Source organism: Brienomyrus brachyistius, chromosome 23 (assembly GCF_023856365.1).
Source record: "Brienomyrus brachyistius isolate T26 chromosome 23, BBRACH_0.4, whole genome shotgun sequence".
Taxonomy (NCBI): domain Eukaryota; kingdom Metazoa; phylum Chordata; class Actinopteri; order Osteoglossiformes; family Mormyridae; genus Brienomyrus; species Brienomyrus brachyistius.
The window spans coordinates 582,254-722,575 of NC_064555.1; the positions used below are offsets into that span (position 1 = coordinate 582,254).

Genomic DNA, 140,322 nt, shown 5'->3' on the forward strand with positions numbered 1-140,322 from the left:
AACAGGCTGTGAGTGTCCCACCACCAGCAGATATTCATTTCATATCTGCTTTATGAAAGCGTTTGCGGTAACACTTTCTATGAATGCCATGTCTATAACAATCTATTAACACATTCAGAAAACATTATAATGCATTCATAAAGCTGTAGATATTTATGGCTTAACACATTATAGACATTTCTTATGCATTATGAATGCGCTATGAATCTGTCATCTATAATTTACTTCAGATACCTTCATGATGCAGAATAAAGTGTCCTTAAATCTTATTCTGATACTTATAATGCATTATGAATGTATCTGTAGTGTGTTATAGATGACAGCTTCACTGGAGCTTATGAAGCATTATAATCATCACTATAATGGCTTGTAACGCTTAATAGAAGATGCTTTATTAATTCTTATACTGACAATTTTAATGCATTATGAGGGTATCTATAGTGCATTATAGATGAGAGCTTTAAGTAAAGTGTTACCGCGTGTGCCTTTATTTTCCATGCGAGTCTGTGAATGGCTAAGACTGGCATCCATTGTCGGAGGCGAGCACTCCTGTCTGCGTGAGGCTGTCTGATTCCCACCCCCGCTGCGCGTTTCAGGAGAAGCAGACGAAGGAGGCGCTGACACGGAAGCAGCAGAAAGGGAAGAAGAAGGGAGCAGAGGAGGAGAGCCAAGAGGCTATGGAGCTGCTGAAGAGACCCCGAGAGTACACTGTCAAGTTCACGTTCCCTGACCCACCCCCGCTGTCTCCCCCGATTCTGGGGCTGCACAGTGAGTCGCGGCGCCCCCACCCCACCTCCCACAGCAACAAGGGGAATCTCCGCGACCCCTATAGTTTTGAACACAACTTCAGTCAAACAATTTTACAGGCATTTTTGGTTAACGCTAAATTTAGACAAAGGGATTAAAGCTCCTAAACGTGGGCACAGTGGTGCAATGTCCCAGGCGCCCTGAAGGGGGAGCTGGTTGGCAACATTTGGCACTGAATGCTTTGTTTACGTTTTACGGCTATCCACTGTAGCCAGTTTCCAAACCGCTTTTTTGTCTTTCAACCAGTGTCAAAAACGTGGCTGCGTCGGTCTGTCTGTTTGTTGCAGGTGTTGACTTCACCTACGAAGGTCAGAAGTCTTTGTTCAAAAACGTGGATTTTGGTATCGACATGGATTCTAGGAGTAAGCGAGTCTTCTCTCTAATTAACCCACTGCCTCTGTTTCATTGCTGAGATGTTTATATATGTGCACATATATGCATTGATTAAGTATGATCATGTAAATTATATTAGCCTGAAAAATGAATATTTTCATTCTTCTGTCGCTGGCCTCCAGTTTGCATAGTTGGACCCAATGGAGTTGGGAAGAGTACTCTGCTGCTGCTGCTAACTGGCAAACTGACTCCTGTGAGTTTGTCTTCATGCCTCTCGGACCCTGTGGGGAATGTAGCGTCTTTAGTAAACCCCTCTGGGCACAAATGAAGTTTGCTGTCATGTTCTCTTATTGCTGTGTTGTGAGAGCAGCTGTGATGTGGATTGTCCTGTGTTGCAGACTCGAGGAGAGATGCGAAAGAACCATCGATTGGTAAGTGTCGGCATGTTCAGCGGCAGCGGCAGCGTGTGTGGGTCAGGGAGCTGGGGCGCTGTGCCCATAATCGGAACATCACTGGTCCAGATCCCAGAGTCGGCAGTGATGTCCCTGTCGGGCCCTTGAGCAAAGCACTTAAGCCTCAGTTGTTCCTGGGACAGTCTGACCTTAATTTCAAATCCAAAGTGTCTAAAAGATCATGTCAAAATTTAAAAATGCAAGTTTGTGTATATTTTGCTTTAGGTCAATTATGATTTCCCCCCCCTCCCCCAGTGATTTTTAAGTTGGATAAATCTATTTCTGTATGTAAACACAAGTAAGTTCAGACCACTGTAAGATCGCACAAGTATTGATTAATCTGTTCAGAGTACACAGGATACATCAGACACTGATCATTTAAAGTTCATCCAGAATTTACTAAGAATTGAATTATTTCTGGGTTACTGTTCCATTTACTTCAGAGTTTTGAGGAATACATGGACATGGAATGTTGCGCTTTAACAAAGATCTTAAGGTGGTTCATTTGCTCCCTGCAGAAAGTTGGCTTCTTTAACCAGCAATATGCCGACCAGTTGAACATGGAGGAATCTGCCACAGAATACCTCCAGAGGAATTTCAACCTGCCCTACCAGGACAGCAGGAAGTGCCTAGGGCGATTCGGCCTGGAGAGTCACGCGCACACAATCCAGATCTCCAAGCTGTCAGGTAGTTGGCTGGTCTCACCTTGGATGGTGGGCCAATGAAGAACCTTGCGGGATGCTGGGATGGCTTTGCATGACTTGTGTGTCCCGCCCTGTGTGTTTCCAGGAGGTCAGAAAGCCAGAGTGGTGTTTGCGGAGTTGGCCTGTCGGCAGCCCGATGTCCTCATCCTGGTTGGTCTTCTCCAGTCTAGTTGTCTGAGATTCTAAAACGTTGTCCTTTGGCATCAATCATAATAGCTGACATACCTCTTTGTTTGTTTGTTAGGATGAACCCACAAATAACTTGGACATTGAGTCAATCGATGCCCTATCTGAAGCCATCAATGAGTATAAAGGAGGTAAGGCTTTCAGTAGAACACCTATGCCAATTCTGTTCTTTAACAGGTTGTTGTTGTTGTTGGAGTAAGTGCCATTGTGCAGGCATACAGCGGTGTTTTGCTGTCCTGGTCACCTGCATCCGCTCTCCTATCCTATAGCCGTGATCATCGTGAGCCATGATGCCAGGCTCATCACTGAGACCCAGTGCCAGCTGTGGGTGGTGGAGGACCGTACCATTAACCAGATTGATGGGGACTTCGAGGATTACAAGCGGGAAGTCCTGGAGGCGCTGGGGGAGACACTGGCTCACAAGTCTAAGGAATGAATGGGCTAAGGGGAGATGCAGAATCGAGGGCCAAATCAAGCACATACTACACCGTGTGAATGCGGGGGTGGGGCTTGGGCATGCATTGTTGTGACCTCTCGACCAATAAAGCTCCTGAACTGACCACTCGCTGGAGTACATCAAGTCCTTTAAGGAAAATTGGGAGAGAGGCGTTTGGGGACACCCTGGCATAGACACAGACTAAACTTAGATTGCCCAGTTGTGCTCCTTTAACACATGTGGGCGATCTAATCCAGAAGGGGCTGTTGTTGTTGTTCAGGATTTTGCTGTAACTACGTAAGTAGAATACTAATTAGAGGACTGATTGGCTGAAGAGTCCTCACACCTGGGTTTGAACAGCTGACCTACAGGTTATCCCAAAAACCTGCATGCATACCGGCCCTTTGTGGATAAGATTGGCCACCCCTGCCTTAAAGCATATTGAGTTAACACGCTGCTAGCAATGGCTCCTCAAATGTATTTAAACATATTTCCTTGACATTTAGAAATTCATATTCAATAAGGTGGAAAACAGAAATAAAGCAATGGCTTTTACACTTGTTTCTGTAATTTTATTTTGTAACATTCACTAAACGGTCACAATATCTTAACACACAGACAAAAGGTTGCAGCCATTAACAGGCGACGTTTTTAATGGAACTGAGCCCAGTATCACTTTTTCAGGTAAGCCTTGTAAATCTTCTTCACTTTGGCAACCTCACGCTCATCTGCTTGTGCTAGATACCATGGATACCAAGGCTGATCAGCAGTCAGGGATGGGCGTGATGGGGTACAACCCACTGCATCATGGGAATTGGAATAGTCCTCCCCTGAGTAGTCAACAAAGGGCACTTGGAAGGGTAGCAGTCCTGTGAGAAAGAAATTAACTGGATCATTGCTTCTTCCTCATTAGTTGTCTTGGTTTACTTTTTTCTACACCCAAAGATCTCTTACCGTGGTCCCTGGCTGAGTCAATTGCTTTCTTTAGCAGTTTCTGCTGTTTCATGCACACGCCTAACACAGGGACCAAAAACCACATTGTCAACTTGTGTCGCATCCTCCACAAAACCGTCACTGCATTACAATGACACCATTAGACTGATCAGTCGGGACGTGAATGACCCTGCAGAGGGGTCGCTCTACCTGTGCGGGTGTGTTCGTACACTTCCCCAGAGTGAGGATGAATGAACTGCTGCAGTAACATCACATTCTATGAAGGGACAATGAGGCAAGCAGAGTTCAACAGACATTCACGGGTACATGCAACACATCACAGCCTACATGGACCTAACTATTACATACAGAGTCTTATGTTCATATAAAGGAACTGAGCAAGGGGTCTGTACAAAGCATTCTTAATATTTCAAAATGCAATCTTTAAATTCCAGATCACACTTCAGCTATTATTATTACGCTATAAGAACAGCACCTGTAAAGGTAACCAACCTGATAGTGGATGATGACATTGGGATCCCTGCAAATTGGACATGGATTTCCACAGATCTTATCTCCCCTCTGGAATAAGTATTGTCATTACTTGCAATAATTCACATGCATAATACTAATAGTAACAGGGACAGCATCTGTAATTCACAACAATGGTATACAGCTGCCATTTGAGGCCTAGTTGTATTTTCAAGCTCCTTAGTGTAGTGATAGAGTAAATAACTAAGCTGTACTTTGTATCATAAAGATTAAATTCAGCCTTTTGGATGAACAATCATGGTGGACGAGCATTAAGACACACAGTCAAGCGTGAATCCAAGGGCAGCCCGTTGTTTCCCAAGATGCATCCTTACACATCCATCTCTCTGCAAACAGCAGACTCACAATGCAAGTCCTGCGCGTCTTCTGAGGTGGAATGCCGCCTTTGTGGTTCCTCCGATAGTTGAACCACACTGGTTTGGATCCATAACGCTCTGCGTATTCTGTGGAATGAAAAAAGAGAGCTGTAGCCTCCTGTTGGAGATTAGGATCAAAAAGGTGATCTGTTTAACATGATGAAACTTATCTTGCATAAAAGCCATACAACCCCATTTACAGCTCGCATGACTGTTTTATCATACTTCTTCAGGGTGTCAATCAAAAAAACAATCTAGACAAGGATGAAGTAATGTGGCCACTTTTAATCGTTGGGTACTAACTAAATGAGACCACCAACACAATACCTTCACTTTCGAGATAATCCCACGGTCTTTCCTTGTAGCGAGATGATCTCTCTTCGGTGTCGACATCAGCACTCTTTTCGTATTTTGACACCGTAGTAAACAATAAGCGATTTGATTGTAGGTGAACAGATGCTGGCTGGAACCAGGTGGAGACAAGGGTTCGCCGTGTAGCAAGCTACCAGTAAAGAAAACATATACATTTTTAAAAAAGATGAATGAAGAGGTGCTTGCAAGTCACTCTAAAACGGCAGGTTAATACGGACTCTAAAATGACTGAGTCAACATAAACCCCAACAGAAGATGCAGTTTACGAGCAATTAAGAAGCATGTGCACAGTCGGTAATGAACAGGATTTTTTTTTCATAATCCAACTGCGATGTATGTCCATTTGTTACACATTTAATTATGTAATGCTACATAATAACACTGGAATATAAAACAATACAAAAAAGAAGGCTTTTAGCTACGATTTTCATCTAACGGTGAACGACATTAACATATTTTATATTAGCTTTCAGCCACGATACCTCAGTCTGGTGAATACACTGCAAAACAACAGGAGAAATTCGACTGAAAGCCCGACTTAACATGCTTAGTGAGGGCGCTGCCATTTTGTCTTCCACTCAGCTGAAAGGTTAAAGTTGAAGGGAAAGTAAAGGTTAAAGTTAAAAGTGAACTGGCTAATGTAGAGTTTATGAAAATAGTCTGCATGTCCATTATTATTATAGTATATCGAAATTATACTGGAATTAGTAAATAATTGTTCTATTCTTATAAATTATCCGTAATTAATTACTTTTAAATTTCCCTCAGCGTATGAGTTACAAAGCACGTGATCACTGAAATTAGTGTCAGTTATGGGGGGATCACAAAAATAACAATGCAAAACGGAACTAGACAGTGTAATATAAGAATACTTTAGTAATTAAAGAAGATTCCTGTTTTCTTTTTTACGGGACAGACATGTTTCCTATGTTATATGCACAAGCTTATACATACATGCACATGCATGGACTAACTTTACATCAGCAGCTTATAATGGCGCCGCGTTCCCCTGCACCCTTGACAGGACAGTGCAAGGTCGTGCACGCGCACGCGCTTTCTAGGACGAGCCAGTGACGTCATTTGTATAAAAGGCAAAGTCCACCCCATTGCGGCCATTCCTGGATTTTTTCTGAGGTAAGTGTATGTGGAGATTTGCTTCTAGGTTAGCAATTTTTTAAGGAAATGATTGCGCAGTTAAAATTTCCCTGTCGATAATTTAAGGCCTTCCCTTTTGAACAGTTATAAGTAGGTTTTGTAAGTATATTTGAAGTCAATAACTAAGGTGTTTGGCCACTAATGTCCTTTTTTCTCGTATTTTTATTACAGGTCGTACTTTGTGAAGATTGGGCGTCGAGGACTTTGAACTAAGTGTATGAAGACAAATATCAAAAACATCAAATATTTTTTTCTGCTCAAGTAATGGACATTTGATTACTATTTTTGCCTCCATCTTGTTTAAGAAGATAAAATTAGTGTAGGTCTCACAAAACCCGCCCAATATAAGCTAAAGCAAATTTTTTCAAACATCCATTTTGCTTTGTTGAATGAAGTCATGATAGTTTATTCTCCAAAACTGTTGTAACAGATCGTTGCTGTAAAGCACAATTAATTATTCCTGAGACGCTGAAAGGAGAGGTATTTATAGTAAGTGTCGATTTTCAAGCGAATTCGAAAGTGAATTTGAATATCTGCCAATATTTTTCTAAATTTACTTTCTTAGCTAGATACATAATATACATCTCTTTATTACAGTGTTTTATAGTTGTGTTTGGGGGAAATAGGGAGTATCGCTGACTAGCAAGCTAGCTAACTTAATAATGAGCTCACACATGAAAGTGCGGAGCCACGCAACTCCGTTTCTTTGTGTGTGAGACGGGGGTGACAGTTAATGTCTTTATTTATCGCAGATATGTCCGTTCAATAAGCAATCTGTACATAAAGATTGCCGCAAGCGTAATTTGTTGTAGAAATTGGAATTGTTTTTTTGATTTACTTGGACTTTTTTTTCCAAAGGGAGAGCTCATTGGAACAAACCACCACTGCAATCTGTGTATAAAGATTGTATGAAGGATTTCGTGGACTAAGCGTGAACGGGAGAAAATAGTATTTAAACGCTTTATAGGACGCGATGAGTCGGATACATCTAGGCAAAATTTACCTTCGTTTTAGCCACCGGTTGGCATTTTGGGTGGGGGAATAAAAGTTGTGTCGAAGTACGATGAAAATTAAGCAGCAATCTAATGATAAAGATTGCAAAGATGTGTGATTCGGAACAAAAGCTATTAACGTTTTGCTTTTTTGAAGTTGCTACAAAATGGCGGACGGGTTGTTGTTTTCCCATCAGGGTCGGCTGTGGGAGCAATGGAGGACTGGCGCTTTAATTGGATGTATCTTCCCTAACACTTGTCGTTTTATGCCAGATGAAATATTTTTCTTTCGTGAATTCGGTGATTTAGCCGCACGTTTTGTCGTATATCGTGTTTTGTACATTTTAGAGATGGTACGTTTCTTTTGAAGCGTTTAACGTTTTTACTTCAAAATGGCCGATGCACTTCTCTCTTTCCGCCCGTCGTGCATGGCTCTCCGCCAAAGGGTTAACAAAGAGGGCCGGGCTTCAGGCTACTCGGCTTCTCTCTCCTCAGTTTCCTCTATATCTACGGGAAACCGAAAGAAGACCAAGCCATTTATAACAAATGCGAAAGCGTGAAATCAGTCTCGAAAATTTAGTCATGGACAGCACTAGCAAGTTTACGAGGAACAGGAAGCGCTTAATATTAAGGATGCGTGGTGCGATATTCATCTTATCACAGTTTCAGAAAGCATTAAGGTTAACAGTGATAGACTTTGGTAAATAATTTAGAATAATTTTAGATATTTAATATTTACCAGATTGTATAACATAGCTCGTGGCTTGTTTTAGATTTAAGCCACAGAATTGATTCAGACGATTCCCGAGCCGGCATGTGAATGATACATTATGTATCCAGAAACAGAATATTCTGTCTGCCCCCCACATAGTCGATAATATATGTCAACCTAGCTACTGCACTTAAGATTCCCAACCTCGTCTTATTTGCTCATGTTTTATAATGTATTGTTGCAAAAAAAGCTAATTTAAAGAAGACGGTGTATGTTTAATCAACCTTGTAGTCTTCCTTATTGTATGAAATTCCGTTGTTGACCTTTCTGTGTTCATTTTGTTGTAGCGTGCATAACATTTGTAACGTTTTCAGGAGTTTGTTCCATGTTACATAGTTGGGGTGTGGAGGTCGGTTCAGAGACTTAAAAAAGTTCGACAACCACTTATTCACCGGTAAGACCAAACTGATTTCTCACATCGTGACATTTGTCAGCTTTCATAAACTGTAATTTTACTCTATAATGCGTTTTATACACACCACTAGCACAAAAAGCAGCGCACTCTGATTTAACCAAAAGATAATATACGATTATCATGCGTGTAAAGCTTATATTTTTAGGCAATGCCAGGAATCGCCTACGAATTATGTGACGCGTTTATATACACAAATTTATATAAATTTACCATTTGTCGTGGTAGGTTTAAGAACAGCGTAATATTGACGTCATATTGAGATCGACCGGTAGATGGCGCCAAAGGACATTCAGTGAGGATCATTACCTTCTAACGTCAGCCTTTTGTTAATGCACAATACCGTTTATGACCAATTAGATATTGTGAACAGCTGTAACGGACAACAGTAATCATTTTTTATTCTACATGCTGCTGATTACCTTTATTTTAGTTGACAATAAAGAATAAGTCGTCAAACATGGTATAAATGGAAGTTTTTTGTAATATTGGCAAACCTGTATAATTTAAGTTGTACTTATTAAATGCTGTAGTCTACAGTGATCAGGGTTGTGAACAAAGCGAACACAATGAAATCTCAATTTTTCAGTGAATTGCGTAGAATGCTTTACAGAACTTTAGCCTAGTAGAATTCTCAATGTAGCTGCACCTGCGGTCCAAGGGTTTCTCTCTGCTCGTTGATCAGAAGAAATCTGCTGCCCCCACAGGTTTCTTATGAATTTATCTGAAACTGCGGGCCTGACAGTGCATTACCATCCAATATTCACCTTTCATAGGGGCTTTCCTATGTCTCATGCATATCTTATTTGCACACTCAGTATGTGACTTACTGTCTCTTGCATTCATTGTGAGCATGTAAGAATACTCCTTCACGATGCAATGACATTTTCGGTCTAGTCAGTTGTAATGAGTTGCATTAATTGAATTTCTTTAAAAATAAACAAGTATGTTTAATTGGAAATCATATTTTTCTGTAAGATTTTTAGCGTTCATGTAAAAACTATTTTTTACTTTGGATTACGAGACTTGAAACTTCAGCAGTTTTGGAAATTTTTTAATCAGCCGGACCAATAATTTGCCATTAAGTTCTGATTCCTCAACACAGTCATGGCAAACAAAATTTGACTCATACATTCAATAGCCACTCGAAACCTCAGGAGACACCTTGAGAATGTATAAATCCAGGGCATATCAGAAATTATGTTATATCTTAGTACTTGTGACTACCATCAGGTCCAAAGGATTTTTATTTTTGTATGTTATAAAGGTCAACGAAAGACAAGCCGTCTTGTCGTTTCGGGGTTTCTGGTGTTATGGTGCTTCATGAACATGGAGCACGAGAGGATTCAGCTCGACAGTGGGAACCAATGGTATTGCATCGTTAAGCAAGCCAATTGAATGCTGTCCCTCTGTAATTTACATGATGTACAATCCTTAAAGCAGTATTGAGGCATTTTGTAATTTCCAATGAGCAGGTGGGTATAGTTATTAAGCCCTTAAGGCCAAATTAACAATAACAATAAAGCAGGACTCTGAATTCACCCTGCTGGGTATGTGTTCTTATATAGTCAAGTAGGTGGGTAGGTGGACCCTTTTGTAGGTCACTTACAATTTCAGCATACATTTTGTAGTTTGAGGCTTCTGTAAAGTGGAACACTTCATTAGTGCAGTGCTGGATTTCCTAGCCAAGAAGTAAATCCAGTAGAGCCCTTCTTTAAATGGGATTTTGTTTTCTTTTCTTTTTGAGAAAATGAGGAAAAGGGCCCATTCTGCTCAGTCTCTTGCCTATCAGCTTCTTAAAATCAGAATTTTTGAAGAACATAAGCAGTTTTTCTGTTTTCCAAGCCCACCCACTGTGGTTGGTTTAGGTCATATACGCTTTATGAAGGAATTTATAGTTAATACCCATATCTATCCAGTCATTGCCCCTGTAAACACAGTGAATAAAAACATTTTATTCCAGAGATTAGTGATATCTGTACATTTTTCAGATAAACATGTGTGTATATATATATATATATATGTATGTGTATATATATATATATATATATATATATATATATAGATGTATATAGATGTGCCATATTAAATAATGCTGATAAAATGTTTAGTGGACATTAATAAATGGGCAGCCTCTTGGGATTTAAGGAGTGATGTTGTTCTCGCCAGCAAATGACGAAAACCAAAAATGATCAGCCATTTTTTTTGTTTAGTCCCAATAATCTGCTTCCATTCCTTTCATTCATGAATTATGCCTTGAGAGTGTGAATTGCCACTGCTAATGCACAAAACAGTATTTTTAATTTTAATATAATAAGTAAATTCATTAGAGGTCAGCAGTGTTACAAAGGGAAAGCAAGACTCAATACTGGTCATTCATTTGAGGTATCAAACCCCTACCAAGCTGCCTCTATACAGAACATTTTACTCACTGTAAAGCCTATTGATTGCTTGTTCTGGTGTTGCAAGGTGTTTGTTCCAGTGGCTCTCCCACAAGAAATAATGCATTGTCATCTCTGCACCATACTTCAGTCAACCTACTGTTACATTGTAATCCATTGCCCTTAATCTACTTGCTTTCCAGTAAATGTTACCCCACACAGATGGTTCTGTGGTGCCGTGTGATTTTCCACAAGGTGTGTCATAGTGACGTGTCATGTCTTCCTTACAGAAATGGCCATAGAAGGTGTGGATCCTAGGGAGGTGCTGAAGGGTGTGGAGGCTATGCTTGGTAAGGAGGGAGAACTTCGCAGTCTCGAAGGAGTCGCCACGATTGTCAGGTGAGACCCAACAGGTCTGTTTATAATCATAATTTGGTTAGCATTGCTATTAGAGGAGTCATAGCGGAGACATTATATCTTCATTGGGTGAAACATGGTGAATGCATATGTATTCTAAACTTAATCTACATGTACTGACTTTTTTTCCTCTCATCTTCAGCCTAATGAAAGCTTCCCATAAGATGGTTAGCAGATGCATGTACCTAAACATCTTGCTTCAGACCAAATCCCACGACATACTCAACAGGTCAGTCAGCAGCCTTATTTTAGAGTTCCATGCCAACGAGCCTGGCCTTTATGACAGCCACCATTTAAAATCGTGTTCCCTTCCATGTGCAGGTTTATCCGTCTTGGGGGATACAAGCTGCTTAATGGCTGGTTGACCTACGCCAAAACCACGAGTAACACCCCTCTGCTGCAGCTCATCCTGCTCACCCTGCAGAAACTGCCCCTCACTGTTGACAACCTCAAGCAGGTACCACAATTAGCAGATTGCAAGAGTGGTGCTCTGTACTGATGATGCTCCTCACAATTTGACGGCTTACATGATTCCATATTGTTTCTCCTCACCAGAACAACACTGCTAAGCTGGTCAAGCAGTTGAGTAAGAGTGGAGAGACTGAAGGTAAGCTTGCTGGAGTTTCTTAGCAGGTTAAACTTGTTGGGAGTTTCTTAGCATGTGATGTTAGTTGTGGAGTTTGGCGTAGAGTCACAGTGTGTCTGTTTCTCTGATTCAGAGCTCAGGAAGTTAGCGTCTGTGTTGGTGGATGGCTGGATGGCCATCATTCGCTCTCAGAGCGTCGCTGCTTCCGGTGGCTCAGCTTCAGCAGGTACTATTACCCCTTCTGTCTACTCTTTTTCGCCTTTAACTGGAATATCTATTGTGATTGTCTGTATCGTTCAGCTGTCTGTCGGTCACTATTTCCTTTCTGCCTTCTCAGTAAAGGATCAATCGTTGTTATTAGTGGGTAAGAGCAGAATAGACGGTTTTGCGCATTGCTGACGATGGCACCTCTCTTCACCGCAGACAAAAAGAAAAAGAAAGATGAGAGCAAAGTGCGTAGTGTCGAGGTGAAGGTGGGAGATGGAGGCAAGGCCCCCGAGGAGGAGAAGAAGCGGGAGACGCCCAAAGCCCACGCCCCCAGCCATGCTAAGATTCGATCTACTGGTCAGTGTGGCGAGTGTCCCAGGCGCATGTTCACTGGGCCAAGGAACCATCCCAGTATTGGCAGCTAGTCCTTCTTGGAGGCATTTAACCAGAAAACGCTGAGGCTCTTGTGTGTTTCCGGTTCAAACTCTGCATGTTCTCTACAGGGTTAGAGGTGGAAACTCCCACTCCAGTCCTGATCAAGAAGGCTCCCGCTATGCCCCAGCTGGGAGACAAGTACAACATTAAGCCAGCTGTTCTCAAGAGGCCCAGGTAACTAGTCTCTTTGTTTATAACCATATGGAGATCTCTGGAAGCCCCCCCCCCCCCCCCCCCCCATGAAGGCCTGCTTTCATATGTCGTTCTCTGTCGGTATGTTTCCTCCCAGTGTTATCTCAATTGACAACCCCCCAGTGGAGAAGAAGTACAAGCCTCTCAACATGACACCCAATTCCACCAAAGAAATCAAAGTCAAGATCATTCCTGCTCAGCGTAAGTACATTTAACTTTATGGTTACGTGTTGCTTTCCCTCATAAGGTTGCGTCAGGCCATATACACTCTAGCTTTGGGTTTCCCTTAACCGTCTGGGCCTTGTCTTTTAGCGATGGAGTGTACAGGCTTCCTGGATGCTCTGAATTCAGCTCCAGTACCTGGAATCAAAATCAAGAAGAAGAAGAAGGCTGCATCTCCGACATCAAACAAGGTACAGCTCTAGTTGTCCGTTATCTATATCTCAGGCTTTTTTGTTGCATCGAGAATGTGCTGTAAACATCATTGGTCCTGTTCTTCCTCCCCCAGCCTTGTCCTTTTGACAGCAAACCCGGTGCTTATCCTTCCCAAGCAAAACCGTCGTCTCCCAATGCTCTAGCTTCCCACACGCCCCCCCACGAAACCGTGGACCTGGAGCAGCCTGGAACGCCGATTCCCCATGAGGAGACAGAAGCCATGGATACCGGTAAGACTCCCTCATTATTCACGCTGGCCTTTGAAAGTTTGGTGGGCATGTTAGTTTATATCAGTAAGGTCTTTAGAATTTTGAATTCCTTAAGTGTTGCATTTTAGATGTGCTTTGGATCAACAGACGGTTGAAAAGTATCGCAATAACCAAGTAGTTCGTGTGTCTGAGTTATAGATGGAGCTGCAGTTTCAAAGACATTCTGATGCCGCTTAAGCCACGTCTTTGTATGTGTTTGCTGTAGCGGATAAACACAATGCCCTATCAGAGCCTCGCGGCGAGGAGGAAAGTCAGCTAACCAAGAAAGGCAAGAAGAAGAAAAGCGTACGCTGGGCTGAGGAAGACCAGCTGAAGGAATACTTCTTTTTTGACCTGGATGAGACAGAAAGAGGTCAGTAGTGGAGAGAGCTGCTCGTACCCTGCTCGTACCCTTTTCGTACCCTGCTCGTACCCTTTTCGTACCCTGCTCGTACCCTGTTCGTACCCTGCTCGTACCCTGTTCGTACCCTGCTCGTCCTTGCATGGACCCCTTCCTGCCCTTTCTTGTGTGGACTGTGCATGTACCCTGACAGTACCTTCTCTCCTGCCCCCTAGTCAACGTCAACAAGATCAAGGACTTTGGAGAAGCCGCACGGCGGGAGCTGATGATGGACAGGCAGACGTTTGAGAAGGCCCGGCGACTCTCCCATGATACCATGGAGGAGAGGGTACCCTGGGTTCCTCCTCAACCCCTGATGCCGTCTGGCTGCCTGGTCACCCCAGGAGCCAATAGTACTGAGAAGCACACCCAGAAGGAGCGAGAGATGGGCATCCTGCAGGAGATCTTCCTGAGCAAAGAGAGGTACTTGCAGTGTTCATTTCATGGCAGGGTCTTGGCAGTGATTGTTAAATATGCAGCTGCTAGGCCGGCCTGCCTGCCTGCCTGCCTGCCTGCCTGTCTGTCTGTCTGTCTCTGTCAGTCTGTCAGTCAATAATGAAGGTTCTTGTCTTCTTCATAGCGTTCCTGATTGCCCACATGAACCAGACCCTGAGCCCTATGAGCCCACACCTCCCCGCCTCATACCTCTGGATGAGGTAAGTCCTTCATCGCTCTGCATGTGGAAGTCTTCCCTGCTGTTGGCAGACTGTTGACTCCTACTTGCCTCTTGGCAGGACTCTTCCTCTGTGGACGATGGCTATATGGAGCCGATGGACACCTCTCCCCAGCCCAGTTCTGCTGCTGCGTCCACCGAGGGCTCCAAACTTCCCCCTGTCCTGGCTAACCTGATGGGCAGCCTGGGCAACAGTGGGCGCAGCCCCCAGACTCAAGCCACTCCCAGCAACACCAGCGCCCCCACTGTCAATGTACAGGAACTGCTCACCTCCATCATGGTAAGTGGCTGGCGGACAGCATGTTGTCAGCACGGACTCTATCGCATGGTCATGATGCGCAGGTGACGATCTTTCCCGAGTCCCCCGTGCCCGTCGTGACCACTTCCTGTCTGACCGCCCAGGGTGCGCAGAGCAGTCAGTCTCCGGAGGACCTGATCAAGCAGCCTGATTTCTCTGACAAGATCAAGCAGCTGATAGGCTCCCTGCAGCAGACCCAGAACCAGCCCCCTCCCGCTGGACCCCCCCCAGGTTGGCTTCCCTTAATGGACTCTCTCATTTCTGTTAGTTGGTTTGCACTGCACCCTTGTGTGATATTATCCGTGTCCCTGTCTTTGTTGGTGAGGTTCCAGAACAGCTGCATTGTATCTAACCCCAATCCCACCCCCTCTAATCTCCCAGTGAGCACCGGCCTGCTGGGCCACAGCCCCAGCATGAACATGAACCACAGCATGAACATGCCGATGCCCATGAATGGCGGCTACCCCCCCAACAAGCCGCCCTCTGGGCCTCACTACAACCATCCTCCGCCTCCCCATGGCCACGGCCCCCCCTTCGCCTCCGGCGGTGGTCCCAGGATGATGGGCCCACCCCCGCCTCCTCCCCGTGGGGGAGATGGAGGGTACTGGAATGAGGAACCTATGAGGGGCGGCCCCCATCGCGGGGGCGGCGGCCATTACCACCGTGGACGTGGCGGGCGAGGCGGAGACCAGGGTTACAGAGGCGGAGACCAGGGTTACAGAGGTCGTGGCGGACGGGGAGGTGGCGGGCCCCCAAGAGGAGGTGGAGGGGGACACAACAACTCGCATATGGGAGGTAGGAAGTCTCTCTCAAGCAGTGGACCCGAGCCTCTCTTCTACCCGGTGGTGAGCCTGCTGACCTGTACCTCCTATCTCTCCCTTCTGCAGACATGTCCAACCGGCCCGTTTGCAGACACTTCATGATGAAGGGAAACTGCCGGTATGAGAACAACTGTGCCTTTTACCACCCCGGAGTGAACGGACCACCCCTACCCTGAGCACCCCACCCCCATAGCACTGAAAGACATTAAGACATTGAATCTGCCACTAAGATGGATCTACATGAAGATCGCAGCTGCTACCCAAGGAGACCTAACACTGCTGCTGCTGTTCGGCCTGTGTGCCTGACAGAACAGATTTAAAGGAGACCGTAGTCACCTATTTAATAATGATCACTCTTGATGATGATAAGATTAAGGAAATAGGAGGCATGGAATATTGGGTGAAGTGGTTCACTGAAATCCATTTGGTTAGCAATTATTTTTTTCACCTGGAACATATAGCTGCAAGGTGCTGTGTTGGACTTGCTCATCCTGCCTCTTTCTGGTCATAGTGACTGCTCAACCACTCCCCCTATTGGGGTTTACTACTGGAGCTCACCCACGTCTTTGAAGATGACGATGAAGCTAAACGTCCTTGACCCCCCTCCTCATGGTTCTTGGACATAGTGTTCCCTACCATGACCACTTGAAGAGTGTTATCCTTCTCATTCCTTCTGTCCCTCACTCTTGGCCTCTCCCTCTCTCCGAGGCTTTTCTAATCATTGAACTTGGCTCTGGATATTGGTGAATGCGGACGTACCTCAAAATCATGCGTAGCTTTGCTTTGCTGTTTTTGGTAAGTCACCCAGATGGAAAGGGGCCGGCAGTGTTGCCCTGAGCCAATCTGCCCATGTGGGACTGAGACATGTAGGTTCTCTTTACTGTTGTCTTCAAACCGACATCATAATTTTCAACCGACTGTGACAGACCATAGACACACTGGATGTAGTAGGCAAAACCCACGATGGCTCGACGTCTGTACCCCTATATGTCGTGCCCTGTACTTTGCACTGAGCTGTTGGCTCTCATTCCTGTTCTTTATCTTATCAAAAATCCAGGCTTGTTGGGGAGGTTAGTGCAATGAGATCCCAGCTATGGTCCTATTAGCAGACGGGCACATGTTCGTACCCCTTCCTCCAGTCTAATGTTTCACACAGGGATGTGTGCTTTTGAGTTTCCTGAATTGTGTTGGACTGAATAGCCTTTCCTGCTGTAATTTCCTTAGTTTGAGCTTGAGTTCCCTGAGGCGAAAGGTATTCACTGAATGTACCAGCATCGGGCCCTGAGAGGAGCCCGGTGCCTCATATAAGACCAGAAATATTGTGTAGACCCTGTTATTTAAAATCAGATTTAACCATGGTGAGTGATGACCCCCCCGACCCCCCCCCCCCCCCCCCCCTTTTTCCCAAACGACCTCATCGTGTCTCAGGTTTTCTCACCATATTTGACCACTTTTGATTTTAAGGTGATGGCACCACCTGGGGACCCATTTACAGGATGTTTAAGGTCACTTGGATCTTCCTGGAAAGTGACCGGTCATTATGCCTTACTTGGGGTTGCTGGCAACCACATTTATCTTGCATTAGTTGCTGTGATGCAGAGACAATCGATTATTCTGAAACCAGTGTCTGTTATACACAATACATAAAGGTGGCAACTAGCTCTCATCAGCTCTGCTTCTCATTGCAAAGCATTGTCTGCTGGTTAGATAAACAGCAACAGTAGTTTTTTTTCCCTCTCATTCTTCTTTCCTCGTTTTGGCCAGCAAACTTGCATCCACAGTCTTGCAGGTTGGTGCACACCAGACAAATGTCTACATGGAGAATGCAGTAGGTAATGGAGACATTTGGATGGGAGACCTTAATGTGCTGTGGAATAGAAGCTCCCCGTTGTAGAAATGTACCTGTGTGGCTTGGCATGTTGACATAAGTTGTGCAATCGAAGCAAATATCATACAGGTGGTATGGAAATCTCTGACTGAACTTGCCAGCCTTTGTTTCCTGGTCGCGTTTGTGAGAATATTTGAAGGTTCCCTTGAATGACTTTGGATGCCTCTAACTTCCTCCGCTTTGGTCTTCCTGGTTCTGTCATTTAGCCAGACTGCAGTATTGAGGTAGAAGCGAAGCAGCTGGCACTTTGTGGAATAGCTGGACGGCGGTGCTGTGTTTCTGGGGGGTGCTGTAGTGTTTATAGTGTAAAGTGGATGGTGTTTAATAGTCCTCTAGTACATTTCTGCTCACACACACTCACTACGGCCAGGCTCAGAAGAATCCCTTTATCCTTATTACATCATCATATTTGCCATCTTTCATTCTTGTGTTTTTCATTCCAGTTTTCTTTTTATGTACTGTGACAGTGTTAAAGCGAACTCAGTCTGGGCCTCGATTGGGGGGGGGGGGGGGGGGGTGATACAAGTGTTTTCTGTGAAAACATCGGCCTTCCTGTCTCTTGTGGGACTATAATGTCATTTTGGGTTTGATTTTTATTTTTGATTTTGATAATGATGCTGACAGTGATACATTTTGATTTATTATCAGAAAATGCTGAGTTTGTATTGAAGAGATTGTGTGTTTATATGTATATATATATATAAAAAAAGGCTACACACATTCATATACATATCCATATTGTTGATATAAATATTTTGTACATGTATTAAATAAATGTCGCTCAATTACTCATGTTGGAGATATTTTGTTTTATAAAATTGCACGAAAAACTTTCTTACTTGCATTTTACAAATAGCACCCTCTGCTGCTTAAGTGTGATTATAACATCGTTGTGATACATCTCCTTTACAATTGCTACTATGAGGTCTAATACTTAGTATTTGTGGCTTTCTTAGGCCTTTTGAATATTATGGTAAAACCACAGTGCATTAATTTTCCAAAAATATGTACAAAATCGTAAGAAATATTCCAAAAGTTCCAACTCATATGCCTGTCGATTTTATAACAAAAATTATTTTGGAAATCTTTAAACAAGTGCATTTTCCAAAATATATGAATTTATCAAAACTTTAATCTACTGGTTGTCAGTCTAGCATTAAATTGTCTCCATCCCAAAACTAGGGATTAATGCCTTTATACAAAAAAATCATGAACCCTTCTTCCCTAGCTTCCAACTACTTACCTATTTATTCCTTATCAGTCCTTTTAGTGGCTGAGTCGGAAAAGCACATGTAACTTTACCTGGTTGCTGCGGATACTGGGGTGAGATAAATCGCAAAGCTGACACACTTTGACAGACATAAAATCAAAGGCATCATTCAAACGTCAGTTCCCTTGAATGCCTACAGTAAGACCTTTGCATACAGCATTCGCATACAATCGAATGGCTTAATGACAACCTATGAATTTTGAGCCTCTCTTCTTCCATTCATTTTTTTCCCAGTAGAACAATGCATTTTTTATTTTGCATATTAGTGACACAAAACTAAAGCCAAGAGATGGGCTAACAGATTTCCCCATGGCTGTGCGGCGTAACCTCCCTCACATTTCTGGGTTCCTTTTGTTCCTGGGGAGTCAGTTAGAGTCCGTCCAATCAGAGCTCCCGGGGAGCCTGCTGAGATCCGCCCTCCTTGCTGGTCAGATCCGTGTACCCAGGGAGGGGTACACAAGAGCCCCAGGCTTCGGTGTGTGAGGAGGAGTGGCCCCCTTCCTCAGCAAATATTGACCAGGATGTAAAACAGCAGCCAGCCTTCTAAAGAACAGAAAGATGGAAGGGCAGTTCGAGCATTTTGCAGTGAGAGCTGCCTGCCTTCTAAAGAACAGAAAGATGGAAGGGCAGTTCGAGCATTTTGCAGTGAGAGCTGCCTGCCTTCTAAAGAACAGAAAGATGGAAGGGCAGTTCGAGCATTTTGCAGTGAGAGCTGCCTGCCTTCTAAAGAACAGAAAGATGGAAGGGCAGTTCGAACATTTTGCAGTGAGAGCTGCCTGCCTTCTAAAGAACAGAAAGATGGAAGGGCAGTTTGAGCATTTTGCAGTGAGAGCTGCCTGCTTTCTAAAGAACAGAAAGATGGAAGGGCAGTTCGAGCATTTTGCAGTGAGAGCTGCCTGCCTTCTAAAGAACAGAAAGATGGAAGGGCAGTTCGAACATTTTGCAGTGAGAGCTGCCTGCCTTCTAAAGAACAGAAAGATGGAAGGGCAGTTCGAACATTTTGCAGTGAGAGCTGCCTGCCTTTCTAGCCCGGTCACTGACGTCTATTCTGACCACACCCTGACCAAGATGGATCTGGAAAGCGGTTGCGGGAAAGTGACCTCTGCTGTTGAAATAAGTTGTGGTAGTTTGGGTAAACAACCAGTTTTCTGGAATGACATCAACATTGGGTAGGAACTGACGGGGGTGGGGGGATGGAGAGCCGGAATACCTATTCACTGTCCAAACACTTTATTTGTCTGCTTTAGTACCTTACCGTAATATTTAAAAGTTATTACTGTCAAAAAAGCAATATCAGACACCCATCAGGAGAAAAACAAATGAATAAAAGAATAAAGCCCATTTCATGAAGTGTATCCGGGGAGATGATGTCATAGAGAACTCATTCATCCCTCCATTCAGATCTGAAGTCTGTAAGCTCAAGTCTGAAGCCTGTAGAGCCGATTTGGATGGGGCCCTGGACAATGGTGGCCTTTATGCATCCGTCATCCTATCCCCAAATCTGTGGTCTCAGCTCTGGAGGAGCTATTGTCCGGACTGGATCGTGACTTTGTCTACTTTATGTTTTGGAGAGGGAGCTCTCCGATAGCTGTGCAGATCCGGGAACGAGGAGGGGGGCGTATCGAAGTCGGCTGTACATTGCATGCCACTTCTTAATGCATGACCCTGGACTGTGGACATTGAAAAAATATCATTCTGTGGTTTTATTAAAGCAAGTAACTTTTTGCAAAGTACGCATTAAAGTGCTCGGCAATCTTAGAGCATGAACACAGAGGGAAGGGGAAAGCCAGTGAATCTTAAGTGAATGCAGTCGTGAGGCATAGCTGAGGTCTCCTTTGACTCCTTTGAGCGAGATACTGGGGGGGACGGAGTCAACACAGCTTCTCAGCAAATTAAAACACCAGTTTGGAGGATTTGGGATGAAAACTTTTCATCTTTAGTTGGCATGTTCATAAGTTTATAACTGTGGTTAACAGGTGGAACCTAGATAAGTTCCAGCCATATTCAAGATAAAAACCAGCTATTAAAGATAATGTGATTCAGTAGTTTATGTGTGCATAATGAATTTAAAGAGGTCACATGACCTAGGAGCGAGTAGCATAATGGTCATGAACACTGGTTCTGAAGGTCTCTGGCTTATGACCTAGAAGGGGCACTGCAGGTGTGGCTTTGAGTGAGGCATTCAGTCAAGCACTCAACTTTATGAATAAGAAATGTAAGTTCCTGTTGAGAAAGGTATTTATATAGGAAATCGTAAAAGGGCTTAAAACGATTCACAACTCTAATCTCTGTAGTGATCTCAAGCCCATTCAAAAAGCAGCATTCTTACGTGTCTGAGCGTAGCCAATAGGAAAGCGACCAATCAGCTTAATGGAAAACCAATTTATGCTTACTTGTCCTTGGACAAGTGCCAGAACTCACTACTTGAACTTCTGCTGGACAAACCTTCCCATTTAAATTCACAAGCTTGGGTGCACGAGACCAAGATCACTTCCATTATCAGGCCCGAACAACATTAAAACAGCGAGGAAAGCAAATGTAAAATTTTTGAACGCAGGTGTTTGTGGCATCGTAATGGTCTCCCATGCTGATAGGCTCCCGCATTCCGGCACAGCTGGGGGCGGGGCCAGCAGGTGAGCAGGTGTATAAAAGCACAGTGAAAGTGTAGCACGGACAGAGCAGGACCTGAAGTCAGCACCAGCGCGTACACAAAGGCAGCAGTGTTAACAGGTAAGACAGACAAAGACCTATTTCATCGCATTCAGGTTTACTGCATTACAAACAACCGTCTCCACTGATTCTTGATTTTTCCAAGAACTTCCAGCTTCACGTTCAGTCCTAAAATTTACGTATGTAGCATTTTCTATTTTTTTGCAGTACATGAACAGGACATTAGATAATTGCCTCATCTTGAAGGACTGTGAGCTTCACAGTGATGTGAATGGTGTGTCTGTCTTTAAGTTAACTCGACAGCATGATGAAGTTGTTGTCTGCTCTGGTGGTCTTGGTGGCTGTGTCCTCCTCACTGGGGAAACTGGACAAGAAAACCACGCCGAAGCCAAAGAGGGTCCCCCAGACGCTCTCCAGAGGTGAGCCGCTGCTGATTCTGCTCCCATCTCACCACAGTGTCCCACCTGCCACTCTCCATACCTCCACACGCTCTCGCTCTGCACTGGCTGAGAATCTCTCCTATCACTGCATTGCTCCCTTTACATCGAAACAGACAAAGACGGGTAGAATGAGCCACATCAAGTGGATTGTTGATCCAGATTGAGTTTTGATGGGACTTGATGCATAAAGAGATTATATATCACTGTGGGTCCTGCACCAACATACAGGGTCTGGTTATTCCAGTATAACACATCTGACCAATTGTCACCCCCCCCCTCTCTGCTTAGGGTGGGCTGATGACCTCATCTGGGCTCAGACCTATGAGGAGGCTTTGTTCAGATCCAGATCAAAGTAAGTCATGAGGCTCTGCAAGTCTGATTGCCTGTAAAACACATTTTAATTTTATATTTAATAGCATAGATTGCATACATGTATACATTTAAATGCATTTATATATTAAATACATTATTCCTCTGTTTCCTTAGTAACAAGCCTGTAATGGTGATCTTTCACCTGGAGGACTGTCCACACAGCTTGGGTAAGCCTGATATCCCACAATGCAATTTTATCTTCTTCCCCATTTTTGCTTGACTCTATATCTATATTTATGTCCCAACTTTAACTTAATGACTAGGATATATAAAACAGTATATGTATATGCATATGTATATATGTATGTATGTGTGTGTGTGTGTGTATCATAGATATTTAACTCAAATTATTTCCCTGTTTTGTAAGACTCTTTATCGAGACAAAAAGGCACATTTTGTTGACAGAAGCCAGTGGCATTAGATACACTGACACTGCTTCATTGTTCTATGGCAGTTTGTCCAAGGAATGTAAATATAAGTCCCTATGACTGTGTAAGTGGTTCGAAACTGGGTGGGTACATTATTCCAAGGTGGCCCAGTAGCCAGTGCACTGATAAGTTCAGTGAGGCTGTGTGAGAACATGCAGTCTGTCTGCTCCTAATAATTCAGTACGAAAACTGAAACTTAGGAGAAACCGAAACATCCTTCTGCTTGAATATTGGAGAATTATGCTGAGAAACTAGATTGTGTGCATCTGAGATGACATTACGCAGAATGGTGAGGTAACACCTTCACGTTATCTTTGTTGCATCTAGCTCTTAAGAAGGTGTTTGCTGAAAACAATGAGATCCAGAAGATGGCGGATGAGGATTTCGTCATCCTGAACTTAGTGGTATGTTTGCTTTTTGTCTATTTTGAGGCAGACGCCAAACGTATCGATCACTAACCAATGAACGAGGGTCTGTTTGAAGTGCCAAAAAAGAATAAAACAATTTAGGAGTACAAAAATTTAAGAAAATGAAACTGACGAAAATGACATTTTTATGATGGTTTAGTCTGTTGAATATTTAAACACTGGCATTTAAGCCACTCTTTCTGCTAGATGATGAATCAGTGTAATATGTAAATAACATTGTTCTGTTTTATCAACAGTATGAGACCACAGACAAGCACCTTTCCCCTGACGGACAGTACGTTCCCAGAATCCTTTTCGTTGGTAAGTGGACCTGAAATTTTGCATGCTCAGACTTTCCACAGTGAAAAGCAGTGTAGGTGTGTCTCCCAAATGATGTTTCTGAGAGTTTGTTGCATTTATTCCTTCCTTCCAGACCCCTCCATGACTGTGAGAGCTGACATCACGGGAAGATACTCTAACCGCTTATACGCGTACGAACCCTCTGACATCAGCCTCCGTGAGTATGACCCAACGGACCAGTCAGTTACTAAATAAATACAGAATAATAAGAGAGGATTCACAGCGAATGAAGAGCATAATAACATTTCTTGTGTGCTGCACACTAATGAAATAGACCTTTAAAAACAGTAAATGAGGGCCATATTTGCCCTTTTCTCCGTTTCACAGTGGTAAGCAACATGAAGAAGGCTAAGAGGCTGCTGAAGACAGAGTTGTAAGAGCACCATGTGTGCCTGTGACCTTTGACCTATGACCTCCAAGTTCTCAGGCTCAAGGGTCATGAAAATGTTTACTGGTGAAAAAGCCAAGCACTGGGATACATCGTCTTCAGTTTCCATTGACACTTCCATTGTTCAACTTATTCATGCGTTGTGTTTTATCGTCCTACTTGCGTATGTCTTTTTGATAAACGCGTCTCTTTATTTGGCTGCGTCTACTGCCTTTAATCGCTCTCTCCTGGATGTGACCTACATGCAGCTCAGTGACAGCTGATCATAAATGGTTTGTTGAGATTGCAAACTTGCAAATGTATCATTTTTTTATTTCTTAATAAAATTGACCATATATGTAATATGTTAATAGAAAAATAAAAGCAGAAATGCCGTCTTAATGGAAAAACAGCTAAATAGCCCATTCATAGAGCCGAAAGCATGATCTATATCATTCTGTCATCTTAAAGTATTTTGATAACATTCACTAATCTGCAGATACAAGGTTAAATAGCTCCAACGTATAATAATAAAATATGCAGAAGTGGTTTTTCAAGGACCCAGTGATCAGGTTTGGCTGTGAAGTCACTGACTGACACGACTGAGTTTGGTCGGTAACATTTCCTTGACAAACTGCCTTTTAATGCCCGTCATCCTGGCTCTCTGCAGAGCCCCACTGGATGCTTAGCTTACATTCTTTCTCCGGGTCAATAATTCTGTCTATTCAATGACGGAACAGGCCAAGTAAGACGACATGATACCCGGGGAGACTGGAGTCTGCATGGGTGGGGCCGGCGTGAAATGAAATTACTTTTCCATCGGCGAGAGGTTGCCGGGTTACCAAAATGATGAGCTTGTGGAATATCCAGGGATAAATCCGTTCCCATGGAAACCACCACCTCTCTGTTGTATCCGGCAAGTAATACTTGGAACGGCTGGACGTCATTATGTAAGTGCTTCTGCGTGTCTGCTGGTCTTCATGGGTGAGTGCTGTAGGAATGCAACTGAACCGACCTGAGTGGGAGGGGCATGTCCCGACTTTGCGTAACTATGGCAACATGCACTTGCAGCATATTGTCACAGCCGGGAATTACATCTAGAGCTCAATCTCTGCTTTTCCAGTCTTTTACAACGAGAGAAAACATAATGCATCGCCTATTGTTTGCAGAGGGGGGGTCTTGGTGAAGGGCTAATCAGAAAGACATGCAAAAAATGCTGTTTGCCTCCAAGCCACATGGAATATCTCCATTGTTATTTCAGCATCTTAAACGGAGCCAGTTCAGTTTCCTAAAACTGACTGGCACACATAGATGATTCAAGATTTGTACTTTTTTAACTCCCCGTCAAATTCTATCAAAAAAAAACTTATTTTAATAACTAATTTTAATCATTAGTCAACTGAAACACTCATAACTAGATCGCTAGCTACCTCCATTAATTGTGAGTTTAAAGCAAGATTAACTTTTATCTTGTCGGCTGACACATTTTCTTCACTGACAACAACCCACGTAAGTCCATTTAAAACATTTTAACCTCTGTGGAATGTGATCATGGAATGTACAGTAAGCACTCAGAAAGACATCGCAACACCCCATTTAGCACATGCACTGGTCAGGTAACTTCTAGGCCTCAGTCCTCAAGCCAACCGTGTCCCCAATTCAAAGCGAACATTTAGACGTTAAAGGAGCTCGCCGGAATTACTACATGTGGCAGCGGAGTCACGTGACGGCAACAGCAGTGGGACAAAGCTGATTCCCCTCACGGTGCATCAAATCCTTGTACTTTTTAATTGCAGTTTACAAAGTTTAAAGGTACGTAGTTCACAGAACCATCAAGATAAAAGGACTCATGCAAGAATGAAGCGAACAGATGTCGCTCTTCAGAGACTGAGGCAGGGCTGTACACGCACACACACACACGCACGCACACACACACACACACACCATAACTCACTCGCACAAATACTGAGCAGCAAATAATGGATTATCAGGTCAATATAGCAACTACAAACACAGCCAGACTAGCCACTACTTCCTAATTAACCTAGATTCCTTTTTTTTCTTTATTTGAGAACTGAGTTACGATCTAAATCAACAAAACTAAATTCATCAGCTAATGCACTAACATGGAGTGACACTGGGTTTAAAAGAGAATGTTAATACATACTAATGTGTGCAAAGACACAAAATGCAGAAGTGCGAGTCAAAACCCACTGAGCACGGGCAACAGTTTGCACAGTATGCATATACACAGCAGAGCCTTCTTCATTTATTGCACTTCTTAAGATACACCCTACGAACATAGTGAAAAATAACCAGTCAGGCATGCACTTTCAACACTATGCTACACTACCACAGCATTCCTGATTAGCAGTGTTTAGCTGTTACCCCCAGAATGAACTCTACGGGATGTCTGATAATAATTGGCGTAGTTCTTTGCACTCATGGCCATGCTTTTCAAAAGGCGGCATCCAAGCGTCCTATCCAGTTGTCTGCAGTGACGCATTTCGTTATCTCGGAGGTTCCAGAGTGTCCTGTAGGGGGCGCTGGAGCACACGTCACAAGCCACTCAAACTGAAATGCGCTACTCGGGCACGAGACGGGTCAGCGGCACAAACGAGCGTGATGCCTCCCAAATGAAGTCCAGCAGACAGACTTCATTTACAAATAAAGAAAAAACATTCAAAAAAGTTCAAATAGTGCAGCGATTAAACCCCATATAAACCCAAACACACAAAGTTACAAGAAAGCGCTTGGATTTGCACGGGGATCCTTCTGGTTCCGATACCTGTAGGTCAGCCACACTCCCAGAATCTAAAAGAAATAAAGAATAATAGTATTAATAAGTTATATTTATATAGCGCCTTTCTCACACTCGAGGATGCTTTGCAATGCAGACAGATAAAATACAATAACATAAAGTTACAGCGAATAGCAAAATGACGACAGTGAGAATGGTGCATACTGGTAGACACTTAGCATTGCTGAAATAAATCGATTGGCGCTTGAAGATGTTAACAGACTTTACCTGACACCTAAAAAGAAACAGTGTGAAGGTTCCAGAAGCTGTGACAAGCAGTATCTGCATAGAAGTCTGATTTACATCCAGTAATCATTTAAAGTAAATGTTCATTTTAGATGGTCAGGCTGCTAGATACTCGTGTGCCTTCAAATCTGTTCCGCCTGTTTAAATCTGCAAAGACCATTTTCCGTAAGACCTGCAAACGTAAACCTTTTTTAAAAATTGAATTTATCACACTCTTTGGAAGTGCAGCCGGTTGAAAGTCGGACGTCCCATTAATTTAGCTCACTTCTAGAAAAACCTTTGCCACACAGCTATCTCTTGAATTAGCATCAAATCATTTTCATTTCTTTATTTTGCATGAGCTGATATATTATTGAGAAGCAGAGTTCCTGGAGCTATTGGGAGTTAAGGGTCACGCTCAAAGGCCCAATGGTGAAATTAGTATGGACACCCATGGGGTTTGAACCGGTCACCTTCTGTCTTAACCCTCAGACCTGTACACCGACCCACAAGATGGGACTCGAACCCTCAATCCTAGAGGTGTGAGGCAACATTGCTAAACACACTGCACCACCGTGACACCTAAAAGACTCCTCAGTTTCATAACGGATCCTGACCTTCGTAACAGTGTCAGGAGGCTTGGCTGGGGATGCTGCATTGTCATTTGTTAATGTGTGACAAGCAAATGATTATTAATAAAGGATAAGAATGTGAGCCGTCCTGTGGGAGGAAGGCAGTGCAAGGGAATTCTATGCAGGTAGCGCAGAAAGGACACCGAAATATTAATGAATTGTCCCATGCAAAATAACCTGAGGCAACTTATTAAATATTTAGGTGTAATAGATGAGATTGACTGATATTTTGCCAGTATTTTCTGAGGCATTTCATGAATGAATAATACTGTATGATGTCACGCAAACAGGGTTCTGCAGTGGGGGGGAGTGGGAGGGTCCGTCGAGGCTCGTGCGTGAGGGAGCAGCCTGTTCCCAGTCAGGGTGATTGCTCTCTAGGCCGCAGGAACAGTGCCAATAACTCAGGAGGCTAAATATAGCAAGAGCCCATCACCGTTAGTGCTGCTGCTGTTTGGACAGAGCCCCTGCGGTTCGCCGGAGCACGGCTGCCGATTCGCTGCAGTGTCAGACTGCGTTAAAGGTCGTCGGAATCTGGCCAATCACGAAACATCCAGGCTCGTTCAGCTGCATGCAAAGCTAATTCAGCACTTTGATAAGATGATTAGTTAGTCTGTTATCAGTAATACTAAAACCTGCTTCCCTTCCTGCTCCTTAATGCCCCTGATTCACAGTGCTGTTTTAGTGATTTTGTACCTTTATTACAATATACAAATTATCCATACAATGTTTTTATTTATTATTTCCTACAGCCATTTAGCAGATGCTTTTATCCAAAGCAATGTACAGCTGAGAATGCAGGGTTTGACAGTCCCTGGAGCAACTGGAGGCTGAGGGTAGTGATGATCAAATGAAGCTTCATGAACCATTTGCTGTATTTTCTAACCCCACTAGATGGTGCTCTCTGTTTAAATAAGGACTCAAAGCATGCCCCAAAGCAAACCAAGAGCATCATCTAAAGGGGTAAAAAAATACAGTAAATGGTTCATGAAGCCTCATTTAGCCATCACTACGTAAGGGCCTTGCTCAATGGCCCAATGGTGAAATCACTCTGCCGACAGGATTTGAACCCGCGACCTTCTGATACCAAGCAGAACATCCGCAGAGCCCCATGATGTCAGCAGCCCGAGTGCGCATGCCGACCCTGCACGTCTGCGAGCTGCTCATACCTCGGTGAAGCTGAAGAAGAGCCCCACTCCTCCCACGAACTGCAGCACCTCACCAGCATGCTTCTGAATCTTGGCCTTACAGAAGTCGCACGTGTGGTTCGGGAAGCAGGCCTGCGGAATTAGCACCAGATCAGGGGGGGGCGTAGCGGTTTAGCTGACTGTAAAGGCCAGCCCTGACTGCCGCAGACAGTCAGCAGTTAGAGTATTCCGGAAAGTCGCATAAGTGTTACTGAAACGCGGAAAGATCAAAGAGAAGCCTTCACCCCTGGTCGCAGAAATATTAGCCAGGCTGATAACATCCCAGGCACCCGAGAAGCTGTGATTCACGTGCTACGTGCCGCGGTCTGCCGACTGCAGAGGATCGTTTTCCGATTTTCGACGCACGATGACGCGTTACGGAGTGGGCACCTTACCGCGCCACAGACGCCACTGTAGTTGACGGCGGAGAATCCGCAGCAGTCCAGGCTCTTCTCCACGTCCCTTTGCGTGTTCACAGAGTTGTTCCAGCCAACCTCCAGCAGCTCTTCCTGAGAAAAGACAAGGACACAAGGGCTGAATCCAACCCCACCCCCGAAAATGAAACAACTCTCATATTAATGAGGGCTTCTGCTGCTGAGCAGTAATTACCCAGGGGGGCAAGTAGGGTAAAAAATATATTATGAATGTGTTAAGATGAAGACACACATGCTAAGATTCCTGTTATTGTTATTATTCGTAGTAGTTTGTATGTTTAGTATTATCTACTATTAATCTATAACTATAAAATGTAAACAAACAAAACGAAAGCTAGTTGTGTATTGAGTATCACAGGAATTAAACCTAATTAAATCAAAACTGTGGACCTGAAGTTTCAATAATAGACAATGAGCCAGAGGTCCAGAGGTCCGTTTCATACCTCGGCCAGCCCAAAAACAGGAGAATGTAAAACAAAAGAGGCCTTATTCACTGGAGGAGAGTCTGCGCGTCGTGGCCGTGTTGGGGTCTGGGGTCACCCCCCCCCTCGTCTTTAATGGCCCAGTGAGGAGAAGAACACAGCAGAACCATGACGTCGGGCAGAGGAAACACTGACGGGCTTAATCCACACTCACCTGCTGGGGCTCAGTGATGGCCAGAGAGGCGCAGGACACAGAGAACTGCACCACGAACACAATGAAGAGGACGATCATGTACTGTGGGCGCAGTTAAAGCCTTTCACTGCACATCATAGACACGTGTGAATGATATGGGCGCTCACATGCCACATGGCACCGGGACCCAAAAGCCACAGCCAGACCCAAAGCCACGTCAGTCCTCAGAAACCACAAATAAATGCTGCTGCTTGTGTATCTCTAACCAGACAAATCCTAGCAGCATATGAAAACCAACACATGCACAAAAATATCAGTGCATTTTAACTTTAGCGTATAATTAGAAATATGAACAGTATTAAAACAGCATCTGACTAATGATTGAAACGCGTGACTATTGCACAGAAACAGTCCCTTTAACAGCCAGAAATAAACCTTTGACTTTTTCGAGAAAGAGACATAAGGGCTTTTATGTAGGTAAAACCCCTTTAACATTCACATCCCATGGTTCCACACTGGGACGGGCTGTTCGGCGACATGCTTACCTTGAAATTCTGAAAAAAATTTACTGAGGTAGAATAAATAAGGAATGAAAATTCCTTCCAGAATAGTCCGAATAGCCTATATTTCTGTGCCAAACACGGTGTCTTTCGCACTGGATTCTTTTAATTCTTTCCAATTAATCTTTTATTTTTTGTGATAGTGCTGAAATATGACGTTTCTCCAGCGAAAAGACCAACAGGGAGAAAGACGAAAGATGTGAAACGTCCAATCAGAAAAGGATACAAAGAAGAGCAGCACTTGATGGTGCTTGACGGCCCCGATGAGCCCCACCAGTGCCACAAAGAAGAGGAAGACCCCCACGCCAATGACCCCGCCCACCACCCGGAAGCTGGAGACCAGGCCGAACCATTTGCCCCAGGCGGCAATGCCAATCATCAGCAGGCTCACCATCTGTGGAGGGGGGAGAGGAGTCAATCATTATTGGCTAGTCCCCTTCACATCACGGTGGTTTCAGAAGATTTAGCAAACTGGACAAAACAATTATGCTTGACAAAGACTATTCTAACCGAAAACAGCATTTCAGGTGTTAATCCATCCATACCACTACAAAATGGGTCACAATGAGCTGGAGACAATCACAGGACACCAATCCACCACAAGACACACACTATGGGCAACTTATAGAGCAAATCACTGACCTAAATCTTCCTGAGCTGTGGGAAGAAATACAAGCAAACAGAGGGAGGGTATGGCAAATTAACACACCCACAGAGAGCCTCAGAGTCGCGAGGTAACATCAGGCCGTCACGCATACTCTGTGAGGCTTGTTAAATTAGTGTTATAAATACAGTCATGTTAAGCGACATATTTTTAGCTCTCTGCACATGACACATATCAGTCACAGTGCTGATATGGGCCACCGGTATCTGTTTTGAATGGAAACGCCACCATCCTCTATTAAGCAGAGAGAAATACTCTGCATTTCTCAAAGGAAAATGTGGCCAAATGTAAAACAGCCGTCACAGAGTTCGTCACCTTTTAACCCCAAATGTTTACGCTAATTAGATGAGTCCTGAACTATGATTATTCTGTAAGTCTAGCGACATTTTAGCGATACATCCCCACGGCTTCTAGGAGGCTCATGACAAAGCTCAGGGCTTCGGTCCTGCTATTTTTTTGTTCCCTGCAATTGTAGCGTTGGATGCAATGGGGGAAAACTCTGCAAAGACCATTTTGACCGGCCCAATGAACAGAAAACAGTCTGCGCTTTTATTTGGATTAGCTTGGTGCACCTGAGAATGAATGCACTGCTGTGTGAACGCTGAACAAACAATATCAGATCAGATACCTAATTTATGTGACAAAGGAACTCGATGTAATGTATCCCAGTAATCACCAGTGAATCTACCTTTTATTGAAAGCAAGGTACAAGATGTCTCAAAATCCTCGTTTTATTGAAGGCCAAAGGTTAGTTGCATTACAATGAGTCCGATGGATCGTAACTATCTATCCACAATTTTAAACACAAAATGCTGCGGTAGACAAAGGCGTCTTACCAAACGAATACACACCACGTAATCGTTTGTTTGATGTAATTATACTACAGATTAAAAACCGCTGGAACAAAAAATAATACTTTATATTAGGTGCGGGGATTTCTAATGTCAAATTATAGTATTAACGACAGGAACAGAAACGAGACGCACGCATCATGAATGTAAACTTCAGAAAACAACACACAGACGACCACTACGTTAAGCTGTCTTGACCCATTTTTTTATTCCTTCATTAGATCTGGATGTTTGCGTTGCAAATCTAATTTCAATGAACGCAGAGGGCTTAAATGATGAAAGGCACAAGCCAGTGACTGTATAAATCAACACACCCCCTGAAAATGTTAGATGGCAGCACGGTATCCTTTCCAAAAGCATCCCCAAATGATATTACCCGATACCCGTTATATGGTTTCCATATGGCAGTATATATAACAACAGATGTACTTACAACATAGAGGATGTTTAAGGCGCAGAGGCAATTCTTGGAACAGGAAAATCCAATGCACGCCATAACAGCTGCTTTTTCAATTTCGTTCACAAAACGGAAAATAATATATATATATCCTATAGAAGAAAACAAAAATGATGTGCGAGGCTTATCACGCACTGCTGCTGCTGGTGAGAAACACGCCCAACGCAGGGATGCAAGCAGGATGTTACTGCTCCAAAAGAGGAGGAGCCAAAGGATAATTATGCTACTCTGGTTGGTTGTCTGACTGTGTTCGTCATTAATATGCAAATCAATGCGGGATATGGCTTGTGGACACGCCCCGTCTTCCGAGTGACGTTTTGTTTCAGGTAAACAGGTGCTGCGAAGTTCAAAATCCATCTTGTTCATGGCGTCAACTTTCTTGGTGCATTTTAATGGACGTTAAGCAGTAAATCAGCTGATAATACAAATCATACCTTTCAGGAAGTGCAAAAGACTACTGTCGAAATTACGTTGGGACAGAACAATACAATATTAATACAAAAAAGAAATGACAATAAAGAATGGCATTTAATAATCTGATGAAACAAATATACCTGCCCTTCTTTAGGTCATTGTTTTTTGTAATGGCATGTACTACACTCAGATATCACCAATGGTTCATTTATCATTCATTGCCCTAGATACGAAATGCTATCCAGTTCCACAGTGGGACTCTCCGCCTCAAACCTCAGCCGGACAAGCACAAAGCAGCGCATACAATGGAGGCGATCATGACAATGAGCGTCTCTATTCCATATTAGCCAATGGAAGAGGCGCTTCTTGTTGCTACACAGGATGATGGAAAAGCACACCAGTCACAAAAAAAACACAAAAACTGGTGGGAAAGGTGAGAGGTTAATTGAGCTAAGTCTGGGCAAAACCCCTGCGTTGTATGTTGAGCTAACGAGTCCGAAAAATGTAGTGTTTATGATTGGGATTCATTGATATTGTCAGTGTCAGTTTAATGTCTTTTGTATTCGGAGTAAAATTTGATGATCTTGCGTCGCTACTTACAAATTTGCCGCAGTGACACCTTTTCTCCAGTAGAGGTCAGTGCAGCCTATCAGACTGTTTCCTGGGTTTTTAACTTGCTATGTCGTTCAGGACCGGCTTGTAAGTTTATTAAATTAATTGATAAAAATATTGACATATTTTATGAATTAATAATTTCCCTCACAGTACTCGTTTACAGAGCTTTTAGCAAAACAAGGAATCTTATTTAGTTTGAACATATTACTGCCGAACACCCTCAGTTCCTTAAAACACCTAACAAGTTATAAATACATCTAGCATCGTGATTTAAACACGTGTTTAAAGTGCTTTTTATTATTATTTGTTTTAAAAAGAACCGCAGTGTAAGTATAGCTCAAATAGATTCTTTTAAAAAGCTTGTTCTATTTATTCATTCAACTGTACTTATGAATGTTCAGTTTCACGCAGACACTGAAAAAAACACCCTACATCTTTAATAAATAAAAAACATTTATTCATAAAAACAAACACGCAAAAAAGAACTTTTACCAAGTAACATGTACAAGTCATTAATGTGTAATAAATGTGTAAATATCCTGCAAGGCCCTTCTGCTGTACCTGAATAGCTGGTTAAAGGAAATCACCATTACAGCCCTGTATGCTTTTAAAAAGATTGCCTACGTAACTTCTAAGTGCCATTCTTCAGCGCCCCTAAACTCAAACACAAACGCCTCAAAGGTGAGTGTCACACTCATCGCTGGAAACAGAGAGAATGACAATCCGCAGCTCCTGCCCGAAACTCTATGACCAAGACTAGCAAAGCACAGGCTGGCTAGTGTACAGCAGCTTCTTCTGGGCTCTGCTGCTAGTCATCCTCTCCCTCTGATTCAGATTCTGTGGGAGTGAAGAAGCGCATCCTTTGGTGAGGAACGGAAATGTGATACAGCTGAGTGACTCATTTTCAAACAGCAATAATACAACCAAGCTCATCCATCCATCCATCCATCCATCCATCCATCCATCCATCCATCCATTTTCTGTACCCAGTTCTGGGTCATGGGGGGGGGGTCTAGAAGCTATGGGCGCAAGACAGGGAACCACCGAGGATGGGGCGCCAACCCATCGCAGGGCACAGATACCATTCATACGTGCACATTTATGGGCAAGTTTGCAAATGTAATTCACCTTAGCGTGTTTTTAAACTGCGGGTGAAACTGAAGCATCACGACCACCTGGGAAGAACATGCAAACCCCACACACATGGGGCACACCCTGCTGACCACTGCCCCTCCCCTTTAATACAATCAAGTGTTTATTAAAAAAATAGATTGATAAATAGTGCCCTTCCACCCATTTCCCATAACATTCTTTATTTGATTAAATTTCTCTACAGACTAAAACCAAATGGTTTCCTTTTCTATGGAATATGGAACATATTCATGCCATTTATGTATAATCACTTCATGCACACTTCTGAGCTGCCAGATGTTGTCCGGTTTTCAGGGGAATACACTAACCTGAAAGGAAATTCCACTATGGATGCACCACACAGCAAAACCCAGCAGTATCAATAACCATGGAAACAGGGTTACATTACCCTCTTCTGCATTCTGCAGCCATTCCACAAACTTCTTCATCTGCTCCAGGAAGACGCTTTTTCCTTTGGCCGCTGGGGCATCCTTATACCACTTCAGAATGGCTTCTTCACTCAGAACATCAGCTGGGAAGATATAAGAAGGAGCTGTGAGGTTGCATGCAATGTTTGCTTAGATCAGTATTTCTCCATTCAGTCCTCAGGGACGAGCAGACTGTGGGCCCCCAAGCACTGGCTTGGGAATTACTGGCTTAAAGGAATCATGCTCCGTATAGAGTTTGCAGGGGTCATGTGACTGTCGATTAATCGTGCAGAATATGGAGGCTTTAAATGAAGCCTAAAAAGGCAGACGTTCACGAAATGGATTTCTCACCTTCCAGGGGTGTAAATTATGGGGGGGGGGGGGGAGGGGTTGTAGCCCCCCCCAATAAATCAAAACCAGGTAATACAAGCCCCCCAATAATAATTTTTCTTCCGTAATGGGTGGAGACCTCAACCCCTCTGATGTTCCAGCCAAAGTTAGACCCTTGCTCACCTTTGTAGAAGAGCACCACAATTTTGGAGAAGGACTTCATGAAGTGGATGTTCTCGTAGCAGTACTCCTGAACTTTCTGCAGTAGCACCAGCTCAGACTGACCCTGGGTGCTGAACACAGCCAGCAGGGGGGCGTAGTGCTGGAAAGACAAACAACTCAGGGCGCATAGCTACAGTTAGCGCCTGCCCTGCTGACTGCTCCCCCCTACAGAGGTCCCTGTCTTTTTGTCTGACCGCTGCTAAAAGGGAGTCGTATTAATGGCCAAATGAAGCCTCACAAGCCACTTGCTGTGTTTTTTGATCCCACCAGATAGTGATCTTGGCTTACTTTGGGGAATGCGCTTTTCCCCACTAGAGAGTGGGAATTCCACCCAATAGGCATGCAGCTACTGTGACGTCTCTAATCCCATTGGTTTAAAGAAGCTGGAGACTACCTTCAGGTGCTTGAGGGCCTGCTCTGTAACCAGCTCCTCCTTCTTGTTCCACTCCACCGCGTTCATCAAGCATGTCCATAGCAACCCAATGACAGCCTGCTCCTGGAGTTCATTCCTCTTCATCTCCTCCTTCAGGTACAGCACTATCTGCAAGGAGACAGAATGACTGGCCTCTCAGATTCATCCATGGGAACCTCCTAGGCTCATACTCGAGTCATTTCTGGAACATCATTAACAATGCTACAAAAATATTACTTATTTGATCCGAACCAATAAAACCTTACCAATAAAAGCCTGAATTATATCCATGTTTTTTTAAAATAAAAATGTAATATTTTTAGAAGCGAAAGGTATTGGTTATTCACCGAATGTGATGATTTTACATCTGTATTTTTAGACTGTGCCTTTAATGTCACATCGTGAGCAGCATCAGCCAAATCTCAACATGCCGGGAGATAAACCTGCTGGAAAAACTGAAGCGGCATAAGGTTTTGCCTGAGTGTTTGAAAAGCAAACAGGTGCACATGACTTTGAGCCCCCCCCGCCGGATTCCATGGTCCATGATGTAAGTTAAGTGAGGAGTGCGAGGCTAACATCTGGAAGTAGATCCCCGAATTCGCTCCACTGATCACTTCAGCCTTAACGATGACAATGTGCAGCATAAAGGCATCCTTCCCCTCTCCTGGATTCTACAGAACGGCGAAGCCTTCACTGCTCCCTGGCATGCATGTGTGACCAGAGGTGCAGTGTGTCACGCTGGAGGACGGAGTGCTGCCCCTCTGCACTGGCACCGATCACAGAGTGGCGGAAGGTGACAGCCAGTGTGCAGTGGTGTATTACCATGACTACGTCGCCCACGTGGCATGGAATTAATCCTTCTACTGTAATATTCTGGGAAGTTGTGATTGTGGATTAATTCTGAACGTGAATGGACTAATCATCCTGAAATTCAGATAAATCGTCCATGATTCAGGCTGAATATTACTGAACTGCACAAACATGTTATTCTTTACCGATCACCTGTAAAACCTATTTTGTCATAAATACCTTTAGTCTCATAAAAAAAGCCAGGATGCTTATCTAGTCCATTAGATCGACATGCAGAATGCTTACCTTGGTCTCGGGAATCAGGGGAGGGTCGTTACACAGCACCTTATATTGCTTTCAGGGGGACAGGGAGGACGCTTTATGCTAGGATGCCTATTTTACTATGTTATCGCAAGTTGCATCACTCGGACAAAAGGGGGAATTGGAGAACATATCGCCTGAGGGGAAGGGGTGAGCCTGGCCAGCTCGTCCCCTGTCCACACGCAGCACCCAATTTAGTGTAAAGGAAGGGGGACATCCCAATACTGACCTGAGATCAGCTGTGGGATAGAGCGCGCATCGCCCGCCACTTTCTCGGGACTCACGTGTTGGTCTCCTGCCAGCACTGAAAGGGCTCCCCAGTCCGTGTGTGAAGGTGGGTGATGAGGGCGCGTCCCAGTGTGAAGGTGGGTGATGAGGGCGCGTCCCAGTGTGAAGGTGGGTGATGAGGGCGCGTCCCAGTGTGAAGGTGGGTGATGAGGGCGCGTCCCAGTGTGAAGGTGGGTGATGAGGGCGCGTCCCAGTGTGAAGGTGGGTGATGAGGGCGCGTCCCAGTGTGAAGGTGGGTGATGAGGGCGCGTCCCAGTGTGAAGGTGGGTGATGAGGGCGCGTCCGAGTGTGAAGGTGGGTGATGAGGGCGCGTCCCAGTGTGAAGGTGGGAGATGAGGGCGCGTCCGAGTGTGAAGGTGGGTGATGAGGGCGCGTCCCAGTGTGAAGGTGGGTGATGAGGGCGCGTCCGAGTGTGAAGGTGGGTGATGAGGGCGCGTCCCAGTGTGAAGGTGGGTGATGAGGGCGCGTCCCAGTGTGAAGGTGGGTGATGAGGGCGCGTCCCAGTGTGAAGGTGGGTGATGAGGGCGCGTCCCAGTGTGAAGGTGGGTGATGAGGGCACGTCCGAGTGTGAATAGCTTTGCAGCTCCTTATGCATTTCATTGATCATGGGGATTAATCATCACCGCTCGTGATAATAATTCGCATTTTCTATATTTTATTGTTTCTTTTCTATATATACTTGTTCGTATGATGCATGCTATTCTATATCCCATGTAGTATGAGGTTATTTTACATTGTTTTCGATTGATGTCAATGCGAGGTCATTTTGTATTAAAGTGTTTTTGAGTGAACACTTTAGTGAGTGAGCACGCCTGTTTGTTCCTGCGAGAGCCCCATATCCCCCTCACATCCATTTTAATACAAGTGGTATGCTTGGACAGGACATTTGTTTAAAACATACCTTTAAAAACAGCCTTTCTGTGCAAATAAGGTATATGTGTCGAGATCGGATATGAAAAATGCACCAAAGTATAAAGGTCTAGGTCTACTTTATACACACACACACACACACACACACACACACACAGATCTTTAATTGCTGAGCTGTACAAAGGTATCTATGTCAGATTGCTGATGGTTGCAGCACCACGGGGCCTAGAGTCCACAGGCAGCCACGAAAGCTAGGATGTGGATTCATCAGGGGGTCCTTGGTTCAAGTCCCAGAAGAACACCCTCTGTTACATCCTGCTCCGATAACATACCCAGCTGAATACACGGCTGCAATTTGAAGGGACTTTCTATAAGAAGGCTAAACAATTCTGAGTGAGCGGTAGGGCGTCGGTCTACCTCGCGGATGGGGCAGTCCTGAGACAAACGCTCCTGCAGCTCCTTCTGCAGCTCCTTACGGGTCCCCAGGGACTGCTGGACACGCAGGAAGTCCGAAAGCTCCTTCAGACCTGCCTCAGTGAAGTACTTAGAGAAGTGCTCCACATTCTGCTTGTTGGCAGGGAAAAGCTCCTGCAAAAATAAATAAAAAAAAAAACCTAGGACCACAGATAGTAAATTCAATGATGAAATGTAGGTTGGGAAGGTTTAACCCTCAGTATCTATCTACAGCAGCATGCATGGTGTTAATACTCCGGGTTCATCTTCTGTAATCACTCACCCTATTCAGGGATGTGGGAGATCCAAAGCCTCTCAGAATAACCCAGGATGGGGTGCCAACCCATCACAGTACACACTCGCACACCATTCACACCTACGGGTAAGTAAGCAACCTCAGTACGCTTTTGGACTGGGGGGGGGGACACTAGAGCACCCAGCAGAAACCTCCACACGTACAAACGTACAAACTCCACACAAACTCTCAGCAGGGATTTAAACCCTGATCCCAGACATGTGAGGCAACAGTGCTGACCACTGCACTACCCCTACCTTCAAGCATTCGTCCACATACAGACAGAGCATGATACTATAGGATATTGTCCACTAGGGGGCAATAGAGATCAATATTTTCACCTATTATGTAAAGTACTGCAAGGAATTGGGAAGTTCAGCAACTTGACATGCCAGGACACTTAATAGAATATGTTACTATGAGTAATAATGTGATTCATCACATTTTATTTGAATCTACACATTGAAGTCACAATGTTATATTACATTTTAGAACCTACCAGTCAGTTTCTACAGATTAATTATCATCTTGAAAAAAGGTATTCATTATAAAATGTTAATTAAGTAAAATCCTTTAAAAAATGTAATATATGGAAATGGTAAAGGATGTCATTGTTCTAAATATGTCCTCATTATTAAAATGTAGATTTGGTTTCTGTGAAATGCTTGAAATAAACAAGTTTCCCGTAAAGAATAAAGCACCGACTGTGCGTAACCCCTGGGGGGCGCAGTGGTACAAAGAGGGCGCCGTGTTTATGCCGGGGCCCAATTAACAGTCTCTCGCGACTTACACAATACTAGTGAACATGCCAGCTCGTCTGATCAACAGATCAACAATTATAACCCTGAACGTGCAAACACAAAACACAATCAAGTGTACAGTCTACACCTATAGTGAACAATGGTGATTTGTGGGTGGGTGTATTGCGGTTGCAGTTTTAGATTTGGGGTGGAAACAAGCTGCTGTGAATCATAATCATTTCTAAGGTAAACAGTCATGGTAGGTTGTGGTTTCCTTAAAGGAAAAGTGCAAAAGCTCAGCAGAAGGCTTTTGCTTTCCCTGGAGACAGTGCCACAGTCAACCTGCCCCTTTAATTCGTCTTTTGCTGTTGAACACAATATAGCCTAAAGCCTGCTAATAATAAACAGAATGTTATCCACAGATACATTTCATAATTTCCAGTTTGTGGGTCCAGCCTTCTTCTAAAACCCCAGTGAGAAGGCCCCCGTGGTCAGTGGGGGTGAGCATCCTGAGCGCGGTGTTCTGTTGTTCTGAAAAGCTCAGGTCTGGCATAAGCCAATCCTCACCCACTGGGATAACGTAATAACAACACAACACAACTGAAGAGGTCTCAAGAATACAGGTGAGGTCAGCGCTGGGGAACTACCAGAAGCTTCTTGTCCAGGTTGGATTTCCTCAGCGCAGACGTGACAGCATTGGCATCTTTTTCAGCCATCCAAGCTTTGAACATCTTCACTGCAAAGGATGCCGAGATCCCTGCAGTGGTACAGCAATCATGTTGCCATAGAAACATTAGAATGCAACTTCATCATAACACTACAATGTAATCCCACTCTATTAAAAGATAATGAGACTTACACAGTGTGATATTAACATATAATACACCTCATTACATGTCATTATCCAGTTACTGAAAGACATAATGATGATCTCAATAGTGTATAATAGGAAACAAAGTAGCAGATTGTGGTTAAACACAGTGTTTGAACAGCTGTTAGTCATACATTTACACTGTAAAAAAAAGGGAGAAAAAATGCAAATGTGGTACTCATCTGTCAAAAAACCAGCAGCAAACAGAGTGCTTCGCATTATCGGAAAATGCACCTTTTACTTGAAACTGTATTTATCTCGCTACAGCAAGTCAGCTCACATTTTGAATATGGTTTCCGGTACAATTTGTGCATAATAGATTTGTGACATTATGCTGAGATGCTTCTTAAAAACACAATGGATTATAAATGGATCAGGGAGCCAGACACACTTTTGGACGAGCCAATGTAGTATTTCATACTTTCAAGGGCATTTTAAACTGTATCATAATCTTTCCCTATGTATATATTATTTTTATTTCAGCACATTCATCCACATTTCATATTTTGTTTCTATGCTTTCAGAAATGGTTTTTATGTTTATATTTTTGCCATTGTCGTCATGTCTCTTAACAGAAGATTTCTCCGGCTGCCAGTGATGAAGTACATCTCTCCCTCTGTCTATATAGAGCAGCATAGTCGGCCATCTTGGTTCTGACCTTCCTTAACCAGATTGTCGCTGAAGAGGCTGGTGAGGATGGGAGGGGGAAGCGTGCCATTGGCCAGAAGGATGCCTGTCAGCATGGCCAGCTTGGTCTGCTCCGGCTCGCTGAAGGCCTTCAGGAAGAGCAGGAGCTGCACGTCACACGGGGGAACAGGAAGTGACACGTCAGGAAAAAGCCCAAGTCACACAAAAAGCCCCAAAATGGCTGACAGTAGGTTTCACGTGACCCTTGGCTCCACCGCACTGACACATCAACACCAGCAGATCAAAGGCTGCGAGTTATTTATACAAAAGCACAAACTTACACCTATTAAAAGTTAATGACTGGCATTACTAATCTATGCTATGCAAAACTGTTGCTCTAAACCAAATAAAGTAATTCAAATAACTTTGACTGTCCTTATGTACTGTTTTTGAGCAACCCAAGCTCATTTTCACTGCTACACAGATCCAGAAGCATTCAGTTTTATTTCCATGCGAAAGTGGTTAAACCCACATGGTCCTTGGAACAACCTGGACCCGAATGCTCTCATCAACTCTGATTCATGCGTCCTCACTCTGAATAAAATTCCAAATGAAAAACCCTTGATTGAATCCTCAAACCTGCATAAAATTTCAACTCACCAAAGCTAGCAATAAGAAATGTCAACCTGATAGCAGCCGCGTCGCCAGACATGCAAAAATGTGGCGCGACAATCTGATGGTCTGATATGCATTTACCTTCTTGATTTCCTCCTCAAAGGCCTTCTCTAGATATTTGTATCTCCTGATGAGCTTATTGAATACCTGTAAATGAACAACGCAGCATTAGAGACAAGCAGACAAAAGCTTGGATATGTGTTGCAAGGCGTCCACTCAACCTAACAATCCACAACTGAAGCTAAATGCACCTTCACTGCTTTGGAGCAAAATGCAGTTCAAGTTTCCAGGGCGGGGATATATGTATATTTTTTGCATTTCCCAGCAGTAGTCACAGAGGGCCTCCTCTATGTCACCCAATTCTTTATCCCACTCACAAGGCTGGATTATTAATAGTGATGGCCAAATGAAGCTTCATGAACCATTTGCTGTATTTTTTGACCCCACTAGATGGTGCTCTTGGTTTGCTTTGTGGCATGGTTTGAGCCCTTTTTTGAACAGAGAGCACCATCTAGTGGGGTCAGAAAATAATGCAAATGGTTCATGAAGCATCATTTGGCCGTCACTAGTTATTAGACCCCAGCTGGCTCCAAACATCAATCGCTGGTGTCCTATGTGTCTTTAACAGGACCGGATCTATAATCTACATTGATCTCCTGGTGTTCAATCATCCAAATCTTACTGCTTGTTTACATGTGGCAGCACTTTTGGATGTGGGGGTTGGTTTAAGGAAGGGTCATGCAAAGATGTCAAGAACAGAAGGTAATCTTATACAGGGTGATATACAATACAAGGAGAATGGGGGCGTGTGGTGGGGGCAGCAGCTAATAAAATTCTCTAGAACCAAATTTCACCCCAAGAGCCGGTAGGGTTGCCCAGCCTTTGCTATGCATTCAGCCTGCATGTTCCTCGCATGTTTTTGGGTATACTGACCCAGAAAGAGCAGAAACAGTGAATGATCTGAGTACAGTCTGGTCTTTTGTGAGGTTCTGCAAGTGTCCTCACATGGCCTAGTTCAGGGTGTGTCCTCACACGGCCTAGTTCAGGGTGTGTCCTCACACGGCCTAGTTCAGGGTGTGTCCTCAAATGGCCTAGTTCAGGGTGTGTCCTCACACGGCCAAACTCAGGGTGTGTCCTCACACGGCCAACCTCAGGGTGTGTCCTCACACGGCCAACCTCAGGGTGTGTCCTCACACGGCCTAGTTCAGGGTGTGTCCTCACACGGCCTAGTTCAGGGTGTGTCCTCACACGGCCAAACTCAGGGTCTGTCCTCACACGGCCAAACTCAGGGTCTGTCCTCACACGGCCAAACTCAGGGTGTGTCCTCACACGGCCTAGTTCAGGGTGTGTCCTCACACGGCCTAGTTCAGGGTGTGTCCTCACACGGCCTAGTTCAGGGTGTGTCCTCACACGGCCTAGTTCAGGGTGTGTCCTCACATGGCCAAACTCAGGGTGTGTCCTCACATGGCCTAGTTCAGGGTGTGTCCTCACACGGCCTGGTTCAGGGTGTGTCCTCACATGGCCTAGTTCAGGGTGCGTCCTCACATGGCCAAGCTCAGGGTGCGTCCTCACTCTCCATAGCATATGCTTCTGATTACAGCAAATAAAGTGCCTATATAAAATAGATGTGTGGCTCTCTTCTGCCATTTGTGAGTGCAGAGTTGAACAAGAGATGAAAGGCAGCCAACATGTGGTGTAGTGGTGAAGGAAATAGATTTGGTGGGGGGTGGTGTCACAGCAGAGGTCTCCTTGGGGTTACCTGAGCATAGGTGCGGACGGCAGTGTGCTCCTCCTCTGCTTTGAACACGCAATGCTCTGTCACCTTGCTCTTGTCGCTGTCGTCAATGCGAGTGCCGCCGGGAGCTGGGGGCGTGGGGGGTTGGGGGAGGGAGAGAGTGGTGTAAAAGCACTGGGATTAGCATGCTGGATCCTGGCCCACAATCACTACAAGTGTACATAAAAATAAAATGCCTGTAACAGGCTGATATATATATACTTGAGCCTCGCAGAAAGTGAGCATTTCCATGGTAACAATGTGGGAAAATGCATCATAAAGGACTGCAGGGATGTAATAATTTGTCTTTAATTCTTAATTTGGAATTCCCAATCCCATGGACTGCTAGTAACTCAACCCGCACACGTGGTAAGCAGTGTAGAAGGCAGTGTGTGTCTGTATGTTTGTGCTTGTGTGTGAATCAGAAAATACCCGGGGTATGAAGGAGGAGTCCTTCAAAGCTTGCTCCTCCAACGTGACGACACCTTCTACTGTAATAACTGTAACACGAACTGGCTCACAAAACTCTGCTGACTCACTGAAGAAGCCAGGAGTCTGAACACATGCAACACAGGTGCATTGTGCTGAATCACAAATGGCACATTTAATGTATCCCCCAGAGGCAGGAGCCTGGATGCACACTGACAGGCTCTGTGAATAATTATCTGTCAAAGGACAGATGTCAGCTAACATCCATCAGTCAGTATGAGCGCACTGTGAAAACGCAATTAAGTAACGCTGCATTGTTGTCGTCTGAGGGCAAGAAAACAATAAACTAGTCTAATCTCCTACTGTCACATTTCAATTTCAGCGTGATGCATTTACCAGTACTAGAAGACGATGGTTTTTAAGGACTTGCAAAACGTTTCATGGGTTAGAGTTATGGTTAGGGTTTGGGTTAGGGAAGGAACTAGCTTGATCCTTCTCAGAAGAGGGTCTGCTTTTGTACCCTTGATTTGAATATGTCACCTGACTCGACCCATTACAATATTCACCACTAGAAGAGCTAAAGGTTAAGCATCATGGACAAAATCATTGGCTCAGTCTTGAGTAAAGCCTAAGTGTGCAGGACACACTCAAATCTAAGGGCCAGCTTGTTTCTGAAGGAACGATAAACCTTATATGGTAAGCAGGTGACTTGGGGACGAATGATGGGACAGTTTGTTCACAGGTAACACAGCGGCAGCACAGCCAATGAGCCAATGAGTGTATTTGATATTCTGTTCAAGCCATTCAGGTTAAGCACTTCAAGGGTATAATAGCAAGTTCTTTACAGGAAACTAAGACAGTCAGGTTTCATGTCATAATGCAGAAGCATAAATGTTCCTGGGAGCCAGAGATCAAATCCATCATCTCCGCATTCCACAGTAATCCGGTTGTCGATTCCCACTCAAACAGCGTCACACCACCACCCGAGCTTCATACAGGCCCAGCAGAACCCTGTTAGTCGCTAATTGGTTTGCATGTGACAGGTCCGTAACGGAAAAGGGCTTGGCTTCCACTGAAAATGAGTTAATTCCAGGAAGATTACGGGATGGGGGCTGTAGCCAGGAATCATTCTCAATGGCCTTGGGTCACCTAGATTACTCCGGAGAAATCCGGGCAGCTGAACAGATGGTCCTGACAGTGATAACTGAACCGGTGCAGCACAGAAACCAGAATCCTCTCAGAAGCGCTAGTGTATGCGGGGAAAATGATCACACTGCTCTTTGTTTGGGGTATTTTAAAATAACATGGATTAACAGTAACATAATATAGTTTTTCATGTCACGTTTAGTGAATGTTTTCTTAAAAGGTTAAAATAAGGTTATGTACTACTGGGGCCGGATCGTAGGCAGTAAAGGTATAATCTAGCCCTGAAGTGTATCTAGAAATTTAGAACCCAAACATTAATACAAGTCAAGGGTATAATAAAATGCATAATAATATTACTTACAAGTCAATCCTTGTTTTAGGCTGGAAGTACTTAGATATAGTGCTTATGTGCCGCAATACCCATAATGCAGCGTGTGCTGCAGATCCCTTTGACTAACATGGTAATACCACATAATCTGCGTGATCGTGTTTGCCCTTGAGTTACAGTGTCCCTGACCTCACTGGGCCTCAGAGCTGCTACAGTGTGGATGCCTGGGTTAGGCTTCTTCGAGGGAAACGCAGACGTCGTGTGATTGGGTAATGTGGGAGGTTCCATTCCCTTCTGACCCAGAGGACTGGGGGGTCAGCTGAGGGCGCTGTGGCCTCACACCTCCGCGGTTGTGGGTCCTGGGTGATCAATTTGCATGTTGTCACCCAGTTCGTATTGGTTTCTTCTGGGTACTCTGGAATCCTCCCACAGTTTCTGAAAAGGGGATTTAGATGAATTGGTGTCTCTACACTGCCCACAGAGTGTATGTGGCTTCCGAAGGACTGGCATCCTGTCTCAGCTGCCCCACAGCCTTGTGCCCCGTCTTTCCTGGGATAGGTGCCAGAATCAATATACTGGATTAGTGTCTAAGGAGCACAGACAGATGGTTGGATGTGTTGAATCGAAATAAAGCCTTGTTTGCTTTCAGACTGACAACAGGAGCATTAGTGTCAAACACCAATGTCAAAGGGTATCCCTCTGGTATCGCACTCTGACAGCCTGGATGGAAAGTTAGGGTGCCCTCCTGCGCCACCCCCCTACATCTCTGCCCATGTCTGCACATCTGAGGCAGGACCACGGGGTTGGCTTACCAAGCATGCTCCCGGCAATGAGGATGTCAAACAGCGTGTCGGCATAGCGACGGTAGTCAAGTCTCGAACCGGTTGCGTCCAAGAACTTGGCTACAGCATCCAGGTCCCCGCCTGCTTCGTTGAGGCCCCCGACGATCGTATCGCGAAACACCGTGGGCTCAAATTTCTCTTTTTCATCTGGACAAGTGAAGCAAAGGGCAGATCATGAGCAGGTGACTTCCCCAACATCCAGGAGACTGCATTCATAATCCATGTCAAATCCCTGCAGTGATAATGCTAACATCCCACCGAACCACTGCCTGCAATGCTAATGCTAGCGTCACCCTGAACTGCCACCTACAGTGCTACTGCTAACTTCACATCGAACCACTGCCTGCAGTGCAAATGCTAGCATTGCACTAAACCAGTGCTCCTACAGTTAATTCTAATGAGTGCCGAAGCTACCGATATTGAGATTAGGTTTCAGTGATTCTGAATGCAGGGAATATATATTTCATAACAGAAGGGGAAAATATGCACGGTAGATGGGATTTTTGAGAAGAAAATTCAAAGGGTGGCTTCCAGAATTTAGCACATGTTCCTCATTCAGATATAATTAAGGTATGTTGCTCTTACAGTGTTTGTTGACATTTACAGGCCAACTGCTCACTGCTGAACAATGATGGTTAAGTAGGTTGATGCTATACGAGCTTGTGATGTGGAACAGAGCCAAGACCTGCAGGGTATTTAACCATCAGGTCTAATCCATTTAATTTGCAGAAGAAGCATAAATATGTCCCAGTAAATGCCCACGCATGGGAGAAAAACAAACCTGAATGAATCAAACAAAGTCAAACAAAACAAAACAAAACAAAAACAACCCTTCCCTGATAAGTGCACTCCACTTGCAAATGCCCACGAATGGGAGAAAAACAAACCTGAATGAATCAAAGTCAAACAAAACAAACAAAAACAACCCTTCCCTGATAAGTGCACTCCACTTGCAAATGCCCACACATGGGAGAAAAACAAACCTGAACGAATCAAACAAAGTCAAACAAAACAAAACAAAAACAACCCTTCCCTGATAAGTGCACTCCACTTGCAAATGCCCACGAATGGGAGAAAAACAAACCTGAACGAATCAATAAGTCAACACAAAACAAAACAAAAACAACCCTTCTATGATATATGCACTCCGATTGGGGGCTATTTCACTGAGCAAGAGTTTCCAAAGCAGAAAGGCTCTGGCTTTGATTAAAATTCAGCTGCTCTGTACTGACAGAAAAAATCTCTGTGTGTTCGCTGTCCGCCTGGTTTCATGCCTGACCGTTGAGACAATACTCTCTAGGGCTGTCAGCGAGAGCTTGTGGGCCACACAATTGCATAATCACAAGTACTGGGCATGTAATCACACTGCCACGAGAAAGCTGTTCAACACCTGACTGCTGCCAAAAGATGTTAAGGCTATTAATAGAAAGGAACCTTCTAGAATGACAAGAAGGGTGTGTGTGTGTTTGTGGGGAAGGGGGAGTTATTGTGCAGTCAAAAACATCTTTAGCTCCTACTAAGACCTGTCTCTTGCTGTCTCGGCCAAAGCCAGGTTCTTCTTTGTTTTCTGCCAGTTGACGGACAGTTAAAGGAGGGAGGATGTGAAGAACTCACCCCTTTTCCTGGTCTTGAACCTCTGGCCTGTTAGCACTGGCTTCTGTTGCTTACCGGTATTCATAAAACTCCTGCAGGAGACAATGTCAGTGGTAAGTGGGGCAACTCAGCAACACATCGATCCATCTCCTGTTAGCACTCATTCGGTTCGCGCTCATGGCGAGCCTGACGTGTACCGCAGGAAGCATGGGCTGCAGGGCAGAGGATGCGCTGAATGGGATGTCAGTCCATCGCAGGGTGTACACACACAGGGGTTAGGAAATCGTGTGCGTGGGAGGATGTGCCCCCCCAATATTTTATTTGACTTAATTTATTCCCCCCAATAAACAGACCTTCGTATTTAAATTAAGTTGTTTCCCTATATTCATCTAACAAACCTTCTGACCACGAGATTAAACTGGAGTTTATTCTCATTGTGTCACATCTCTGTTGCTTCCCAGACTCTGATATTTAGGCCCTTTGCCATATTGGTCTGGCGTCTTTGTCGGGTGTTTTTATGCTCTATTATGTTTGTTTTCGTTTTTGTTGCCTTGCTGCAAAACCAGTTGGCCTCTGAGGACAGTGAAGTTAAAAGTTGAAGGTTGAGTTGGAGTGTCTGGAGAGCCAGAACATGCAAACTCTCTGCAGGGGCAAGTTTTGCCATTTTATATGCATGAACAGTGTATTCAGGTCAAAAATGAGATAAATCTGGTCAAATGCAGCCAGCTGATGGTGAGTCAGAGCTGCTTCCTAACGGTCTTTCAGGCTTCCCTGAAAATTCCAGAACTTCCCTCTTTAACTGCTGCTCCTCTCTGGCCATCGGGGAGCCGCTAACTCACCCCCCCCACACCACCACACCAGGACGTGTCCCCAGCAGATATATATAGCGGGCTCACCCCCCGCACAGGGGCCGCCCAGCTCGTATTACTACCAGGGCCCGGGCTTCCACACCACTCCTCGCCGCTCACTTTCCAACAGCGGGGGCCAATTCAGGGGCACCTGACCCGAAGATGTAAAATACAGTACCGGTAGGGTATGGGAGCAGAGCCAGTCGGGGCCGGGCTGGAGTCCACCGTTTCTGAACTGTGGACCTTAACTGGAGCTCAGTAGAACCAGAAAGACAAGTGAGGCACACAAATCTCAACCAATTATAGTATTATAAATATTATTATAGTATTAATTAAAACAATTGCAGTATTATAATACTATTATATATTATAGTATTATAGTCTGCAAAAATTACATCATAATTATAGTAATAATAAGGGACGGAATGGTGGTGCAGTGGTTAGCACTGTTGCCTCCCACCTCTGAGACCCGGGTTCGAGTCTCCACCTGGGTCACATGTGTGCGGAGTTTGCACGTTCTCCCCATGTTTACAGGCATACACAGTTTCCTCCCAGTACTCTGGTTTCTCCCTACAGTCCAAAGACACGCTGAGGCTAATTAGAGTTACTAAACTGCCAGTAGGTGTGTGTGTGTGTGTGTGTGTGTGTGTGTGTGTGTGTGTGTGTGTGTGTCTGTCCTGTGAGGTGTCTGGCCCCCAATCTGGGGTGGAAAACAGGTTAAAAGTTGGATGGATGGAATATATGCAATTTGACCTTAACTATTATGACTGACCTTGACTTTAACCATATTCACTAATTAATTGTAATGAACATTCTGGACTGGGTAGAAAGGTGGGTTTTCATATGGACCACCACCTTTAGGGAATCGTTAACTGAGTGAATGAGGGTGTGAACTGATCAGCTGATGTGACATCATGAGCGCCTTCGAGGACTCACAGACACACCTCGCACGAACCGGTCCGGGCTGGATTCAGGTATGACATCATCCAAGCCAAATAAGTTAAAAAAATGTCAATAGCAGTAGCATATGTCTGTTTACCTGTACATGTTATCTGATTGTGTTAAGGCATATTAAACTTAAACCTGTTTTAGACTTTAAGACAATTTATTAGACATAAATGTGAAGTAGTCGATAAAATCATATATAAACCTTACAGCAGGATCTACACCCTGACATCTCCGTTTAGCACTGTGCCTGTAACAGCAAATGAATACCACTGCCTAGTATCACAATCCTTAACCGGTTTTCCACCTGAAAAATATTATTTCTCTGCTTACCATAAACACCAAGAGTATTTCTCAATATATGTATTTGACCATACAGACGCTCCTCTATTTGCGAACGAGATACGTGGTAACGGCCGTTCGTAACTTGAAATGTTCATAAGTCATTATTCAATGTCATTTTAAGGGTATATGCAACTACAAAGAACTAGGATGCTGGGAGTACGCACGCTACGCTGCTGCGCGGCGGGAGTAGCAGCCAGAAGTCATACTAGACAGAATCGGCACACAGACAAATAATGTTGCGGACAGGAAACGGCCCAATGAACACAATTTGGATTTACAGTCGTCTTCGTTTGTATGCCTGAAAGTCTGAACATTCGTAAGTAGAGGAGCGTCTGTACTTGTGTTCTCACGTACCCGTTTTGCGTCATCTTACATTGTCGAATACTAGTTCCAGTACTAAATAGAAGTACAGAGGATGGTAAAAATCCCCGGATGACGTTCCTCCCCTGCCCTAAATATCAAGGATGCACCTACTGCATCCTCGCCAAACAAGACCGATCCCATGATTCATTGCACCCCAAATTCATTCTTGGAAGGCAAGTTAGCAAGATCGTTCTTGCTAAGAACAAAATACAATCTTCGCGGTTTTCATATTGAGAAACACCCTAAGACCGTTGTGATAGGCTATGAAATGAAATTGGTATATAGTTATTGTCTTGTTTGTTAATAAATACTGCCATGTTCTTAATTACACAGCAAATGTACACAAAGCAGAATACTTAATGTTATATTTGCTAACAGTTTTATTAATGAAGGCTCTATAACACTGGATCACCTGCACTTCACTTGCATTTATACCTGCCTTTTACTGGGTTAAAACCACCGGCGATTTCATGCTGAACATTTCTTTCTTATGTGATATTTATATGTATCAATATTCACAGCTACAAATTGTGCTTATTGAACCAGCCGCTTTTTTTTAAAGAGATACACATTCTGGGGCTTGTGTCATGAAGGACTTTTTGCTTAGCTGGATAACTTGTCGGATTTAAGGTAGTCTGGGATAAATGTAAGTGAATGACGGTGAAGTCTATTTGAACTGGGGTACCTTAAATCCGACAAGTTAACCGGCTAAGCAAGATATCCTGCTTTCTGAAACAGGCCCCTGTTCAATATCAATAAGTATATTATATATGTTTGTGTACATTTTATTTCAGTGGACACTCTAGTCAAAGGCAGTGCACAGTATTTCATAGCGATTTTGCTTGGTCCCTGGTGGTGTGAGGCGGTTGGGACCATGAGCTGGAGTTGTGTTTCACCTCGGGAACTGGGGGGGGGGGGGGTGGTGTTGGGCAGGCCGGCGTGATACATCTCCCACATGTACTGTGACTGGACATAACCACTTTTAAATACGTCCTCTCACAAACCAATTATCAAGCAGGCAGATCAGACCAGAGCAGCTCTGAAATGTTAAGTTCACGATTTCACTCTGAACTTATTCACGATTTCACTCTGAGTTTATTCACGATTTCACTCTGAACTTACGATTTCACTCTGAACTTACTCACGATTTCACTCTGAACTTATTCACGATTTCACTGTGACATTTCCGTTCCTCATTATTTTGAAGGCTGTGCTTTTATCTACTTACAAGTCTCACGTCTGTGGTAATAAAGACAAAACACAAAGCTATAATCCCAAATGTAAATGCAATATTTCTCTCTCTACTGTATCTCAGATGTTAAATCACCTGTGTCATTTGTTGACAGCGGTGTATCTCAGCTGGTAACGCGTTTCATTTTGGTTAGACATTTAACTTTTTCAGTAAATATAAAACATAACTACTCAGTTTACATCAAACATAAGCTTTAGACCGACGGTATCTCTTTCCACTAGAATAAACAAGTAAAACATTCTCACAAAGAATGTGCAATAAGACAGCTGTCAAAAGATAAATTCAGATCCCAAATACAGAAACTTGCACAGTGAATCTTAGAGTTAGTCGTTGTGATACAAAATTAATAATCAACAAAGCAAACAAAAATATCAAGGAAGGACTGCAATTATTATTATTATGAAAAATCTTATGGTTAGAATCTGTTTTAGATCGTTATTGTAACTTAAACATCTTGGACCTGTAATATGATACATTACAATTTCACTATCCTTTCATTACGTGAATGAGTTATTTTAGTTATTTTAGCTTGATTTTTTCATGAGAATGTTTAAATTAATTGTGGGGGTCTCATACCTATTAATATTACCTCTAGTGTCCAAGGTCTTTTTGCATACCCGGTCCTGCTGCCAGATGCTAAAACACAGATGTTAGGAAACGAGCCTTTTCTCAAACGGATCGTTAGGACTAGCCGAACACGATTTATAGCACTGCTGCAATAAACACAGAATCCCCAGAAGGGAGTTTATAGACTGATAAACAATGCAAATGTGTAGAGTCTTATACACGCTTTTCACATACACGACAATGACTAAGTACAGGTATTGTTATCCTCTCGAATAACACGAAATAATAGTACATGGCAGAGCGATTACCGCCTCAGTATTCAAAACGTCTGAGTTTGACTCTTAACACCACCGACTGGCGGCTGTCGTCCGCGGTGAGTCTCCGAAACAGGCTTGTTTACTTGTCCATGAACACAAAGCAAAAGAAAACAACATTGTCAAGATGCCTTAATGACTGGATACTTATAGTGTCCAGGACGCTACTTCTTGGGACAAAATAGCAATATTATTGAAAGTCCCAGCCACACCTACCGGAGCTTGGTGTAAGATCCAGCAAAGCATTACGTGCCTGCATGCAATCCTCTCAGCTAACTAGTTACCGGGTAGCGGTTTGTCTAATTCTCATGTTACACCGTATATTCCTGCAATTTGCGCTGCTATATAACTATGTGTTTATATGTTACAGTCATGCAACCTTTTAGCCAAACGGGTTTCGTGGCATTTTATATTACAAACCCGCCCAAATAGTGCCAAAACCTTTTTCTCTGGATAGATAAACGGGTGTGCTGGTTAGGTTATTAACAGATCTATTGTTTCACATTAGGTCTGCTATAAATCTAAACCAGTTCGTACCAGCCGTGATTAACTGACAAGGTTTAATGTTTTTTAAACTGGAATTTCCACTGGGCGAACTGGGAGACGTCTACAGCTAAACATCGAGGATCCGCTACATCAGGGATATCAAAGCCAGGATAATCCAAATCAGTACTGCTTATTACAACCGTATTGCAACATCAACAAGGCGACCTGAGAATAGGTTCGCACAAACACACTACGAACAGTCCGAACAAACACCTGATACAGTGGCTTTATACGACGTATGTTGTTTTTATAATTTATATTTTAATCTAAAATCATATATACAGCTTGAACAAACAAAGGTTTTATTTTGCGGAGTTAGTACCGAAGTATTTTGTGAAGCACCTGACTTTAAGGCAACAGAAAGTCATCCTTCGCAACCTTCGTAGTACAAAATGCAAAAGTGTCTCTGTAGCACGTGTGCCATCGCAGACCCGAGCTTTCAGTTTCGTATAATGACATTTCCAACACTCATATCTAAAGCGAGAGAAATGTATGGAATATATCTGCGTTGTGTTATTTAGCTTAAAGTCTAACAGACTACGAGGGCTCCCGTTTTGGTTCTGATAGCAATACAAAGTAGTTCTGTACTTTTCTGAAATCTAAAATAAGAACAGTAACGTAATTTAAGAATTAAAGTCGCGAATTTTCAGATTACTTAAAAGTGCACACTACTTTTAAAATAACACATGGTTCTCTTGTAATAATTAATAAATACCTTTTTGTGGATTTAATCACCAACCTTAAATATATTTTTGAGATAATTTAATTTATAACGCAAGATTTGTTAAACAACTATATAGATGGAATGATATATTTCATAGATTGCAGAAGGCATTCTATATGTCCTTTATCTCAGATTATCCCCCAGTCACCTTCTTACCTTGCTGAGGTTGACCCAAGGTAACAAGTTGCAGGACCGCTGCACAGACCGACACAGAACACGTACGCAAGCCTGCACTTCGAGTCTAGTGTTATATAGAAGGCAGAATCCGTAGCCGTGGAAAACGGGGGTTGCTGTCTTTTTAAAATTGCCGCTTTTAGTATACTCTCACATGCTAGCATAATTATAAATGCTACAGACATTATAATTTCTTACATTTGCAAAAAAAATAAGTAAATCTACGACCAGTTATCAACAAGTTATTTACGTGTACTCCGATGGTCCGTAGTGTTTCATCCCTTCATGTCATATGTGGTATAACCCAAAGGCAGTCTAGTCTGGCGCAGAAGAACTGTTATAAAGTTGACTGATGTTAGTACAAATTATGTTTATGTTATGAATGACGCACTTATGCTAAAATAAACATCTTAAATCGCAACTTTACATTTCTCGCCGGTTCTCTGAAAGCAAACGGTCTTAGGACATCACTGCATGGCATCTTCGGAAGAAGATCTCCGCTCCGGAGAAGGAATTATTACAGGTTATTGCTGCAGGTAACATGAACGTCTTTTGTTTCTGTGTCTGTCAATTAAACGACACTGGGACACAGTTTATTTTAAAAACGCCAGACATACAACATGTTCTGTAGTGAATATTATATCGTCGACTCGTCGCGTACCTATACAGGTGAGAAAATCTGTGGAGAACTGCAGTGGTATATTGCTTCATTGTCGAGTTAGCCTGACATGAAAAAGAAAGTAAGAAGGAAAGAAAGAAGTTAGCCGTTATGTTATTTTTTATGTTAGAAATTTTTATGTTTATATTTTTACGTTATTTAAAGTTTTTGCTTTCGATCTAAAATTCACAAAAAGTTTATCACCTCAGGCGTTGTAATTTGAAATTAATTTAATAATTTCTAAATAACTGTGAATGTGATTTTAATTATATATATATATATATATATATATATATATATATATATATATATATATATATATATATATATATATATATATATATATCCGCAGCAAACTCAGTCGCCTTAGAAAGGCTTTATACTGTACTATACTACAGCATTACTTATATGCACTAATTTTCTTCTTGTCAGGGAGGGGCCGGAAGTTTTGCTTTCAGGCTACTGGGATGGACAGTCCTTCCAGTTACCTGTGTATATGTGGTAAGTGGCGCAAATGAAGCTACTTCATATCAACGTAGATTTACCGTTATTTTCCAACAAGAAGGATCGGATTAAACGACCAGTGGCGTTTTGTTTGAATCTCTGTGCTCTTTTCTGTAGGCCTACTAAGGGCTGATAATAGATGTCTGACAGTTTTAAAGAAGCCTGTAACCTTTAACTAAGTGATCCTTAGCAATACAGTTTTTGGTTGCAGCATATGTTATTATTATTTTTTTCCTGGACATGGCAGTGAATCCTGAGTTGCAGCCAAAGCGCTTAACGTCGTCCAGTAATAAAAAGATACCACTGAACGTTCTGGGGAGCCTTTATACAGAAACAGTACTTAATGTCTGTCAAAATCAGATGTGACAGGACTTGACATTCTGCTCCCGCTGGATGGCACATAGCTGCACATATTTGGCTGCCATGATATTGCTAAGATGTACGATATTTTAAGATGCTATGCAGTGTGTTTGTATTTCTGTATATTTCCTCTAGGAATGTGATTTCCCACAGTCCAAAAACCTACAGTTAGGTGAAATGTAAAATGGCAATAAAATGATAACGATAATTATCGCGATATATTCCCCTCGATAGCAATATGACAAATGTTCCATAAAATTTCGTTTTAACTTAAGAACAAACATATCGCCAGCGACATGCTTCGCCTCACAAAAGGATGTCACTTTCTCTTTGTCTACTTGTCAGGACCAGCATTGGAGTACAAGCGCAAACACAGCCTTGAAAACACAAACGAGGGATTTATTGAACAAATGAGACAATGCAATAGGGTAAGTAGAAGGCAGACAAAACTGTCAACAACAGGGTAACTCACTGGGAGAGCAGCTAAGTCCAAAGCAACGTGTTACAGTAATCGAGATCCAAAAGGAAACAGTAAAATTAAGTCTATGAGAAATACGATGGTAATAATCCACAGGGAGTTAAGAAAGGAGGCGGAATGACAGCTGCACCGTTTAAAATAATCTATTCATCTTCTATCTCAGACTTGTGAAATTCAAAATGCTGTTTGGTAGTGACAGCCAACACCAGGTCTCATGAACCATTTGCAGTATTTTTGGAGGCAGATGTGGTCAAGACCGTGACCCAGGTTCACGTTCACAGACAAGCTAGACCAGGATCCCTTGAAGCAGGGGTTGGATTGGCGTCTGCCTCGATGGGGCCTTTTACGCTTGTGTGTTTGAGGAGTGGGGTAAGTGACCGAGCTGCCTTTCAGGAGGTCAGCAATGGGGGGCTCCTTTACAACATCAACCCCATCAAGGTGTGGCCTACGGTACCTTAAAAAGATGGACTTTTCACCGAAATATTTCAAAGACAAAGACGCTGGGGTTAGACCAGTGTTTCCCAAGCCGGTCCTTAGGGATCCACAGATAGTCCAGGGAGCAGAAATGTGGACTGCCTGAGGGTCCCTGAGGACCAGGTTGGGAAACACTGGGTTAGACCATTGTATCTACAGGACCAGGCTGTACACTAATCAGAACAGTCAGGTTTTTATTAAACCAGATTGCAATAGAGTAGAATTTGAATCAACCCTCAAATTAAAAGCTCACCTGCAGTAATTAGTTATGGTTCAATGAAACGCTATAACTGATTGGGTTTTAGAGCACGGTTGTCCATAACTGCTGGGCACGGTCTCTTATTACTGCATTCGGTTTAATGCGCCGTTGCATTGCCGCATATTGCCGTACAGTTTGAATGCTGACCCTGCTGGATCCCATACAAGGTCACATGACTCGCGCTTTGAGTCAGGGTCCTTGCCACCCAGTCCGTCTAAATATAGCTGACTGGTAGTTATTTTAGTCTGGAGAGGAAAAGGTGGAAAGGAAAGTCTCACTAACTTTTTAGAGGTTTGTTCTTTTGGCTGGAAAGGCAGTGTGACTGTACTTCTTCATGCAAACGCCAGGCTTTGGGTGGCTGCAGGTTCATGTGCAGAGTGAGCCACTAAATCCATTTTACACCCATATTTTTAAAACCCAGAGTGAAGAAATTACTGTACTATACATTGCATATCCATTTATACATTGCATACCCATTTATACATTGCATATCTATTTACACATTACATATGCATTTACACATTACATATGCATTTACACATTACATATACATTTACACATTACATATGCATTTACACATTGCACATACATGTTCTTCCTTGGGATACAGGTGTCATTAAAATATGCACTTAGTGAGCTTTGGAACTTTAACAAAAGTTCTTCATTGGATTTTGAGGACTGAGAGAGTTGTGGTTCCCGATGCTGTAACACATGATGAGGAAGCCTGACTTTAGGTCGTTGACGGTCTCACCTCAAAAACAACAAAAAATGGACTTGATAAATTTTGGAAATTTGCTCTTCCTTTTCTATGGGACATTTATTCCCAAAAGATAGACTAATAGTTTGATTGTCGGGGGGGGCACAATAAAATGGACAGATTCCAAAGAATAGCCATCATGACAAAAAATCAACATTCACTCCTCTGGCCTTTGTGCTACAGAATCACTTCTGTCATTTGTCTTCCTTCATCAGATCGTTTTACTAGGTGAACGATACCGAGACCCAATAGCAAAGCCAGGAATCCTAGCGTGTCTGGGCCGGCAGAAAATCACATGGGTCGGTTCCATAAAAATTCACCTGGTGAGAATATCACTACTGACTCAGCTACATATATTTTTCATCAGTATTGAAGTGACACGTGGCAAGACCAAGACCGAATGAACAAAGAGAAAGAAACATCTATTTGCCTCTCAGCCACGCTTTCCCTCTGTTTGATCTAACTGTGCACACACATACCTATCAGACACCATGCGAATGCTGAATTGGTGAGCTAATTTCCATCTGGGTGGGGCTCCATGGCAGCGAAGAGCTTTAGGAATAAAATTTATAATTGGTGCTTTTTTGTCTTCTTTAAAAAGATTCACTAAATTAATTGAAAGACGTTAAGTCGTTCAGTGTGTACAGGGATAGGGTATTTATTGCTGCGTTCAGTGTTCAGTGTGTTCAGGCGTAGGGGTTAGGGTTAGGGGTAGGGTTAGACCGGAGAATTACGCACCCACCCAGGACCTGGAGAGAAAACCAATAATTTGGACATAAAATCAACATACAAATGGTGCAATCATTCTCAAAATGTTTTTGTTTCTTCACTTTGAATATAAAAGTCCACCTTCTAAAGCCCAGCCCTCCTTAATTGCTTCTTCAGTATGGGGAGAACATGCAAACCACACACACACACACACACACACACACATGTAGAGTCGAGGGTGGAAGTCGAACCCACCAACCCCGGGGGCTGTAATGTGACTGAGCTAACCATGTCAGATAATGCTTATCATTATATGAAAGTTGAGACAATCCTGTTTAGACCCTGAGAAATATTTTTCTCACGGGCGTTGATTTGTGTTGCTGTAGTTAAGATGACATTTTGCTTTCTGAGTTACCCAATAGGGTGAAAAGTTTAGAAAGGGTGAAAAGTTTAAAGTGTTATTGGTGCTTTATTAAGAATGCAACACTCCCCCCCATGCATATTGTGGAAGATATTATATGTACAGCTTGCAGCGAAGAGGAGGTCCTCTTTCATCTCCAGGTAATTTTGATCTGAACAGCAACTACTGGCAGTGAAATGACTGCAGTCGAGGTTCCTATAGCAGACTGAGCCGTCGTTGCTAAATGGATGATTGACGCGTCCTAGAACATGGTATTGTTGGGGAAAATTCGTGCTGTCAGGGGGCTGATTGTGTCATGCTCTTTGAATGGATATTTGTTATATATTTAGGTAGGTGAGTCATTTTTATACTTGGCAATTCCGAGGTTCACTCTCTGCAGAGAGACAGGGACTGTAGTTTCATTATTTTAAAAGGAGCGTCAGTTACGTTTTGATTATTATTTCACTTATGAGTTAAGATTTAAGATTTTACAGTCTTAGATTTAACGATCACTTCTTCAGTGAACGACTTAAGATTTTGCTTTGAGTTATCAGGCTCGTTTGGGGAGATTTCAACTAACTAATTCAACAAGTTTAAAGTTCTTATAATCTTATCTAGCTCTGATTTGAAGGAACTCAGGGTTTTAGTTTGTGCTACACTAGCAGGAAGACTATTCCATACTCTAACTACATGCTGTGTAAAGAAGTTCTTCCTCAAATCCAGTTTAAAATGTTCTCCTACTAATTTCCACTTATGGCCACCAGTTCTTGTATATTGAAGTAACTATTTGCTTGAACAGCCTCCAGCCCCTAGGACCCTAAGGATCGGTCTGGGTTGGGGGTTCAATGTCATGTGTTTTCATTGGGCACAAAATCTCTAACGGCACCCCTGCAATGAACCTTGGCTTTGTGTTGCTGAGGGATTTTCACCCTCTGGGAAGAATAGATTGGTTCCCTGCTTTAGAAGATCTCAAACTCATTGGGTTAAACTCAACCAGGACTGTTCCCTGCTGTCAACATGACCTTCCTCAGTGCTTGTTCTCATATTTGGACAGCGTGGCTGCGCGCTCCCACCGGAGCGGACCGGACCGGACCGGACCATCCTGCATGCCGCTCGTGCTAAAGCAGAGTCCCGCCATGGGCCAAGCGGGTCTAATTTTAGGCTGGTAACGCAGAGGCCTCATGTCTGCCATGTGAACAGTCTCACTGGGTCATTGCTCTTTGCTCAACCTACTCCTCACCCAGAGAGCAACTCAAATCCAAAGTTCTGAAGTTTTTCTCTCCTTCTGGGTCATATGAGCATAATGGAAGGTTCTGTTTCGACCCCGTGCTTGATAATGTGCAGAATACATCCCTCTTGTTACCGAGGAATTAACGCCTCTCCTCCCCCCACCAGGATCACCAGCACGTACCTGCATAAAAAATCTGTCACCCGCTTAGTCACTCAGACACTGTGCGGTTGGAGAACATAATGCTTTGCTGTCATTCAGCTTGCCGTGCGAGCTTGTGGTATCTAAGGATCGTGCTCTGTTCTGTGTCACGATACTGCTGGAGTCTCTTGCTGGTACTCTGTCCTCTGCCGAGATACTTATCAGGATGTCATAGTGGAGTGTGAGAAGACGCGGTGTCAGATGCTAATGCCCCCCCCTCTCTCTCACTGCATCCATTTCCTCTTCAGATGGTCATGCTGATCAAAGAGAACCCCCTGCTGGTGGACATAGGAGCCCTGGAAAAGTTATGGGGGGTGATGGATCTGATCAGCAAGCAATGTGTGAAGCAGCAGGACATGACCGAGATTCTGGCCATGAAGATGCACATCAACTGGGTCCTGCAAAATTGCCTCGAAGAGCATAACGGCAACCTGGACATTCTTGTAAAAGCCCTCACATGTCAGATGGGATTCACAAGCGCCGAATTCTGCACCACATGTGGTGACAAGGGGACGGCCAAGCGATGTTCTGACTGCAGAATGCTACGTGTGCAAAGCGGATGGTTTAGCGTTACCCAAGTACCCAACAATGGGCAGGGTGATGTTATTACCCTCTTTTGGGAGGGCTTGTCCCTTCTGGGTGACGCGTTGCGGCTCTCTGCGTCTAAAACTCCACTATTTCATACACAAACAGACCTGCAAGTACGTCCAGGACCAGAGGCAGAGGCCAAAATAATGCAGTTTTTTTCAGATTAGCTTCAGGCTAATTAATTTTTTGAATGACCACAGTTCCTTATGCAATTGAGAGTGCCATTGCAAGGCTGTTATTAAACCGATACAAGGAGATCAATGGGCAAAGGGTAATTTTACAACTAGCACCTGTGAGTTTGTATCTCATGAGCAGAGTTTCTGCTGGTACTTTGTAACTACGTGTATGACCATCTGCAAGCTAGATGTCATGTGACCAGGTTCTTGTTTTGGTTTATGCTCTAACCATTTCCTCACTCTGCAGAGCTGGCTAATGTCTAGTGATTTTATTGTTTTTTTCCAGCAGAGGGCATGAAGGCTGCCAGCTCATTGGAGGATCTGTGCATGTTTTCCTCTGATGTCCAGGAAGAACATCTGGGCACCTGGGTGAGCATTAACCATCAAAGCAGCCAGGATGCTAGCCTTCTCCCCAGCTGCTCCAGGCCCCCCACACCATGTGACCGTAGCTCCCAGGCCCCCACTGTACCTGGAAGCCCGCTGGCCCCTACCGGCACCTGACAAACACAAAAACCACCAGAAGGTTCTGTTAGAGATTTAGAGATGAACATGTACTAGAAACAAATTTAAAAATGGAGGCCGACGTGAGATTGGATTTCCTTTTTATATAAGGCACGGAAGGGGAGGAGGCAGATGAAAAGAGAGGAGAGAGAATTCCTTCTTTCCCCACCCTTGTTTTCTGCACCCTAGAAAGTCAAATTCCCCTGTAAACATTAGCAATTTGCATGCAGGTAGATCACAAATACTACAGTTGTCAGTCCTTGGCCTTTATTTAAGGTAGCGTGCACTGCTTTTAGCTGTAAACTTTGGCAGCATGTTGAAGCCATTCTGCTGATGGGTCGCGAACACGTGACCTTCTGTGCGGGACGTCTCACAGCAGCATGCAAATGGTGCCCCGTGGCACTCAGTCTCACTTTCCACAGTTTTCCCATTACCATTCTCACTTTTCTCTGACTTCTCATCCGTCTTTGGTTCCGGACCCCGGGTACACAGTGTGAAAACTGTGATTTAATCATCTGTCATCTTGTCCTGCAAGCTGCATCTCCCAGAGAGGCGTTACAAGCATTACAGAAATATAATGAATTGGGTCCACTAGTGTGACACGAATCTGTTTGGACAGTCCTGTTTGATTAACCAGTGATCTGACGATGATTTGGTGAGTATGTCATCCCAAGCTTTTGTTCTCAGCTTTGCTTATTTGTCATTTTTTGCTTGACACAGGATGTCAGAATTACCCCATTAAGTGTTTTCCTGGCCCAAGGGGGCTACTGACCCCCCAACAGCAGAGGGTGTGACCATGTGGCAGGAGACTGATTCGCCTGGTTGGCTGCTTTGTTTCCGAAGCATCATAATGACTTTTCTGGGCTTGTTACCGCGTTACCTGAAAGTCACTGTGTGTCTTTTCTAAAATGTGCAACCTTTGATACTAAAATGGATCAGAACACATGCTTGTCAGACGGCATCACTGAAAGGCCGCAGTTCCTCAGTCCTGTGACAATTTGGATTTGAAATATCTTCCCTGTATCACTATTAGCGGTATTGGTCCACGACTGAGCTCTTAATTGTAAAAAAGAAACAGATCTTCTCGTCAGGTTCAGCTTCCCACATTTAGGAGAAAACTTACATTAAAATTGCGGTTTACTGATGTACCACCAGGGGGCAGACGTTCACCTTTAGCAATATTTTCGGTAATATCAAAATGTGTAAATATGAGGTACTGTAACGTCGTAGATAAGGCCATTATTTAAAAAGTACCAAATTGTACCTTTGAGGGTACAATTACTTGTCACTGGGGCTGCACTCTCAAGAGTCTGTCAATTGTACCTTAGCTGTAGGTAAATATACGTACGTACTAAGGTACAGAAATGGACCTTGGTGTATAAAACTGTACCAGGGCTGCACGTTTTTTCTGACAGTGTGAGATCGGTCATGTCCTGGCTCATGAATAATACAAAACCACACAGGTTGTTCAATAAAGATCCATGAACAATTAATGGGCATTCTTAAAGATAGTAAATACTTTTTCATTAAAAAAAGTTTAGATTTTTTGTTATCGCGAATTCATGAGCTTTTCTTTTACTTGTATTCCTGGACAAAGTGTAATAATAATAATAATAATAATAATGACATCACCAAATACAGTTCTGATTTCTCCGGGGAAAACGTAGGTACGGTTTAGTATAATTTAAGCATTAATAAAAACTCTGACAGCTGTTGTGGATCCTTCACTCTTCGCTAATAAACCAAATTGTTACGACAATAAGAGCTTCTCTATATCATGTGGATGTAATAGTACGTATAGGGAGTTACACAGGCCAACTTTGATCCTGATATTTTCCAGCGTGTACAATTTCTGCCCGACATCATTCCCATCACTGAAAATGTCAGAGAGCTTGTCAGGGGTATTCTTCTTCTTCTGTATTTCCACGATATTATCTCGACTCCTGTGTAATTATATTACGCATATTAGGCCCATAAAACGAGAAGTTCTAATTGTGCGCACACTGCACGGTGTCGAATATACTGATCCTCTTTCCAGCCTGTAGGTTATCTTTTATTTCCGCGTTTTTTCTTCCTAAGCCTGACAGCAAAGGAATTGGAATTGTTTTGCAATGGTGTGCAAAAGCAGCCCAGTGACAGCACAGAAAGTGTTCAGCTGTTTAAATAGATAAAATCGGAAGTTGCGCTGGATTGGACCGTAAGATAAATTAAATCAAGCACCACCAATAATAATGTCATTCATGAAAAATGCACAGCTTGTTAAAATTACAGTTTAATAATTAACGACACATAATGGGAGCGGCTTGGTGGTGCAGTGGTTAGCACTGTTACATCACACCTCTGGGACTCAGGTTCGAGTCCCCGCCTGGGTTACATGTGTGTGGAGTTTGCATGTTCTCCCCATGTCGTCGTGGAGTTTCCTCCGGGTACTCCGGTTTCCCCCCACTGCCCATAACATGCGGTTTGGAAAATGGATGGATGATACATAATGCAATAAATAGCATGACTAAATGCATATACTAGGAACTATTCAGAGAAATGCTTTATTTAGATAACTGCAAATCCTCTCAAATAGCCACTTAAAGAAGTTCAGTCTAGCAGAAAAGGAACCTTGTCAGTCTAACTGGACTTGTAGACATTTAAATAACCTCCGCAGATGGTAATCCTGATTGCTGGTGGTAACATGTCAGTTAACCTCTCCCAAACCCTAAAGGTACCTACTGTAAGTACTGCTGCTTCTCGCCGAATATCAAGGGGGTGTGGTCACCGATGCGATCACTCTAGTTTCATTCATAAAACTTGCCGCGATCTGCCTTTCCACAATCTCAAACTGCGCTCGTCGAATCAACGGATGGATACATGGTAACGGTGTTTTAGTTAAAAGGCAATATCGTTGGAAAAAACTGCCTCTGCGTACATCGGACCGGCTTCGGATCAGCTACATCATGACCTCCATCACATGCGAATACTCCCTGTTGTTTTTGTTTTGCATCTTCATGGATAGCTGTCAGTCGTTTAGTAATGATGCTACGGAAATCGTGAATTCCCACTTGGATTTCTCAGCCCTGGACACTCCGAATAATACTTCTTTAAATCGAGCCCGTAACGGAGGAAAACGCTTGGGCAGCACAGAGAGAAGTGGTGAGTTTATTTCCACAATAACATCTTCTTGCTAAACAATATCATTCAGCTCTTCATGTACGTAAAATTACTGTACTGTCGCGTCCTAATCATGTCATGCAAAGTAATACTCAGTGACAGGTACACCGATGCAAAGTACTATCTACTTAGTTTCAGGTGTCTTAACCGCATTAATTACAACACAGAAATGTTCGGAATAGCACATATTGCGCGTTTTTACAAAAAGGTCGAGTTTTTTTTTTCAGGGTATACCATCGCAATTACGCACTTCAAATAGCAATAATTCATGTAGGACGTATTAGTGTAGTTTTTAAGCTGCTACCTGTTTTAAGTAGAAAACTGCAAATGAATGCACCTGACACGGCGTTTGCGGCCGTGTCAAAAGGCGAAGGTTAAGTCTACAAGCGATTGCAGGTAGCACTTCTGGCATTTACCGAGAAGAATGGGCGAAAATGGAGATAAAAGGCGCATCTGACGACTAGATTGTCTGCTTTTTTTTCCTCCATCAGGAAGTATATGATTATACCTTTTGCTGTACGGCTTGTCCTGAGCTCACAGGAAATGCCCAAGGAAACATCTGTCTGTGCACAAAGACGAGGTGTGGCATAGTGGCTAAGAACTAGATTTGTAGTTTAAGCTTAAAGGAAGCACCTCACCGACACCACTGACATATGGGTTTAATTTGCTTCTAAAAATATCCTGTCATTATGTGAAACTCTGAATATGAAAATAAAACATAAGATGTGTGTGAATTTATATCTCATACTTAAGCGTTACATCCCAGGTATAAATCATGGCTGAGTGCAAGATGAACACCAATCCAACAGACTACGCCTCTGCAATAAACTATAATAACTTCATAATTACAGCACATAAATACGGAGCTCAGGAAATAGCCTATAAATAGCGTAAGCTATTCTCTCAGCTCCCCTACAGAAGTGTATCTTTGCAAAAGAAGCAGATGTACAAAGATCATCCATCTATCTTTGGGGAAGATGGTGGCACAGGAGGTAGTGCTTTCGTTTGGCAACTGGAGGGTTGCAGGTTCGAGCCCTGGTTCCTCCTGACCCCATCAAAGTGTCCTTGAGCAAGACACATTACTCCCGGTGAGCAGGTTGGCACCTTGCATGGCAGCCTCCGCCACCGGTGTGTGTATGAGTGTGTGGATGGGTGAATGTGAGGCATGAAATGTAAAAGCGCTTTGAGTCCTCGTAGGAGTAGAAAAGCGCTATATAAATGCAGTCCATTTACCATTTACCATCTATCATCCACAGGCCAGAGCACCTAATCCCTCGTTTCCTATAAAATAGGGGGGGGGGGACTTCAAGGCTAAATTTGCATCAGCACGCATGTGCGCATTCATGTACGTTGACCGGTTTGTATTTCCTCCACAGAGCAGAGCCAGGTCGGATGCAGGGAGCTCCGGTCCACCAAATACATCTCCGATGGCCAGTGCACCAGCCTGAGCCCCGTGAAGGAGCTGGTGTGTGCCGGCGAGTGCCTCCCGCCTCACATGGTCCCCAACTGGATCGGTGGCTACGTTGGCAAGTTCTGGGCCCGGAGGGAAGGCCAGAGCTGGAAGTGCGTGACCGACCGCACTCGCACCCAACGCATCCGACTGCAGTGCCAGGACGGCAGCACCAGGACCTACAAGATTACGGCGGTCACCTCCTGCAAGTGCAAGCGTTGCTCCCGGCAACACAACGACTCCGGTCACAATCTGGAAAAGGGGCCGGCCCACGTGCGACCCCAGGAGCCCAAGGGCAGGTCCCTGAGGGCCAAGGGCAGGAACCATGGGGAGCTCAAGAAGAAAATGACACCTACAGTGGAGCATGATTAATGTGCCATGCACCTGATCTGAGTGCGTTCAAGCACTGTGTGTGTGTGTGTGTGTGTGTGTGAGAGAGCGAGAGAGAGAGAGAGAGAGAGAGAGAGATAGCGTCTCGGTATGTACAGTGCTCATTCTCCGAACTGACATCATGAATTGATTGAATGTTTTCCTGTCCTCTCAAACTGAACAGGAATACATCAACTGTAAACCTGACATTACAGATGTATAAAGGACTTATCTTTGTATAATGCCAAAATTATGAATTGCTTGAATATATTGACTGATATTTTGCAATGATTTGTTTTTTATAGATGGAAAAAGGAAGAAAAAAACTTTTTTAACTTTCGTCTGTGAAAGTAACACAACTGGACAAACTTTAAATGGACATTTACAGAATGGGCCTGGCTATAGGCCTGTATCTAACCCTTTAATTTTATTGTGTGTTTTATCTTAACAGTTTGTATTTGCATTTGGAATTGTTTTGCAGCTGATTCTTGTAGGCACTTAGTGTTTAAAAAACACAGCTAAGAATAGATTTTCTTATAACGTACCTTTTTATGACGCAATGTAGAAAAACTGTCGACTGTTGAAATATACACTTTGTTTTGCTCATTTCAATAAAAAATTAAAAACTGGAGATGTAAATCATTCAGACTTAACTTGCTGAACATATCATGAAGAAAGCAGCCGAACATGAAACGCGTTTAGCGAGAGACGGCATGGCAGAGACGCCCATTCCAGCCCTGGGGGGAACAGCTCACGAAACTAAGAAGTACATGAATAGATTACTTAACGCATAATCCTTTATGGGTCTTTTATAAGGTGTTGCTGTTTTTGTGTAGTCGTATTGTAGAAGTGCTCCGAGAAACGAAATGGGAACCCCTCATTTTCTCAATCAAAAGATTCAGTTAAAAAAAAACCATTACTGTCCGTGTTCAGATACAGGGCGGCGAAATTGCCTGTCAGGGGAGATCCACTGCATTTCTCACCACGTCTGTTGTCCCCCTAGCTACGTTACCAGTTCACGAGAGGCACATAGATATCTCCGTCGGCAACCGGGGGACGGGAGGGGTGGTGGGGTAGTTTCAGAGATAACCGGGGCCCCCAGCACGTTACCTTTCTCTGACTTCTGCCTTGTCAGGGTGTTTAAGTGCTACTTTTCTACCCTTTTGGCGTAGATATTGATATTGTTCTAAAAAAAAAAAAAAACTACACGAGAATAGCAGATATTAGACTAACTACCATCAGGCTAAAAGCAGTGGTGCTAGGCACTAACAATCCACAGACGGCCAATGAGTAGCTCTTATAAGAACAATTACATATCGGATTAATATTCATTGGCATAGATGTTTTGCTCTTCTGGGCATAATTTCTATTATAGAGGAGCAGACCAAATGAGTATCTGTGCTCCATTTGAAACTGGGATCTGCTTAAACTGGTCTTAAAAAAACGATGGAAAATAACATATGAAGTTTATTTTCCCATTTGGTTTGGTTTAGAAAAATCTAACTGTCACATCTTGACTGTGTTCCTTCAGAGTTTACAGTGGCTTTGTGGATCAAAATGCAGAAAAAAATAACATGTTATGAAAGTCGCAACTGAGAGAGCAGGCTAAATGTATCGCAGTTTCACTGCAGTAGTGAGAGACAAAACAAAAGCTATGAAACAGGACAGATACTGACAGGGTGCATCTGTTTCATCCACCAAAAAGCAGTAACCTTATAAAACCTTATAACCTTATAAAAGTTAATAATTTCCATTTTTGACTAAGGTGACCTCAGGACATCCTACTTAATGCACATCAGTGACTATAACACAATATAACACAACACATGGCATGGAAAACAATTAAACTAACCCCTGTCTCTGGTCATAATCAGACAGGTTACAATCTGTTCCTCTTAATTCAACCCACAAGAAAACACTCCGGTCTTCAGTCTAGACATCGGTTGGACCGTGAGTTTCGTAAGAGAAACCGTCTCTTGTTTTGGGCGACAGGAGGCACTCAGATGCCGTAATCACCTGTGCGGCGAAGCGCTCGCATACCTTTGGCCACTAATGCCCCCCAGAACCGGTGTATGAACTGCTGATCCACAAGACGCATTAACAGAAACCTTAAAGTCATACGGCCAAACAATCCCATGGTCCTACCTGGCACCTAATAACATCAGGCACTATAAAATCCAAGTAAGAACCGTGGGGTTTCAGAATATGGACCTTACAGCATCACAGTGTAGGGTGACAGTAAGGCATCTATCGGAGGAGAGATCCCGCAAGTGTGAGTGTGCCTCTCACCTTCCACATAATCCCAGAAAATCCCAGGAAATAGCTCTCACTGTTCTACACCGTGAGGGGAAAAAATGCAGCCACTCTATCAATCTGCAGCATTAAGGGATGTAAATAATAGTGAGATTGACATAATATTCAGAACGAGCACCTAGATAACATCCTGTGGTTTTGACGGAGCACTTAGGAAAATAAGGCTCAATAGATGCAGGGTTTGAAGTGTATTTTGCAATGAATATCTGGCATATTCTTGGCGGGCAGTTTAATTCCTGGGTTTACTTGATTTTTTTTTTCACGTCCTCACTTAAAAAGAAAACATATTTTTCAACCGAGTAAATTTGGGACATCTGCCTTCACCTCTTAACTGTGTTCATCTGTGACAAAGGCTCTCTGTTCCTCACTTCAGCTAACACTAAAAAGTCTCGGGATTTCAACATTCAATATGTGCCGCTATTCTGCTGTGACGGCATTAAATTTGAATTTAATCAGGCTGAGACTGATATACAAATATGGGGACATTTTTTTACTTTGGAAAAAGGACTCGCATCAGAGAAAATTTTGAAAAGTCGTTTAACATCTCGACTAAATGTTTAAACCCGGCCAAAAAATGGCTTCTGCAATCTGTACACAAATATAAAAATGATGGATAGTTTCGTTTGTTCACCCGCCACTGCGTGTTTGAAAAAAAAAAATAAAGTCAGAAAAGCATTGGCCCGAGTTTCCAAGTAATTGATGTTCAACCTTTCAAAAATGGCATAAGATTGTTTCAGAAAAGTGTTTCTGCTTTCTATTTCATACATCACAGCGAATAAAATATGGTAAACAACTAACCAGTGTGAATGACGTCAGCAGCGCCTCAGATGTCGTGTTAATCGGAAATATGTTACCCAGGAAATGTGTGTTTGCTATATTTGTGATGACGACTGTGTCAACTTGTCCGCTAAAGAAACAAAAGGTTAAAAGAATAACAATCACAAACTGGGCCTTCATAGCTGGAGAACGAGGCATTGCTACCTTTGTATGAATATGTTGGGAGGTCATGATGGATCTAACAGAGCAATAATAGTGAGGATGACTAATGGTGATGCTCACTACTGCCTAGTGCAACAGGAAAAATGAAGAGGCACACAGGAAATCCGTAGTATGGCATAAATTGTTCACATCACTTTTCACGTCATATCCACATCACTTTTTAAAACTGGTGATGTGAACCGTCAGTAAGCGACATAGTGTGATGATGCCAACATGCATTCCGCGTAGATGCGAAATATTCTAAAATAAGAAAACTAATAAATAACAACTACAATCACTTTCAGTATTACGTTGCATTAAGTAGAATTTTGCCAAGGTTACATTAGCAGACCAGCTCATCAGCAATCAAACGTCTTACCTTCCATTTATTTAACTAACAGTTTTTGTTTGTGACGGGCTTAATGCAATAATTATACTTGGGTCTTTGTAAAGCGATGAATCATTCACCTCATCAGTCTCTTTTAATTCACGTTTAATGTTCACTATGCAGGAGTAGCACCTCGGGAACGAACTGACAGATTAAATCTATATGATAAGTCCCTATAAACACAAACATATTCTTGGAAAAACAGGAGAACTGCTGCTTGAAATTGAGAAAGGATGTTATATAAGTATATGCGATGCACAGAAATGGAGAAAGGATGTTATATAAGTATATGCGATGCACAGAAATGGAGAAAGGATGTTATATACGTATATGCAATGCACAGAAATGGAGAGAGGATGTTATATACGTATATGCGATGCACCAAAATGGAGAGAGGATGTTATATACGTATATGCGATGCACAGAAATGGAGAGAGGATGTTATATACGTATATGCGATGCACAGAAATGGAGAGAGGATGTTATATACGTATTTGCGATGCACAGAAATGATCCATTTTTATTATTTTCCTTTCTCATGCAGGGACTTGAACCTAGGAGAGAAAAGGACTTATTTTGAATGCTACAGTCAACAAACTGTGAATCCCGTATGGTACAGAGAAGACGCACGTCTGGCCCGACTTTAAGTCTGTGGTGTATCTCTGATCCCTGTAAAGCAACACTGTCAGGCAAGTGCTTATTATAGATTAGCTTGGCACCAAAAGATGCCAGTCTTGTGGCACAGTTACACCAGCTGACTTCTCTCTCGCTGAGGTGAGCCCAATGGCTTTATTCAAAGGGGGCAGTAAATTTCACTGGTGCACCACGTAGATGTTCTGCCCGCAATCTGTGCGTTCATGGTGTGTGTGAACTTCAAGAGAAGGATCGTCACATACAATGGCACACATTGTTACAACAGCACTGTAACAACAATATCTGGAAGCATGAAGACTGGCTGATTCATCTGCCCCCCCTTTTTAAATTGCATCCACATGTACGGACTCAGACAAATTCCTCCTCACTGCACCGTCAGGTCGACTTTGTAAAGAATGCAAGAGTACATAAATGGTTAAGACACGATCTCCCATAATTTTCATGGAGTAAATTAAAGTTACACAAGCGTTTAGTGACTATAATGTTTGGCAATCAAGCTAAATGACTTTATTCATCACTGCAGTCTGGGTTCTGTGCCTTCAGAATCTCTGGAAGTGTTTTTCGTGTTAAGAAATGAAGTGAATTTGCTTTATTGGGAAATAATGTTGCCATGGGGGAGCAACAGTCTTGGGAAATCAAGAGTGATCGGAATTGCGGCAATTTGCATCATGATAAGGTCGGCAGGAGTAACGCTCAACCCATTTATCGTCAAAATATCTCGCCAAAATGCCTCCTTCATTTCCCTCTTTCTACATTAAAAAAAAACAACATTTTTGTTCTAACTTGAGTAACTTAAGTATAACAAAACGATTGGTTAAGAACAGTTAAATATCTATGTTTATTGGAAAGTAGCTGTAGAAGTCATTTTGTTAAAAAATAATGACGCTCTGTCGTTTTATATAAGGGGAGTGCTAGAAAATGATTTGTGAATCATTTTCCAGACTGTAACAACTGTAACAACTTCTGGCAGTAGGGCACTACTGTCAGTTCAGGTTGGGGAGCATGCGATGACAGCACATTGCCACACCCACCACATGGCTAAACTCCTCGGGATCCCAGCTGGCCACCCCCCAGTCAGACAAACGGTCCAGTCCCACACTCCGGAAATGGCCATCTATCTGCCACAGTCAGGTGCTACGTGGGTGTCCCCTTGGACTGGTCCAACCGCTCAGGTCCTCAGCGATGAGGATCCTGTGAGCCGGATCACCCTCAGGGAAACGCGCCACATGGCCGTAGTGCCGTAACTGACGCTGCCTCACAATGCAGGTAACGTGCCTCATTCGGGGCTCCTCTAGCAACCACTGCTTCGAAAGTCACAAAGTGACACCAATGGTATCCAAGGACTTTCCGAAGAGACACAGACATGAAGTAACAGAAAATCGTGGCCGTTTAAGGGCCGTTTGAGATGGAGAAGCCCTAAGATTTCCCACACACATTTTGACACTTTTAGCCTGTAGGGGTTCTGCTTCAATGTCCGGTTATCACTCTGAAAACGCCACGCATCCCTGTATTGTTTCGTTGTTGCTTTTTTTTTGCAGTTGTAATGTTTCTAGTTGCACAATTCCCAGCAGAAGCCAAGCCAAGCCTCGCACTGTGTTTACTGCCCCTGCTCCTTCCTCTTGAGGTTACAGGTTTACAGTCACAGATTGGTATCTGACAGCATCCAGCTTTTGCTTACAAATATAAATTTTACCGCTGAGGAAAACGTGCGTCTCAGTCGTGCTTCAAACCTCAGCCCTGACAGTGAGCCGCACGCATTTCAGTTCTGGAACCTGATTTAATGAAAACAAAAGCCAACCACCTACCAATGTGTACATGCAGGTTCTCATATAACTATTTGCTAATTAATTATACACTATCATTTATTCATGCCGTGTCATAACCAGAATAACACACACAACAATGATTGAATGTGCACATTATTTAACCAAAATAAATCACCTATGAAGCGTTTATTGATTTTGAGTGGTGGTGGTGGTGGGGGGGGGGGGGGGGGGTTGTGTGTAAAGAGCTCAAAGGAACTGGAGTGGGCATTAAGTGCCAGTAGGGGGCATAAAGGTCACAGGGGGTGTTTATCAATACCAGGAACTGTGTACTTGTGTTTTTGGCAAGAACGTTCTTAGCTAACTTGCCTCCCAAGAATGAACTTGGGATGCAGTGAATCATGGGATTGTTCTCATTTGCGAGGCGCATCCGATGCATTCTTGATATTTGGGGCGAGGCAAGAACGACACCCGAGGATTTCTACCATCTTCTGCTCTTCTGTTCTTGAATATTGGAACTGTAGTTCAGCAATGGAAGATGACGGCAAATGGGTATGTAAGGAGCACAAAAAACGGTCAGCTACGCATATTAAAAGACAGTCAGGCCATTCATACTTCCTGCTTGACTGACTGATCAGTACTTGGAGGACGGGGGTGGATGGGGGGGTTAGCAGAGATGATCAAGGACACAAGTTCACAGTCTGCTGAGATCCTGTGCTTGTTTTTCATTACGCGTCTAAGCACAAGTGGTTGATTGGCATTGTTTTTAGGACAGACAGCGAGAAACCGCAACAGGGATTAAATCATGTACAGGACACCACCTCCCCTCCCTCCTTAAAGGCTGGTGGTTTTTGCAGCCTTCACAAAGCAGCATCGAAAGGCCCAGACGAAGTGGACCTCAATCTGAGCAAGAAACGACATAAAAAACCAAAACGCTTCTCAGTTCCCTTCGGTTCTCAGTAGCTAACGGGAAACATCCTCTGACAGAACTCTGACTAGCATTTTCAGGCTTCTCACCTGTAGAGGGCGTGATCCTTGTTCCAAAGAGTAATCTTCTAACCTATAATTAAAATTTAAAGCAAATATAAAATGAAAAATTACATCTTAAAGGCCAAAGACTGGTTATCATTATTTTAATCTAAACATTTCTGGAAAACCTAGCAAGGAGTGAAGGCTTCTGCGGCTCAGGAACGGCTGTGGTCGCTGTTTGAAAACAATACGGCCTTTTTCTCTTCTAATATCTTAATTGCCAAAATAAGAGGATCGTGAGAAACCCTTCGCAGGAACGTTTAAAGACTTAAGGCAATGCAGAAAACAAACCGCTACTGAGAAAGTCTTATCTTCCCTTCAGTGGCCCTGTGGCTTTTTCACCCCTGAAACTGTGATTAGCGAGTGGAGCATTTTCTAAAAGAACAAAACAAACAAGCCCCAGGGCTGCTGGCAGGCTGGTCGCCGTCCAACATGCCTCTTTCAGAATAGCTCTTAATCAGTGAAAATTTCATACATTGTAACTTGATTAAAGCCTGAATTCTTTCCTCTCCTTTAAAGATTGCACTTGAATCAAATAATGCTCTGCTTACAGAGAATCCCAAGCCAAGCCGCCCGGAGGTAGGACTCTCTCTCTGTGAAAACAATAGTTTCTTTTCAGTGGGTGCAATTTGAACATTTTTTTTATTTCCTCGGCTCTGGTAGGGAGAGAAAGGAAGAGGGGTAAAAAAAGCACACGATTCACGGTGACAAGATGAATTAGAGTCAAGTGACTCCACAACAGCTGAAGAGTTCAAAATCAGAGTCAACCCAAAGTCGAACTTCATCACAAACTCAACACAAATCAGGATAACTTAAAAAAACACAATAAGTAAGAACTCCAAATATATGTAAACAAAAAAGACAGTTGCGATAGCCTGGCCAGGAACACAGAAATACCCTTTCAAGTTGAAATTAAAGTTGAAAAAAACAAAACAAGACAGTTTTGTATAAATGCATGCTGTTGTCCTCACTCCGAAACAGCTCTAAAAGTACATTTATGGGTTATGACACCAGTGTAAAGAATCAAACCCACAGAGAGAATACTATATCCTCGTGCCTTCCATTGTGTTCCGAAAGCTTATGATATTACTATAGTAACCAAGGTGACTTTAAGAGGCTACAGCTTAAAATTTCCTTCTTGGCTCCAAAAATCACGATCCCCGTGAAACTCTCCACCCTACTGTTTGGGCAGCGCACGCAGCATCTTTTCACCGAGAACGTCTGAAGAGATCAGCACGTCAAAGAGCAACCGAGAGCAGCGTGAAACCAGATCACATCTCAGCCATCCAAAATGGGATCAAGGCTCAAATATTTGGAAGGGAACCATATTCAACTTCCTCGACATGCGTGTCCAACACACAAAGGAAGCGGGGCTGCGACAAGGCGTGTAAGACACTCGGGGGGGTTCCTCCTCTAGGTGTCTCTTGTGATTCACTTCTAGAGGAGACCTAGATGTCAGCCTGTGATAAGAGCGAGAGCCTGTGTTTGATTTTTCTTCTTTACTTCTCCCTTTCAGACTCCCGATCTACAGCTCGAGTTCACTTACACAGGAATGCACATTTGCCTAAATGAAAGACAAATGTATAAAGAAAATATTTTGCGCCTCTTTCCAGATGTCTTGTCTCCTCACGTTGTTTTACTTGGGGCAAATTCTATGGTCACTGCTGTGTGTTGTAGACAGAGGAAAAAAAATAGACTTCAGAGAGCCTTTGATAGGTGCAAACACGAAATCTTAAGCAGACGACCCCACAGACACAGCCGTAGTCTGTAGTCACATGGCCTTGCAGGTATTTCCTGATATCCGTCTGGCTCCTGCGAGGTCTGATGAAAACTATTGACATCATCAGGCGATGTTTATCAAACACTGGGAACGGCCAGCATTTGTTCCGATTAATGTTTATTTATTGGTTTCCTTTGCGTGTGCCTCACGGAAATTCTGTAGTGCAAAAAGTACCTGAACTTATCACATTTATTTAAAGTCACTAATAAGGATCGAGGGAACATCATGGTTTCAAGCTCTTCCTTAAAGTGTCATAATGTGTGAACACGTTAGGAGTCCAGTGCTCGCAGCGTGAATGTTACCGGACGCACATGAAAGGTGAAAAATTCCCATGTACAAGCCATGCCGGTAAGGCGATCCGCCGTCGTGACAATTCCGATTGTGTGCCAGGGACAGGAAGTGACACCAGACACTCTTCTGTGGCTGAGGCCCCCCGGTGGCGTCTGGGAAGTCGCTGAAAAGGGCTGTCATGGTGACGGACGGGGGTGCCCCTGCTCCGCTGTTTGCGTTTCCATCTGTCAGAGGGACCAAAACAAGGCCTTGTGAATCTGGGAGTGGAGAAACGGCTCGGAGAAGCCGGAGACAGAGCGAGAGCAGGCAGGGAAACTCCGCCAAAGAGGGGCTTCACAGGGGCCTCCCAAGCTCACGTTTTAGGGATCTTTGACCTAAAGTTGTTCCTTTTGAAGGGACATGCACACACTTACTCTCTGGCTGCTACACCCCAATCTGCAGCCCTACCATTCAAACCTGTCTTATTTGGGAATTCCTTTGAAAGGTGTAGATTCCCCTGAGCTGCTGAGTGCAGTTTCAGGGCTCCTGGTGCTTTTGCATAGAAGCTTATTTTGCTTCTTTGCCAGTGCAGACACGATTCAGATGTTTAATGATGTCTGTGAGATGGGCTTAGCTCTTTGATAACCCAGAGTTATAGATCTTCAGCACAGCTTGTGGCCAAAACACTGAGAAACACTAGACTGGTGTAGGCGGCGCCTTTTAGCAATTTCTGTGTTGTGAGGAACCTGGTCTCGTAATGAATTAGGACCGTTCTGTGTCGGAACAAGTTCAATCGAATTTGTCAAACCGCCACAGTAACTCAGAACAATCAATCACCCCCAACCACCTCTCTTGGAATAGCAATTATCAGCAATCTGCAGGTAGCACCAGGAGCGCTCAGAGACGGGTCATTTAGGGTCGATGCACAAAGAACTCCCCTGCAAGACCACCGGGGAAACGCCGCAGGTACGTCAGAGATGGTGCCGATGTTGCCATGGGGACAGAAGCGGCTCATTCTTTCCTCTGGCTCTCGATGCCTCGTTAGCTTAGCTTAAACTATAAATGCAATTAAAAATTAGTCACACCAGCCACTTGAATGCACCCTTGAAGTATTCCTTCCCCAGTTTAATCACTCATCTTTACTTGTTGTACCTAATTATAAGTATTTCAAAAGGGAACGGTTTTAAACACAGAACGAATACTTAAATCAAGTGTAATTGCTAGAGACCTTGTAGTGAGACCTTGTAAACATTTAATCAGAGCAAAAAACAACACAAGAAATGTGGTAATATTTGGATTTACAACTCAAATGTATACAAACTAATGTGTTTTTTAAGTGTCTGGAATGTCAGCACCCACGAAGGATAAATACTATGCAATCCGCACCAGGATTTGGATGCTGTGGGTCCTGGCAGGTTCGCTGGGTCATTTGTACGGCATAAATAAACTTGCTTCTTTTGGTTTGATGTATGGTGCTGGATTTGCTGTAGAAATCTTAATTTGTATTTGAAAAATTGTTGCATATTGGCCATGAAATGTTTAAAGATTCCATGAAGCCTTTTTTGCTTTTAATCTTTGACATTTAAAAGGGCTACTGTCAACATCCATCCATCCATCCATCCATCCATCCATTTTCCAAACCGCTCATCCTACTGGGTTGTGGGGTCAAACCCCATGACGACATGGGGAGAACATGCAAACTCCACAGACATGTGACCCAGGCGGAGACTCGAACCCGGGTCCCAGAGGTGTGAGGCAACAGCGCTGATCACTGCACCACCAGGCCACCCCCTACTACCAACATGAAACTGATATATTGGTCTTCTGAAAAGTATGGCTCCTAAGTGTGACACCGGTCACACTGAATGGTTGACAGCCAGCTCAAGATGTTTTGAAAAGCTGGTTGTGAAGATTGAGGCTTAATGTTCCGTTCTTTCCTTCTCTGTTATTCCAGCCTTCATCCACCGCATCTCCTACAGCTAACAGGGAAAGCATGTTTCCAAATCTATGGCCAGTGGGGTTGTTTATATGCCATTGTTTATGACACTATGCGGTGTTATACCATAAAGTCTCCAGACATTACTTTACAATTCCAGTCAGACACCTTAAATTGCATTTTTACCAACCATAGAGCTAATCCAGGTCTCTATGACTTATGAGGAGTGACCACACACGATTGTGTGATTCACTGATTTATTAAAGGAGTCACTGATTTATTAAATATTGGATCACGTTACACTCTTCCACTGATAGTTTAGCAAGAGAGTCCACCATTCCGGGGGCCTGTTTATCGCACAGAATTTCGTAATTTCAATAATACATGGATGCTCTCGTAAACCAACTGGATCCTTCACCCTGCTGAGATGGTAGTGTGACTTCAGAGATAAACTTTGCTCCATCACATTAAAATGGACCCTTCATGTTTATTAGTTGTTGCTTTCATGTAAATAAATCCAATAGCGAGAGGGTCGGGATGAGCACATTTTTCTGAAATGGCCTTATGCTCTATTCTGAAAATCTTTAATATGAATGTGGTGTCTAGTGGAGTTCCTGATACTGTTTCTGTTGGAGGGAGATCACAACGTCCTCCTGCGCCAGAGGTCAGGTTGTCATTCGCGATCGCAAGCCATCCACGGGCAGTGAAAACGTAGAATCTCAGAACCCTTTTCAACTGGCTCCAGCGGTAAAGATCTCAGTTGCCGTGACGTCTTTGCACTTAGACATCAAGCCGTCTCTCATTTGCCAGCTCAGCGCTTCACAGCTCCCATCTCCATTCGAGCTGCCAGTCTAGGAAGAAAATCCAGCATCTCCTGTAACGTGGTGAGGGAGGCGGGCTGGTGCCGCAGACTGTGCAGAAATCTCTGGGAGGCCTAATTCAGGCTGACAGATACGTGCCAATTATCACACTGTTAAATCCAGAAATGCTGATATATGACCTTCAAACGCTTTTCATTTCCCTTGTGGTCTTTTCATGAGTGTAGTGGGTTATTACTGGCTTCCAGAGAAGCTTAAATCATCATGGTATTCGATATCGCTGCTAGCTAAAACTATGCTAATTGTGTGGTCTACTAAGATATAGTATAATGGTATAATTGATAGCATAATTTAATATGTATTGAAATACATGTTTTTTTTCCAGGTGGAAAAAGGTGAAATTCCCAGGTGAATCTGATTTTTTTACTTCAAGGGAAAACACCTAAGTAGTATATATTATGCATATATTAAGATTATCAATAATTTGTTGTCATTTTAGTATCATTTTGACACAGATATCAAAATAGAGGGCCGGCATGGTGGTGCAGTGGTTAGCACTGTTGCCTCACACCTCTGAGACCTGGGTTCGAGTCTGGGTCACATGTGTGTGGAGTTTGCATGTTCTCCCCATGTCCTCGTGGGGTTTCCTCCGGGTACTCCGGTTTCCCCCCACAGTCCAAAAACATGCTGAGGCTAATTGGAGCTACTAAATTGCATGTGTGAGGGAATGACGTGTGAATGTGCCCTGTGATGGGCTGGCCCACCATCCTGGGTTGTTCCCTGCCTCATGCCCATTGCTTCCGGGATAGGCTCCGGACCCCCCGCGACCCAGTAGGATAAGCATTTTGGAAAATGGATGGATGGATATCAAAATAGAGTTTGACATTATGATAGAACACATTGAAATTACACCAACACAAAATCAATAGGTTTTTGTACTTGTGCATAAATAGATGCAGTGTTGGTTTCTTAATATGTGTCACAGACTGAGGACGTATGTGAGAGGATGCCGCTGTTTTGTCGGCGTCGTCATGACAACAGTCAAATCATCCTGCTTTAATGTCTCTAACAGTTTGGTCCAAGTCGTCCTGCCACACAGCTCCTCAGCAGAAGAGCATTTAGAGCTACTAATTATTACATCACAGAAAGATGGATTAGATTGTTTCTATTGTGCAAAATGGTCCTTCCTTAGTAACCACATCACTTGGGACACCCTGTGTTCAAGCCCCCGAATTAAACACTGCGATACGAATCTATAACTTTCTTGACAAACCAATGCACCATCTAACCTATATGAAAGTGATGCTGCATTGCATGCACAGACATTACAGACAGAAAGTGTCTTTGTGGTCAAGCTTTAGCGGGATAATGCCGATTAATGTCCCACTGTATAAATGGCTGTAAAGATTAAGATAGTTTTGCTGCTAATTCAGAGGGAACCATGCGCTGCATGTCTTAAAGTAAGCAGTGTGAAAAACATCAGGTTGCTATATAATTAACAGCACAGGCAGTGGGGGAATCCTAGCAACCAGACTGCATTTCCCACAAACAGTCATTAGGCCAGAGCCTAGGAAGTGGCTGACAAGTGTGTAATCAGGTGGGCCCTTGCCAGGGGGTTCCTCTGCCTCCTCAAAGATCCACCTTACCAGCGTGACCTTTCTGAGGTCACATGGTGCAGCGTGGTAGAACTGAGTGGGTCGGTCAAAGGGCATGGAGGGGCTCTATTTCAGCATGCTTTAGATAGCATGATCAACACCACATATGCCTGATCAAATTTCCATTGAGAAGTGCAGAGAGTAGAAGTCCAGACTGGGATTTTGTTTCAACCATCCAGTTGAGCATAAAGAGTCACAGTCACAGAGTACTGAACTGGTTGGTTGAAACAAAATCCTGGTCTGGACCGTTACTCTCTGGTCCACCAGATCTAATTAGTTTTAATGTCATAGGCGCGAGGTATTTTATATCAAAGTAGACCCACGTGTTTTTCAGATAACACGATAAAAGTCCCATCATATCAATTACTTGTCTTCCCCCAGGTCGGGAGCTCACACGTTAACCGCGCATTTGTTGTTGACGTCAAATTATATCAGTTAGCGCAAGGGCAGAAGATTAAGAATAACCGAAATGTAATTCGTAAAAAAAGGTGTAAATATATACAGAATGAAGGCCTATTGCATGTATCCATTTTATATTTTCATCCGATTTTCCTTTCTTCATTTAGGTCTATTTCTCACGGGCATAAGAAGGTCTGACTTTAAACTATTAGTACAAGGGGTATCCGAAAATTGACGGATCCTGGCAAGAAGAATGTAAGCAATTGCCCGGGGCGGCTGCATGTTCCGAGGGCGCGCCGCCATAGCAAACCATGGGCGCCAAATCGCTCCCTCACCCGCTTGACAAATTCACCCTCGCCGCCTCCCTAGTCGACAGCTTTATTCTCCAGCTAGGGGCGGGGATGAAGCCCCTCGACCGCACTGCGTGAACGCTCAGCCCCCCCACCCCCCTGAAGCTGCTGGAAAGTGCTAAGATCCTGATAAATTTTTTCTTCTTATAAAGCTGAGAGTAGAGGGAGAGGAGAGGAGAGGAGAGGGAGCACGTTTTTATTGCCACATTTTTTGCGGGTTCTCGGATAATTGCCCCTTATGTTAATTGTCCTTTGTTTTCTTGTCCACGAAGCACAGTTTGTAAACACGTTATTCTCTACTGGATAGATGTTATATACACTGGCCACGTGCGGCAGTTATGTTTACGGTAATTGTTAATTGTTTTGTCGTTTAGCTGACTATTCCGTCCTAAATAATTTGAACAAATGGATATTTGCAACATAAAGTAAGACGCTTTTTATATTACATCGATATTTCCCTACCTGTTGACATAACGTATATTTTTGTAATATAGACGTATAGACATTACTAAATCATTATTATGATTTAACAATAAAAACACACTCAAGCACTTATAATGCATACCTGAGTTTATGCAGCGTTAACTTCCCAGTTGTGTTTCTAATTTTATACAAAGGTGAGGGTACCTGAGTCAGACTTAAATACACTCTTTCTCTAAATGGAATTATTTTAACCTTAAGCTTGAATTACAATAACTTGGTCACGTTTGTTGGCATGTTAAAATGATGTCATATCGGAATGCTTATTTATGCGTGTTCTTTTCTGAATGCCTCTGACTGGCTATAACGTTTATATTTCTGTAGTAATACTGCCATCTGCCGGGGAAAAAAACTCATACAACTTAAGGGTTTATGATCGCTGTACTGAAAAACGTCGATAGGGGGCTGTAAAGAACGCAAGCGTTTTGCTTTATAGTTTTGGAGCTCATTAGTGAAATCAAATGTATATTTACAAGAAATGTGCACGTGTGTGATTGCTATTAGACACATACATAACTCTGAGTCATTGTGATACAACTAGACCGTTAACTAGTAGTTAACGCCATACTTTCATTATAGAAATTAGACATGGCTTCAGTGACCAGCTACCTTTTAAATCCATTTATGTCTGTCTCTGGGTCTCATTCAGTTGCATTTGATATCATGATTAAATTATAACTTTTGTGTTCTACACATTAATTCAGTGACTCATCGGTACCTCAGTGCATAAGGACATCGGAATTTACATTGTTAAAGTAAATATTTATATGCGTGTGTATATGTAATATATAAAAATTTCATTCTGTAGCAGCAAAATATTTTGATTTGCTTTCTGGATATTTTATTTGTGTATTTCGCATTCATTAAATCTGTTTACATTATACGTTTGTCTGTGCACAGTGTTAGTGTTGTATGCACCAGAATTTTCCCCTGGGATCAGTAAAGTGCATCTTAATCTTAATCACATAGATGAACCTCAATTGTATCATAATACAAACTTTGGCTACTGCTCTGTTAAATATTTTAAAGTGTTTGGCTTATATATTCAATAGCATTTCCAGTTATGGAATAAGAAGTTTATATCGTCCAGGTTTCAGTCTTCGCTGCTTGCTGTTGCTCCCCAGAATCCTGCACAGGTCGGGCTCACACACGGCCCCCAAGACGGCGCTAAAATCGCACGTTTTCGTGTCTCCATCGTGCCCGTTCCTCCCACGGGCTGGCCGTCCAAGCCTCTGTCTCATCATCTGGAGAAGCCCTCAGATCCGAAGCAGACCACAACCACACAGCGTGGTCCCAGCCGCCTTCATTACACGGAGGAAAGGAGGAAAGGAAGGAAAAGCCAGCGCGAGGCGTGGATGTACCGAGCCCACAGTAATCATTTTCATAACTTGACCGCAGATGTGAAATTGATTATAGTCTTTGTTTTGTTTTCTCCCCAGTACAGCTGGCAGACTGCCAGTGCAGCACATTGGGTAATTAGGTCCCTTTGTGGGTTTTCGGGTGGGGAGGGGTGGGGGTCAGAGGTCACAGTGCTGAAGTAATCGCCACAGAAAAAGGGGCTTGAAACAGGACACAAGAACCGGGAGAATAAAGCCACAAGGCGCTTCTGCGTTTGCCTTTTCTGATTAAATCTGAGTAGAAAATACAGACAGGATAAGAGGTCCCAGTCTGCTTTATTATTTGCAGTTAAATCAATGCCAAAGTAATAGATGTATAGGAAATAATTAATCACAAATGGATTTGCTTTTTAAAATGGAAAACATGAATCCTGAAATAGTGGTTTTTTTAAAAAAATGTTTCAGTAGGTATGAATTTGAGGCAGTGGGGGTATTTGTATAATGAACACGTTTTATTTCATTTTAGCTGGTAGTTATACGCAATAAAGTCGAGTGCCAGCCTTCTGTATAGCGTGTTGCTTGGTTACACACTGCTGCTATTTCGGGGCAGATGATCTCCGTCCTCTTGGCAAACCCTGAGGAGCTGCACCTCCTGCTTTCCTCCCATTCAGGATGTCTTTGCGGGTGCATGGGGCCTGTCTATTTTCCAGGCCCTCGTTATTTGCAATTAGAATTAAATACAATTATTTACATCAGTCCTACAGACAAAAAAAAACGTATTTGCAGGGAGCAGCCGGGGAAGGGGAGCCAGATATGGGGGCGGCTCGCTCTCGGCTGCGTTTGCTTTCCACAGGCCTCGACTGCGCAGACGGCCTTAAACGCTGGAGCCTGCAGATTTATGAAGAAACGGAGTGTTTCACTCCTGAATACTGCTGATTGGGACGGAAACTGCAGTGTGGTCCGTCCTGTCGCTTCCAGTTCCTGTCAGTGAATAAACTGCGGCATGAATTTGCAGCGTGTGACTCTGGCCCAGTTGCTGTGCCCGCTGCTCTCCCAGTCTCCAGAGAATGACTTCATTTTGGAAAAGCCAGCCGCTGAAAGCCAAGCAGGAGGAATAATGTCCGTGTCAGTCACTGGGTGTGTGACGCAGTTGGAGTTTGGGAGCGCTTGGGTACCTAAAATAAGATTAAACAGGAGATCACGAACAGAACAAGATTAAACAGGACTTTGTGCTGTTATTTCCACAAAGAGCCTTGTTAACATCCTAATTGGGTCTCATGTCTCAGCTGGTTTTACTGGGTAGACAGTCCAGAGTTTCCCTTTAATAATGAAAGACTCTCTGCATCATGAACACACTTTAAGTTACATTTCTTAACATCTAAATATGGACAGATGTGAGATAATTAGAGTAAAAATTTAGTCTGCTGCTCCATTCAAGTTCAACCCCTACTGCCTTAAACGGCTGTGCTATTACTGTTAAACTACCACTGTTTTTATTAGTTAAATATGAGTTATATTAATGTGTACAGCGTAATGTATACTCTTGGTATTATGGCTTTTCTTTAACTACAAAAACACCAGGTCCATTGAGCAAATAATCCTGACTGTGTTCTGGAACAATGTGCAGGCTGTGTTACGATATTCCTAATTCTTGTAACATCCTCTGTTTACAACATCGAACACCAAAACTGATCAGGAAATGTGACTGGCACCTAGTTAAGATAGTTAGCACCAGCAAATAAAACAACGACAACGCTGTACAAAAGTGACCCTCCTAGTGTGGCTTCATTTAACCGAAGATTTCTTTTTTAATGGACCACCTGATGTTTTCTCAACTTGGAAAGCCGGTTTATCGTGAACGATGGGAAAAATGGAACCAGTTTACATCAGAACGGGAGTTCGCGGCTGTAGAATCAACTTGATTTAATTCATTTTAAGAACCCACTCGATTTATTATTGAATTGTTTTAGGGAATGTGAATTTATAACCCCACCATGTAACCCAACTAAGTCTAAAGACAAGAAAAAACCTGATCCTATCCTTTTAAACCTGGCGGCGTAAAAAGCCGCAATGAGGAACGCCACACAAGAAGCGCTGCTTAAAAACAAGTTTCTCAGCTTTTCACACATTCTCATTGCTGTCAGCTTCTCTCCCTCTTTCCCACCCAGTCTCTCTCTTTCTCACTGCGCAGCCGCCTAACTCTCCTGTTCATCCCTGCTCCCCTTTTCTTTGCTTGACTGCAAACCAGATCGTCACGAGCTCCTCGCACGAACAACGTGCTGTTTAAAACCACTGAATGTAATTATCTGCGTTCACGCTTGATTAAAATTAATGACTGAACTGAATAGATTAAATTTACCTCCCGCACAGGTCTTCTATGCAATGCTTCAGCTTCTTCATTATTTGCACAATATTCAGTTACGGAAATGAGTTTATAGGTTGTATTTGAATTTTAGGTTTTGAATGGCTTCAGCTGACTGTTTAAGGACTGCAAAGACCTTTATTCAATATAGGAGACTACAATAAATTATGGTATATTGTCATCATCTCATCATCTCTTTGTAATTTTATAAATAAATAAATACAGACACACACAAACACACACACGTAGGGTAAACATATCCATATGGGGCCCGCTCATTCATTTCTATGGGAAAAATGCTAACGCTAACTAATGCAGCCTTAACCCCTACCCTGCCCTAACCATAATCATCGGTATCCAAACAAAATACAAGGGTTTTTGCGCTTTTTAGTTTTTTCATACTTTTATTTCACACCCAGCCCACTGTGTGGCGCTCTGAACCAGAGGCACCCCCCCATCACAGCGCCGAAAGCCCATCCTGTAGATGCCCCCTCCTCGCTCGGCCATCTGCAATGTCCGCCGACTGGTGTGGTCACCGCGCACCGGCATTACTGACCGCCTCTCCCGCAGGCATCTGGGCAAACTGCCCCCACCAGGGTGCGGCGCTGTTGAGCATGGGTGCACACAGGCCCAGTGGGACATCCCCCTGCCCCGGCAGACCAGGCCCCACTTATCGAACCCCTAATGGGCTTGAGCCCGGTGGTAAGGGTTTTTTGTAGAACCACGTCGTAAATCCTGGGGCCCAAGTCCGTTCACGTCTGCATTGCATAAGTGCCGCTGTCGCAGTGCCGGCGAGGGAGGCGTAATGGGCTTGAACCGACGCTGATGTCATTTCCTTTTATGAGCAGCCGCCATGAGGGTTTGAAGACAGGACGACTGCTGGCAGGAGGCCATGAGCAGATGGAGAACAGAGTAGCCTAATGGACAAGCAACCTATCTATCTATCTATCTATCTATCTGTCTGTCTGTCTGTCTATCTATCTATCTGTCTGTCTGTCTATCTGTCTATCTATCTATCTATCTGTCTATCTATCTATCTATCTATCTATCTATCTATCTATCTATCTATCTATCTGTCTGTCTGTCTGTCTGTCTGTCTGTCTATCTATCAGCCTGGCTGTTGACATGAAAATCATAAAGTGAGAAGAATGTCATGTGATCATGAGATTATCAGAAGCATAAATCTAAGAACCAAAACAAAAAATTAACAACAACTGCAAAATCTTAATATAAGTGACACTTACACATTGGTACTTACACTCGGTTTATTGGACCCCCCCCCCAGAATTGTGACTTGTGGGGAGACCGAAGATCATTTTACTCCAAAGTGAAAGATGCCACAATCCCAAATGGCAAACTGCTCACTGTTCCGTAAACCTCGATGCCATATTGATCCACAGCTGATTTATTTCTCATTGTCACGGAAGTGCAGGGCTTTGGATAAAGTCGATTCGTTTTAAAGGATCCCGACCGTGGTTTCTCATATGTAAACATGTCACAAGTTCGGTCTGGAACAATCCCTTTTCAGGGAACAGCATAAACTGAGGTTATCCCTAATTAGCTTCTTGGGTAATCAGGCCTGGGTCGATCGCAGCTAATGTAAGCATGGCACGAGTGCGTGACAGAGTTTGTTTACAGGGAGCATGGGGCTCAAGGCGGCTGTGGAGAATGCACTTAACACCACGTACCACAGGGCTCCCAGACTGGTACACGCTGTGCTGTGACCTCACCTGCTCTGAGAGGTGTGACAGCCTGACCCGAGGAAAGCGGAAGGTGTGAGTATGCGCTGATTACTGCCTTCTGTATTCTGAAGTTTTAGTTTTCTAATTTATTTGCGTCACATTCAATGTAAATTTTAGAATCACTTTCAAGGTTGTACATGCTTCACAACTAAGATTTTCACGTTATTTAGTCTATTGTCACTGAGATTTTGCTCCATGTATTTTGCAGCTTTGCTCATGTGAGATTGTGTTTCCTTTGAATGGAACACTATTATTTCACTGGATAGAACATTGATGTACCACTGAAAAGAATATGACACATCCACTGGAATATCACCCCTACTGGATGCAGTATTGTAGTCCCACTGGATGGAATGGTCCCCCCCCCCAGATACAGCATTATGGTCCCACTGGACGCTACATTAAACTGATGTCTCTTTGTTGTTAAGGACGGCCAACCCTTGCTTTTCAGGTGGACAGATTGTGTTTGAAGCCCTCTGACTGCCCCCTAGTGGTGGTGACACATCAAAGGCCTTTGTGGTAGATAGAGGGCTCTAGTCAGTCCTTATATGATGCAAGTCCTGCTGTTATGCATCAATTATCCACAGTTGTGCAAGAATCAACCATGAAGGGTTTGTTAATACCTCTATGCAGATCTTAAACCATTTTCACATTACATTCACTATAAATCTTCTCTTGTTTTTGTTTGTTTGTTGAGGTAAGAGCACTGGCTGTTGTGCTGATTAACTGCGACATAACTGGCTCCCACTGATTTTAGCACTGGTGATTTTATCAGCAGTAAAGATTTCCCAGCTACATTTGCTGCAGGAGTGCTTGATGCTAGGTGATGTTAGCAGACCTCAGCTCTCACTTGTATGTTGTGTCTGCTAAATATAGTAATGTAATGTGGGTCTTACCAGTCGTCAGTGTGGACGACCCGAGTGGCAACACTTGCGCAATGCTGTAATTTACTTGATACAGTCACATGCTGGCAGACTTTAACATAGCAGTGGTAAATATTGCTGCCCAAGGTTTAGCCAGTAATCAGCCTTGACGTTACCTAGAACTGTGATTAAGCATTAGCTCAGGGATCGGTCAAATTGTTTCAAAAACAAACCCAAGTGGATCAGACTTAATTATATGAAAAATAAATGGAAAGAGATTGCGCTTGATGGTTTGAAAAATAAATCCAGGCCTCCACGGCTGGTTTCGGGATTAATGGCAAACTGTCGTGTGAGACCTTACAGCAGCATCTTGTGTTTTGCAGGTCAGTCACCGGGGGGGGGGGGGGGGGGGCAAGGGGGGGGGCATTCCATCCACTCCCAGATGTGAATGGATGGAATACTGTATTCAAAATTCCTTTCATAATGGTAAAGCCTTTTATTATACAAAATCACAGATGCAGTTCTACTCCATAGGTGGCTCTTCCATCGCATATTCACTAAGCCCCTTCATCCCTTTCTAAAGGCGTTTTTACACTGAAGTTCCGGAACCTGGTCCCTGGACTGCCTCGTCCTGGAACTTCTCCAGCTCCTGGCCACTTCAGTTTTGCTTTCTGGGACCTTTATGCTGAATAATTTGTAGGTGAAACTTCACACATAATTTCACTGCCGTAGCTACACTGCCGCGGCAAAACGATGGAGGATAAATAAGTCCTTTTCTTCATTTTTTGATTTGGGGGGATCGATTGCTATCATAACAGGACAAAGCCTTTTGGGGTGTTTTGACACCAGCATTTCTTAATTTGGTTAAAGCAGACTCTGGTTCAACTTACCCCTTGGTGCAATGAATTTGGGCAGGTGTACACAGTAATGGCATTCAGGTGCAGACCAAAACAATCACTGGGACCCTTTAGAGGAACCATGTCAGTTCAGTCCCAAATGAATTCTGGAGCAGTTTGTTTGTGGTGTGAACCTGATCCAACCTCAATCCTAACCCTAACCCAACTTCCAGGTGTACTCTCTGAGTTTGAGCTAAATGGCTCCAGTAGCTATGTATGCTTTGCATTCTGGGATGTGGCAGGGCAACACATTTTTTTAGGACAGCGGGTTCAGACCATCCCTGGGGCCACAGAGACCAGCGGAGCTCTGGGGCCCTGTGGCGAAATCACACCGCAGACCCTGGGGTTTGAACTGACAACCTTCTGAGTACAGGCACAACAGCCTAACTTGCTGGACCACATATCACCCCTTCTCATTTGCTATAAAACTCATGAGTATCCCTTCACGCTGGGATTACAAGCACCCATCACTGAAACACCCATAGTCATGGGGGGTGGACCAGCTACACACCCCCCCACAACCCATTTTCAGCCTCCACCCAAAACACTGGGACTGGGCAAGGAGATGCTCACGACCTATAGGCACTGCAGCCTTTAAACTGTGGTTACGTTATTGGTCCTGGTCTCCAAGACCCACTTTGGTGTTAATCTTGTTTTTGGCACTGCGCAGCATTACTCACGCATATTCAGCAGACCTTAAAGATGAGACAAGCCTTTTACCACAACGTGGTCCCACTTGGATGAAGAACAAGCTGCCTGTTGGCTGAGGCAGAGTTTCCAGCAAAGCAGGAATTCTACAAAACCTTCAACCTTACTGAGCTCTCCCAAAGGCACCCTTCCATAAACCAGATTCCAGTTTTACATATCGACAGATATTATCCTGAGTAAGTTGCTGGACAATACGCTGTTGCAAAACTTTGTGGCTTTAAGGAGGAAAAAAAAAATATGAGAGGTAAAGTTTGGTTGCGAGATCGCCAGTTTTACAGATATATGTGCACCAGATTGTGCCGTTAGATTCACAGCCTGCAACCCCATGTCGACTGCTGCTCCACGAGCTTTACATAATAACGGCGAAATATTTTAGGGCTGTTAGCAGGGAAAAAAACGTAAGTGTTCAATACGTTTCAAAGGAATGAATTACGCAGAGTTACAGTTCCAAGTTTCCACTTCCTCTCTTTTAACAAGCATATCTTATTGACATAAATCAGTCATGTTGTTTTATTTGAAGTAATGAGCGATGTTTCCAGATGTTGCCTGACAGGCAGAAGCAACCTCTTCAGAGCAAATGAATGCTTACAGCCGAGAGAGATGGAAAGCGGTACCCGGTAGCAGACCGAGTCCAGGTTATGCGCAGATTATCTAGTCACCTCGAGCGCTGCATTTCTACTCGCCACCAGAGGGCAGTATTCGCGCAATCATAACCGTGCAAGCGCAAAACCTCCTTTGCCGTCTAAACTCCAAAGAACATTTCAATAATAAATCATAGCTATCAAAATATTATGACAAAGTAAAGATCGATTTTTCTCAAGGAGAGGAAGTATTTTTTTAAAGAAGGAGCACATGTGAAACATTGTTGATAAAGTTCCGCCCTTTAAATTAAGATACCATTAATGTCAGATACCTAACGTGAAAAACTGCTTAGTACAGTGTCACTCTGGCAGACAAAAAATACAACTGCGGAACTTGGCAAGTGCTCAAGGAGAACCTAAAGAAAGAAGGAAGCCATTAAACCATAAAATGCCGACTTTACTTTAATATACGATTAGTCTTATTAAAACAATATGTCCGAATGTCGATAAAGAGCGGCACAGAGACCGGGTCTGTTCCTAATGGCCGGAGCGAAATAACTTGCCGGCGGATTCTGCATGAGCCAGAAAGTGCAATTCTCAGCGAAAGTGTAATAAAAAAAAAGCCGGAGCGGGATTCCCGTGCTGTCCGGCTCTGATGCTTTTCCCAGACAGCTATCTGAGCGCCTCCGCCGGCGAAAACACACCAGCATCCTCAAACACTTAGCGCAAGTCCTGGAACCAGACATGGTGGAGAAATAGTGCATTTAAGTTCTCAACTTATATGGAGGAAATCAGTCCTTTTGTATGTCAACATGATTTTAAAAAATCCAGCCACATCGCCCTTCCTGAAAAGAAATCAGAAATATAACGAAAAAATGAATTGCTCTAAATGCATTGAATGCATTGGGGGCGGCATGGTGGTGCAGTGGTTAGCATTGTTGCCTCACACCTCTGGGACCCGGGGCCTGGGTTACATGTGTGTGGAGTTTGCATGTTCTCTCCATGTCGTCGTGGGGTTTCCTCCGGGTACTCCGGTTTCCCTCCACAGTCCAAAAACATGCTGAGGCTAATTTGAGTTGCTAAATTGCCCATAGGAGTGCATTTGTGAGTGAATGGTGTGTGAATGTGCTCTGCGATGGGCTGCCCCCCCGTTCTGGGTTGTTTCCTGCCTCGTGCCAATTGCTTCCGGGATAGGCTACGGACCCCACGCGACCCAGAAGGATAAGCGGTTTGGAAAATGGATGGATGGATGGATGGCATTGAAAGCACATGTTGTAAAACAGCACTTTTGGCATTTTCAGAATGTGGTTAATGGGGTTATGCTACAGTTCTGTGTAAGGTGTATTCATGTGTTAAGTTTGTCTAGAAAATAATGACTTAAACATTTGAATACATATTAGGGTCCGCAGTCAGCAGTTTGCGCCGCGAGGTGTCTGGCTGCCCTCCATCCTCGTGCAGCTTCCGTGCTGAGCTCCTCGCACGGCAGGCTCACTGACACGTGCAGAAAAACTTCCTCGCTAATGATCTTGGCACACACTTGCCTGCACGCCATCCTGCCCCCCTCACGAGATGGAGGACCACCCCCGGGTCTCAGAGCAGCTCCGCAGATCCTGAACGATGATCTGAGATCTTGGCGGCTGTTCCACTTTTTACCGTACCCTCTCTAAATAATGTGCCAGACAGGTTCTGAATACCTGCTCTGACAGGTGCCAACGTATTTAAACAATTCGTAGAGTAATTATAAAATAATAATAATAATAATAAATCACCGCATACCGCATCAAATAATAGCACTTCTACTCAGTTTGAAGATGAGACCATTAAAATTGGGGGAAATACGTTCCAGGACCCAGGTGTACGGATATGAAGTCACGTGATAGATGTGCTGCGTAATCATCATACCTGTGCACTGCGATGCTTGGAGTAGATCCGAGGGGTCCAGTGCTGGGGATGTATTGTTGCACTTCAGTTAATATGCACCGTTGTGACAAACAAAATATCAGAAGATATCCAACGTACCTTAAATTTTAAAAGTACAAATTAGCCCAGATCTCGCAACTAGCTACTTTTCATTGGGTTGTCATTGCGTATAAAGCTAAACCTAGGCACAATGATTGCTGGTTAAAGGCCAAGTAATTATATAAAATAAGTGCATACATATGTTGGTATTTACTTGCTTTACAAATACTTCAAAGTCTTGCGTAGTGCTTGCATAGCTCTTAGGCATAGCGAGAAGGATGCTTATTTGGAAAAAAAATCACTTTTTTATTTTTAAGCAGAATTTAACATTACCCAACTTGACTGCTGCCCAGATATCACTGAAACAACTGATCATTGTTTTACGAAGCCAAAGCGATGTTGCTGTGGTAACTGCAGAGTTTTGAACAGCGCTGGAATAAAGATGAAACGTTCTGAGGTGTTGTTGATGCAAGAACTCTGGTATGCTCCCAACTGAAAACCTTTCATAAAAAATGACGTTTATTTTTTTCTCCTAAAATCTTCAAAATGTTTTTTTTATAGTAAGTCGTTTAGTCACAAAAATGAATGTGCCATCCTAGAAGCTTCGATGAAACTGACGCTGGTTTAAATTTGTTCTGTTAAGTTGGTCCGACTTTGCAAAATGTCCAGAGCGTGTTGTGCTTGTATTCTGTTTTTTTCCTCTGCCTCCTGTGTAAAAGCTCGTTTACTTTGCTATGAATGTTTCACGAACTTTCTTTGAAAGACCCTTAACTCATGAGCGCTGTCTGCTCTTCAGATCGATAACCACATCTGAGCAAGTGATCAGGGGTGATGTCCGACAAAAAGTTTTTGGTCTAGGCGCCCAGTCACACGACATAATATCATGTGTGCATTCCAAACATTCTTATTTCACCATAATCGAACATAATGCTTTATCCATAATACCTGTATTTAACATGGTAACATAAAAAGGACTCGCAAAAAATGCAATAAGCCTGAGACTATTTCAGAAACCCAAGATCCAAGAATTTGATCATCATGCTTTGTCACTGCCCAGTCAAGAGGTAACAGAGCAACGTGCCTCTGGGAAGTGGCGAGAAACTGGAGTAGCCCGTAAACATGCAGTCAAACACGACGGTCCCACCCACGCAGTGACCCAATCATAGATTCCAACTTACTATCTCGCTGGCAGACACACTATCCTGCACTTAAAAAAACCCTCAACATCCAAATTGGGTATGGATGTAGAAAAAACATAGGTAATAGTCATGCAAATCTTCGCGAATTATATTTAATGAATATTTAATGAATTCTTAAATTCAGAACAACGGGCTGTCTTGTTCATCACCCACCGGAATAAGAAAGTGGCTCCGTCTGTGTATTTCACATTAGTCTACATGTACTTCAGTTCAAATACATCACTTTGAAACTTTTAACCATTTTTTGCTTGGGTCTTTTCACAGCAAAAGCATCAGCTTACTATTGGCATTAAATCCGATTGCTGTTCATGAACAGACATCGCAGCGCCTTATATGCAGCGCATCTGCGCCAAATTGCTGCTCCTACGACGAGAATTCTTTTTTTTTAATGCTCATAAGTCTGAGATTATGTTCAACAGAAATTCAAACGTATATTATCCCGCTTAAAAGGACAATTTCTTTCCAAGATATGCGAAACTAAAACTGGATAAACATACAATTTAACAATTTAACTAGGCCACGTTAACAAATGTATACATTTTATCAGAATGATTTACGCGTATTTTGCAAAAACAAATGCAATGAACTGAAACCCAACACGTGTCTCTAACACAATTTTTCAAACTTGATTATAAACGATTTATCACCTTAAAAACGAAGAATTTATTCCATCATTATTAAATCTCCAAATGTAGATAATAATAATAATAATAATAATGATAATAATAATAATAATAATAACAGCAACAGCAACAGACACCATCTGGACAAATTTAATCATCAGCACCATCATTTTAGAGAAACATAAAATAATTCTAAGCCTATAAGTCTTTAGCTTTCTATTTATGGTAAGAGAATTTATTTTGAGTTGAAACGTTTCTGATGTAATTGATGTACTATTTTAATTTAATATAACGGTGAATTTATATACTGCAAGCCGCAGACCCCCGCAACTTACGCCGAAAATAGTTTCGTCCGTCATCTTTCTCCAGCTGGGCAGAAATATTAAACAGCTTTTATTTAACAGAATAAGAGCTGCAGATGTCAGTGGGTAACAAAGACTCTCTTATGACCCGCTAATGTCGCCCATCAACCGATTATCTCTCAAGGCGCCAAGTCTCAGGTACGCAGTAAGGAGGCTCAACGCCTGCTCTCTGGTCGCCTTAAAATAATATTTAAACTCTATACGTCGAAAAAAAAGTACAGCTTAAAATAGCTCATTATACCGTGGGTACATTTAAACGCGTGCGTGTATCTGCTGTTGAAGTCCATTCATTATGTTATAAATAGAATGGTACTAGTTTCTAATGGTTCTGCTTAACGTTATCACTGCCGTGCAGTAAATCACTGGCAGCAGCAATCCGAGATCGCCTGGTCGGTGGCTTCCAGTTTCTAGCCAGCATGACACCTTAATTCAGGCTCACGCTGCTGTTTAATTCCCGTAAGGACCCGCCGCTCTGGGTAGGCACGCGCACACCGGTACAGCGTGAGATCCCACCGTTTGAAGAGCTGGGGGGGCTCGGGCGTCAGGCTGAACTCTCATTACGCCTGCTGAGTAATGAGTCCCTTTTAACAACGAACAATAAAACCATTACATTTTTATTATTGTACACGAAAGTTACAAAGCTTAGCAGTCGCTGAAATAAAATGTTGCCGCGCTAAACAGAAGGACATTATGGCGACCATGTAGTGTTGAGCGGCAAAAGTAACATTAACAAGTGAAAAAGGACCATTAATCTCTAATGAATATTTAATATGCTCAGGTATTGCACACCATAATACGTAGGCCACAGTTATCATATAGGACTTAATAAAAGAGACGGAGTTTTAAATATGAGAAAGGGACATATTTTAAATAAGTCCAAACGTTATAGTTTATGTGCTGAAAAGGTGCATACGTACCATAAAAATTAAATGTAGGCCTATTGTAAATTTGTAAGTGTTAACAAGAAAATTATATTTATAGATATTTATATAAAATATATATGAAAGGTATATATACAGTATTGCAGTATATGCAGTATTGCTATCGTATGTGAATACTTTTATAACGTGTTGTACCTTTTATATATTGCTTTACATTTAATATGCATGCAGTTAAATTTAATACGAAATAAACAAACAGGACACGTAATTAGTTGTTAACCCCAAAAGGCTCTGGGTCAGCAGCCCCCCCCCCCCCCAAAGGCCTGACTGACGGAGGCAGGTTGCCGGGAGTCTGCATGACCACCTTAAAACAACCCCGCAATGAAAAAATGAGCCGACTATCATAAATACAGGGAAATTGATAAGCTATCACACCCGCAGCCACACCTACGTCACAGGGACGCCCCGTCCGGGTCGGGTTTTTTTAAGGATTAGCTACCCTTGTGAGGAAATTCTTCCCCCCCCCCCCCCCCCAAACACAAATGCATGCAGAATAAGGTCCATCAGCCAAACATCTGGAAACAGAAGCTATTCACCTGCAGCCGGCTTCAGAGCTAATACATGTTGGTGCCTCGTTTACAATCATTACGGCTGGCCGGGTGTCCAGTCGCAGGGTGAATTAAACCCGTCGCGAATAGTTATGAAAAAGGTTTGTGAAATTAGAATAAAAAATGCGCAGCTGGATTCTGGATGTGGCCGCGTGGGACTGAATGACGTGGGACGGCCAGCTCCGCTTTTCTAACTTCGCTAAAGCCATTTCCTCCCAGAGGCCGCAGTAGGAACCAGACAACTTCCTACGGGCTTTTGGGGGGCGCACAGTGTGTCCCTACAGAGCCCCCTTCCCCCGCCACGCTGTTTTCCCTGGTTCATGTCAAACCCTCTTAAAAAAGTCGATGGAAAACCGCATCAACATGGTTAGTGCCAGATATTTTTAAACTACAAAATTTTATTTAGGCAATAAATCATGCGTTTTCACCAGATATTTAAAATTTACTCAAAGTTCTATAATAAATATAGGATAAAAACAGATTTGCTTTTCATTTCTTAAAACAATAATCCAGACAAAAACTTTTTTGATTTCATATAAATGTATATAAAATAAACATATTTATAAATTAATTTCCCCACAACCTTGCAGAGGACAAGCAGTTATAGAAAATAGATGAGTAGTGAATGGATAAAATTAATTTAAAATGAATAAATCTGAATTGATAATAATACATTATTGTAAAAGAGCATTAAAACCTAAAAACATAACAAACGTGTTAAACATGCAATGACTTTACTACACGTCAAAATGAATGGGCTGTGAAATTCTGCAATTCTGCAGTCCATTTTTAAGTGGCCCATGAAAAGCCTTTCCTATCTATTTCTAATTAAATACGCACCACAACCAGTATCTTGACCTTTTTAGCTGTTTTACTTCAATATATTCCTTGTTAGTGGTGTATTTGTTTAAGTTTGTTACTTATTGCAAAAAAGCACTCGGGGCAGGAATTGTCCGCAGCCAAAGGCTGGTGCCCCCGTTTCTGAAACATCATCTGTTTTCCCTCACAAATTGTTCTATTCTGATAATACGTCAATGAGAAGCCCCCCCCCCCCTACTGAGTATTACTGCCATTTGAGCTGCTATCAGCAGACCAATTTAAGACCAGAAAAATGTGATACAAGAACAACTTATTTTGGTGTTTTTTTTTTTTAAATATCACTGTAAACACAGCGCAGTGTGTCTGGGCAGCATCGGCTCACTTCCAGTGCAGAGGTGGCGATTAAAAAAAGGGAGAGACCATTTACCATCCAGGGGCCTGCGGCTTCTTCCCTGGGGGCACCCCTCCTCTCCTCTGCCCCCCCAAAAAGTGAAGCGCATGCATGTCCTGCCGGATGGCGCGCTTACTCTGGACACCAGCCTGCCGGCCTCACTGTTTCTCCCTAAAAACTGGCACACGGCAGTGATTTAAACAAAAAAAAAAAAAAAATAGGAAAACAAAACAAAACAAAAATGCTTCCCAGGGGTTTTGCAGCCCGAATCCAAAATAAATAGCATGCTTTCTGGAGGCTTAGCTGCCGGAGCTCTACAGATTTATTGCGCCTTGCTCCTCGGAGGGCTGATCGCATGCATGCGGCCGGTCCAGCCCCGACTCTGGTCCGGCCTCCCTCTCACGTTACAGCCTATTTATAACGGATCCCGGCCCGCTCCCTCCTCACTGCGCTCTCCCCCTCTTGCCTGCTCCGCTGTCCCGTCATCCAAGAAGCTGCTCACCGGCGGACGCGTGAGGTCTGTGTCCTGGCCCCCGCGCAGCCTGCCGGCCAGCTGCATGCCCGGGGATACGGCTGGATCTTCCTGCCAGTGCCGTGTGCAGCTCTTGTGCCATCCCGTCAGCGGGAGGGGGGGGAGATCTGGGCGCTCGGGGCAAGGCCTCAGCGGGACCCTGAGCTGTCTCACCTCTGGCGCCGCTCTACTCCACCTCCTGCTCACATAGGGGCCCCGCTGCTGTTCCAGCTACGGCCCCTCATCTCTGCAGCTGCTCTCCCTAGGTGGGTGTCATGGATCACAGTCTGTTTGGCTGCCTGCGCAGCCCCCATGCTCCGGCACCCGCGCAGGCCCTGCATCCAGCCTTCGCCCAGTTTGGCCGTTCCGAACACGTCTCATACCCGGACCTGCAGGGGTCGTCGCCGCCTTGCACTGTGCCGGGTTACCCGGTCGATGGGGGGGTCTTCAGCGGTGCCCCCCACCGCAGCCAGCTTCATCCGCCTCAGCACCAACATCCACCCGGTTGGCACTTACCGCAGATGACCTCCCCGCCACCAGTTGGCGCCAGGCACGGACTCTGCCTCCTGCCCCCTTCCTCCGGCTCTCCGGAGCTGTGTGCCAGCGCGGGCGGCAGCCCCCCAACCGGGCCATCCTGCACGCCGGGGGATCTTGGCCCACGGACAATGTCCCCAGCTGACCTGGACAGGAGGGCCGCCAAGCTGAAAAATGACAGCTCAGGTAAGACGAAGATGAGAATCGACCCCAACCACCCCCTGACGCACAGTGCCCATATTAATGGGGTTGAAGTGTCTTTTTTATACATAGAAAACTATAAGTAAAGCTACATTAAAATATAAACGGATATCCCACTAGTCGTGATAGTTACCATCAGTTAAGAACTGCAGAAATATTTTATTAAAAATGGTTACATTATTTTTAGCGTTTGGCAATCCAAGCGTTTTTGGTCATTTAACGTTATAGGCATTTAAAGATAAAGTTCATTAGGAGTTAATGTTGTCGAGCTTATATCGCAGTCAGTTTCATTAAAAACAGTGGTTGTACATGTATGCCGGTTTTGCTTTATATCGAACTTGAAATCTGGGTATTTATATGAACTCTGTATAAAAGGTAGGGATGTGTGAGACAGGAGCTGACAGGAGCTGACAGGTGATACTTTGGTATGGGAGCCCAGAGCAGGCAAACACTCTGATCAGGTACCAGCCTGGCACTTTGGAAAAACACGTGGAGGACTGGCTGTACCGAACAGAGAACTGGAGAGCGACCGTAACCAGCAGCTGCTGTGTGCTGCCGTAACGTCGCCGAAAAGACGGCCGCTTCCGGGACATTAAGACTTTCATTTTTAGAACAAAAATGGCTGTACATTTTGGGTTAATTGTTCATTTTAATGCAAATAAATTATGTTTAGTAAACACTGAAATGATATAATTATTATACTATATATAATAAACTAATTCAATGATAAACTTATACATTGTTATCGTTATTATTATGTGTAGCTATGACATTCGTATAACAGTACTAGTTGAGGCATAGCTACCAATTAATAATTGAATAGTTTATTATTAATAGTTAAGTTTATTGCTGTGGAAATCAGACTGAAAATTTGCTCAATTCTTCATTTTCCGGGCAGACATTATAAGGTGAATACTATTATTTGAAAAACTAAATGTTTAATTTCCATCTAAGAAATGTTATTGTAAATATTATTACATATTACAAATAATCGCGGAAGAGGCTTGCGTTGCTCTGGTTTTACATCAAGGGTGCACATCTGCTTCCTGCCCTATGCTGCCTGGCGTAGACCGCGCGTACGCTGCGCGTACGGTTAGAAGACGGAATGATGGATGGATGGATTTGCCGTATTTCGTTTATGAATTGACAAATACTGAATGTTTGGTTTAGTGTTCTGGTGCCGTTATAGACAACCCCACCTGTTGGCTTTATTTGGCATCTATTTGGTCCCTAAGACGCTCTAAAATAAGACTTACAGCCTTGGTGATAAGGAACAAGACTAAACTGTTTATGCATCGATTTTTGTTTTTCCACAGAAAACATTTTTGCAGTAGCGGGCAGACAAACTAGCGGATAGTACAGACGCCAGCTGTGCTAATGTAATAAATGTCTAAGAAAGCGTTTAATAAAATTATACATTTTTTAATTCTAATACGTTATGTAGGTTACTTCTCGATGCACTTGCAAGTGCAACGGTCACACATGAAGGAAGATGAAGCAGGCGATTTGCAGCGTGCTCCATAAATACTGCCAGTATCTTATTCGATTGTTTTGTACATTGAGACGCCGTCAGTAAGTCGATCAGCCGCGAAGTAATGCAGCCTCGTCTGTGTGTCTTTCCCACATTTGATTTGATTTACATTTAAGTTACCCAAGTTTAATTTATGTGCACATAAATACCTCTTTGCATTTGGCATTAAACTGTCAGATGTTTAGTTAAATTATTCTACTATGACAAAATAGGATCAGGTGTAAAATTTATTATTAGTGAAATATTTTTTCAGCATTAAAACGTAATATATATAGGCCTGCCTATATATGACCTTCCTGTAATATCTTACTTCTTAATTATAACTTAATTATTACATACATATATAACTTTCCTATCCCATAAGATATAAAAAAAACTTTTACAATTTTATTTTAAGACTTAAAATAAAAAGTCACCGTTTTATATTTTTCACGCACATTTTTGACGGCCCGTTTCTTGAATTATTTTTATCGAAGTCACAGGCGCAGCGTACGGAGTGCGGAACGGAGGTGTAACGTTAGCACACAGCAGAGAGTAACGGGAGACTAACGGGAGAGTAACGGAAGCGAAGCGCTCCGAGGCCGCGTCGTTTACGGGGTGCTGAGCGCGCTCTTCTCCGCATGGCCTCCCTTATCTGCATGCAGGGTACGACTTTCGGTCATGCTTTCAAACAATCCATCGCCGGGCTGTAAAAAATTATTTACAAGTCAAAGAAAATATAGACGCCACTCGGTAAGGCCATAGTTAAACTAATTTGCGGGATGTATAGGAGGGGCTGCGTGTTCAGCCTCTAATCCGCCCCTGTGTGCGCGTTTGTAGGATGCGGAACCATAATTCCGTGTGACACTTTACGGTATATTAGAAACTGAGCCGGACTGTCCAAATATTACACTGCAGCTCATGTTAAAGTTTGAGAAACGAGAATCCATATCCCCAACATAAACGTTTCTTTCAGTTTTTATTCGTGCAGTACTGATATTCTTTACGGTGTCCCTGATTTTTTAACGCTTTTGCTTGACACCAGTGAGCTTTTCTTAAATTTCCTGCGCCTCCCCAGATTCATGAGGATAATTTAGAGTGACTGTTTTCTTACGGCCAATAATAGCTTACAGGTGCCTCCACTGCTCTGTAAAACTGCCTGGAATCCAGCAGACTCTGCCCCCTCCCCCTCACCCACCTGTGTTTTCATCCGTGATCTGCATGGTAATTAATGTCCGCACATGGTCATACATTGGGGGGTTGGTGTCATTGGGCTTGCTGGAGCATATCTGGTGATCCCAATCAAGGTGCAGGGTGATTTGGGCATAGTCCACTTGGAGGGGGGTCATTACCGGAGACCCATGAGATCGTCCCAGCCACTTTTTTGGGCACCTGGTGATTGATGGCACCCCCACCCCACTAGAATTCACATTGGCTCCTGATATACCTCTCACTCTATGTCCAGGAGCCTATTTTAATGTTCCTGGAAGAACCTAAAGGCAGTCAGTTCCGGAGCCTTAAAAATAAACAAGGGCTCATACAGTACACATATGGTGTCTTCTCAGATACCAGGAAAACAAACTATATACGTAACTTATGGAGAATTACTTCATAAGAGCAATATACATGCGTCTGATAACAGGACAACACCGGCACCGTCCCACAGACGGCCTCAGCCCCCTGCTGATCACTACCCTTAAAGGTGATACAGGTCAGACACCCCCCCACAGGAAATAATCAGTCAGCTCCTTCAGACCTAGAAAAGTAATTAAAATATGACAGACGCGAAGTGTCATATCAAACTGGGAACCTGATACATTCCCATGTAAAAGTGCTTCAAACAGCCGAATGTGCTCCTTCCTGTGAAATCATCTCCCAGCTTTAAAACCATAATCATTGTTTTATCTTTAAAATGTGTCCGTAGCATTTGTTTCTAAAATGTATTATCATTAAAGCGGAGTATGTTATATTCAGCTGATCTGTTAGATTCACGTGTTACTGGCAAAGTGTTACTGAGCTACGATTATAAAATATCATATTCGGAAATACCGCAATGATTAATGTTAACGAAATAAACGACGGGGTGCACTAAATATTAAATAATGTTAAATATAAAAATTGATTAGCAGTCACTGACAAAAAAAATTTACATTAATTTTCAGTCAAATTATTTATTCCTGATTTTCGTGGGGGATTAAAATTCGCAGAAAGACGGGCATCTTAACGGAAAAAAGGCAAACATTAAACCTAAAAAAATTCTAGATATCTTTGTTTTGATTTTAAATAGTCAAAACAAAGCAAACTGCACCCCCCCCCCAGTTAAAAGGTCGTGTTCCTAGCTGAGGCACGGCTTCTGCCCCCCAGTCACACCCTAACCTGGCTCTGGCGTTACTCCCCTAACGACGGGGGAGTCCCGGCACTGGCGGGGGCCCCTTTTGCATGCAGCGAGTCACATCCACTGTGCAGCGCCCTGGGATGGCGTAGGGCGTAGAAATTAAGCTCCGTCGCCTGGGAGCGTGATGTGGTCGCTGGGCGGCTGCTAAAAGCCGTCGCCCCGTCTGATCTTCAGAGCCACATTGGGAGAAACTAACACCAGGATTTTTTTCCCATTATAAAATAAAAAACACACTCATCTGTTCTTTTCACTGCACCAAAACAGTCTGCTGATAATTACGGCCTCGCCAGTCACCGCGGCCCGATCTCTGCGGCTCACACTGAAACTGTCACTTTGTGGACTTGGCGGCAGCAGTCCGTCGCGGTAATGAGCGAACCGGACCGGGCCGCACCAGAACTTTCGGCCTGGGCGGATTTTAGACCCCCATCTTGCCTCTCTGCATATTCAGGGCTCTCTCAGGACGGAGAAGTTCAGCGATAGTTCAGAGTCTCTTTATTGCTATTTCGTTCCCCAGTTGGGGGTCTTAAACGAACAGACAGTCTTTTATTCAGATTGCAGGTGATGGAGGGGAATACACAGAAAGATGGGGGTGGGGGGGGCACTTAAACATGCCCCCTCACACCACCCGGGATGCCACCTGCAACATGCCTGTACAGATTTCCATCAGGAAAGTCAAACAGAAAGAAAAAATATAACTACAGTTTCAAATGTATGAGGCTAAACAGTTTCCGATAAAAATTATTAGAATTTGCCGATTTAACTAACAGCGAAAAACATGCAAAAAACAGTAGAACACAGATGTTCATGTAGTTTCTCACATCCAGAGTAATGAAGTGTGACTAGTGACCATGACTGCATGTGGCGGACCTGCGTGGTCCCTATTATCACACAATTCCACAGAAAATATTCAAATCCCGCTAACATTTTTTTATTACATTTTAGCCTTTATTTTATAATATTTCCCTGCATTGTGTTTTATTTAATTTCAGTTGATGGCAACTGGACAGCGGCTGTTTCTCATTTCAGACTCCCAGGATGGGAATTACAAGAGTGAGGCGAACAGTAAGCCCAGAAAGGAGCGGACGGCGTTCACCAAGGAGCAGATCCGGGAGCTGGAGTCCGAATTCTCCCACCACAACTATCTGACGCGGCTGCGGCGCTACGAGATAGCCGTGAACCTGGACCTCACCGAGAGACAGGTACGCCTCGCAGTGCAGTGGCCCCACTGGATGCAGCTGAACACCGTGACTTTACCTCGAAGATGGCATTTTTACCAAATACTTCATGAATATAGGAAAACAGGCAAATATAGGAGTCACTAGCGGCGAAGGCGCTGGAGTCAGCCAGATGGGCAAACCCAAAACCCAAAACCCAAAACCAGTTGTTGGCTTGGGGGGGGGCTGGTTTGAAGGGACCCTCTTGTCTGAATGACCTGGTCATCAGCAGCTACCATAATTAACATAAACCGTTAAAGAATTCACAGCTCTCCAGGTCTAAAAGGTGTTCTGGCAGAGAGCCTGTGAACGCGCATTAAAATGGGAATTACGACCACGTTTGAGTCGGCCTGACAAGGTACCGCCAGACTGCTGACACACGCAGCTTCCCCCGGAGACGTCGTCTCGCTGTCCGGCCTGCATCCGCGTAGGAGTGGATATATGTGCTGACCCTGTGCAGATGTTCCTGCACTCACTCTCTTAGGTACCAGATGAGTAACGGAGACAGGCGAGGGTGGGGCTGCACACCTGTGACCTCCCCCTTCCCCACCCACTCTCCCTGCTCTCTCCAGACCGTTGCACGGAAAATATCGGATGCAGGTGGTCTTGTCTTAAGGGGCAATGAACCGCAGTCATGCAGGGGCAGTAGGGCCGTGCCTGGAGTGCTGTGTTTGAGGCCCCAGCCCGTTTCCGGAGGCTAATCAGTCCAATCCAAGACCCTATTTATTGACAATGCAGCGTTGAGTCATTTAGAAGCCATGATGGGTGTTGGATGGGTAATGGAATTTTGGAGAAGGGAGAGCGAGACAACAGCTTGCATAGGAACGGCTGTGGCAGGGAGACGGGCAGCGCCCCCTGGTGGCAGTACTACAGCGACCCCCCTCCCCCCCAGGCTGAGAGGCTCCCGGCTGTGTGGTTCTATCACCAAGGCAGCGACAGCCCGCATCACTGCCATGCCCGTGAGGATGTTTGTGTTGATAGTAATGGCAGTATGATGGTCATTATCCCAGCGCTAGGAAAGTCTGTCGAAATGCAGTTAAAATGTGACTTTCAGTGATGTGGAAAATAACGCTTTCTAGCGCTTTTCAACTGTGATGAATAATAGATCCAAAAACCATGCCGTGGAAGTTGGATGGATGGATGGATGGTCACACACACACACACACACACACACACACGCACACACACACACACACACACACACTGAAAAACACAAAACTGCATACGAACACCTGTATACATACATATACAGACACTATGCTGAAACTCCTCTGAAACCACACTACCGTACACACACACACACAATCACACACACATGCACACAGACAAACACACAAAGTCACACACACTTTTGTAGGCAGGCAGGGCAGGAGGGAGCAGGCAGGCAGGGCAGGAGGGAGCAGGCAGGAGGGAGCAGGCAGGAGGGAGCAGGCAGGCAGGGCAGGAGGGAGCAGGCAGGAGGGAGCAGGCAGGAGGGAGCGGGCAGGAGGGAGCAGGCAGGAGGGAGCAGGCAGGAGGGAGCGGGCAGGAGGGAGCAGGCAGGAGGGAGCAGGCAGGAGGGAGCAGGCAGGAGGGAGCAGGCAGGTAGGCAGGGCAGGAGGGAGCAGGCAGGAGGGAGCGGGCAGGAGGGAGCAGGCAGGAGGGAGCGGGCAGGCAGGCAGGGCAGGAGGGAGCAGGCAGGAGGGAGCAGGCAGGAGGGAGCAGGCAGGCAGGGCAGGAGGGAGCAGGCAGGAGGGAGCAGGCAGGAGGGAGCAGGCAGGCAGGGCAGGAGGGAGCAGGCAGGAGGGAGCAGGCAGGAGGGAGCGGGCAGGAGGGAGCAGGCAGGAGGGAGCAGGCAGGAGGGAGCGGGCAGGAGGGAGCAGGCAGGAGGGAGCGGGCAGGAGGGAGTGGGCAGGAGGGAGCAGGCAGGAGGGAGCGGGCAGGCAGGCAGGGCAGGAGGGAGCAGGCAGGTAGGCAGGGCAGGAGGGAGCAGGCAGGAGGGAGCAGGCAGGAGGGAGCGGGCAGGAGGGAGCGGGCAGGCAGGCAGGGCAGGAGGGAGCAGGCAGGAGGGAGCAGGCAGGAGGGAGCAGGCAGGAGGGAGTGGGCAGGAGGGAGCAGGCAGGAGGGAGCGGGCAGGAGGGAGTGGGCAGGAGGGAGCGGGCAGGAGGGAGCGGGCAGGAGGGAGCAGGCAGGAGGGAGCGGGCAGGAGGGAGCAGGCAGGAGGGAGCGGGCAGGAGGGAGCGGGCAGGAGGGAGTGGGCAGGAGGGAGCAGGCAGGAGGGAGCAGGCAGGAGGGAGCAGGCAGGTAGGCAGGGCAGGAGGGAGCAGGCAGGAGGGAGCGGGCAGGAGGGAGCGGGCAGGAGGGAGCAGGCAGGAGGGAGCGGGCAGGCAGGCAGGGCAGGAGGGAGCAGGCAGGCAGGGCAGGAGGGAGCAGGCAGGAGGGAGCAGGCAGGAGGGAGCAGGCAGGCAGGGCAGGAGGGAGCAGGCAGGAGGGAGCAGGCAGGAGGGAGCGGGCAGGAGGGAGCAGGCAGGAGGGAGCAGGCAGGAGGGAGTGGGCAGGAGGGAGCAGGCAGGCAGGGCAGGAGGGAGCAGGCAGGTAGGCAGGGCAGGAGGGAGCAGGCAGGAGGGAGCAGGCAGGAGGGAGTGGGCAGGAGGGAGCAGGCAGGAGGGAGCGGGCAGGAGGGAGCAGGCAGGAGGGAGCGGGCAGGAGGGAGCAGGCAGGAGGGAGCGGGCAGGAGGGAGCAGGCAGGAGGGAGTGGGCAGGAGGGAGCGGGCAGGAGGGAGTGGGCAGGTAGGCAGGGCAGGAGGGAGCAGGCAGGAGGGAGCAGGCAGGAGGGAGCGGGCAGGAGGGAGCAGGCAGGAGGGAGCGGGCAGGAGGGAGCAGGCAGGAGGGAGCGGGCAGGTAGGCAGGGCAGGAGGGAGCAGGCAGGTAGGCAGGGCAGGAGGGAGCAGGCAGGAGGGAGCAGGCAGGAGGGAGCAGGCAGGTAGGCAGGGCAGGAGGGAGCAGGCAGGAGGGAGCGGGCAGGAGGGAGCGGGCAGGAGGGAGCAGGCAGGAGGGAGCAGGCAGGAGGGAGCAGGCAGGTAGGCAGGGCAGGAGGGAGCAGGCAGGAGGAGCGGGCAGGAGGGAGCAGGCAGGAGGGAGCGGGCAGGCAGGCAGGGCAGGAGGGAGCAGGCAGGTAGGCAGGGCAGGAGGGAGCAGGCAGGAGGGAGCAGGCAGGAGGGAGCAGGCAGGAGGGAGTGGGCAGGAGGGAGCAGGCAGGAGGGAGCGGGCAGGAGGGAGTGGGCAGGAGGGAGCAGGCAGGAGGGAGCGGGCAGGAGGGAGCAGGCAGGAGGGAGTGGGCAGGAGGGAGCAGGCAGGAGGGAGCAGGCAGGAGGGAGCGGGCAGGAGGGAGTGGGCAGGAGGGAGCGGGCAGGAGGGAGCAGGCAGGAGGGAGCAGGCAGGTAGGCAGGGCAGGAGGGAGCAGGCAGGAGGGAGCGGGCAGGAGGGAGCGGGCAGGAGGGAGCAGGCAGGAGGGAGCAGGCAGGAGGGAGTGGGCAGGAGGGAGCAGGCAGGAGGGAGCAGGCAGGAGGGAGCAGGCAGGTAGGCAGGGCAGGAGGGAGCAGGCAGGAGGGAGCAGGCAGGAGGGAGTGGGCAGGAGGGAGCAGGCAGGAGGGAGCGGGCAGGAGGGAGTGGGCAGGCAGGCAGGGCAGGAGGGAGCAGGCAGGCAGGGCAGGAGGGAGCAGGCAGGAGGGAGCAGGCAGGAGGGAGCAGGCAGGCAGGGCAGGAGGGAGCAGGCAGGAGGGAGCAGGCAGGAGGGAGCGGGCAGGAGGGAGCAGGCAGGAGGGAGCAGGCAGGAGGGAGTGGGCAGGAGGGAGCAGGCAGGCAGGGCAGGAGGGAGCAGGCAGGTAGGCAGGGCAGGAGGGAGCAGGCAGGAGGGAGCAGGCAGGAGGGAGTGGGCAGGAGGGAGCAGGCAGGAGGGAGCGGGCAGGAGGGAGCAGGCAGGAGGGAGCAGGCAGGAGGGAGCGGGCAGGAGGGAGCAGGCAGGAGGGAGCAGGCAGGAGGGAGCAGGCAGGAGGGAGTGGGCAGGAGGGAGCAGGCAGGAGGGAGCGGGCAGGCAGGCAGGGCAGGAGGGAGCAGGCAGGAGGGAGCAGGCAGGAGGGAGCGGGCAGGAGGGAGCAGGCAGGAGGGAGCAGGCAGGTAGGCAGGGCAGGAGGGAGCAGGCAGGAGGGAGCAGGCAGGAGGGAGCGGGCAGGAGGGAGCAGGCAGGAGGGAGCAGGCAGGAGGGAGCGGGCAGGAGGGAGCAGGCAGGAGGGAGCGGGCAGGTAGGCAGGGCAGGAGGGAGCAGGCAGGAGGGAGCGGGCAGGAGGGAGCAGGCAGGAGGGAGCGGGCAGGCAGGCAGGGCAGGAGGGAGCAGGCAGGTAGGCAGGGCAGGAGGGAGCAGGCAGGTAGGCAGGGCAGGAGGGAGCAGGCAGGAGGGAGCAGGCAGGAGGGAGCAGGCAGGAGGGAGTGGGCAGGAGGGAGCAGGCAGGAGGGAGCGGGCAGGAGGGAGTGGGCAGGAGGGAGCAGGCAGGAGGGAGCGGGCAGGAGGGAGCAGGCAGGAGGGAGCGGGCAGGAGGGAGCAGGCAGGAGGGAGTGGGCAGGAGGGAGCGGGCAGGCAGGCAGGCAGGCAGGAGGGAGCAGGCAGGAGGGAGCAGGCAGGAGGGAGCAGGCAGGTAGGCAGGGCAGGAGGGAGCAGGCAGGAGGGAGCGGGCAGGAGGGAGTGGGCAGGAGGGAGCAGGCAGGAGGGAGCGGGCAGGAGGGAGCAGGCAGGAGGGAGCAGGCAGGAGGGAGCAGGCAGGTAGGCAGGGCAGGAGGGAGCAGGCAGGAGGGAGCAGGCAGGAGGGAGTGGGCAGGAGGGAGCAGGCAGGAGGGAGCGGGCAGGCAGGCAGGGCAGGAGGGAGCAGGCAGGAGGGAGCGGGCAGGAGGGAGTGGGCAGGAGGGAGCAGGCAGGAGGGAGCGGGCAGGAGGGAGCGGGCAGGAGGGAGCAGGCAGGAGGGAGCGGGCAGGCAGGCAGGGCAGGAGGGAGCAGGCAGGTAGGCAGGGCAGGAGGGAGCAGGCAGGAGGGAGCAGGCAGGAGGGAGTGGGCAGGCAGGCAGGGCAGGAGGGAGCAGGCAGGTAGGCAGGGCAGGAGGGAGCAGGCAGGAGGGAGCAGGCAGGAGGGAGCAGGCAGGAGGGAGCGGGCAGGAGGGAGTGGGCAGGAGGGAGCGGGCAGGAGGGAGCAGGCAGGAGGGAGCAGGCAGGAGGGAGCAGGCAGGAGGGAGCGGGCAGGCAGGCAGGCAGGCAGGAGGGAGCAGGCAGGAGGGAGCAGGCAGGAGGGAGCGGGCAGGCAGGCAGGCAGGCAGGAGGGAGCAGGCAGGAGGGAGCAGGCAGGAGGGAGCAGGCAGGAGGGAGCGGGCAGGCAGGCAGGGCAGGCGGGAGCGGGCAGTTGATAGTGATCCGCTTAAGAAGCGGAGGCAATCAGCGGCGATCCCTGCGGTTGGTACGTTCTGCCCCTGTGGGCGTGACAGATGGCCACATGTACAGTAAGATTTGCTGGGGGCCTGTGCCCTGGGGTGGCTGCCCCATCTACCATTCCAGCCCAGGGTCACACACATGCTGTTGGGATTCTTCTGCACATGGCCCCTGGTCACACCTTGTCATTGATCCTGTGGTTGAAACTCATGTTTCCAGTGGACAGTCAGTTACAGTGGCCTGAAGCACAGCTGCTTGTGTCACGCTTGGTGTCTGACTACAAAGAAGCAGACAGGCTCCTGGGCTGCCTCCAGTGAAGGCGTCTCCAAGGCTACTGTCCCTGGGAACCGTAATCACCCCTTGGGAATCCTGCGAGGGACAAGCTGCCTGATTGCATTTACATTTCCACGGCTGGTACATGTATGGCTGACAGGCATGCTGTGTAAGTCACATGACCCACAACTGCTTCCAGGAACATCCACACATTGAAACTCACTGGCCAGCAAAGCTGTGAAACGTATTTCAAAGGATCCGTCCACTAAATCGTAATTGCAGAAGTATTGCTTTTTAACTTTATGTGTCACGTAATATCCTTCAAAACCACAGTCTACATAAGTAAAGGCCAGTAATCGTGATGTGCATGGAAACAGCAAGAATAATACCATAGAACACAGTATTAGTGCTCTTATAAATGAAATGTTTTGGTGGACAAAATCCAGAATGTTCTTCTGGATGCAGTCGCATTAACGAAAGCGTGCACAGGTGACGCGCATGCGTCTCGTTTTCACTTTTACGAGTGTCAGAATGCATGTACAGAGCACAGACGCAGAGTCTGTAGCTGCGAAATAACTGCGTCCCGTGGGCTGCCACTGCATGACTCATCGCTTCAGTGCTATAAACTGGCGGCCCACTGGAGTGTCCTAACACCCCTGTTGTACAAAGTGTGAGATTCATTAGTAAAGCAGATCAGAACCTACAACAGTAGGTTAGCGATGTAAAAATGTTACTGTCTGCTTGGGAGTGTCAGGCGCTCATAAGCGTTCAGGTAACACTGCAAATCCCAGTTCTGCTCAGCATTGAATTATAAAGACAGAAACTTTTAACGACTCAGGTTTGGGAACTGGAATTTGCCAGAAAAGTCAAACGTCTTCACTTTTGGGTCCCACGAGCCTCCGTTACGGCAGGACTGTCCCTAAAATAGGCCCCCCCCCCGCCAACAAACATGGTCTACTCTCACAGTCGAGGAACCAGCCGTTTTAGGCAACAGCTTAATCATCATCCTGGGGAGGTAAATACTGACGAGCTCATTGAGTGAGCGAGCGAGCGGACGAAAGGAAACGCCGGTGTCAAGCTGCACGTACAGCCTGCGATCAGCACATAATTGCAGATGTCGAAATAGCTGCCAAATGGGGGGGACAGGTTCCCACAGCCGTGTGGGGGAGGGAGAGCTTTAGAAACGTCACAAACATTTCTAATAATTCCACACTCCCTTCTGCCCGTCAGAAATGCAGAAGCAGATGCAGGATTTGCCATCGTAGCTCCATAATACGCTGAGTCACAGGAGAATGACGTTCCGAGAGAGGAAGTGCAGAACCGCGGCTCGCTGCCACTTGTGCACTTTGTGATGTCATTTCCTTTTCTTCCACTTTGCAGGTGAAGGTCTGGTTCCAGAACAGGAGGATGAAGTGGAAGCGGGTGAAAGGAGGGCAGCAGGGGGCGCTGGCGCGCGAGAAGGAACTGGGCAATGTGCAGAAGGGCACCCTGCTGCCCTCTGAGTTTTCCGGCATCGCCGGCATGCACCGCTCCGGGGATTCCCTCACCAACGACGACAGCCGTGACAGCGACCAGAGTTCGGAGCACGCACATTTATGACGCTGCACAGGCCCGGCCCTCTGCTCGCAGACTCTGCCTCCTAACTCAGGACCCGGTGACACATCCATCCGCCTGGCGATCTGGACGGCGGCTGAAATGATAACGAATGAAGCGTCCAACAAAGTCACTTTGAAAAGGCATCTGCTTGTGAGCAAAATCCACCCCAAAAACGTCTTAAATGTAGGTTTTGATTAGGCCAAAGCGTTGAGAACATTCCTTGTGGAGGCCAATGGGTAGGTAGGTGGGGGGGGGGGGGCTACCTGGGTTTGTACTTTAATTTTCCTCATTAATTTCTGCCGTTTGCACCAGCACAAGTTCATCGCATTCTGAATAAAAATCAGCAAACACTCACTCAGTTAAATGTACTTTATTATGTAAATAATTCACAATTTTCTTACCCTCTGTCTGCAGATTTCTTATGTACAAAGCACATCTCCTGCATCGTGTGATATATATTCAAAAAATATCTCTGGCCCCTTGGGAAATAGATGGAATGTTTTTTTTACATACGTCTCGCCAGGTTTCGTTTCTGAATTGAGCAGGAAAGAGTTTCTACAAACTAACACATCTCACTTGTCGCATGAAAGGGATTTTCTGCTCACCTGAAGGGATTGTATGGCTCCAGAAGATTGACACGAACCTACGGTTTGACTGATGGACTGAGGCTCCCCCAGGGAGACTTTACTGGCCCCCCATCAGTTGTCACCATGTATAAACCATTTATAAAGGGCCATTCCTTCCCGCCTGAATACCGTTCCGGTATTCCAGAACTTTCCCTCCCCCCTGGCAAACCTTCTGACCTCTGTACAGCCAGGACTAGCCCTCAAGCATCAGGAAGTAAATCATACCACATTTAAAAAATCATTATATTCTCTCAATAAATCGTTATCATTCCTACTTTCATGGCTGAACCGTTATTCTGTGAGACGAGTGCATGCAAAATTAACCCCAACTGTAACGTGTCGTCTAATTCCCAAGCATCTTCTGTACTAACATGATTTTTCTGTCATTTTTAAGAGATTAAAAGCACGGCTTTTATCTAGTATGCAGGAAAGCATCTGGAAAGGGAGTGGACATTCTTGGACCTGGCCATCTGATATCTCCAGAACTTTCTTTAGGTGCACCTTCTCAACTTCCCGAGACACAGACGTGTTACCCACATTTAAAACTTAAAACAGCGCAGGAATCTACTGCTGGACTGTTTTCTGGGTGTGTACTTGTTTTATTACTGTCCTAATTTTGATGCCAGCATAAAGTTCACCTTTATCACACAGATCACACACAAACATTATGACTGCTAGATGATAAAATAGAATGTTTATTGTTTTTCTGAGCTGTAACGGTCTGGAAGATGCATGCACATTGTTGGTTTTGTCTACATAGGATCCGGCTAATAATCTTTACATATTTGTGAAAGAAAAACAACATTCAAAGCTCACGGCTGAACCTAAGCTGTTACCACAAACTAATTATTTTAGCGTCTTTGAGTTTTTGAAAAGCGCTTTATAAATAAAATGTATTATAATATTATTATAATTTCAGATCACAATTTTTTTACAGTGCTTTACGTACATTAATTACAGGGTAAACCAGGTGGACTTCAGCCAAGCCGTATGACGAACAGGGCTTGAAAATTTATTTTCGAGCTGATTTTTGTGTGACATAGAGCAGATATCTTTTCACCCCGCTGAAACTGGCAGCCGTATTTTAAACTGACGCAATGGTTTTGCCAGCACAAGAAAACATTTCTTATTTGGGTTTTAGGTGCGATCTGATTTTGGGTAAACCGGGTCTTTCCTGGTCAACGGCCACCTCTCTTCTCCATTCTGGCTTTAAGTAAACACGTGCAACTTAAGGGACAAAGGAATATCGAATCAGGGCCTTGTTGTTCTGAATATCTCTGGACCTTGCTACTTTTGATCTTGGATGACCTCCATCACCTTGATGCTTTTGGGAAATGCTTTCCTGTTGCAGGAAAAACAATATTGTGATAACGACAGCGCAAGCCAAGGTCAACACTGCGAATGAAATAATTTTTTCCACGTTGTGTTTCGCCGCCTTGCAAAACCTCACTGGAGACTCAGAATCATACTGAGCAGAGCTGCGTGTCGGGGTCACGAACACTCCTGCATTTCACAGTGGCAGATGAACTTTGTCCAGCAGTTGAGAGCCTTTTAAAAAACCATCATATTCCTTCGTGATGATTCTTTTTAAAAACGATGTGGTTCACCCAGGATGTTTGCTTTTCTTCTCTGTCTGGAAAATGTCGGAAGTGCAAAATATGCAGAGGTTAAATATTTACTGCATGTGTGATGTCACTGGCATCCATTCTGAGGAGTCCCTTGTCATGTACCCTGAGGCTCCTGGGATTGGGTCCAAGCTCCCTGCTACCCTGTACTTGGAAAGCAATTACAGAAGATGGATGGATGTATGGATGGATGGATGGATGGATGATATAATGAGCTTGATGCTCACGTCCAGCCACTGATTTCATGGCCTCCTTAATATTCATGGGACTTCACTCTTTGCTAAAGCTTCCAATTGCATCACATTTGTGTTGTACAGCAAAATAAAATAGACTGATATCCAAAAGGTTTATTTTCCTAACTTATCTGACACCACTAGATGATAAGTAACCGTAACACTCATACTTTCCTAGGTTAGTACAAATTCTTCAAGAGAACTTTGCAGGGCATGTTTCTTTACCCAAACAGACATATGTGACTCTCTGGTATGAAGAATGACCTCACCGGGGAATTAGCATGGTGCAAATACAGGACTTTCCTGCTTCACTGCACCTGGAGTCGTGCTCAGAATCATGCACCTTATACAGTTATAATCTGTTACTGAGACATCCTGTTGGAACCTTCTGACATACACACAAGCACATACATCTTCACAACCTCAGATCTTTACGTGTAATTTGTTCAAATGTCCTTGCTAACTGATCTACTTTCAGACGGCAATGACCTCATACTCATAAAATAGCATTTACACTGGAATTTTAGTGCTAAGTGTTAGTCCAGCAAAAAGAAGTTCTTGAACTGATGTCCCAATCAGGCTGCAGATGTATCACTGCAGAGAAGCTCGACCCAGCAATGGCATCAGGAGCTGTAGCGAATTTCAGAGGGGGGGGCTCGTTTGATGTGGCTGCAAACATTCCATTACAAACCTGATGTTTTTAACAAATACTGGCCCTGGCTATAGCACAACAACAGGGTGGCTGCACACGGAGGTGTGTGTGATATCGATTGCTTTTGTCTGAACATCAGACTGAGGCCAAAAAGGAAGTGGACTGCGTAAATGATCCTGTGTCCCTCCCAAGGATTCCCACACCGATTTTCAGCATATTGTGTTACAACTGCTAAGACTAAAAACAAAAACGTCATAAATATATTTTAACAGTATTATTAATTAAGACTCAGATTTAAGCTTAAACTTTCTAAACATAGATGTGAAGATTTTTTCATGACAGCTGACTAGTGAGTCTGACGTTCATGAATTTATAAAATTATTCTGTCGGGTGATTTTTTTTTTCAGTCAATATAATTTACGCCCAAATTTTATAACCATTCCTCTTAAAAGTGGTATCAGAACAGACCCTCAACGCATAGGGATTTAATTGGATTCATATTTAATTGCCCCGAGCTGACAGATGTTTACACTCATGTAATCAGGGGTGTTAACTAAATAGAGAAAATCATGTTTATCGCAGCGTGAACTGTAGTTGTAAAATCAGAATTTGTCGCCTTCTCAGACATGGCAGAACCTTCTGGAATCCTGGGCTTTGGTCTGGCGTCTTTGAAACCGGCATATGTGACAGTTCAGCCCTTGAAGTAAACAGCGTTCTCTTAAAAACCTGCCTGTAAACATTCATTTAGAGAGTAATTGGAATTAACTGCGAGACCCGTGTGTCTTAATCTCATGTAAAATAAAACAGATGTGCGTGTGTGTGTGTGTGCGTGTGCTTGTGTCTGCATGTGCGTGTGTGTGCGTACATGTGCGTGTGTGTGCGCACGTTCCAAGACTAATCTGAATTAAAAAAAGCAGTTGAACCGTGCAAGTATTCCTTTAGTTGATGTCGTGATAATCCAATGATGTCTTACACGGAAGCAAATTAAATCTAAGAGCGTATTCACAACATCACCCTTGCAGTGCCACTTACTGTAACTATCACCTAGAGCAGTGTTTCGCGAAGACGTCCTTGAAGACCCCCAGACGGTTCACATGTGCCGTCTGGGGATCCCGAGGCCTGCTTTGAAAACACTGGCATAGAGCTAGAATTTTTGCTGCACGAGTGAATCCACCGTGACCACAGATGACCACAAAGGGGCTTGCAACAAACTTGATCGGAAAACCTAGGCTAAATAATACTTGATTTCGATTGCTGCTCCGAGTCTTATTTTTGAAATGTATTTATGAACAGGGATTCTGGCTTGATTCCGATCCGCGTCCCCCGTAACCTCTAGCCCCGGATGCTCCTTATGTGTTTTTAAACATTTCTTCATGGCTACGTTTCAGATATTGCTCACACGCCCCACTGAGTCTCACATGCCCATCTCACAGGCCCCACTGAGTGTCACATGCCCATCTCACAGGCCCCACTGAGTGTCACATGCCCAGCTCACAGGCCTGCTGTATTCCTCTCCTCCCAAACTTTTATATGGCGACTCGTCAATTGTACCAATGGAATCGCAGCTGTAAAATAAACGAGCGCAAACTGTTTCCAATGTGGGCAACGGCTCAGTCTCAGGAAACCTTGCATCACAACACTGATTCCCAACCTGGTTAAAAATAAAAAAAATGCCTGCAATGCAGAAAAACAGTAACATCTGCTTAACAAATGTCACTGCAACATGAGGTTTCAATCCAAAATCCAAATAACCTAATTTGTATTCAAAATTCTCAGAGATCCTTTCCCTACCACTAAACCTGAAGGCAACTCCCTTTGAGTTGAAATTAATGCTCTTCGCATTTGATTTTGTGCTTCTCAAAATAATTGCAGTGGTAGTAGTTTGTGGATAACTGATGGAGAAAGGCTATATATCTGAAAACCATTAATAGAAGTTAAATAGTTCACCTCAAGTCACACGGAATAAAGGTTCCACTTGTCATGGTGTTAGATAAGCTAGAACAATGACAGTAGATGGTCTTGCTTTGCTCCTTCCATTTCTGTAGATTCAGGGACAAGCCAGGGTTATGGATTCTGTCGTGGACCCTGTGGACATGCTGGAGTTGCCATGGAAAACTATATCATCCAAGTAAACTGCACCGCAATCCTCACAGCCTTGTGGCACCTGGTCCATCAACCACTGCGGTTGCAGTGGCTCCTTGCAAACCAAACGGCATGATGGTGAACTGGAACAGGCCCAGAAGGGTCCAAAAGATGGTACCTTCCCAGGTTTTTGGGAGGACCAACAAATACCTCTGATAGTAGAAAAAGCCAAATAAAAATACCCAGGAGGTCCGGCAATGACTTGGCATACGGCTTGAACCTGAAAGGTGCTGGTTTAATAGCACACTGGGTCAGAGAACGCCGCGAGGTTCTGACAAGTAGGCAGACAATGGAAAGCTATCAAGAAAGGTGTGGCATGGGGTGGGGGGGGGGGGGGCGGTCTCTGCCATGAGGACTATAAACAGGCAACATGAAATAAAATTAAAAAAACACCACAATCTCAAAAAAGTTGAGATAGCAGGAAATTAAAGGCTAATTTCGTTCTGCATGAACTAGATTGCAGTGCATATCATTGACTTAACATGGGATGTGAAAGTACTGAATCAGTGATGGGACTGTTGTCTTTGTATGCATCTTCTGACTGGCACTGGTTTTTCCCCCAGTGTTACTGAGGTCTGTTACAAATAGTTGCAATAGCTGAGCTCTACACTGAATGCTCTCATGTCTTGGGCTGAACCAGAGCTTAAATGGAATAATTTGCCAACAGAAACACAGAAGATGATGGCTATTTATTTTTCTGGACGGCTTTCGGTCTGGCGGATTTTAGCCGGCTTGGCTCAGGCACGGTAGTGTCTCACGTGGAAAGAAAAACAGGGGGATGATTTAATGCAAAAGTCCCGATCTGGAACCTGACGGTTAACTTCGAGGGACATCTCGGGCTTCAGCGAGGGGGGACTTTTAATCACCGGTTCTTGACACCTGCTCTGTAACCATATGCTGTATTTACCGTGATATATAGTGGCCTACCGCCGTAAATTCTCACGGCATGCCTCGCAGAATGTAAAAGCTACTCTAAAACGTACATTGTGCCCTCATATTACCTGAAGGTTCTGCTGCCGTTCATTTTAATACCATCCTGGAACAGTGCGATTGAGAAGAATATATTTAACGGCTGGGGGACTGTTGGGCCTCATGATGGCTGCCATAATGTTTGACTGACAAAAAAATATATTATGTCGTAAGGAAATTCTATGCAAAGTAATAAAGGAACATTTGTCCAGATCTAAACACTGTTTCGTTTAATTTCTGCATATATGCCTGTATCCTGTCCTTCCTCATATTGATGTCCAAATGAAGGTACATGAACCATGTTCTGTATTTTTTTATTTCAATAGATGGCGCTCTTGGTTTGCTTTGGGGCTTGAATTGAGCCCTTTTTTTTGAAACGAGAGCACCATCTAGTGGTGTCAGATAATACAGCAATTGGTTCATGAAACTTCATTTGACCATCACTACTTCCTAGGAAGTCCGTCAGACTCACCATCCCCCTCAACTGGATGACCGGTTATGGGAGATGTGTGGATGGATGTGCTTACAGTACGCAATGACCTAGTGAGGTCTGGTTGTAAATTACGGCAGCTCTTTAATATTAAATAATATTTAACAAGTATTTTTTTAATAAATTGTATTGAATCAAGCATTTCCTTGATGCACATGAATAAATTTATAGCCAATGTTCACAAAAGCCACTATAGACCAGAATGGATCTGTGCCGTACAAATATACAAATACAGAAATACACAGAACTTTATGGTTCTGTACTACATATACAAATACACAAACACACAGAACTTTATGGTCTTGTACTACATATACAAATACAGAAATACACAGAACTTTGTGGTCCTGTACTACATATACAAATACACAAACACACAGAACTTTATGGTTCTGTACTACATATACAAATGCACAAATACACAGAACTTTATGGTTCTGTACTACATACACAAATACACAAACACACAGAACTTTATGGTTCTGTACTACATATACAAATATACAAACACACAGAACTTTGTGGTTCTGTACCACATATACAAATACACAAATACACAGAACTTTGTGGTCCTGTACTACATATACAAATACACAAATACACAGAACTTTGTGGTCCTGTACTACATATACAAATATACAAATACACAGAACTTTGTGGTCCTGTACTACATATACAAATACACAAATACACAGAACTTTATGGTTCTGTACTACATATACAAATACACAAACACACAGAACTTTGTGGTTCTGTACTACATATACAAATACACAAATACACAGAACTTTATGGTTCTGTACTACATATACAAATACACAAATACACAGAACTTTGTGGTCCTGTACTACATATACAAATACACAAATACACAGAACTTTGTGGTCCTGTACTACATATACAAATACACAAATACACAGAACTTTGTGGTCCTGTACTACATATACAAATACACAAATACACAGAACTTTGTGGTCCTGTACTACATATACAAATACACAAATACACAGAACTTTGTGGTCCTGTACTACATATACAAATACACAAATACACAGAACTTTGTGGTTCTGTACTACATATACAAATACACAAGTACACAGAACTTTGTGGTTCTATACTACATATACAAATACACAAACACACAGAACTTTGTGGTTCTGTACTACATATACAAATACCTTTTGTGCATGTTCTGGAATGTTTTCACATTTAATTAACATCTACCTTGATTAAAATTTTTCAAGCGTTTGAGTGTATTTTTCTCCTAAATGAGTTATCTCATCTATGCCCTGTAAGATATACTTACATGTGTAGATGTCTATAACGTTTTCGCAGGGCGGGATTGGTGAAAATGAGCAGTCCCACAGTCGGTCTAGGAGATTTCAGCCGAAGTGAAATTTCATACATTTCATACGTCTTTCTGTTAAATTACTGTCAATGCAAAGACAGTAAAACAACATTTAACCTTTATAATGCCAGTCTTCTGGTATACTATGCTTTTTTATTTTGATGCAATGCAGGAAGTTTCTTTAAATTTCCTATGAAACTGTCCCTTTTCAGTATAAGTGCTATATAGTATATACTATAGATAGTATATATATAGTATAAAGTTTTCCCTACTGGTTGGCCACAGCTGGTGACCTGAAGTGTGATGTAACACTGTGGGTGGAGCGTGAGGCACCACTGGGGGTGTTCTGGTGCCCTGCAGCACATGGGGCGCCGGACCCTGGCTGACCTGAGCCCAATTAAAGAGCCTGTCGCTGCATCCTATGAACATGAGACTTACGGCAGCTGGGTGACCCAGACGAGTGTCCTGGCCACGCCCGTCATCTTAAAGCGACGGAGAGCTTTTTCCGCTGGGATTTTCCTCTGGCCTGGCCTTTCTCATTTAACTCCTTGTGTCATTTTCCAGTGGGTTGCCCGCTGTTTTTCCAGACTTCAGTGACACATTTTCACCCATCCCTCCCACCCCCCCGCGCCTGCCAGCGTGCCGCATTCCAATGTCAGAGTGCCGGCTTTCCGACCGTGCTGCGCCCATGGCGTCATCCAGCCCCTGCACCTGGCACTGCGCTCGCAGCTGGGAGGGGTTCTCAGGGGCACTGGAGCTCTGTTTCAGCTGGAGACACTTCAAGGTGACCCCAAAAACATGTGTGCCTTCCCCTTTAAGAAGGTTCAAAGGACCTACGTGCCTTCCCCTTTAAGAAGGATAGATGCAGAGAGCGGTCCTCATCCACAGAGAGCGAGTACTATCATCGCATTGTGTGGAAGGCCCGGTGAACTGAGCTGGACGGGCAGTGCGGTGTGGCTGCCTTCCGACTGCCTTCCGGGAGAGCAAGTATTTCATTTTCCGAAACCACCGACCTGAAAGGGACCCGGATCGGGGATCAGCTCAGGACTGACTCACCCTGCCTGCCCCTACATGCCCCTCCATGCCTAATTAGCCCATAGAAAAGCTATATGTACCTTTATGTTATAGATTTTTGTAAAAACATTCGCAATGTGGACATTTTCCCTGAAATGTTTCTGTCTCCGAAGGCAGGGAATGATTGGGTATGAAGTACCCAGATTAGTGGGAAAACACGCAGTAAATGCAAGCAGATGGAAAATGCACATGTCTGAACAGCAACGTGTGTCAGAAAAATTACATCGAAATCCCTTGGTGTGATATTTCATTATTCCCTATAACTGAAGCTCTCATCCAATGTGATCTGCAGAGCTCACGCTACTCACGTGACCTATCTTACCCAATGGAAAACCAGGACGCAGAAGGGCTGTCGCAGGAAATTCGCTCGCGATCTGTGATCCTCCACAGGCTGCGGTTTTGGAACTGCGAGACTCCTGGAGTGCTCGAAAGCCTGGAAGTCCCAGAGGTACTGGAGGGAAACTTCCCAGGGAATACCCAGGAGGTCCAGCAATGACCTGGCGTCCGGCCTGAACCTGAAAGGTGCTGGTTTAATAGCACGCTGGGTCGGAGAGCCCTGGGAGGTTCTGACAGGTAGGCAGACAATGGAAAGCTATCAAGAAAGGTGGGGCGTGGCGTAGGGGGGGCGTCTCTGCCATGAGGACTATAAACAGACAATGTGAAAAATACTCCTAACCATGTGACCAGTGCCCCCAATATGCCCCCCCCCCTGTTTTAAATGCTTTATGCCCCATCAGAGCCACAGTGCTGGAAATCCAGTCTCCGTTTACAGCGCAGAACTATCCTGTAATCCAGCCTGTAATCCCAGCCTGTAATCCCGGCCTGCAATCCCGGCCTGTAATCCCGGCCTGCAATCCCGGCCTGCAATCCCGGCCTGCAATCCCGGCCTGTAATCCCGGCCTGCAATCCCGGCCTGTAATCCCGGCCTGCAATCCCGGCCTGCAATCCCGGCCTGCAATCCCGGCCTGTAATCCCGGCCTGCAATCCCGGCCTGCAATCCCGGCCTGCAATCCCGGCCTGTAATCCCGGCCTGCAATCCCGGCCTGCAATCCCGGCCTGCAATCCCGGCCAGCAATCCCGGCCTGCAATCCCGGCCTGCAATCCCGGCAGCTTTCAGTGTCACTGCCCCTTAGTCTAACAACAGAATCTTAACAAATGTACCTGGCTTGGCATTCATCAGGCTAGCAATGCAGCAATGTAATGGGCGCCAAATGAGCAGGTAGCCCCTCCATCGCTCATTCAGATGAAAGCTTAGGCCCAATGGGTTCCGTGCCACGGAGCAGGCAGAAGTCTGCAGAACGCTGGGAGCTGCTAGACCCTCGGTTCCATGGAGTTTAGCGAGAACCTGACCGAATGCTGTCAAACGGCTTTGTCCAGAATCTGCTCCATTTTCACGGCGGACATTCGCATCCCAGCCATTTTTTTTCCTCTCTCTCTCTCTCTCTCTCTTGCTCTCTCTCTTTTAAATCTGGAGAGAAATAATTCAGCTGGGGACTGTTTCTTGGTTTTGTCTCACCTCTCATGAGCTCACACCCCCCCCCCCCACTTGCATTTTTCACGGGGTCTGGTGTGAGCTAAATGACCCATGCATTAAGGGAGTGGGGGAAGAGGCGGGGCCAAAGGGGCGGGGCGATTGGCACTGGCACAGTTTTCTGATGTCGTTACCAGACAAACTTCAGATAGGAAGCTTTGATCTTTAACTCTTGATTAAATGGCACCATGTGATTGTACAGAAGAATAAGGTCTTTTCTTAACATTCCGTCTGGTTCACAGTGATGTATCCCTATCAAATTACATATGTGATGAATGAAAAAGATGTTTTAAATGAGCATTTTAATGATTTATTGGGGTTATTTAATGTGTATCATCAACCGAGGGAAGGAGTTTGTGGAAATATGATTAATATGAAACTTTCGCAGAGAACTTTGGATTCAGCTGTAACATTCTTTTTTAGGAAAATTTATTTCTTTTGTTAAAAAAAAAAAGAGTTTAAGACTGCTGTGAGGGACGAGGCTTCACTGGGGTTTCACCCACCGCTGCATCACGGTAGAATTGGGGTGCAGCGTTTCTGTGGCGACCAGGGATGTCAAGAAAAACGGCCACACTGACACCCCCCCCCCCCCCCCCCCCCCTTTGCGGATGTTATTGTTTTGAGAACAAACGCTGGGCTGATACAGCAGGGTTAATGCCGACAGTGAAAAGCTATATGGGCGACCTGTGTGTGTGTGTGTGTGTGTGTGTGTGTGTGTGTGTGTGTGTGTGTGTGGGGGGGGGGGGGGGGACTGCAGGGACAGGTACAGGGATGCAGCAGCTGACCAAGGTGCCAAGGGCCACTTGAAGGTGTCGGGTTGATGCTACCATGACAGAGGTTTCTGTGTTTCCTTTTCCGGGCCTGAGTGAGCTCACATGTGCAGTTGGTACTGTAGCGATAGCCTTTACTCACTTGTCCAATGATGAGATGGTCTGAAACTAACTACCTGTGAGAAAGGAACATGAAGTCAGTAAGTGGACACTTAAGTGGACTGGTGTAGCACTTGGGAGCCCTTCAGGAACGACAAGCCCCCAACATGTGATGGAAGGGGTCGCATTACACCGGGCAGAAGGGCAGCAGCATCTGTCCAGTCACAGCAAGTCAATATTCAAACGCAAGTCGCTCTGACAGCGTGATGCATCAGTCATGACCGAAATACCAGGCTGCGTTTCGGTATAAGCCAACTCGTTACTTGGACCATATAAAATGGTAGCTGGTGGAGCTGGGTGAATTCCTGCCAAAAATGCAGCCCCCCCCCCCCATCTGCCTGACTGTGGCAGTGCAGACAGTGACAGTGACAGGGTCCAGCTCACTCTTTGGCTTGGCACACTGTCCTGAGCCTTCACACCTCACTGGTTCTGCCAGTGATGCGCCGTTTGGCTACCCTGCTGACCGCCGGCAAACGGCTCGTCGAGGCGCCACGGTTTTACGGGATGAACATTTGTTTGACTTTGCAGCGATGCATTTCCACACGGAATTTGCCCTTTTCCGCTATATTATTACTGAAAATATAATCCAGCAATCCACAACCCACAATCCTCAGCAGATGAAAGAGGATTTGGCATCAGAAAGTCATAAACTGTCACGACTTCCTGGATGCCGATGTTGATATTTCATCTTGGTGCGCCGACATGGTTGCATCGACGGTAGCCATTCCTCCTTTTAGTTCCCCCTTTCACAAAACCACCCGCAATGGCCAATATGTTTCACTGTTATGAAAATCGTTCCAAACCTACAATTCCACATTTCGAGTGACGTGAATCAAAACTGACATCCATGGTTACCGAGCTGCCTGCTCTTCCAGTTCCCATTGCTCCTGTTTCCTCCGATGCGGATCAAACGTTTTGAGTATTAGCTGCTGAGTGAGGAGAGGAAATAGAGACACATTTTGCTATTGGACTCTGTTTCCGATGGTGCACCTGTGTCTAAGCCCCATTCCTAAGTCTGGGCTTTTGATGTTTGCTACCATCTATCTCAGCATTACTCCCTTAATGCTAAGTAAATATCAAGTTTCGTTGCCATGTGTCATGTGTTGAGGGGCACGCTATATACAAGTAAACTGCATTGAACTAAACACTGGCAGTAATAGTAATCGCCACTACAAGACTCGTTGGAGAAACCAGCCAGAATAATCTATGGGAAAGACCTAATGAAATGGAATTTGACACAGATCTTTCCTCGTTGGATAGGGCTGCTAACCAAAAAAACCTTTACATGAATTTTCATTTAGAAGAAATGCGGTTCTGTCTAGGCCTTGAGAATGCGCCTGGCGGAAGACCAAGGATTGAGTAGATACTCCAACAAAGCTATAACAAGTCTGAAACCACTGTACCGTCTTATCAGAGTTGATGGAAGACAAGATGAGACCAGAGCTGAAGAAAGAAGCGCCTGGATCCCATTAATCTCATCTGTCTGCAGACTCATTCGATGCAACAGTGCCTCTGAATCCATGGCACCCAAATACTGGCCTGTCTGCAGCTGCATACATACGGCGGGTAATTTCTGACCCTATAATTCTCAGGGACCTTGAAAGAGGAGCTGAGCCCCCCGATCTGCGGGCTCAGCGTTTCTGCTTTGTGGGAATGGGGGGGTTTTCTGCTCTGCTCTCCTTCTCTCCGTCTGTCCCTCCTCACAGCAGGATCTCACGTCGCAAAGACGGCTGCCAAGATGACGCCGCACCGCCACGGGCGCATCAGGCAGGCGCAATAGGAAGGCGCAGCAGGAAGGCGCATCAGGAAGGTGCAGCAGGAAGGCGCATCAGGAAGGCGCATCAGGAAGGCGCATCAGGCAGGCGCAATAGGAAGGTGCAGCAGGAAGGCGCATCAGGAAGGTGCAGCAGGAAGGCGCATCAGGAAGGCGCAGCAGGAAGGCGCAGCAGGAAGGCGCAGGCCGCAGCGAAGGGCAGAGCTGCCCCTGACACCCAACATCAGTCGCATGCAGCTCGGACCTCACTGACGGACTCTGGTGACGGGACGGCGGTACACGGGGGGGGGGGGGTGGGTTTCACGGGGGATTTGCAGGGTGTCAAAGACGGAAGCAGTATGCAGCGTTTCTGTGGAAGATTCTCCACAGGAACTTCCATCCATGATCTAGAACAGAGTCACAATGAACCTGGAGCTTATAAGAAAATGCAAAGGCCAAGGACACCCTGGACAGGATACCAGCCCATCACAGGGAACACACAGACACTATGGGCAGCGTATATTCCCCAAAACATGTGTTTGTAGACCGCAAGAGGAAATTAACATACCTGGAGGGAAGTCTTACACATATAAGGAGAACATAGAGAACCACAAGGTAAGGTATTACCAGACCACACACACACACACACACACATGCATGCAGTCGTGTAATCATATCTTTTTGGGGACCGCTCATTCACACACACATACACACACACACACACACACATTCATTTCTATGGGGAAAACTCCAATCTCGACAATGACAAACTTAACCCCCACCCAGCCCTAACATTAACCATAAGTACCCAAACTAAATACCCAAACTAAATATATATGACTTTTGGCATTTTTAGTTTTTTGGTTGCAATCATAGATTTTTATTAAATTAAGATTCCATTATGGTGCCGAAAAAAATGGTCCCCACAAAATCAGAATAACTGGTTTTTATTACATTGTGGGGGAAATTTATATTACATTGTCCCCACAATGTAATATAAACATAATCTAGACACACACAGACACACACAGAGCTGGACACGGGTGACAGGAAGAGACGCATCCTTTGGAAAAAAACTTTTCCAATCCATATTGCTCTTCAGCTGAAATTAAATTGCCTAAATATCTGCTATTTCTGAAGAGCAGTGTGGATGGAGAACAGAACCGCAAACAGCTGCGTGAAACCTTGACCCCAGACCATGGGAGTCTGGTTGCCCTTGAAAGTAACCCAGAAAGAAATGGATGACCGAACAAAACATAACGTAGCATCGGTCGATCCCTCTGATGGAATGAGTGGACCTCGGCCACAGCAGGAAAACACTCCCGCACTCCCGTCTGGGACTGGCAGAACTTTTCATGGAACTGGGCGCTAGGAGCCAGTGTGTTTGGGCTGCCAGCACACGCTGAAGGACGCCGTTCCTGTCCTGGGAGTTTCCTGGACTTCTGCGTTTTCTTGTAGGTGTCAGTAGTGATTTGTGCCTGACTGCCCACCCAGGGGTCCTGCCCTATTATGTTCTCTCTGAGTAATTCACAGGATGTTCTCAAAGCCCCCGCCCACGGTGAACTCACCCCCCCTGACCCACAGTGCAGCTTCCTTTACGATCGTTTTCCTGTATCCCTCCTTGGACTGGAATAACAGCCCTGCGTCACATTCCTTCAAATACGTGCTCACTCTACTTTCAGGTGAGCGTGCCCATTCCATCTCTCCTCAGCTGAGCATGGTAGAACTTCTGTTTGTGTACGTTAAAGTGAGTCCTCGTGAGATCTACGGAGCAGTAAGTAGCGTACCTCCAAGCAGATCTGAGTGGGCTCGTCCGCTCAGTTCCACATGTTCTTAGACTGTCTGAAGATCTTGTCAGGGTGACTATCCAGGATATTAACAAGTCTTTACTGATCCTAACAGATACCAGATAGAGAAGACGAAAGTTGCACGTTCTAATGTTCCTGCGAGTAAAAACATTAATGAGGCTTCAACTTTGGAAGCGGTTACTCTCTGTGGCAGGTTTACAGCATGTTCAGATGTCTTGGATGTGAAACGACAGTCACCGCAGGAATATGGTCGAAGCCAATTCGAAAGTGATTTCAGCAACAAGAGAAAAATGTCACCAGTAAAACATTTTGTTAGCAACTGCCTGGCAACATACAAGTCGATTTCAAAGTCAAGTTATCCATTTTCCTTAGAGTCCTTCAAAAACAATATATTCTTTGAAAACAACTCCTGTAGCGGGTTAGGATCGCATTACATCAAACATGGAAGTGGAATCAAATACTAATGACTTCTATTTTATAGGAATTAATAGTTTATAATAACGCTGTAAGAAACCGAATGAAGTCTAGAGGACTGGCCCTGTGTGGACTAGGCAGCTGAATCCCATGACACAGGGATGGAAGGAAGGAATAGGGACCTTGTCAGGTCGGGTGTGTGGCTCAGTGGGATAAGATGCTGTGCAGGTAATCAGAAGGTCATAGGTTCCAATCCCTGGGCTGATTGAATAATTTCACTGTGTGAGGCCAGTCCCCACTTCCTCAAACATGTGAGTCACTTCGGATAACAGCATCTGCTAAATGTGTGTAATGGAGATGATTTGAAAGAATGAAAACAAAAGTCAACCGAGTTTAGTCGTTTATTTGTTCTTCTTGTGCAAGACGTGATATGGCGGCGAGCACCGTTCTGGCTCGGAAACCCTCCTTTGACAGTGGGGTGTCGCTCTGGAAAGCTGTGTCCTGCGAGCCGTCACTCCGCAGGCCCCCTGGTCGGTGGGGTAGGCCTTTTTTAGGTGAAGCCTACATCAGGTCTTCCTGCCAAAGTGCACAGGGAAGTGGGTAGGTGGTCCGGAAGCGGCCTGCGGGGTCCCCAGAGCAAAACTTAACAAGCGTGTTTGACTGGATATTAATCCAAAAATCTTAGGACCTGTGCCAACGTAATGCGTCAGCTATCATAACAACGAGGTGGGAAAATAGACTCCAGGTTAATTACTGTCTGCCGACCAGCTGCAGCCAAATCCTTACTTCACAGTTACCCTGTCGTGCCCCATAACACTGTAAAGGCTTCAGACTGTTAAAATTCACTTTCTCCTCCATGTCGGTTTCTGTCTCGCCAGAACCCTGAGACCTGGCGAGTGCTAAGTATCAAGGCTGTTATAATTCATATAATGAAAAAGGATGAAGTGCTGCAAGGGGGTGTGGGAAGCCTGATTTAAGATGGATAGAATAGAATAGAATAGAATAGAATAGAATAGAATAGAATAGAATCTTTTTTGCCATGTGACCAAGACTAGTGGAACTTTTTGTTGGTGCAGCTCATTGTAGCTCATAGCAAACAGACATAAGGCAGGACTGAATATATACACATTTTGAAGTACACAGCGTGGGATATGTGCAGTTTAAATGTAATCTACGAAACAATCCCACACACCCTCACAGGTGAGAGTACGCTTGGGGGTCACAGTACAGGGTCAGCCAGTGTGTGGCACCCGTGGAGCTGGGGGTTAAGGGCCCACAGGCATGTGACTATTCTGCTGAGGCGGGACTTGAACCAGCGACCTTCCGATCACAGGCCATTTAACAAAACAAAATTGAGGAAACGTGACAGATGACTTAACGGCTGCCTAAAAAAACTTCTCAAAAATTTGAATGTATATTTCTGTTGTCTAATATGTCAATATTTTTAAAATTCAAATTCCTAATTCCTAACGTGAATTTAAGTGCAGAATAGTTACCCTATAAATGTAAAAACAGGATTAAACTGCAATCGAAATGCACTATAGATTATAGATTACATCAGTAATCCAACTGGAAAGGTGGAACATTACTCGTTAGGTACTTTTACAGGATTAATCGCTTAGTAGTTTACAGCATTAATTGTTAAGCAGTCTTATAGCATTTATCGTTAAGCAGTTTTACAACAAAGTGATATAATGTGTATAGTTTTAATAAATCTGAATATACCTTCAAGACAAGATTATGAGCAGGAATTTAACAAATTTAGCCAATTGTTAAATATATCTTAAAAAACACTATTTTTAAATAATTAAGCTTTTTTGATCTTGAGCACTTTTTGCAGAAGTCATATGGGGGGGCTTACAGTCATATGGGGGGGCTTACAGTCATATGGGGGGGCCTTACAGTCATATGGGGGGGCTTACAGTCATATGGGGGGGCCTTACAGTCATATGGGGGGCTTACAGTCATATGGGGGGCCTTACAGTCATATGGGGGGGCTTACAGTCATATGGGGGGGCTTACAGTCATATGGGGGGCCTTACAGTCATATGGGGGGGCTTACAGTCATATGGGGGGGCCTTACAGTCATATGGGGGGGCTTACAGTCATATGGGGGGCCTTACAGTCATATGGGGGGGCTTACAGTCATATGGGGGGGCTTACAGTCATATGGGGGGGCCTTACAGTCATATGGGGGGCCTTACAGTCATATGGGGGGGCTTACAGTCATATGGGGGGCCTTACAGTCATATGGGGGGGGCTTACAGTCATATGGGGGGGCCTTACAGTCATATGGGGGGGCTTACAGTCATATGGGGGGCCTTACAGTCATATGGGGGGGCTTACAGTCATATGGGGGGGCCTTACAGTCATATGGGGGGCCTTACAGTCATATGGGGGGGCCTTACAGTCATATGGGGGGGCTTACAGTCATATGGGGGGCCTTACAGTCATATGGGGGGGCTTACAGTCATATGGGGGGGCTTACAGTCATATGGGGGGGCCTTACAGTCATATGGGGGGCCTTACAGTCATATGGGGGGGGGGCTTACAGTCATATGGGGGGGCTTACAGTCATATGGGGGGGCTTACAGTCATATGGGGGGGCCTTACAGTCATATGGGGGGGCTTACAGTCATATGGGGGGCCTTACAGTCATATGGGGGGGCTTACAGTCATATGGGGGGCCTTACAGTCATATGGGGGGGGCTTACAGTCATATGGGGGGGCCTTACAGTCATATGGGGGGGCTTACAGTCATATGGGGGGCCTTACAGTCATATGGGGGGCCTTACAGTCATATGGGGGGGGCTTACAGTCATATGGGGGGGCTTACAGTCATATGGGGGCCTTACAGTCATATGGGGGGCCTTACAGTCATATGGGGGCCTTACAGTCATATGGGGGGGCCTTACAGTCATATGGGGGCCTTACAGTCATATGGGGGGGCTTACTGGACGCCATCTTGTATGACTTAACAGCCAATTCAGGGGCACGATGACCATTTATATGTCACCACAGTTTAGAAGGTGTTTACCGATCAAACTGGACCCACCACCCTGCATGCGACAAGTGGTTTCAGAAAACGGAGGGACAGATATTCACTGAAGATTCAAAGGTCATGCAACTAACTTCAATTGCAACCGCACTGCTTCCAAACCGCGTCATGCGTGTGACGGAGTGTCGGGAATCACGTGCTTAGAGCAGCATGCAATGCCTGACTGCAATGTAAGCTGAAGACAAAGAGGCCCATAAGGGCGAAAAATAAGCAGAATTCAACCTTTCGCAAGGCCTGTTATGATTCCCATCCGGGCTCTTTGGAAGGATGTAGAGAGGCAGAGGGACTGTAGCAACACAATCGGACCTGTGTTTCAATTTTTTTTTGAAAAGCAGTGTCTGTATATCTTTTGGTTTCATGTGGGTGGGTGTATCTGTTTAATAGCCTTGAGCAGTAAGAGCAAGGAAATAATCTGGTTTCTAGCAGTATCGGAAAAATAATTTTCGCCTCTAGCATGAAGTACAACAGACAAGTGCGGGTGTTTTATTTGACACGTTTGGTGCAGTTAGTCAGGTCAGCGCTGCCTGACGACATTTGCGCAGAATCTGTTTATAATAAAACCGTCCATTTAGAATTTCACTTACTCATAAGTAGTAAAAGTAGTTTCTGGTTTTGGATTTAAGCCCAAATTGTAACTAAGCCTGCATGTTTGTGTTTTTAATCGTAAGGGTGGTTCAGGGCGGGGATTGAAACCAGAGGTAATGCTGGAACATTGTCTGAATGGGCTGACCGGTCGAGGTGTTAATTTTAGAGGGGGAGTGGCATAGAGAAAATTATAGGCTTAAAAAAACACACACAAAAATAAGGTCACTGGCACTGGCCTGTAAATTAAAAGTGGGTGGGGGGTTTGTATGATCAAAAGGCCCCTCCACTGCAGACAGGAGTCTGAAGTCTGCAGTCTGGGGTGGCCCCCATTCAGGGCCCCTGGTGGTTAGCCTTGAAACTGCGCCCTGGCTCATTGTGGAAAGCATCGACCCCCCCTCCGCCATTAACAGCAGGCCTAGCTGCCAACTTCGACCCCTTTTTACTGCTCAATGTGCCAAGCAGTGCCCTGTGATTTGGACTGACAGGGAATGGGGAGGGGGGCTGAGAGGATGAATTTCACAGCTTTCATTAAATGAAGCCAAACTCTAAAACTAAAGATTGCGGTTTAGATTTGAGAAAATGTCACACACTGTTGAGACCCCTCAGTCTCAGAAGGGGCTGTACTGGGAGGGATGGATTAAAACCAGCAGCTGGTACAAAAAACAGCAAAGAGTAGAATATGAATGAAATATCTCTATATCCATTCATCCATCCATCCATGCTTCTTTCAATCACTTACCCAGTACTGGATTGCCCAGTACAGGGCAGTAAGATGGATAGTCTATTACAGGGCACATATATTCTACATTTACATCTAAATACTTCCGTATCACAATCTCAAAATGTTTAACACTTACAGTATGACTGACTTATATACTAATATTCTGTTGTTAAATGTCTTCAGTGGTTCAATCTTATTGTCTAACTGCAGCTGGTGTGAACTATGGTCTTCACATAGAGTCATGCTAATCAAAATCGAAGTAAAGCAGGTAAAAGTCACACGTGCAAAAATATAACAGGGAGGGGGAGGTCAGTGTGAAGACGTGGAAGTGTGATTGGCGGAATCATGACTCTTCCTTCTTTTCACATCGGAGCCACACAAACCCATCGCGGTATTACTCTTTCCTTGTACATTTTCTTATTTTAAAAAGTATGGAGCATTTTTTTCAAAGCATCTTATCAGTTCAAAGCAATGTTTGTTAAAAAAGACTTGTCTGACCAGAGAGCAACAACGTCGAGTATGAAGTGTTTGTTGATTTTTCTTTTAGCCGTACATGTTCCGTAATGGAAACAAGGAGACCCCCCTTCCAAAAAAAGCACATTTCGATTCAGCTTTTTCCAGTAGTTGTCTTTGGAGGACTTCACTCCCCAGGGATAGTTTTGGTTGGCCAGAAATGTCAGCCCCACCCTCCTTCACAGCTGAAACGAAACAACCTTCCATCCTCTTAATTCCTGCCTGCGCAGTGTGTAGGCCTCAGCACCCCCAATGGTGCCACGGCACATAGACGCATTTTAAAAATACCACCAGGACACCTAATTCAATAGAATGGTACAGCTAGTAACAACATGAATGAAAAAAACATTCTTTTAAGTGGCGTAGGCCATTTGAACATATGGTTTGGAAGGAACCGCAAGCCTGTAATTACTCTGTGTGCAATCAGTGTTCGTTTTACGTTACATTTTCGACATTACAGCATTTTTAACGCTGCCACTTCAAACATATTATACAGAACTGCTAAGCCTGGCCAGTTTTTGGAAGCGAATGTTATTTCAAATCACTTATTTAAATCATAATCTTTTGATTTCGTACTACATAATGCTACCAAAACTTGTGCTGACCGAACGTACTTAGACAATTAATACTAAGTAAACTTTTTACAGGACTATTTAGCTAGTATTGTGATTCAAACTTGTATTGTATTTCCATTGCCAAGCGACACCAGAAGGTATCACAAAGAGATGCTTTTCCATTCCATTCTATGCGTGACAGACCAGGGACAGACCATGAAGGTTTTGGCTTTGTTCCATCCCAGGAATCGCTTCAGAGTCCCACTCAGTGATTAGCTAATCGCTGTGTCTCCATGCATTCGGTCTGAAAATTATATTTTTCAACCACAAGATTTTATAAGTTTTCCTCTTTGAATCTGCCATGTTCAATAAATATTGTGAAGAAGAAGTATTTAACTCAGAAGAACCTAAGTCCAATAATTCTGAAATGAAAAAACCCTTTACTGTTTTATTCTGTCTGTTATCCATCCCACATATCTACCACTGGGTCGCAGTGAATCGCAGTGAATCGCAGTGAGCCTATCCCCGGACGCAGAGCTTGGGCGCTGATCTACATCTTCCTATTTTAAGTGCAATCAAGCCGATGTCGGCTCCTGGTGACCATACAGGCTGGAATTCTCCAGAAGCGGCCAATTTAGAAGTTATTCGGAGGCACTAGTCCACACAAAACTGCATGTGTTGTGAATAAGGTAAGCGAGCATAGTGGAGAGCCCACATGGAGAAGGATCTCATGTGGGGGGGCACGAAGGTCTTTACTCACTATCACTACTGCATTGTTAAGAGGCCACTGCCCTGTAAGCAACCAGACCAGCTGTGAAAAGGGGAAAATAAAAATCCTCCCCTTTTCGGTTGAGGCTCAAGGAATTGGTGAGTTCGCCTAAGTAAGCTGCAACTTCTAAATCGACGAAGTGTATTCACTTTTTATATTAAGGTTGTCTACTGCGGTGGGGAACGGAGGACATCTTGAAATAGGACAAATGGTTACAGATATTGGATGGATGGATGGATTGTTTATCGCCATTTCTATACCATAACATCTAGATTCTATGCCATCACAGTTATTAATCACTTTAAGCAGTTTAACTAGGGTCACCCTCATCTTACTTTGGCATGACGTCAGATCCCAACACTGCAGATTACTGATTGTGATGGAGAAGTAAATACATTCAGTCTGGCTGAGCCTCATTCTTACTTGGCTTGATTATAGAAAATTGATAATGATTCAACTGCAAAAAGGAAGATGACATAGACATCTGCCCAGGTGGGAAGAATCACATAATAATACAGTCTTTGAGTACTGTGGGATGGGGGCTCCAATCTCGCTGTGAACATATGAGAACTGGCATCCAGGAAGTCGGTTTTACTGGCAGAATGGAAGAGTAGTCAGACCAGTAGGGGTCACTGTGGAGCAGTGGTCAATTGTTATGTACAAAACATGGAACACCTCCCAGACTACAAATCCAAGCCGAAAGCGAGTTTAAGCAAGGTGACACAGAGCGTGTCGTGGTCCAGTCTGTTTTTACCGCATTTCCCCTCATTGTTACCGCGTTCATCCTCCACCCCCCACTCCATCCAGGTCCAGTTTGTGATGTATTGCTTCAGATGAACGGTGCAATTGACCATAAAATTGGGGAGTGTTTCTGGCTCAGGGGCAGCAGAGAGCGGCGGGTCACTGCCGACCTTCTCATTATTCCTCATCCTGTCCCGCCGTCGCTGCCCAAGCGGCCCCTCCAGCATCTGGAATCAATTAGGAGGCCGACGCTAACTAGGGACTTGATGAGATTCGCACATGAGTTAAAAGAAAAAGAAAGAAAAATCTTCACTTTTGTAATGTTTCATACGTCTTTTATATCACATCTGCTGGCTCAGGTGTTACACTCTTGTGGGGATTTTATTTTCTCCCCACCAGAGTTTTATATACAATAAAAAGGATATTAATTTCAAATTGCAGCCATCCGCTACAGTGAAATCAATGCAAGATGATTAATAAAACCCAACTCTAACAGTTGACTGAAACTGAGACCTCTGCAAAGCGGGCTGCGTGTTTTTGTTTGTTTACATAAAACAGCCTCCTCAGACCCAGTAAGAAGTAGATCCACTACTCCCAGTAAGAGCTAGTAAGCCCAGTACATCTGTGGCCCTCCTTTGTCTGAGTGGTGAATCGCGCATGGGGGGCTCAGTGGTGACGGAAGTCGATGATGGATGGGTGGAGGCTTAGGGGGAGTTTGGTGTAGCTTTCGCTCTGATGATGTAACGCTTGGCCCCCTCGCTGAGTCAGGGCCGAGGGCGGAGGGTCCCGTGTGAGCAGAATTCCAGTAAAAATACACCTGCCCGACTATAGCCAACAAGCCTTAATGGCGTCACTTTGAAACGCAGGCTGCCATGGCGTCCTGACTGAAGGCGCTGGAGATTTACAGCCTCGCCGTGAGTGATCAGAGTCGGCTGAGCTGCGACTGGACATGGGCGGGGGGGGGGGGGGGGGGAGGGAAACCCCCGCCTGCCGCGCATGCAGACTGTGGATTAAAGCCTCTTGTAAAAACCGCAGCTTTGAGAATTTGCAGAAAGGCTTCAGAATTTGCCAGTTACATGTGGCTGTGAAGGTTTATTAAAAGATAAAAGGAATATCAAATAAGATAATGACTCTGTGAGAGACGTTTAAAGAAGAACATTTCTCTGCTAAGAGATTTTAGAAGCTTAATTTAATTCGATTACTGGCAGTGAGTAACAAACAACAGGGACTGTCTGGTGTCCTACTGTTGTTAGTTAATGGTATGCAAGTTATGACCAATCACATCAAGCCGTTTTTTCACAGTCCAGACCCAAAACAGGAAGATCTGCCGGGTCTGAGCTTCTTAGCAACTCCAATTACCCACAGCTGGGGGCTAATAATGCCACCCAGCTGCAGCCACTTCCCGACTCTCAAAGGGCATTTAGAAGTGAGGCAGAGGTGGGGGAGGGACTGTCAAAGGGCACTTAGAAGTGAGGCAGAGGTGGGGGAGGGACTGTCAAAGGGCATTTAGAAGTGAGGCAGAGGTGGGGGAGGGACTGTCAAAGGGCATTTAGAAGTGAGGCAGAGGTGGGGGAGAGACTGTCAAAGGGCATTTAGAAGTGAGGCAGAGGTGGGGGAGGGACTGTCAAAGGGCATTTAGAAGTGAGGCAGAGGTGGGGGAGGGACTGTCAAAGGGCATTTAGAAGTGAGGCAGAGGTGGGGGAGAGACTGTCAAAGGGCATTTAGAAGTGAGGCAGAGGTGGGGGAGGGACTGTCAAAGGGCATTTAGAAGTGAGGCAGAGGTGGGGGAGGGACTGTCAAAGGGCATTTAGAAGTGAGGCAGAGGTGGGGGAGAGACTGTCAAAGGGCACTTAGAAGTGAGGCAGAGGTGGGGGAGAGACTGTCAAAGGGCACTTAGAAGTGAGGCAGAGGTGGGGGAGGGACTGTCAAAGGGCATTTAGAAGTGAGGCAGAGGTGGGGGAGGGACTGTCAAAGGGCATTTAGAAGTGAGGCAGAGGTGGGGGAGAGACTGTCAAAGGGCATTTAGAAGTGAGGCAGAGGTGGGGCAGGGACTGTCAAAGGGCATTTAGAAGTGAGGCAGAGGTGGGGGAGGGACTGTCAAAGGGCACTTAGAAGTGAGGCAGAGGTGGGGGAGGGACTGTCAAAGGGCATTTAGAAGTGAGGCAGAGGTGGGGGAGAGACTGTCAAAGGGCATTTAGAAGTGAGGCAGAGGTGGGGGAGGGACTGTCAAAGGGCACTTAGAAGTGAGGCAGAGGTGGGGGAGGGACTGTCAAAGGGCATTTAGAAGTGAGGCAGAGGTGGGGGAGGGACTGTCAAAGGGCATTTAGAAGTGAGGCAGAGGTGGGGGAGGGACTGTCAAAGGGCATTTAGAAGTGAGGCAGAGGTGGGGCAGGGACTGTCAAAGGGCATTTAGAAGTGAGGCAGAGGTGGGGGAGGGACTGTCAAAGGGCACTTAGAAGTGAGGCAGAGGTGGGGGAGGGACTGTCAAAGGGCATTTAGATGTGAGGCAGAGGTGGGGGAGGGACTGTCAAAGGGCATTTAGAAGTGAGGCAGAGGTGGGGCAGGGACTGTCAAAGGGCATTTAGAAGTGAGGCAGAGGTGGGGCAGGGACTGTCAAAGGGCATTTAGAAGTGAGGCAGAGGTGGGGGAGGGACTGTCAAAGGGCATTTAGAAGTGAGGCAGAGGTGGGGCAGGGACTGTCAAAGGGCATTTAGAAGTGAGGCAGAGGTGGGGGAGGGACTGTCAAAGGGCATTTAGAAGTGAGGCAGAGGTGGGGCAGGGACTGTCAAAGGGCATTTAGAAGTGAGGCAGAGGTGGGGGAGGGACTGTCAAAGGGCACTTAGAAGTGAGGCAGAGGTGGGGGAGGGACTGTCAAAGGGCACTTAGAAGTGAGGCAGAGGTGGGGCAGGGACTGTCAAAGGGCACTTAGAAGTGAGGCAGAGGTGGGGGAGGGACTGTCAAAGGGCACTTAGAAGTGAGGCAGAGGTGGGGCAGGGACTGTCAAAGGGCACTTAGAAGTGAGGCAGAGGTGGGGCAGGGACTGTCAAAGGGCACTTAGAAGTGAGGCAGAGGTGGGGCAGGGACTGTCAAAGGGCACTTAGAAGTGAGGCAGAGGTGGGGCAGGGACTGTCAAAGGGCACTTAGAAGTGAGGCAGAGGTGGGGGAGGGACTGTCAAAGGGCACTTAGAAGTGAGGCAGAGGTGGGGGAGGGACTGTCAAAGGGCACTTAGAAGTGAGGCAGAGGTGGGGGAGGGACTGTCAAAGGGCATTTAGAAGTGAGGCAGAGGTGGGGGAGGGACTGTCAAAGGGCACTTAGAAGTGAGGCAGAGGTGGGGCAGGGACTGTCAAAGGGCATTTAGAAGTGAGGCAGAGGTGGGGGAGGGACTGTCAAAGGGCACTTAGAAGTGAGGCAGAGGTGGGGGAGAGACTGTCAAAGGGCACTTAGAAGTGAGGCAGAGGTGGGGCAGGGACTGTCAAAGGGCATTTAGAAGTGAGGCAGAGGTGGGGGAGGGACTGTCAAAGGGCATTTAGAAGTGAGGCAGAGGTGGGGGAGGGACTGTCAAAGGGCACTTAGAAGTGAGGCAGAGGTGGGGGAGGGACTGTCAAAGGGCACTTAGAAGTGAGGCAGAGGTGGGGGAGGGACTGTCAAAGGGCACTTAGAAGTGAGGCAGAGGTGGGGGAGGGACTGTCAAAGGGCACTTAGAAGTGAGGCAGAGGTGGGGGAGGGACTGTCAAAGGGCACTTAGAAGTGAGGCAGAGGTGGGGGAGGGACTGTCAAAGGGCACTTAGAAGTGAGGCAGAGGTGGGGGAGGGACTGTCAAAGGGCACTTAGAAGTGAGGCAGAGGTGGGGGAGGGACTGTCAAAGGGCATTTAGAAGTGAGGCAGAGGTGGGGGAGGGACTGTCAAAGGGCACTTAGAAGTGAGGCAGAGGTGGGGGAGGGACTGTCAAAGGGCACTTAGAAGTGAGGCAGAGGTGGGGGAGGGACTGTCAAAGGGCACTTAGAAGTGAGGCAGAGGTGGGGGAGAGACTGTCAAAGGGCACTTAGAAGTGAGGCAGAGGTGGGGGAGGGACTGTCAAAGGGCACTTAGAAGTGAGGCAGAGGTGGGGGAGGGACTGTCAAAGGGCACTTAGAAGTGAGGCAGAGGTGGGGGAGGGACTGTCAAAGGGCATTTAGAAGTGAGGCAGAGGTGGGGGAGGGACTGTCAAAGGGCACTTAGAAGTGAGGCAGAGGTGGGGGAGGGACTGTCAAAGGGCACTTAGAAGTGAGGCAGAGGTGGGGGAGGGACTGTCAAAGGGCATTTAGAAGTGAGGCAGAGGTGGGGGAGGGACTGTCAAAGGGCACTTAGAAGTGAGGCAGAGGTGGGGGAGGGACTGTCAAAGGGCACTTAGAAGTGAGGCAGAGGTGGGGGAGGGACTGTCAAAGGGCACTTAGAAGTGAGGCAGAGGTGGGGGAGGGACTGTCAAAGGGCACTTAGAAGTGAGGCAGAGGTGGGGGAGGGACTGTCAAAGGGCATTTAGAAGTGAGGCAGAGGTGGGGGAGGGACTGTCAAAGGGCATTTAGAAGTGAGGCAGAGGTGGGGGAGGGACTGTCAAAGGGCACTTAGAAGTGAGGCAGAGGTGGGGGAGGGACTGTCAAAGGGCACTTAGAAGTGAGGCAGAGGTGGGGGAGGGACTGTCAAAGGGCATTTAGAAGTGAGGCAGAGGTGGGGGAGGGACTGTCAAAGGGCACTTAGAAGTGAGGCAGAGGTGGGGGAGGGACTGTCAAAGGGCACTTAGAAGTGAGGCAGAGGTGGGGGAGGGACTGTCAAAGGGCACTTAGAAGTGAGGCAGAGGTGGGGGAGGGACTGTCAAAGGGCACTTAGAAGTGAGGCAGAGGTGGGGGAGGGACTGTCAAAGGGCACTTAGAAGTGAGGCAGAGGTGGGGCAGGGACTGTCAAAGGGCATTTAGAAGTGAGGCAGAGGTGGGGGAGGGACTGTCAAAGGGCATTTAGAAGTGAGGCAGAGGTGGGGGAGGGACTGTCAAAGGGCACTTAGAAGTGAGGCAGAGGTGGGGGAGGGACTGTCAAAGGGCACTTAGAAGTGAGGCAGAGGTGGGGCAGGGACTGTCAAAGGGCACTTAGAAGTGAGGCAGAGGTGGGGGAGGGACTGTCAAAGGGCACTTAGAAGTGAGGCAGAGGTGGGGGAGGGACTGTCAAAGGGCACTTAGAAGTGAGGCAGAGGTGGGGGAGGGACTGTCAAAGGGCATTTAGAAGTGAGGCAGAGGTGGGGGAGGGACTGTCAAAGGGCACTTAGAAGTGAGGCAGAGGTGGGGGAGGGACTGTCAAAGGGCACTTAGAAGTGAGGCAGAGGTGGGGGAGGGACTGTCAAAGGGCACTTAGAAGTGAGGCAGAGGTGGGGCAGGGACTGTCAAAGGGCACTTAGAAGTGAGGCAGAGGTGGGGGAGGGACTGTCAAAGGGCACTTAGAAGTGAGGCAGAGGTGGGGGAGGGACTGTCAAAGGGCACTTAGAAGTGAGGCAGAGGTGGGGGAGGGACTGTCAAAGGGCACTTAGAAGTGAAGCAGAGGTGGGGCAGGGACTGTCAAAGGGCACTTAGAAGTGAGGCAGAGGTGGGGGAGGGACTGTCAAAGGGCACTTAGAAGTGAGGCAGAGGTGGGGGAGGGACTGTCAAAGGGCATTTAGAAGTGAGGCAGAGGTGGGGGAGGGACTGTCAAAGGGCACTTAGAAGTGAGGCAGAGGTGGGGGAGGGACTGTCAAAGGGCACTTAGAAGTGAGGCAGAGGTGGGGGAGGGACTGTCAAAGGGCACTTAGAAGTGAGGCAGAGGTGGGGCAGGGACTGTCAAAGGGCACTTAGAAGTGAGGCAGAGGTGGGGGAGAGACTGTCAAAGGGCACTTAGAAGTGAGGCAGAGGTGGGGCAGGGACTGTCAAAGGGCATTTAGAAGTGAGGCAGAGGTGGGGGAGGGACTGTCAAAGGGCACTTAGAAGTGAGGCAGAGGTGGGGGAGGGACTGTCAAAGGGCACTTAGAAGTGAGGCAGAGGTGGGGGAGGGACTGTCAAAGGGCACTTAGAAGTGAGGCAGAGGTGGGGGAGGGACTGTCAAAGGGCACTTAGAAGTGAGGCAGAGGTGGGGGAGGGACTGTCAAAGGGCACTTAGAAGTGAGGCAGAGGTGGGGGAGGGACTGTCAAAGGGCACTTAGAAGTGAGGCAGAGGTGGGGGAGGGACTGTCAAAGGGCATTTAGAAGTGAGGCAGAGGTGGGGGAGGGACTGTCAAAGGGCACTTAGAAGTGAGGCAGAGGTGGGGGAGGGACTGTCAAAGGGCACTTAGAAGTGAGGCAGAGGTGGGGCAGGGACTGTCAAAGGGCACTTAGAAGTGAGGCAGAGGTGGGGGAGGGACTGTCAAAGGGCACTTAGAAGTGAGGCAGAGGTGGGGCAGGGACTGTCAAAGGGCATTTAGAAGTGAGGCAGAGGTGGGGGAGGGACTGTCAAAGGGCACTTAGAAGTGAGGCAGAGGTGGGGGAGGGACTGTCAAAGGGCACTTAGAAGTGAGGCAGAGGTGGGGGAGAGACTGTCAAAGGGCACTTAGAAGTGAGGCAGAGGTGGGGGAGGGACTGTCAAAGGGCACTTAGAAGTGAGGCAGAGGTGGGGCAGGGACTGTCAAAGGGCACTTAGAAGTGAGGCAGAGGTGGGGGAGGGACTGTCAGAGTGCATTTAAAAGTGAGGTGGGGGCAGAGGTGCTCACACAAGAATTCTGTGATTTTATGAACAGCATTAATGTGGATGTGGATTCTTTATATAAACTTAAGATCTCTTACTTTTGTGTTATATACATCTGATATATACACTGTGAAGTTTTTGTTTTAGTATTTGTGCTTGAAACACTTTCCAAATGCACCGGAACAATACTGACCAGATGGTAACAGAGTAAACTGTCATTTTTAATGGTTTACTTTGTGTCATTTCAAAAGTGATTTAAAGGATTATTTCACTTGTATGAACTTCATGTTGAAATAAGACGGCATGTAAGAAATCTGAGAAAAAGAGAGAGTTTCCTCTGGGTTCAGAATAGTGACGGTTTGGCTCAGAAAAGATAAATTCCCCTTCAGTTTCTTGACAGTTGTGACACAGTATATTCATTAAATGCCAAGAATGCCGGTAGACGTTTCTTCACTGTCACTTAAATGCCGCCCTTGGAAGACAGACAGAAGAAGATAACAGGGAATTAAGTCGTCTTTCATGAATTAAAGGGACATCCAGCACACTGAACTTTGATTAGGCCAGATGTCCAGCACAAAGGCAGTGAGAGTGAATCACTTCCATCTATTTCATTGTCCTGTGTTCATGGTAGTTTGGCCTATTTATCATCCAAATGCTAGTAGCTAAGAACTACCCTCCCTCATAATGCGGTTTACAGACAAAAAACTTTTAAGTAACAATTTTATTGCTACTTGGCTGAATAATCATCTGTCTGTGGGTCCCTGAGCAAAGAGGGGGGGCTGCCTGCTGATTGACCCTCTGCTGTGACCCCACACTTACTCTGACACCTTTCTTGTGTCTCATGGAGAATAGGATGGGGTAGGCGAAAAGGGGGGTTCAGTGGGTTTGGGGTTTAAATCCCCCTCCTTCTCTCTATCAGTGTAGTTTGCAGACGCTCCCTGAAATTTCCCCAGGACTCCCGCCTCCTCCTGCAGTCCAGAAACATGCGGCTAGATGAATTGGTGTTTCTAAATAAAAACACACGTTCCATAGTTTGGAAGAGAGCATGTTGCCCTGCCTTATGGCCTGTGTTTCCTGGGATGGGGTCCATGCTCTGCGTGAGCCTGTACTGGGTGAGCGGTTGGAA

At 45.3% G+C, this 140,322-nt stretch overlaps 9 protein-coding genes and 1 long non-coding RNA gene across 20 annotated transcripts in view; 5 read left to right on the forward strand and 5 right to left on the reverse strand.

Moving 5' to 3' along the window:
• Positions 1-3,041, forward strand: part of abcf1 (ATP-binding cassette, sub-family F (GCN20), member 1) — an 11,498-nt gene extending 8,457 nt beyond the window's left edge. For both annotated transcript variants that reach the window (XM_048992586.1, XM_048992587.1), the window contains 9 exons: positions 1-8; positions 597-768; positions 1,095-1,169; positions 1,323-1,393; positions 1,539-1,571; positions 2,111-2,279; positions 2,382-2,446; positions 2,541-2,613; positions 2,752-3,041. The exon at positions 1-8 is cut by the window's left edge and continues 105 nt beyond it. In XM_048992586.1, the coding sequence (XP_048848543.1) occupies positions 1-8; positions 597-768; positions 1,095-1,169; positions 1,323-1,393; positions 1,539-1,571; positions 2,111-2,279; positions 2,382-2,446; positions 2,541-2,613; positions 2,752-2,918 (833 nt within the window). In that variant the 3' untranslated portion in view covers positions 2,919-3,041. The remainder of the gene's footprint in view (positions 9-596; positions 769-1,094; positions 1,170-1,322; positions 1,394-1,538; positions 1,572-2,110; positions 2,280-2,381; positions 2,447-2,540; positions 2,614-2,751) is intronic.
• A 427-nt stretch (positions 3,042-3,468) lies between these two features.
• mrps18b (mitochondrial ribosomal protein S18B) lies at positions 3,469-6,144 on the reverse strand. Of its 2 annotated transcripts, none has more exons than XM_048992594.1 (8): positions 6,106-6,144; positions 5,614-5,713; positions 5,087-5,261; positions 4,749-4,846; positions 4,365-4,433; positions 4,062-4,128; positions 3,873-3,932; positions 3,469-3,787 (listed from the first exon to the last, which is right to left on the reverse strand). In XM_048992594.1, the coding sequence occupies exons 2-8, from the start codon at positions 5,695-5,697 to the stop codon at positions 3,591-3,593; spliced, it is 750 nt and encodes a 249-aa protein (XP_048848551.1). In that variant the 5' UTR covers positions 5,698-5,713; positions 6,106-6,144; the 3' UTR covers positions 3,469-3,590. The 2 variants fall into 2 exon arrangements, with proteins under 2 accessions (XP_048848551.1, XP_048848552.1); XM_048992595.1 differs by having other exon boundaries at positions 6,086-6,126.
• Positions 6,145-6,240: 96 nt separating this feature from the next.
• Positions 6,241-16,948, forward strand: ppp1r10 (protein phosphatase 1, regulatory subunit 10). 4 transcript variants are annotated; one of them, XM_048993230.1, is made up of 19 exons: positions 6,241-6,265; positions 6,458-6,775; positions 11,134-11,242; positions 11,403-11,489; positions 11,582-11,717; positions 11,816-11,867; positions 11,980-12,072; positions 12,270-12,410; positions 12,557-12,662; positions 12,778-12,881; positions 12,993-13,093; positions 13,189-13,345; positions 13,590-13,736; positions 13,940-14,186; positions 14,344-14,419; positions 14,498-14,716; positions 14,839-14,965; positions 15,116-15,529; positions 15,622-16,948. In XM_048993230.1, the coding sequence occupies exons 3-19, from the start codon at positions 11,136-11,138 to the stop codon at positions 15,729-15,731; spliced, it is 2,424 nt and encodes an 807-aa protein (XP_048849187.1). In that variant the 5' UTR covers positions 6,241-6,265; positions 6,458-6,775; positions 11,134-11,135; the 3' UTR covers positions 15,732-16,948. The 4 variants fall into 4 exon arrangements, with proteins under 4 accessions (XP_048849187.1, XP_048849186.1, XP_048849188.1 ...); XM_048993229.1 differs by lacking the exon at positions 6,241-6,265 and having other exon boundaries at positions 6,272-6,775; XM_048993231.1 differs by lacking the exon at positions 6,241-6,265 and having other exon boundaries at positions 6,272-6,605.
• Positions 16,949-21,356: 4,408 nt separating this feature from the next.
• On the forward strand, positions 21,357-23,975 carry agr2 (anterior gradient 2). The gene is made up of 8 exons (XM_048992766.1): positions 21,357-21,443; positions 21,675-21,802; positions 22,112-22,175; positions 22,310-22,362; positions 22,951-23,027; positions 23,288-23,351; positions 23,464-23,547; positions 23,718-23,975. Exons 2-8 carry the CDS (start codon positions 21,688-21,690, stop codon positions 23,765-23,767), a joined length of 507 nt encoding a protein of 168 aa, XP_048848723.1. The 5' UTR covers positions 21,357-21,443; positions 21,675-21,687; the 3' UTR covers positions 23,768-23,975.
• Positions 23,976-25,516: 1,541 nt separating this feature from the next.
• On the reverse strand, positions 25,517-33,497 carry tspan13b (tetraspanin 13b). The gene is made up of 6 exons (XM_048992760.1): positions 32,156-33,497; positions 30,434-30,601; positions 29,669-29,749; positions 28,994-29,107; positions 28,581-28,691; positions 25,517-26,571 (listed from the first exon to the last, which is right to left on the reverse strand). The coding sequence occupies exons 1-6, from the start codon at positions 32,543-32,545 to the stop codon at positions 26,497-26,499; spliced, it is 939 nt and encodes a 312-aa protein (XP_048848717.1). The 5' UTR covers positions 32,546-33,497; the 3' UTR covers positions 25,517-26,496.
• A 146-nt stretch (positions 33,498-33,643) lies between these two features.
• On the reverse strand, positions 33,644-54,029 carry bzw2 (basic leucine zipper and W2 domains 2). Its single transcript, XM_048992759.1, has 12 exons — positions 53,833-54,029; positions 47,794-47,864; positions 46,150-46,326; positions 43,420-43,523; positions 41,742-41,807; positions 41,017-41,152; positions 40,135-40,244; positions 38,417-38,587; positions 35,714-35,860; positions 35,281-35,419; positions 34,749-34,871; positions 33,644-34,045 (listed from the first exon to the last, which is right to left on the reverse strand). The coding sequence occupies exons 1-12, from the start codon at positions 54,012-54,014 to the stop codon at positions 34,017-34,019; spliced, it is 1,455 nt and encodes a 484-aa protein (XP_048848716.1). The 5' UTR covers positions 54,015-54,029; the 3' UTR covers positions 33,644-34,016.
• On the reverse strand, positions 35,867-38,410 carry LOC125718742 (zinc finger protein 689-like). Its single transcript, XM_048992765.1, has 2 exons — positions 37,548-38,410; positions 35,867-37,454 (listed from the first exon to the last, which is right to left on the reverse strand). The coding sequence occupies exons 1-2, from the start codon at positions 37,734-37,736 to the stop codon at positions 37,122-37,124; spliced, it is 522 nt and encodes a 173-aa protein (XP_048848722.1). The 5' UTR covers positions 37,737-38,410; the 3' UTR covers positions 35,867-37,121.
• A 95-nt stretch (positions 54,030-54,124) lies between the features above and the next one.
• On the forward strand, positions 54,125-66,751 carry sostdc1b (sclerostin domain containing 1b). Of its 6 annotated transcripts, none has more exons than XM_048992763.1 (6): positions 54,125-54,386; positions 54,941-55,009; positions 55,718-55,800; positions 56,080-56,219; positions 60,126-64,283; positions 65,678-66,751. In XM_048992763.1, exons 5-6 carry the CDS (start codon positions 64,088-64,090, stop codon positions 66,121-66,123), a joined length of 642 nt encoding a protein of 213 aa, XP_048848720.1. In that variant the 5' UTR covers positions 54,125-54,386; positions 54,941-55,009; positions 55,718-55,800; positions 56,080-56,219; positions 60,126-64,087; the 3' UTR covers positions 66,124-66,751. The 6 variants fall into 6 exon arrangements, 4 of the variants coding, with proteins under 4 accessions (XP_048848720.1, XP_048848721.1, XP_048848719.1 ...); XR_007384919.1 differs by lacking the exons at positions 54,125-54,386; positions 56,080-56,219; positions 65,678-66,751 and adding an exon at positions 54,400-54,519 and having other exon boundaries at positions 60,126-60,578; positions 60,928-61,010; positions 61,863-62,854; XM_048992764.1 differs by lacking the exon at positions 56,080-56,219 and having other exon boundaries at positions 60,928-64,283.
• A 15,838-nt stretch (positions 66,752-82,589) lies between these two features.
• LOC125719468 (uncharacterized) lies at positions 82,590-96,476 on the reverse strand. Its single transcript, XR_007385097.1, has 2 exons — positions 96,301-96,476; positions 82,590-83,445 (listed from the first exon to the last, which is right to left on the reverse strand). It is a non-coding gene; the product is annotated as an uncharacterized LOC125719468 (long non-coding RNA).
• Positions 96,477-96,527: 51 nt separating this feature from the next.
• meox2b (mesenchyme homeobox 2b) lies at positions 96,528-110,846 on the forward strand. Its single transcript, XM_048994259.1, has 3 exons — positions 96,528-97,495; positions 102,442-102,614; positions 109,731-110,846. The coding sequence occupies exons 1-3, from the start codon at positions 97,051-97,053 to the stop codon at positions 109,947-109,949; spliced, it is 837 nt and encodes a 278-aa protein (XP_048850216.1). The 5' UTR covers positions 96,528-97,050; the 3' UTR covers positions 109,950-110,846.
• The last annotated feature ends 29,476 nt before the right edge of the window (positions 110,847-140,322 follow it).

What these genes read in the sequence shown, in the direction of transcription:
- LOC125718742 (XM_048992765.1), bottom strand. Translation starts at nt 37,736, where the DNA reads ATGATCAATGAAATGCATAAGGAGCTGCAAAGCTATTCACACTCGGAC. An exon ending in GACGCGCCCTCATCACCCAC is followed by an intron (nt 37,455 to 37,547) that starts CTTCACACTCGG and finishes CTCATCTCCCAC; the next exon opens with CTTCACACTGGGACGCGCCC.
- meox2b (XM_048994259.1), top strand. Translation starts at nt 97,051, where the DNA reads ATGGATCACAGTCTGTTTGGCTGCCTGCGCAGCCCCCATGCTCCGGCA. An exon ending in GCTGAAAAATGACAGCTCAG is followed by an intron (nt 97,496 to 102,441) that starts GTAAGACGAAGA and finishes TTCTCATTTCAG; the next exon opens with ACTCCCAGGATGGGAATTAC. An exon ending in TGGACCTCACCGAGAGACAG is followed by an intron (nt 102,615 to 109,730) that starts GTACGCCTCGCA and finishes TCCACTTTGCAG; the next exon opens with GTGAAGGTCTGGTTCCAGAA.
- ppp1r10 (XM_048993230.1), top strand. Translation starts at nt 11,136, where the DNA reads ATGGCCATAGAAGGTGTGGATCCTAGGGAGGTGCTGAAGGGTGTGGAG. An exon ending in GCTGTTCTCAAGAGGCCCAG is followed by an intron (nt 12,663 to 12,777) that starts GTAACTAGTCTC and finishes GTTTCCTCCCAG; the next exon opens with TGTTATCTCAATTGACAACC. An exon ending in CAACAACTCGCATATGGGAG is followed by an intron (nt 15,530 to 15,621) that starts GTAGGAAGTCTC and finishes TCCCTTCTGCAG; the next exon opens with ACATGTCCAACCGGCCCGTT.
- tspan13b (XM_048992760.1), bottom strand. Translation starts at nt 32,545, where the DNA reads ATGAACAAGATGGATTTTGAACTTCGCAGCACCTGTTTACCTGAAACA. An exon ending in ACAGTGGCGTCTGTGGCGCG is followed by an intron (nt 28,692 to 28,993) that starts GTAAGGTGCCCA and finishes CTAATTCCGCAG; the next exon opens with GCCTGCTTCCCGAACCACAC. An exon ending in TCTTCTTCAGCTTCACCGAG is followed by an intron (nt 26,572 to 28,580) that starts GTATGAGCAGCT and finishes TATTTCTTTTAG; the next exon opens with ATTCTGGGAGTGTGGCTGAC.
- sostdc1b (XM_048992761.1), top strand. Translation starts at nt 54,471, where the DNA reads ATGTTCTGTAGTGAATATTATATCGTCGACTCGTCGCGTACCTATACA. An exon ending in CAGTTACCTGTGTATATGTG is followed by an intron (nt 55,010 to 55,717) that starts GTAAGTGGCGCA and finishes TCTACTTGTCAG; the next exon opens with GACCAGCATTGGAGTACAAG. An exon ending in AAATGAGACAATGCAATAGG is followed by an intron (nt 55,801 to 60,125) that starts GTAAGTAGAAGG and finishes TTTCCTCTTCAG; the next exon opens with ATGGTCATGCTGATCAAAGA.
- mrps18b (XM_048992594.1), bottom strand. Translation starts at nt 5,697, where the DNA reads ATGGCAGCGCCCTCACTAAGCATGTTAAGTCGGGCTTTCAGTCGAATT. An exon ending in AGTGTATTCACCAGACTGAG is followed by an intron (nt 5,262 to 5,613) that starts GTATCGTGGCTG and finishes CTTTACTGGTAG; the next exon opens with CTTGCTACACGGCGAACCCT. An exon ending in AGACGCGCAGGACTTGCATT is followed by an intron (nt 4,434 to 4,748) that starts GTGAGTCTGCTG and finishes TACTTATTCCAG; the next exon opens with AGGGGAGATAAGATCTGTGG.
- bzw2 (XM_048992759.1), bottom strand. Translation starts at nt 54,014, where the DNA reads ATGCTAGCATGTGAGAGTATACTAAAAGCGGCAATTTTAAAAAGACAG. An exon ending in CGACAATCTGGTTAAGGAAG is followed by an intron (nt 40,245 to 41,016) that starts GTCAGAACCAAG and finishes GTACCACTGCAG; the next exon opens with GGATCTCGGCATCCTTTGCA. An exon ending in ACCTGGACAAGAAGCTTCTG is followed by an intron (nt 38,588 to 40,134) that starts GTAGTTCCCCAG and finishes TTATTTTTGCAG; the next exon opens with GAGCTTTTCCCTGCCAACAA.
- agr2 (XM_048992766.1), top strand. Translation starts at nt 21,688, where the DNA reads ATGATGAAGTTGTTGTCTGCTCTGGTGGTCTTGGTGGCTGTGTCCTCC. An exon ending in CCCCCAGACGCTCTCCAGAG is followed by an intron (nt 21,803 to 22,111) that starts GTGAGCCGCTGC and finishes CTCTCTGCTTAG; the next exon opens with GGTGGGCTGATGACCTCATC. An exon ending in ACCCTCTGACATCAGCCTCC is followed by an intron (nt 23,548 to 23,717) that starts GTGAGTATGACC and finishes TCCGTTTCACAG; the next exon opens with TGGTAAGCAACATGAAGAAG.